Genomic DNA, 139,005 nt, shown 5'->3' on the forward strand with positions numbered 1-139,005 from the left:
GAAAGGTTGGTCTTGCCCTCAAAAGAACCAACCTTAATCAGCACAGATTTGGCCACACCAGCAATGGGTTGTGCGGCCGAGTTTATCGCCTTTACTCGCCCAACTCCCTTCTCCAGCACGAGCCTAAGTCTCTCTACTTCGGCGCTCGCAAGGTAGTTGTGCGTAGCTCCAGTATCGATCATGGCACGGATGGGCTTGCCATGAATCTTCACATCCACAAACATCAGCCCTTTCTTCCGAGGATTCCGGGGCTGTGCTTCCTCTTCCGGTTGGCTCGCAGTAAGAGCCGGGGCAGTCTTTCTTGCATGTGGTGGCACCAACTTCTTTGCCGCCACTTGGGACAGCGTGTTGCACCATTGGGAGATGGCGCCCAAGTTGTCCTCCTCTTCTTCCGATTCGTGCCCACCACTCGCAGATGCTTGTGGCTCCATAGTCTTTGCGGGCGACGCCTTGTCAGTAAAGGTCGCCAGCGCGTTCAACAGTTGTTTCTTCGGGCAGTCCCGATATCTATGTGGGCCGTCGCATAGGAAGCATCCACTGTTCTTCTGCGGCGCCCCCTACTTTGTCTCCTGGGGCCTGTTCTTGCCCGAACTGCCCATTGAACTACTCTGAGCGTGGGGCTTCCGATCTCCCCCACCTCTGTTGGAGTTACTCTTGAATGATTTCGCCCCGCCCGGCTTATTCTGTACAGGACCAGGCGTCGTCTGCCTGTCCCTCCGGCCCTCTGGGTTGAAATCTGTCAAGCGTTCGGCCGCTGCCATAGCCGACCCCAAATCAGTCACCCGTTGGCGCTGCAGCTCAAGACGCGCCCACGGTTTCAGGCCCTCCATGAATGTGAAGAGCTTGTCCTTCTCCGACATATCCTGAATGTCCAGCATCAGTGCTGAGAAAGATTTCACATAATCTCGCACGGAGCCTGTGTGCTCCAACTTCCGCAATGCCCGCCTGGCATTGTACTCGACGTTCTCCGGGAAGAACTGCTCTCGAATCGCTTCCCGAAGAAGAGCCCAGGTATCAAGCCGCAACTGATTGGCTTGGATCTCCGCATATTTGGTGCGCCACCACAGCTTGGCATCACCCGTCAGATACATTGTCGCCGTCGACACCTTCCTTGCCTCATCTTCCATATTTGCCGCAAGGAAGTATTGTTCCATATCAAAAAGGAAGTTCTCGACCTCCTTCGCATCCCGAGCACCACCATAGGCCTTCGGTTCAGGAATCCGAAGCCTAGCACCATGATCCTGAGCAACAACAGGGGCGTTACTCACGGCACGTTGGAGCAGACCAATCTGAATCGACATCTGTTCCATATCACGCCGCATATCGGCGATACCGCCACCTCCAAAAGCACTGCCCATCTCTTGGACAACCTGCCGACACTCGTCGAGCTCGGCACTCAGCACCGACACTTCCGTTTCGAGGGAAGAGACCTTCTCTTCCAAATTCATCACCATTTCCGTCAACCGGGAGTTTTCATCCTCCAGGTTCGCAGCTCGCTCGCTAGGCGACGCTACTCGTCGCGGGCTCTCAGCATCTTGCCCCGACATTCTCGCAGCAGAATTTGCTTGGGTCACAGCAACCCGCCTCGGCCCCATGAGGTACCGAGGCTCTGATACCACTTCTCACGAGGCGCCTTCCGCAATGCGGGGAAAGGGGCACCGTGTGGCTAGCAGTCCGCAGACTACTTCCGCCAATAGCAACACACCACCGAAAACCCGACGGGCACTAGCACAGCACACCGACAGGAATAGCAACAGCAATAGCAACAGCAAGCAACAGCAGCAAGCAACAGTAAGCAAGGTGCAGTACGAAAGCAGTAAATTGAGCACGCGGTTCAGAAAGTAGATTTCATTGCATTGAACGATTGCATATACATTGTACAACGATGCTAGCGCAAGGGGATCGCCTTGAGGGGGACACTAGCACGTAGACTACACCAAGCTTCGAGAACTCATTCCCCCCTATAATAGGCTTAAAAAAGTTTTTCCTATTGACAGCAGTAAACATTGAAAAAGCTGAACATCGCACCTCAGGAGGCCTAACGTCCCCCTGAGCAAACAAAAGTATTTACAACGTACATCAAGTACAAGACAAAAGACCAACGCCTAAAAACTCTAAGACTGCGGAAGCCTAGCGTCTGGGCGAAGGTTGTTGGTCGGCCGAGTAGAGCGGTTGGGTGGCCGAAATGTGCCGAATGTGCGTCAAGGGTGCCGAGTGCGCGGGCGGCCCTTGACACTGTGCCCGCGCAGGCGCGGGCGCCCGTCGGCAGTGCCCGAGCGGGCGCAGGCGCGGGCGCCCGACCGCCCTGCCTGTGACCGCGCGGGCGCCAGTCGGCCATGCCTGTGCCCGCGCAGGCGCGCGCGCGCGGGCGCCCGTCTGCCGTGCGCGCGCGGCCGGCGGCGTCTTCCGGCCGGCGGCGGCGGTGGGCGGCGCGGTCTGCCGGCCGGCGGCGTCTTCCGGCCGGCGGCGGTTTTTTCCCAAATTTTTTTCAAACTTTTGCGACGCATAATATAACTGAATATAATAAAATAAATATTTCGCGATACAAATACGATGCGTAAAAAATTAAAAAATTATTCTAATGTGACTTCATATTTTTCCCTTTTATTTATTATTTTTTTAATAATTAAATAAATATTTTCATAACTCAAAAATAAATTATTTCGACAAAAATTAATTAGTCATGTGATTTTGCGTTGACGTACACATTTTCGGCAGCGTCCGAAAAGGCGCGCGCGCGCACGCGGGCCTGTTTCCGCAAAGGCGCGCGCGCGCACGCGGGGCTGTTTCCGAACCGGCGCGCTCGCGCCGACGGGCCTGTTTCCGCAAAGCCGCGCGCGCACGCGGGGCTGTTTCCGCACCGGCGCTCGCGCTGGCGGGGCTGTTTCCGCACACGCGCCGGCAGCGTCCGCACAGGCGCGCGCGCGCCCGTCGGCAGTGGCTTCCTACACGGGCGCCCGTCTGCTGCCGACAGGCCTGCGCGCGCACGTCGGCAGTAGCGGGCAGGCGGCGTCTGCCGCCGTCGGCAGTTTTTTCCCGATGCTTCTTCAATCTTCTGGGACGCATAATATAACATAATATAATAAAATAAATATTTCGCGATTCAAATACGATGCGTAAAAAATTAAAATATTATTCTAATATGTCTTCATATTTTTCCCTTTTTTCCCATTTATTTATTATTTTTTTAATAATTAAAATAATTAAATAAATATTTTAAATTAATAATTAATAATAATATTTTAATTAAAATAATTAAATAAATATTTTAAATTAATAATTAATAATAATTATTTTAATTAAAATAATTAAATTAATATTTTAAATTAATAATTAATAATAATTATTTAATTAAAATAATTAAATTAATCGTGTGATTTTGAGGCGACGTGAAAATTTTTATGCTGCGGCCGCCCAAGGCGCGCGCGCGCACGGCGGCAGTGCCCGAGCAGGCGCGGGCGCACGCCGGCAGTGCCCGCGCTGGCGCGCGCGCGGGCGCCCGTCGGCAGTGCCCGCGCGGGCGCGCGCGCGGGCGCGCCCGTCGGCAGTGCCCGAGCGGGCGCAGGCGCGGGCGCCCGACCGCCCTGCCTGTGCCCGCGCAGGCGCGGGCGCCCGTAGGCAGTCCCGAGCGGGCGCAGGCGCGGGCGCCCGTCGGCAGTGCCCGAGCGGTCGCAGGCGCGGGCGCCCGACCGCCCTGCCTGTGCCCGCGCAGGCGCGGGCGCCGGACCGCCCTGCCTGTGCCCGCGCAGGCGCGGGCGCCCGACCGCCCTGCCTGTGCCCGCGCAGGCGCGCGCGCGCGGGCGCCCGTCCGCCCTGCCTGTTCCCGCGCAGGCGCGCGCGCGCGGGCGCCCGAGCGCCCTGCCTGTGCCCGCGCAGGCGCGCGCGCGCGGGCGCCCGTCGGCCCTGCCTGTGCCCGCGCAGGCGCGGGCGCGCGGCCGCCAGTCGGCCCTGCCTGTGCCCGCGCACGCGCACGCGCGCGCGGCCGCGGGCGCCCGTCGGCCCTGCCTGTGCCCGCACAGGCGCGCGCGCGCGGCCGCCAGTCGGCCCTGCCTGTGCCCGCGCAGGCGCGCGCGCGCGGGCGCCAGTCGGCCATGCCTGTGCCCGCGCAGGCGCGCGCGCGCGGGCGCCCGTCTGCCGTGCGCGCGCGGCCGCCGGCCGGCGGCGGCCGGCGGGGTCTGCCGGCCGGCGGCGGCGGCGGCCGGCGGCGGCGGTGGGCGGCGCGGTCTGCCGGCCGGCGGCGGTTTTTTCCCAAATTTTTTTTAAACTTTTGCGACGCATAATATAACTGAATATAATAAAATAAATATTTCGCGATACAAATACGATGCGTAAAAAATTAAAAAATTATTCTAATGTGACTTCATATTTTTCCCTTTTATTTATTATTTTTTTAATAATTAAATAAATATTTTCATAACTCAAAAATAAATTATTTCGACAAAAATTAATTAGTCATGTGATTTTGCGTTGACGTACACATTTTCGGCAGCGTCCGAAAAGGCGAGCGCGCGCACGCGGGCCTGTTTCCGCAAAGGCGCGCGCGCGCACGCGGGGCTGTTTCCGAACCGGCGCGCTCGCGCCGGCGGGCCTGTTTCCGCAAAGCCGCGCGCGCGCACGCGGGGCTGTTTCCGCACCGGCGCTCGCGCTGGCGGGGCTGTTTCCGCACACGCGCCGGCAGCGTCCGCACAGGCGCGCGCGCGCCCATCGGCAGTGGCTTCCTACACGGGCGCCCGTCTGCTGCAGACAGGCCTGCGCGCGAACGTCGGCAGTAGCGGGCAGGCGGCGTCTGCCGCCGTCGGCAGTTTTTTCCCGATGCTTCTTCAATCTTCTGGGACGCATAATATAACATAATATAATAAAATAAATATTTCGCGATTCAAATACGATGCGTAAAAAATTAAAATATTATTCTAATATGTCTTCATATTTTTCCCTTTTTTCCCATTTATTTATTATTTTTTTAATAATTAAAATAATTAAATAAATATTTTAAATTAATAATTAATAATAATATTTTAATTAAAATAATTAAATAAATATTTTAAATTAATAATTAATAATAATTATTTTAATTAAAATAATTAAATAAATATTTTAAATTAATAATTAATAATAATTATTTTAATTAAAATAATTAAATTAATCGTGTGATTTTGAGGCGACGTGAAAATTTTTATGCTGCGGCCGCCCAAGGCGCGCGCGCGCACGGCGGCAGTGCCCGAGCAGGCGCGGGCGCACGGCGGCAGTGCCCGCGCTGGCGCGGGCGCACGGCGGCAGTGCCCGCGCTGGCGCGGGCGCACGGCGGCAGTGCCCGCGCTGGCGCGCGCGCGGGCGCCCGTCGGCAGTGCCCGCGCGGGCGCGCGCGCGGGGGCGCCCGTCGGCAGTGCCCGGGCGGGCGCAGGCGCGGGCGCCCGACCGCCCTGCCTGTGCCCGCGCAGGCGCGGGCGCCCGTAGGCAGTGCCCGAGCGGGCGCAGGCGCGGGCGCCCGACCGCCCTGCCTGTGCCCGCGCAGGCGCGGGCGCCCGACCGCCCTGCCTGTGCCCGCGCAGGCGCGCGCGCGTGGGCGCCCGTCCGCCCTGCCTGTTCCCGCGCAGGCGCGGGCGCCCGAGCGCCCTGCCTGTGCCCGCGCAGGCGCCCGCGCGCGGGCGCCCGAGCGCCCTGCCTGTGCCCGCGCAGGCGCGCGCGCGCGGGCGCCCGAGCGCCCTGCCTGTGCCCGCGCAGGCGCGGGCGCGCGGCCGCCAGTCGGCCCTGCCTGTGCCCGCGCAGGCGCGCGCGCGCGGCCGCCAGTCGGCCCTGCCTGTGCCCGCGCAGGCGCGCGCGCGCGGGCGCCAGTCGGCCATGCCTGTGCCCGCGCAGGCGCGCGCGCGCGGGCGCCCGTCTGCCGTGCGCGCGCGGCCGCCGGCCGGCGGCGGCCGGCGGGGTCTTCCGGCCGGCGGCGGCGGCGGCGGGCGGCGTCTTCCGGCCGGCGGCGGCGGTGGGCGGCGCGGTTTGCCGGCCGGCGGCGTCTTCCGGCCGGCGGCGGTTTTTTCCCAAATTTTTTTCAAACTTTTGCGACGCATAATATAACTGAATATAATAAAATAAATATTTCGCGATACAAATACGATGCGTAAAAAATTAAAAAATTATTCTAATGTGACTTCATATTTTTCCCTTTTATTTATTATTTTTTTAATAATTAAATAAATATTTTCATAACTCAAAAATAAATTATTTCGACAAAAATTAATTAGTCATGTGATTTTGCGTTGACGTACACATTTTCGGCAGCGTCCGAAAAGGCGCGCGCGCGCACGCGGGCCTGTTTCCGCAAAGGCGCGCGCGCGCACGCGGGGCTGTTTCCGAACCGGCGCGCTCGCGCCGGCGGGCCTGTTTCCGCAAAGCCGCGCGCGCGCACGCGGGGCTGTTTCCGCACCGGCGCTCGCGCTGGCGGGGCTGTTTCCGCACACGCGCCGGCAGCGTCCGCACAGGCGCGCGCGCGCCCGTCGGCAGTGGCTTCCTACACGGGCGCCCGTCTGCTGCCGACAGGCCTGCGCGCGCACGTCGGCAGTAGCGGGCAGGCGGCGTCTGCCGCCGTCGGCAGTTTTTTCCCGATGCTTCTTCAATCTTCTGGGACGCATAATATAACATAATATAATAAAATAAATATTTCGCGATTCAAATACGATGCGTAAAAAATTAAAATATTATTCTAATATGTCTTCATATTTTTCCCTTTTTTCCCATTTATTTAGTATTTTTTTAATAATTAAAATAATTAAATAAATATTTTAAATTAATAATTAATAATAATTATTTTAATTAAAATAAATAAATAAATATTTTAAATTAATAATTAATAATAATTATTTTAATTAAAATAATTAAATTAATCGTGTGATTTTGAGGCGACGTGAAAATTTTTATGCTGCGGCCGCCCAAGGCGCGCGCGCGCACGGCGGCAGTGCCCGAGCAGGCGCGGGCGCACGGCGGCAGTGCCCGCGCGGGCGCGCGCGCGGGGGCGCCCGTCGGCAGTGCCCGAGCGGGCGCAGGCGCGGGCGCCCGACCGCCCTGCCTGTGCCCGCGCAGGCGCGGGCGCCCGTAGGCAGTGCCCGAGCGGGCGCAGGCGCGGGCGCCCGACCGCCCTGCCAGTGCCCGCGCAGGCGCGGGCGCCCGTCGGCAGTGCCCGAGCGGGCGCAGGCGCGGGCGCCCGACCGCCCTGCCTGTGCCCGCGCAGGCGCGGGCGCCCGACCGCCCTGCCTGTGCCCGCGCAGGCGCGCGCGCGCGGGCGCCCGAGCGCCCTGCCTGTGCCCGCGCAGGCGCACGCGCGCGGGTGCCCTTCGGCCCTGCCTGTGCCCGCGCAGGCGCGGGCGCGCGGCCGCCAGTCGGCCCTGCCTGTGCCCGCGCACGCGCGCGCGCGCGGGCGCCCGTCGGCCCTGCCTGTGCCCGCGCAGGCGCGCGCGCGCGGCCGCCAGTCGGCCCTGCCTGTGCCCGCGCAGGCGCGCGCGCGCGGGCGCCAGTCGGCCATGCCTGTGCCCGCGCAGGCGCGCGCGCGCGGGCGCCCGTCTGCCGTGCGCGCGCGGCCGCCGGCCGGCGGCGGCCGGCGGCGGCCGGCGGGGTCTGCCGGCCGGCGGCGGCGGCGGCGGTGGGCGGCGCGGTCTGCCGGCCGGCGGCGTCTTCCGGCCGGCGGCAGTTTTTTCCCAAATTTTTTTCAAACTTTTGCGACGCATAATATAACTGAATATAATAAAATAAATATTTCGCGATACAAATACGATGCGTAAAAAATTAAAAAATTATTCTAATGTGACTTCATATTTTTCCCTTTTATTTATTATTTTTTTAATAATTAAATAAATATTTTCATAACTCAAAAATCAATTATTTCGACAAAAATTAATTAGTCATGTGATTTTGCGTTGACGTACACATTTTCGGCAGCGTCCGAAAAGGCGCGCGCGCGCACGCGGGCCTGTTTCCGCAAAGGCGCGCGCGCGCACGCGGGGCTGTTTCCGAACGGGCGCGCGCGCGCACGCGGGGCTGTTTCCGAACGGGCGCGCTCGCGCCGGCGGGCCTGTTTCCGCAAAGCCGCGCGCGCGCACGCGGGGCTGTTTCCGCACCGGCGCTCGCGCTGGCGGGGCTGTTTCCGCACACGCGCCGGCAGCGTCCGCACAGGCGCGCGCGCGCCCGTCGGCAGTGGCTTCCTACACGGGCGCCCGTCTGCTGCCGACAGGCCTGCGCGCGCACGTCGGCAGTAGCGGGCAGGCGGCGTCTGCCGCCGTCGGCAGTTTTTTCCCGATGCTTCTTCAATCTTCTGGGACGCATAATATAACATAATATAATAAAATAAATATTTCGCGATTCAAATACGATGCGTAAAAAATTAAAATATTATTCTAATATGTCTTCATATTTTTCCTTTTTTTCCCATTTATTTATTATTTTTTTAATAATTAAAATAATTAAATAAATATTTTAAATTAATAATTAATAATAATATTTTAATTAAAATAATTAAATAAATATTTTAAATTAATAATTAATAATAATTATTTTAATTAAAATAATTAAATAAATATTTTAAATTAATAATTAATAATAATTATTTTAATTAAAATAATTAAATTAATCGTGTGATTTTGAGGCGACGTGAAAATTTTTATGCTGCGGCCGCCCAAGGCGCGCGCGCGCACGGCGGCAGTGCCCGAGCAGGCGCGGGCGCACGCCGGCAGTGCCCGCGCTGGCGCGCGCGCGGGCGCCCGTCGGCAGTGCCCGCGCGGGCGCGCGCGCGGGGGCGCCCGTCGGCAGTGCCGGAGCGGGCGCCCGACCGCCCTGCCTGTGCCCGCGCAGGCGCGGGCGCCCGTAGGCAGTGCCCGAGCGGGCGCAGGCGCGGGCGCCCGACCGCCCTGCCTGTGCCCGCGCAGGCGCGCGCGCGCGGGCGCCCGTCCGCCCTGCCTGTTCCCGCGCAGGCGCGCGCGCTCGGGCGCCCGAGCGCCCTGCCTGTGCCCGCGCAGGCGCGCGCGCGCGGGCGCCCGAGCGCCCTGCCTGTGCCCGCGCAGGCGCGCGCGCGCGGGCGCCCGTCGGCCCTGCCTGTGCCCGCGCAGGCGCGGGCGCGCGGCCGCCAGTCGGCCCTGCCTGTGCCCGCGCACGCGCGCGCGCGCGGGCGCCCGTCGGCCCTGCCTGTGCCCGCGCAGGCGCGCGCGCGCGGCCGCCAGTCGGCCCTGCCTGTGCCCGCGCAGGCGCGCGCGCGCGGGCGCCAGTCGGCCATGCCTGTGCCCGCGCAGGCGCGCGCGCGCGGGCGCCCGTCTGCCGTGCGCGCGCGGCCGCCGGCCGGCGGCGGACGGCGGCGGCCGGCGGGGTCTGCCGGCGGCGGCGGCGGTGGGCGGCGCGGTCTGCCGGCCGGCGGCGTCTTCCGGCCGGCGGCGGTTTTTTCCCAAATTTTTTTCAAACTTTTGCGACGCATAATATAACTGAATATAATAAAATAAATATTTCGCGATACAAATACGATGCGTAAAAAATTAAAAAATTATTCTAATGTGACTTCATATTTTTCCCTTTTATTTATTATTTTTTTAATAATTAAATAAATATTTTCATAACTCAAAAATAAATTATTTCGACAAAAATTAATTAGTCATGTGATTTTGCGTTGACGTACACATTTTCGGCAGCGTCCGAAAAGGCGCGCGCGCGCACGCGGGCCTGTTTCCGCAAAGGCGCGCGCGCGCACGCGGGGCTGTTTCCGAACCGGCGCGCTCGCGCCGGCGGGCCTGTTTCCGCAAAGCCGCGCGCGCACGCGGGGCTGTTTCCGCACCGGCGCTCGCGCTGGCGGGGCTGTTTCCGCACACGCGCCGGCAGCGTCCGCACAGGCGCGCGCGCGCCCGTCGGCAGTGGCTTCCTACACGGGCGCCCGTCTGCTGCCGACAGGCCTGCGCGCGCACGTCGGCAGTAGCGGGCAGGCGGCGTCTGCCGCCGTCGGCAGTTTTTTCCCGATGCTTCTTCAATCTTCTGGGACGCATAATATAACATAATATAATAAAATAAATATTTCGCGATTCAAATACGATGCGTAAAAAATTAAAATATTATTCTAATATGTCTTCATATTTTTCCCTTTTTTCCCATTTATTTATTATTTTTTTAATAATTAAAATAATTAAATAAATATTTTAAATTAATAATTAATAATAATATTTTAATTAAAATAATTAAATAAATATTTTAAATTAATAATTAATAATAATTATTTTAATTAAAATAATTAAATAAATATTTTAAATTAATAATTAATAATAATTATTTTAATTAAAATAATTAAATTAATCGTGTGATTTTGAGGCGACGTGAAAATTTTTATGCTGCGGCCGCCCAAGGCGCGCGCGCGCACGGCGGCAGTGCCCGAGCAGGCGCGGGCGCACGCCGGCAGTGCCCGCGCTGGCGCGCGCGCGGGCGCCCGTCGGCAGTGCCCGCGCGGGGGCGCCCGTCGGCAGTGCCCGAGCGGGCGCAGGCGCGGGCGCCCGACCGCCCTGCCTGTGCCCGCGCAGGCGCGGGCGCCCGTAGGCAGTGCCCGAGCGGGCGCAGGCGCGGGCGCCCGACCGCCCTGCCTGTGCCCGCGCAGGCGCGGGCGCCCGTCGGCAGTGCCCGAGCGGGCGCAGGCGCGGGCGCCCGACCGCCCTGCCTGTGCCCGCGCAGGCGCGGGCGCCCGTCGGCAGTGCCCGAGCGGGCGCAGGCGCGGGCGCCCGACCGCCCTGCCTGTGCCCGCGCAGGCGCGGGCGCCCGACCGCCCTGCCTGTGCCCGCGCAGGCGCGCGCGCGCGGGCGCCCGTCCGCCCTGCCTGTTCCCGCGCAGGCGCGCGCGCGCGGGCGCCCGACCGCCCTGCCTGTGCCCGCGCAGGCGCGCGCGCGCGGGCGCCCGAGCGCCCTGCCTGTGCCCGCGCAGGCGCGCGCGCGCGGGCGCCCGTCGGCCCTGCCTGTGCCCGCGCAGGCGCGGGCGCGCGGCCGCCAGTCGGCCCTGCCTGTGCCCGCGCACGCGCGCGCGCGCGGGCGCCCGTCGGCCCTGCCTGTGCCCGCGCAGGCGCGCGCGCGCGGCCGCCAGTCGGCCCTGCCTGTGCCCGCGCAGGCGCGCGCGCGCGGGCGCCAGTCGGCCATGCCTGTGCCCGCGCAGGCGCGCGCGCGCGGGCGCCCGTCTGCCGTGCGCGCGCGGCCGCCGGCCGGCGCCGGCGGCGGCCGGCGGGGTCTTCCGGCCGGCGGCGGTTTTTTCCCAAATTTTTTTCAAACTTTTGCGACGCATAATATAACTGAATATAATAAAATAAATATTTCGCGATACAAATACGATGCGTAAAAAATTAAAAAATTATTCTAATGTGACTTCATATTTTTCCCTTTTATTTATTATTTTTTTAATAATTAAATAAATATTTTCATAACTCAAAAATAAATTATTTCGACAAAAATTAATTAGTCATGTGATTTTGCGTTGACGTGCAAATTTTCGGCCCATAAATAGTATTGGGATTGATGGGCCAGCCCGTGAGAGCACGAATCTATAATGGGGCGAACCGTGAAGGCCGGGCTGCAACCGCACACTTAAAAATTAAGATAATGAGCCAACAAAAGAAACGGGGCGGACGGCGAAGGCCCAACCAAAGCACTGTTTCCTTGAATTCCGTTGATTTCAGCCACCGATGTAAGATATTTGCATATTTGTATGAACATGCATAATCACACATACATTTCTGACCCATGGTCCATCCACACAAACCATTCCTGGTTTTTGCATGATTGCAGAACCACCTCCGATAGCTAAAAAACAATTGCAGTTTGTGCAATGATGCCATCATTTTTAAGGGGTGTGTGTAATGGTTTTGAAAGCGAGAGGGTGGTTTGCGTGGGCAGTAATGATATTTCAACAGGCATATGTGTAATCATCTAAAAAACAGGAATGATTTGTATAAATATGCCACCATAGATCAAAGGGATGTAAACGTAATTATCCCATATAAATAAAGTACATAAATTTTTCACAGTTTCTTACAGAATCGGTGATGAGAGTTGAGTTCAAAAGTTTGTTAAACAAATGCAATCAAATACTATCCCAAAATGAGATGCGGGGGGTTTGAAATTGTGACCTTGGGTTTTGGACCCAAAACATAAACAAAGGGATGCCAATCTTGCATTGTGGCGTGTTTGAAACAAAGACAACAAACAATTAATAAGAAACCTGCACGGGGGATGAACTTCGATTTTTCAGCACGGGCCAATCACATTATGAAATTAAGGCTGAGAGCATTGTTCTCCAATATAAAAATTGGGGTGGCAGCTGTTTTATCGATCACATGCGTGGGATTCAAATTTTGAAAACCGTTGCCGTTTGCCTTGAAAATCAAATTAACATTAGAAACAGGCGTTTCTTTCGAGAATTTCGGCCCCCAAACCGCCGTAGGCTGTTTCCAACCGCTAGATCTCCTCGAGATACCCAAAATCAAAAAAAAAATCACCCCGATCCGACGTCTCTACGCAAAGTTATGGCCTTTTGAAGTTTCCACCCCCCAACAGCGCGAATCCGCGGTTGGAGCCTCGGAGTGGCCGCGTGGCTCCCTTTCCAATGCCAAGATCTCGTCGAGACACCCCAAAACGAGTGGTCGTATTGGCAAAATGGTGGTCCGAGCGCGGAGATATCGCCTCCGGAAGGTCGTGCCCCGCGCAGCAGCTTTGTGTGTGTGTGTCGTGTGAGGCTCCTTGTTTGCCAATCTTGCTGCGATGCTTTCCTTGCCCGACGTGCATGCATGTAGTAAATTATATTGGATCCATTGTGCTTGCACGGACCACCTGCCAAACGTTCCGAATTTGTAGTGCTAAAATCTCTGCCCCAACTAACGAGGAACGAGTTCATGACAGCAACCAACATTAAATTTGGCGATCACCCTGCATGCATGCTCTATTAGCTGTTGTCTATTCAGCTTCTCCAGTGTTGGCAATCTGGAACTTTAATTTTTTGATGACTTATGCATTAGAATGTGATGTTGCAGGTAGTGATGAAACGCTCAAGAGGAACAAGTTCAGCCATGACAGCAACCAACTTTAAATTTGGCGATCGCCCTGCATGCATGCTCCATTTGCAAATGTTTTTTCTGCTGTCTATTCAGCTTCTCCGGTATTCGCAATCTGTGCTGTGGTTGAATATGTTGAGACATGATATAGGCCAGCACTTGAGATCTTCAGTGCCGACTGAAGACCGCATGCCCAACATTTCCAATTTGTAGTGCTGTTGTTCTATGTCCCAATTAACGACGAACGAGTTCAGCCATGACAGTAACTGAAGTTCAGCCAAAAATTGTCACTCTTTTTGATGTTTTTTTTATCAAGAAAGCTGAAAAAGAGGGCCAAGTGTGAGGAAAGCTCCCTGTTTGAACCATCCAAATGCTGTTCGTTTGGACTGATCATCCGTGTAGCTTGTAACCATTTTTGAGTTTGAGTTTGAGTTTTCCTCCATTTCAGCAGCAGCAGAAACAGGTTTGGAGCAGCAGAAACAGTTTCTCATCAACTGAGAGTTTGTTGTTGATAAGTCTCCACATGAAGATAGACATAGTTGGGCTAATAAACGGACACCAGATTTCCTTAATGAGCTGTTGTATTGCTCTCGTTTGTCTTAGAGAGTTCCATGTGGCTTTCATACTGAAATTCCCATCGCCACTTAGCTTCCACAGAGGTGTATCACTGGTGTCGACGTCAAACGGTATCTGGCAGATTTGATGAACCAGGTCCTCTGTAAGCACTTCTCTCAGTTTTGCAATGTTCCAAGAATTATTTTCCCAGTAGTTGTTGACAGGGGTTGTGTTCCACACAAAATCAGGCATTATCTCAAAGGGAGGTTTTTCGCCAATCCAATTATCGAACCAGAATGAGATATGTCTCTTTCCGAGACTCTAGAAGATCTGCCTGTCCGCTTTTTTTCTGTGCTGGCACATTCTTTTCCAGTTTGGTGAGGCGATGTAAGAGAGCTTCGCTGATACTGGATGACTTCCTGTACAATACTTTTCTAGAAGAAAGTGGGACCAAAGTGAGCTCTGGTTCCTAAATCTCCACCACATCTTGAATTGAAATGCATGGACCACATCTTGGATTCTTCTAACCCCAAAAACCCCTTCCTCCGTCGGATAGCAGACAGCTTCCCATGAGGACCAGTTCAGTTTTCTCTGGAACGGTATACGGGGCTGCCGTTGGAAAAGCCAGTCAAGTCCTCTGGATAAGCATTCTGCTGCAATAACAAAGAGCGTTGGGGATAAAGGATCCCCTTATCTGAGGCCTCGCGTCAACTTGAAAAATCCCACTCCTTCACCGTTGATCAAAATACTGAACCAGCAATTTCGATGAGTTTCTTGATCATGTTAATCCAGTGCGTTGGGAAACCCACTCTACTAAGCATTTGGTAGAGGAATGTCCAGTTGACACGGTCATAGGCTTTTTCCATGTCAAGCTTGAATATATGGTGTTGCTCAGACTGCCATTTTTTCCAAGAGATTGGGAAAGTTCTTGTGCAAGGAGAATGTTATCAGAGATCATGCGTCCCTGGACAAAACCGCTCTGGGAGGGGGAGATAATTTTGGGAAGCAGTTTGGCCATTTGGTTGTTGATGACTTTGGATAGGATTTTTCCCGTGACATTACAGAGGCTAATGGGCCTAAAAACTTTCCAAGTGGATGGAGCCTCAACCTTTAGAATGAGAACGATGCTAGTCGTTGTGAAATTTTTAGGAGGGGTAGATCTCGAAAGGAAATCCAAAACCGCGTCGTAGAGATCTTGACCAATAATATCCCAACAGCATTGAAAAAAGTGTGCCGAGAACCCGTTAGGGCCTGCCGTACTATCAGGGTTTAGGGTTTATGGCTTAGGGTTTAGAGTTTTTTTTATTATTATTAAAACACCCGAAGGTGGGGGAGGTTTTTCGGAGTCCCCGTCCCTTCTTCATTGATAATACGAAACAATCAACATTACAACACAAAAACAACAAAACACAAAAGGAGGAGTACTACTCCTTTACATTGTGACACGACATCCATTTTTAGTAACAAAGCAGCTGTGATGTAGGTAGTGCGAAATCAGGATTTTCGGATCGGATCGCTAGGTCAGATTGCTGGGTTGAGGTTGTTGATTCCCTCTTTCGAGCTACCTGTTGTGGATCCTGAGGACACAGCAAACGTAAGACTAGCTGAGAAGCTCTCGGCGATGGCCCTCCGATGCTTAAGTTAGAAAAGGTGGGGTCGAAAATATGATAACGAGATTTAGTGAGATTACAAATATGGCGGTAAAAGGAAGTGGTGAAAACGTGTTTGAATAATCATAAATGAGGCTATTTATACTTGTACGGTACCCTCTACTTACGCGACACGTGGCACCAATGAGGGCGAGCCACGTCACCTCCTGTAAAAGCCTGTTGTCGCCACTGCTGCACCTGCACACGGTTCCCACACGCGCTGTCATCATATACATAAAAAGAGGGTGAAAATTCTAGGGGTATTTTGGTAATTATGTGATTTCCCTTATCATTACTCCCCCACTTCTCTTAGTGTCATTAATGACACTAAGGGAAGTGAACAGTCACCATGTCAGTCTGGGAGATCTCGGCCATCCGTCCTAAGCCACGTGTCTCCATCTGTTGGAATGCGAAAAGGCGCGCTGCTTCACATATTCTCCTATATATAGGTCCTCATCTGAACTTTTTTGACTGCCCCGACTAATCGCATTCGATCCCTCCCTGGAGCTACCTCCATTCTCCAGGTATTCCTCAATCCTTTCTTATTCCAGCTTTTGATATCATGTCTTCTAGGTCTAGGAGTCTCTCCGTTCATGTATCCGCTTCTGAGTCTAAATCGAGCTCAGATTCGAGTTCGGTGTTGGGATCGTCAGCGACCTCCGCAAGGGAGACCGTTGGTACTTCTCGCGATCCACCTCTTCCATTCCCCAACACTCTAATCTTCCCGAGGAGGTAGCTGAATCCGATGAAACCCCTGTTTTTCAAAAATATACTGAAATGATGCAACAAAAACCATGGTTAGGAATAGCGAGCATCATTAAAACGACTCCTGTAGCATTAAAAAGAAAATATTATATCACTGTCGATTACGATATTATTATTCCTCGTTCATTTGATCGCATGCATCAACCCCCAGAAGGCTACTGTACTTTCTCCGTGCTCCATTTAGATGCCGGACTCCGTTTTCCCTTACCCCGCGAAGTGAATAATATCCTTGTCCGGTTAGGTCTTTGCCCAGTGCAGTTATCCTCCAATTCTATCAGTCATATACTCATGTTCATTATTGTTATGAAACACCTTGATTTGCCTCCTTCCTTTGACAATTTTTGGTCCCTGTACAATATCACTGCCTCAAAACGGTCGGGGGAGACTGGGTTGTTCTACTTAACTGCACGCAAGGACTGTCGTTTCTTAGACGACTTGAGATCCAATGTCGGTCCTTAGCGTGATAGATATTTCTTTCTGCGACCTCCACCTGGGCAATCTTGGGATTTTTTCTTGGGTTGGAGTGATTCTAAGCCCAAACCCACAACTTTTGTGGAGGGGTTCAGAGCGATCTCATAAACTATATTACTTTATTTTGGTACCTTCCAAAAGTACTATTATAGAAAAAAGTCTTGAAGCTCGCGGGCCTCTTCACTGCTCCTATCCCAGTAAAAAGCTCTTTAGGTGATTTCAAAATCTCATTTCCTTGCTTCTTTTTCTTCTTAAGCGACCTCTAACAAAGTTCTTTTTGCAGAATCTGAAATCATGATAGCCAGGATTACGAACAAAACCAGGACGAAGAAGGGAACATTACCTCCTTCAGTTGATCGCGAACTGAAACGTGCAGCGGCGGCTGCCAAAGGGAAGTCCAAGGAGCGTGCACCAACTCCGACCCCATCTTCTACGGACACTACAGCCTCCGAACAACAGTCAACTCCCATTGAGGCCAGAGATCAAACACCTGACGAGCAGGTGGAGGTAGTGGAGATATCTAAAGATTGGGGATTAAAGAGGAAGAGAAGAAGAGAAGCTGCGATCCCTGAAGCAGAGACAGTTGAGCCAACAGAAAGCATGAGTGATCCCTCCTCGAGGTCTACTAGACAAGGCAGACTCGAGGCCAAGCTTGCTGTTGATCGGGTCGCCGAACCCGAAAGTAGAAAAAGATTTGCCACATTTCAAGAGGTGTGGCAACGGACGAGAGATGAGCGACCTTCCTCTGCTCGCAATGTTGAGATGTCCGGGGAAAAATGGGTCCCCGATTGGAAGATGCCAGGCGGCATCTGCTGCCGTCCGCCAGCACACGCGCACGTCGGCAGGGGCTGTCCGCACCGTCTGCTTCCGTCCGCCAATGCTTTGGGGGAAGCTTGCATGTGGGCATCAAGAAGAGCTTAACTATTGCTGCTCTTTTGAACCTAGTGCTATTATTAGAGCAAAGAAGGTTGCAACATTTTCTCAGTGCGTTTTATATATGTAATTGTATCAAGGCAATGATTTTGTGATTAATATTATCCAGTTTCTGGATCAACCTCTCTGAAAATCATGATCTGGTGTAGCAGGTTTCTGTTGAGATCATGATGTCCAGGAATATATTTTTATATGTTCTAATCAGCTACTGCATTTCTTTTTTAATTTTATCGACCACAAACCTGAGAAGATTTGTTGAATGATACCCCCTCCTTGTTCCAATTTTTCTATTTTCTTGTATGTGCGTCTTTTAATGTGTATGTGCATGCGTGCGTGCGTGTGCGGTGTGTGTGTGTGTGTGTGTGCGTGTGCGGTGTGTGTATTTGTGAGAGTGTGTGTGGGGGGTGTGGGTGTGTGTGTGCGTGTGCGGTGTGTGTGTATGTGTGCGTGTGTGTGTGTGTGTGCATTTGCGTGTGCGTGGGCGTGTGTCACGGTAAAACATATTTTACTTCCATTATGAACATAGAAGAAGTGAGGTGTTGCTTTTATCTTCTGCGCCAATGAATGCCATCTGCTTCTTGTTACCTATGTCATTCTCCTTCAATTTCTAAGTCTTCATTTCTATCTTCACAACCCTTTTTCTCGTGCAGGATGTGACCATAGTTTCGCAATATTTTATGCTCATTACGGGTATTGTGTGTCTTTGTGGTCTATTTATATCTTTGTTAGCATTTTTGTGTTCTTGCATAGATGTGTATTCTCATTTTTGTTTACCTAATATTAATGAGTATTTATTGAAATAAAGAGCAATAACAGCGCAGGAGATAGTGCATTGTACCCCTTCTTTTTTTCTTCCAATATATCTCATTAGCAAGAGTGGTCATGGATTGATTTACTTTACTAGAGGAGATATAGTGAGAGAAAATGAGTGGAGGATTGATAAATTCTTGAATTGGTTGCCAACAACCACTACAAAATATTGTAGTTTTGAACCCTGACTTTGGTGTGTTTAGCCATTTTGATTTCCTTCCTGCTAATAGCGATCTCTATAATTTTCACCCTTGAATCACATGGTAGTTTCTGTAGCATTACTCTAATTTTTGGGTACACGCATGGAACAGGGAGAATGGTCCTTTTGCTCAGGAACAATTAATCAGTTATATATGTTGTAGATGATGCTACTCATGCTTGTGCATACATGTGGTTTACTGTTTATCAGGTAAGGAACTAATCATTCACCTGCCCAAGTTTCTATTATTTTTCTGCCTTCAAGTACTTATGGGCAGTTTCATACATATTTGAGTGGTAACAGTTCCTAGTAATGTGATTTTGGTATTGTAGAAACCAGGATATTAGGCCTATAAGTTGTTGAATCTGTGGTGTTGCTTTATAAATTGCACAACTGTTTCTATGGCTCATCTTTAGAAAGTGAATGATTTCTTTACAGGAAGAAGACCCTAGATTTAACTTTTTGGAAGAGAGGAAAGTTTCATGAAGTAATCAAAATCCATTACAAGTTTTGATGTTAACTTTGTTAACGGTTGAGGCGTCTTGTGTGATTAATGTTTCTTATCGCTTGGCTTTTGCTGAAATACCTTAGTAAATAAAAAGCTAACCGAGTGCTAATTGCTTTCTTTTGATAATTCTGCTGATCTGCGGCATAAAACGAGGAGCAAGAAGGCATATTCAGACTCTGATTCAAGTGTCAGTGCTTCAGATGATTCGAGTGGGTAGGGGCAAGAAGCGGTTTGAGAAGAAGAGCAGGAAACATCGCCATCAAGAGGACTAGTTTTTACAGTGGGTGATATGTCTTGTGCTTTTAAGGTTCCTCTAAATTTCTACAGTGGGTGATATGATCTCAACAGAAACCTGCTACACCAGATCATAATTTTCAGAGAGGTTGATTCAGAAGCAACATAATATTAATCATAAAATCATTGCCTTAATACAATTACATAAATAAAACTCACTGGGAAATGCTGCAACCTTCTTTGCCCCAATAATAGCACTAGATTCAAAAGAGCAACAATATTTAAGTTCTCTTTTATGCCCACAGGCAGGCTTCCCCCAAAACATCGAATAACAACCAAAAAGTATAACAATTTTAAACTCAATAAAACTCCAAAGCATTACTGCAATATTTCAACTAACAAGGTCGATCACATGTCGGAATCACACATAGCATACTCCGTAAATATTATAATTTTTGCAACCAAAAAAACAAAGCAATTAAAATTGTTTTCCAAAGTATGAATTTGACTTTGCCCACCCCTAAAAAACACTTTGACTTTGCAATTGCATCATTTAAAAAATTAAAAAGAATTCAATTTCGATATTATTTATTCAGGAGACCTTCCTAGTTGCATTTTGTACTCATTTGCCTTTTGGAAAATTAAAAAATATACATATTGGGATTTTGAGGTTGATGTGGGCTAAAGCTGATATTATCCTTTGGGCCGAGGGAAAAGCCCATGAAGGCCCAACCCATATTAGATCAGTGTACAGTAAAACCTCTATAAATTAATAACCTTGGGACCATGAAATTTTATTAATTTAGAGAGATATTAATTTATCGATAAATTAATATTTTATTAATTAAAAGAGAGATTTTTTAAATTCAACAAATTTAGTACATATGTATTGAAAATAAATGAATTCATATATGTTTCATTGATTATATTCATGCATCAATTAATTTTTTATAACTAATTAAATATATTAATTAATATCAATTCATTATTTACAATTAACTATAAATATTCATAGACACATGTATCAATTCATTAGAATAACTTAAATATACATGTTTACATTAATTCGTTGCACTTAAATAACTATTATACCCAATTAAATATATTCATGCATGATGAATGAAACATATACTACATAAATCTCAATACGATAATAAAATAATTCATAACACCCAACCATGTCTTTTCATCTAAAAGACATCACAAAAATCATCCATGAATGATCAAATGCGTAAAGCATTACAGACTTCACATTTTAGTAAATTACCATAATATTTATAATTGTAATATTTATGAATTATTAATTTAGAGTTTTAATGGGACCTAATATTTATAAAGGAATTTTTCAAAAAAATATTATTTTATTATCTTATCGAATTTGATGATTTTTTACAAAGGCCCAAGTCGGGACCAGAAGATTTTATTATTTTATAGAGTTTATTAATTTATAGAGTATTAATTTATAGAGGTTTTACTGTATTTTGTAGGCGGCTCGATTCAGATCACTTAAATCAATCCTTGAATCGGCTAATTTGGACCTTAGATACAAGACACGTGGCACCATCATATCTTACAAACAGAATATTTATTTATTTTGAATACTTTATTGCTGCTTTGAGCGCCGATATCACAATCTAATCGATCATCCTCCAACTTTACCACGTAATGTATTTGCCAGGGATAAGACAGTTCTAGTATTTTTAAATGTGTTATTGATTCAAATTTATTGTCTAAATACTCAAAAACTGCTAACGATTTTTGGACTTGCAGACCTCGTAAGAGATCATATTATATTCTAATTACATTGTAATGTCTAGAACTTCGAATTCGAGAATAACAACAAATCAGACATCAACATCCACAAATTCGAATTAATGTCGCGAGAGTAATTAAAGAAGAGAAGTGCTTCAGCTGACTCTCATGAACAAGTAACCTTCTACTCATATTGATGTGGTCGAGGTTTTTTTGCTAAGGAATAAATCGGGATTTTACCACGACGGACTTTTACACCAGGTGAAATATTGTTTCCGCAAAATGTGTAATAATCAAGAAGGAGGGGTCTTGTCAATGAATAGTCGTCTTCGATTAAAAAATTAGTATTTTGGTATTTATAGGGGTGTTGGAAATTATATGGTGTAATAGGTTTTATGTACTTATGGTGTGCCTCCTATATATCCAATTACTCTTTTGCCCTTATAATTTTATATATTTTTTTTACTAATGTATATCATACAGCCCCCCACTCTCGGACGGAATATGAACTTTCTGGTAGAATATTTTGTGCGAGAGTAAATATTTTTCTGAATTGAGTTAACACATGGGAGTGGGTGCACCTCGGTCGTAGGGTGCACCAGGGGGTGCACCTCGAACCCAACTCGAGGCTAGGGCTGGCGCGGGGGGGGGTGCACCAGGAGGTCACCCCGAGCCCAGCTCGAGGCATTGCCTCGAGCTGGAGGCCGGCGGGGTGCACCACCTGGTGCACCCCGAGCCCCGCTCGTGCCTCGAGCTGGTGCACCAGGTGGAGTGCGGCGCACTAGGCGATGTAATTCGAGCCCTCCTCAAGCTTAGCTTGAGTTTTCAAGTGTTGTGAGGAGGTGCTAATTTTTTCGTCACCTGGGTTTTGAACCCAGGTTAAAAGGGTGGTGAGTAGGAACTCCTACCACTACACCATCAAATATTTTTTAACAATACTTGCTCTCCTTTTCTATTAGTAGGAGTCATTCAGAGTTTATTCATCTCATCCGCTAATTTTTTTCATTTGTCTTGAGAATTTCGACATCATTTTCAAGAGAGACTCCCCATAATTAATTCTTACAAGTGGTGATGGAGCCCCCCAAGACTTTGGAGGAAGTGAAGCGACGTATTTTTTTCTTTTCTAAAGGCGTTGCCTCTTGGGGTGATTTTTTCATCATCCATTAGGTTGAAAATCTTAGGAGGTGACTCGATAGTATTCTATATTCGTAAATGTAGTCGCTACACTTACTCAGTTGTTGTTTTGTTCTCATACGACTTATATTCGTCGAATGTTGCCTCAAGGGATGTTTTTGCTCATGCCCTGGAGTTAGATTTTTACCAACTTCGGAAGGGGGGGCAAAACTTTGCGAGTCCAACATATTTATGTGGGGACATTGCCTCAAGGATTTGATAAGGGGATGTTGCCTCAAAGGATATTTCATGTCCCGGAGTCGGTCTTTTACCAACTTCAAAGGGATGTGAAGTTTCCGGGGCGACATTATTGACGAGGATCTCAATGAAAGTTCCATTTAGGGGGTCCCGGGGCAATAGCGACTTTTGTCTATATGACAATGACGATTTTTGCCTCTAGGGTCCTCGTGAAACTTCAAGGATCTCTACGCCTAAATTCGTCTCGTTTGTTGGGATTACTACAAGAAAACCAACTTCATTACTTAAACTCCGAAATACAAAGTGTTAGGGAAAATCAAAAGGGGAGAAGGATATGTCGAGCTACTACTCGAGTTTTCTCCTATTACAAATGACTAGCCAAAAAATATTTTTTTTTTTCGCTACGTGAACTTTGAGCTCCTCCTTCATGGCTTGTTGATCGTTTTGAGGTCACAGGATGACTCCCGCGGTGGGATAGTTATCGTCACGAGGAGTTTGCACATTCGGCCCACGGTCAAAATTGCGTCCTTGTGCATAGTGGTTGACATACTCCTTTAAGTGTCCCCGCTGGATCAATTTTTCTATCTCATTCTTCAGGTGATGGCATTCCTCCGTCGTGTGTCCCCTGTCTCGGTGAAAACGACAATATTTGTCGGATTTGAGTCTCTTAGGGTTATCTTTCATCTTTGTCGGCCATTGACTGATTAGTCCTTGCTGTTCCGCCACCATTAATATCTCCCCCCTAGGAGCATTCAAGGGGGTATAGTGAGCAAACCCCACCGGAGGCACATGCTTGCGTTCCTCTTTCTTTTTCGGCTCTTTTTCCTCTTCTCGACCCTTCCTTTTGCCGCTAAGGGAAGGATCCAAAGCATTAGACTCCTCAATCCGGATGTATTTCTGGGAGCGCACGAGTAAATCTTCCATAGCGCTAGGGGGCTTGCCTGCTATAGACTCTTTGAATCTTCCCGGTTGTAGATTCTGTTGGAGAATACTAGCTAACAACTCTTGGTTAACATGAGGAACCTCATGCACTGCATCTACGAACCTTTGCATGAAATCTCTCAGAGTCTCGCCTTGCCTCTGACGGATAGTAAATAGATATGCCCCCGTTTTTGGGACCTTTTTGTTCATGGAGAAGTGGTGCAAGAAACGTTGAACCAATTGCTCGAGGCTAGAAATAGTTACAGCAGGCAGTTGGTTGAACCAGGCTAATGCGCGTTTTGACAGCGTAGTGCGGAAGACCTTGCAGTAAGCGACGTCACTTAGATCGTACCAATCAATCTTGGCGTAAAATTTGTCTAAGTGTTCTTGTGGGTCTCCCGTTCCATCATACTCCGACAGATTCGACACCTTAAGACCAGCTGGGAGCGCCTCTGCCCGAATGTTGGAGGCAAATGGGCTCCGTCTTGGAGGTGCCACACCCAACGGCAAGTGGGAATCCTCGGCTCCCCAAGTTGGTGGGGGGGCGAAAGATTCTCGATTATGGAGATTTCGATCTTGAGTTTGTGCAACTTTGGGTCTGGAAATCCGACTATTTACTTCCTCTCGCCTCTGCTCCTCCTCCTCGGGAGCCGATGATAGTTCTCAACTTCTACGAGGGGAAGGAGGGGGCGGGTTCACTGGTTGTTGCGCCACAAATTGGGCCACGGCTTGAGCCGCAGCTCGTGTAGACGCATCTCGTATCAAGGCTATCAAGGCCTCCTGTGTCAGCTGGATCATCGGTTCTTGGGGTGGAGCCTCCGAGGGGAGCACTCCGATTGGGGGCACGACCAAAGATTTTTGATGTGACGAGGGGAGTCCCCCATTGAGGGGTGTTTGCTGGTGTGTTAGGGGGGTTACCTCCTGAGGAACTGACTGTTCACCAGGGGGGTTCTGTTCCATTCCGCTCGCTTGGGCTTCTCGTATTGCATCTAGATCGTGTACGTCACGGGCTCGGGACCTGGTGTGCATGCTCAACGTCGAGGTGAAATTTTTTCCCACAGACGGCGCCAATGATGTGGTCGAGGTTTTTTTGCTAAGGAATAAATCGGGATTTTACCACGACGGACTTTTACACCAGGTGAAATATTGTTTCCGCAAAATGTGTAATAATCAAGAAGGAGGGGTCTTGTCAATGAATAGTCGTCTTCGATTAAAAAATTAGTATTTTGGTATTTATAGGGGTGTTGGAAATTATATGGTGTGATAGGTTTTATGTACTTATGGTGTGCCTCCTATATATCCAATTACTCTTTTGCCCTTATAATTTTATATATTTTTTTACTAATGTATATCACATACAAAATTGACAACATGTGGATCTCCAACTCCAGGCTTTGCTGCTGTTGTTGGGCTGTAGGAGAAAAAGTCATGTACTTTACTCATTCTATGAAATTCTGTAAATGCGACATCAATGGCAAGAATCAACATATATATCTCCTAGATGAAATTATTTTTAAAATGTAAAAGAAAAGAAAAAATTAAAAAAATAAAGTGAAATTGAAAGGTTTAAAATTTTGAGTGGCACCGCAATGTGAAAGCACAGTGCCACTAACTTTTTTTTAAAAAAAAAAAAATTATTCAAGTCACCGCAGTTTGTAACTGCAGTGACTAAATTAACTTTTAAAAAAAAAATTATTCAAAGTCACCTCGGTTACAAATCGAGGTGACTAAATTTTTTCTTAAAAAAAATTACTTTGTTTCGCAATAAATATTGCCAACTTCTCTTTAAAATGTTGGCACCATCATAATGAATTGTCAATTACCAAATATACCGTTCAACTCCTCTTGATGAGACGAATATTTTCTCTCAAACAATTTCAAGTTTTATCAATTGTGAATAATGGGCTTTTAGCACGAACACCGCACCTTTTCGTCGTCGATTTGCCACCATGGAGCGACCCACCATCATGGACCACTACCACTGGACTCGTCTCGATCTAAAGGTTCTAACGAGACCAACCTAGCTCAATTTTATTAAGTATTTGTTGAGATATGAAAATTTGAAGATTTTTCTATCGAAAATTCGCACTAAAGTTGTTTGCTACCAGTTCTCCTCCGTCAGCATGAATCACAGATGGAGACCATAGCCGTTCGAATTCTCTCGTCCAGACGATTCCAACGAGATCATTTTTTGCTCAATTTTCTCAAGTATTTGTTGAGATTTGAAAATTTGAAAATTTTTTCGTCGGAAATTCGCTGGAAATTCACTGAAACTGTTTGCCGCCGTTTCTCCTCGTCAGGACGAATCACGGATTGAGACTACTGTTATTCGAATCCTCTCGTCCAGACAATTCCAAGGAGACCGGTCTTGTTTAGTTTCATCAAGTATTTTTTGAGATTTAAAAATTTGAATTATTTCCACCGTCAAAGTTTGCACTGAAATTGTTTGTCGTAGTTTCTCTGCCGTCAAGAAGAATCATGGCCTGAGACCACCACCGCTCAAATATTCTCATTCAGATGATTCCAAAAAGATCAAGTTTGCTAATTTTCATCATATTTTATTAAGATTCGAATTTTTAATTTTTTCACCATAAATTTTTCTTTATTTCTACTAAAATTCTTAGCAATTTTTTTTAATAAAGAAAATGGCACCGGGATCTAAGATCGCGATGCCATGGAATAATTTTTTTTTAAAAAAAAATTGCAACTAAAATTTTAAAACATTCCAAATAAACCTACTTCTGCAAAAAAAAAAAAATCAATATTTTTTAAATAATTTACTCTATCTCCTATACATTTGATTCAACTGTCGCAGTGTTCGCAGATTCATAGATCCTTGAAGGAATTCGTGCTATATTAAAATGCAAATTAATGCAGCAATTTAAATTTTTAGAAAACACAGAGAAGTAAATTACTGCATTTGAATATAGGGAGGTCAATTGTAATTTTTTTTTTTTTCATATGAAATAATTTGTCTATTTACAACATCACATAGTTGCTTGCATTTTTTCCTAAATTAGTAATATGAATAAATAAATGCTTATTTTTTTATTTGATGAGTATTCAAATATCACACCTACAAAAGGACCAAAACACCCCTCATTAAGGGCATTATAGTCATTTCGCGATTAGGATCCGCGTATTTTGTAGCAGGCGGGTCGCATTTGACCCGACCCGGATCGCGTACACCGACCGAAGACCCGGATAATGACCACCGTTCGATCAGAACGCGCACCGACGAGATAAGGCCACGTGGCCCAGTACTTGACGTACAACTGTGTTCTATAAATAGACCCCGACGCACCATAAATGAGGTAACTGATACACATTAATTGAGACCGAAATTTCTAGATCGCACTTATTTCTCTCGATCAACCTAACTTGAGCGTCGGAGGGTCATTGTCGGGGACGTGCCCGACGAGCTCACGATTCGTGTTTTTATTCTCAGGGAATCCAAAATCTGGTCCTAGACGAATTGGCATTCTAAGTTGAGATCGAGTCTCGAGATCGCATTATTCGACCCGGATCAGTTGGCGCCGTCTGTGGGAAAATCTGAGAATATCGTATCATAATGGAGGGTTCATCGAGGAGAAACGCCGGGGAAGGTGAGACACCAAGGAAAACAACTGGAACGACCATTCAGCTAACTCAAGAAGAGCTACAAAGAATGATGGAAGAAGCTAGCCGGAAAGCAATAGTAGAATATGAAAGGAGAACAGCAACTCCGTTGGTAAAAGAAACAGCGAGGAGGCAACTGTTTGAGAACGTCGAACCACTGAGAGAGTCGAGGGTGTTGGGCGAACAGGAACGTCATAGCAAGCGTTCGGCATCCTCCGACACCGGTTCTAGTAGCCACGTTCGCGAAAAGAGACGAGAACCCATAATATCCCGAGCGGAGGTCGAAAGTGTAGGCAAACAGATACATAGCCTCAACAAACAAATTGACGAGCTAAAGAAGCGTGGAGAGATAGTTTCGCAAAACAAGAATTCTCCTTTCTGCAACGATATCCTAATTCAAACAGTGGAGCCAGGATTCAGAGTGTCCGACCTGAGGAGATATGATGGGATGAAAGATCCACAAGAGCATGTGGTTGCATTTGAGATGGTGATGAACCTGTATGGACAAACCGCTTCGATAATGGCGAAACTATTCGCGACCACACTTGTAGGAAAAGCGCAAGAGTGGTTTACAAATTTACCCCGAGGAAGCATTGAGACTTATGAACAACTCATACAGAAGTTCAATTTCCACTTTGCAAGCAAGAAAAGACAGAAGAGGTCAGCCACCCATTTATTCAATATCCGCCAGAAAGACGACGAAACATTGAAAAACTTCATGGGAAGGTTCAATAATGAGACGCTGGAGGTACAGGAGTTGAGGATGGATATGCTGGTGAGCATCCTCATTCATGGATTGCGAAAAGGACCCTTCGCATCTGCCCTAGCACGCGACCCGCCCAGTGACGTGGAACAGTTGATGGTTTTAGCACAGAAGTACATTGACGAGGAAGAAATGAACGCAATGAAGGACTTTGAACGAAGAGAACGCGACCATACACACAGACGACCTGCAGAGAACCGAGATAGCAATGCCAGCAAATCGAAGCAGGAAAAGAAGAGGGAACCAAAGTACATCCCAAAATTTCATAACTACACCCCACTGGGAATGTCCAGAGAAAAAGCTTTAATGATGGTGGAAAACGCTGATGTTTTGAAATGGCCGAGGCACACGAGATATACCCCATCCAAGAAGTTCTCCGACAAGTATTGCAGGTTTCATCGTGAGAAGGGTCACAACACAGAGGAATGCTTTCAGTTGAAAGACGAAATAGAGAGGCTGGTCAGGCAGGGGTACTTCCGAGACCGTGTCCCTCAAAATTGCAGAATCAGTAGGGAGAGAAGAAGCCGATCGAGAAGTCGCGATCGGGATGGACACCCAGGCCCATCAAAAATCGACAGGGCCCCAACAGGTGGAAACAATGCACCCACAAAAGGTGTCATATTCACGATTGCAGGAGGGCCGAATGCGGGAGATTCGAGCCGAACACGGAAGAGACGTGCTCGAGCAATCAGTTCAAACCAGGGAAGGGAATTTATATTGAAAGTTGAAGAAGAAGAGGCTATCTCCTTCGATAGCTCGGACAGACAAAAGGAAAACGGAGATATGAATGATCCCATGGTCGTCAAACTGGATATCGCGAATTACACAGTCCATAAAGTGTTGATCGACAGCGGAAGTTCGGCCGACATAATCTTCAAGAATGTGATCGACAAAATGGGTCTGGAAAACGCCCGGCTTGAACCAGTAAAGACTCCTTTAGTAGGATTTGGGGGCAGCGAGGTCGTCTCGTTAGGAACTATCGAACTGCCAGTATCGATGGGAGAAATCCCCAGGCGAAAAACGTTGATGGTCAAGTTCCTAGTGGTCGACACACCCTTCGCGTACAATGTAATATTGGGAAGACCAGGTTTAAATCTATTCAAAGCAGTAGTTTCCACTTATCACATGAAGATGAAATTCCCTACGGAGAATGGAACGGGAGAATTGGTTAGTGACCTGAAGGAGGCGCGCAAGTGTTATAATCTATCACTCAAAGGGGAACCGAGCCAGAAGAGAAGAAAAGTCAAGGAAGACGCCGAACCCCGTCCATACGAAGTGGAGCACATGAAACCCAGTGGCGAATATAAAAAGGTGCAGCTGGTACCAGACGAGCCCGAAAAGACCACTCGAATCGGGACGAACATGGAAGGGGAGCTAGCCATGATAGAATTTTTGAGAAAGAATGTTGACATATTCGCATGGAGCCCCTCAGACTTCACGGGGATCGACCCCAGGGTTATCGTTCACCACCTCAACGTCGACCCGAAAACTCGACCGGTGCAGCAAAAGAAGATATCATTTGGGAGTGATAAGAATGAAATAATCAGACAAGAGGTCGAAAAATTGTTGAAAGCTGGGTATGTATCCGAGATTCAATACACTGATTGGCTCTCAAATGTTGTGTTAGTTCCAAAGCCCTCGGGAAAATGGCGTATGTGCGTCGACTTCACAGACTTGAACAAAGCCTGCCCGAAAGATACATATCCCTTACCGATGATTGACTTAATGGTCGACTCCACCGCCGGGTTCGAAAGATTCTCAATGATGGATGCTTATCAAGGATACCACCAAATCCAAATGGCAAAAGAAGACCGAGACAAGACCTCATTCGTCACAGAGAAAGGGATCTATTACTATAACATGATGCCATTTGGGCTGAAAAACGCGGGTGCCACCTATTAGCGACTAGTAAATCAAATGTTTGGGGATCTCTTAGGAAAAACCATGGAAGTGTACGTGGATGATATGCTGGTGAAAAGCAAGAGGTCACAGCACCACTTGCGAGATCTTTCTCAGGCGTTCAGCATAATGAGGTCGCACGGAATGAAGCTCAATCCGGACAAATGCACCTTTGGAGTGACGGGAGGAAAAATCCTGGGGTATATGATCAGTGAGCGAGGGATAGAGGCGAACCCGGAAAAGATACAAGCCATAATGGGCCTCAGGTCGCCCAATTCGATCAAAGAGATGCAGAAACTCACGGGAAAGATCGCGTCCTTAAGCAGGTTTATTTCACGATCGGCAGACAGACGCTTACCATTTTTCAAAGCCTTGAGGAAGCCCAAGAGTTTTGCGTGGACCCCTGAATGCGAGCATGCCTTGCAAGAATTGAAGGAATATCTCACGAAGCCCCCATTGCTCGCAAATCCAAAAGAAGGGGAGACATTATTTTTGTATCTTGGGGTGTCCGAGAACGCGGTCAGCTCCGTATTGGTGAGAGAGGAAGCCAATAACCAGAATCCGATCTATTATGTCAGTAAAATGCTACAGGGGGCAGAATTGCGATATTCAGAGATGGAAAAACTCGCCCTTGCATTAGTAGTGACTGCACGAAAGCTACGACCATATTTTCAGTCGCATAAAGTAGTGGTGTTGACAAACCACCCCCTTAAGCATGTGATGTCGCGACCGGAAGCCTCCGGAAGATTGATCAAGTGGGCGGTTGAATTGGGGCAACATGATATCGAGTACCAACCTAGGACAGCCCAGAAGGCACAGGTGCTCGCGGATTTCATCACAGAGTTGTCCGACGACTCGAAGGAACCTGAAGCCTCCGATCACACCCATTCAAAATGGATGTTGCATGTCGATGGGTCTTCTAACGCAAACAATGGAGGAGCGGGCATACTGATCCAAGGACCCAAGGGACTCGAGATAGAAGTTGCAGCTCGCCTATCATTCCCGGTGACAAATAATGAAGCAGAGTATGAGGCGCTGGTTTTGGGATTAGAGCTCGCATATGAGGCAGGCGCTCGAGATCTGGAAGTCTTTACCGACTCGCAGTTGATTGCTATGCAGATCGAAGGAGCGTACGAGACGAGAGAAAGAACAATGACCCAGTATAAAGAGACCGTGCATCGATTGATGAAAAAGTTCAGTAGATGCTCCATCCTGCAAGTTCCCGGAATAGAGAATGACAAAGCGGACGCCCTGTCAAAATTTGGAGCCGCGATGGATGGAATTCGAGATCGAAAAATCACAGCCTTAGTACGCGAGCAGTCGGTCCTTGCGGATAGAACAGAAGTCTAGGTTGTCTCAGAAGCAGGATCGTGGATGAACGAAATCATAAGGTATCTCGAGCAGGGTACCCTACCTAGCGATTCGATAGCGGGGAAAAGAGTCAAATTTCGAGCCGCCCGATTCACATTGCTAGAGGGTCAGCTCTACAAACGAACAGTAGAAGGCCCTCTCCTGAAATGCTTGGATGAAGAAAGAGCCTTGTACGTGATGCGCGAAATACATGAAGGAAGCTGCGGCAATCATTCAGGGGCGAGATCGCTAGCTCAGAAAGTGATGCGACAGGGGTATTTCTGGCCCACCCTAGTCGAAGATTCCAAGAACTTAGTGAGAAAATGCGAGAGCTGCCAAAAATACGCTTCCTTGATACATCAGCCCGCAACCCCGATGGAACCAATCAAGATAGCATGCCCGTTCGATCAATGGGGAATCAACATCGTAGGACCTTTTCCGCCCGCACAAGCTCAGAAGAAATTCATCATTGTAGCGATCGAACATTTCTCCAAGTGGGTCGAAGCGGAAGCAGTAGCCAAAATATCGGAGAGGGAAGTCATCAACTTTATCTGGAAGAACATCATATGCAGATTTGGTATACCCCGGATACTAATATCTGATAATGGCACGCAGTTCCAGGGCAAGAAGATCACGGAATGGTGCAAGGAGCTAAAGATCGCACAGCACTTCACGGCAGTTGCGAACCCTCAGGCGAACGGACAGACCGAAGTGACGAACAGGACGATCCTGCAACACTTGAAAACGCGGCTCGAAAGCAAGGGGTTATGGGTTGACGAACTGCCCGGGGTCTTATGGGCTTACCGCACAACACCACGAACCTCCACGGGCGAGACCCCTTTTTGCCTAGTATATGGGACCGAAGCCATCATTCCAGCGGAAATCAGGGAGGAATCGCAAAGAGTCATGCAGTACGAACCCGAGACGAACCAAACCGAACGAAACTTCGACCTCACCGTCATTGAAGAAAAGAGGGAGGCCGCATATGCTCGAATTTTACACCACAAAGGTTTGATGATGAAGAGCTACAATCGTAGAATTCGACCACGCCAGTTGCAGGTAGGAGACCTTGTGCTGAAGAAGGTAGAAGCCTCCAAGCACGTGGGAAAGTTGGAACCGCCCTGGGAGGGCCCGTACAAAGTAATCGAGATCAGAAAGAAGGGTACATACAGGCTGCAAGACCTGCAAGGTCGAGATTTGCCACGCCCTTGGAACATACAGAACCTGAAGAAGTTTTATGCTTGAAGCCGGCTGGTCGAACAAGGAGCCTGTGAAAGGCCATCAACCAGGAGCCTGTGAAAGGCCATCAACAAGGAGACCGAACCAGGAGCCTGTGAAAGGCCATCAACAAGGAGATCGAACCAGGAGCCTGTGAAAGGCCATCAACAAGGAGACCGAACCAGGAGCCTGTGAAAGGCCATCAACAAGGAGATCGAACCAGGAGCCTGTGAACGGCCATCAACAAGGAGATCGCACATCAAGGAGCCTGTGAAAGGCCATCAACCGCTGGGAGATCGCACACCAAGGAGTCTGTGAAAGGCCATCAACCGACGGGTAGAGCAAGGAACCTACAAAGGGCCGTCAACGAAGACTTCTAACAGATTACCAAATTGTATAATTAAAGGTTAGAAGGATTGTGTCCATGATTGAGCGTTGTTATTGATTAAACATTTGTACCCATTGTAAATTCATTTTAACATTGGTTTATAAAACTATGCGCACCTTTTTTATGCCCTTTCGTGCTCATCTCTAATCGTAACCATGCCAATTCGCCGAAACTAAACGCGAACTGAAAAAGACGCGTCCAAAACGCGAACTGAAAAAGACGCATTCAGACAAAACGCGAACTGAAAAAGACGCGTCCAAAGAGGCGAACTGAAAAAGACGCATTCAGACAAAATGCGAACTGAAAAAGACGCGTCCAAAGAGGCGAACTGAAAAAGACGCATTCAGACAAAACGCGAACTGAAAAAGACACGTCCAAAACGCGAACTGAAAAAGACGCGTCCAAAATGCGTACTGAAAAAGACGCATTCAGACAAAACGCAATCTGAAAAAGACGTGTCCAAAATGCGAACTGAAAAAGACGCATTCAGACAAAACGCGATCTGAAAAAGACGCGTCCAAAAATGCAAACTGAAAAAGACGCATTCAGACAAAACGCGATCTGAAAAAGACGCGTCCAAAATGCGAACTGAAAAAGACGCATTCAGACAAAACGCGATCTGAAAAAGACGCGTCCAAAAATGCGAACTGAAAAAGACGCATTCAAACTAAAACGCGAACTGAAAAAGACGCGTCCAAAGAGGCGAACTAAAAAAGACGCGTCCAAAGAGGCGAACTGAAAAAGACGCGTCCAAAGAAGCGAACTGAAAAAGACGCGTCCAGAAACGCGAACTGAAAAAGACGCATTCGAATAGCATTTCGGAGGACAAAAAACTACTAGTATGCGAAGGCAAAATATTGTATGCAAAGGCAAAAACCGATTACGAAGACATCAGATCAAAGAAGCAATCTCATTAATGAAGTAACATTTACAGGTTCGTTAAGTCCCACGGATCGATCCCCCAAAAATGTACAAGTTAGTGTTCCGGTATGTATCGAGGGGAAGATGGGGCCATACAAAAAGAGGAAGTCATTCAAAAAAAAAATAAAGAGACCAAAAAATCCTATCAAAAAGAAGGGAGGAGTTTAAGCGGCTTCGTCGTCATCTTTGTCCTCCGCCTCGGCTTCCATCTCCGCACGCAGGACCATGAATTCGTCATCCTTCAGTTCGGGGTCCGGAGGATAGGGTTGAAGATCGCCATCAAGAGTGATGTCCAATCGGCTGCGATCAAAAGACTCTTGGAACCCGCCGAGTTTTTCGATCTGGTACTCGCAGGTCTTGTAACCTTTGGCGAACGAGTCAGTAGATTTGAGTTCCAAGGCAGTCGTAAAAGTGTCCGTCTTCAGGAAATCACGGACAGCAGCCATTCGAGAATCAGCCAGGAGTTTCTGGTGCTCCTCCAAAGGGATGCGACCGGACTGGCCTTCTTCAAAACCCCGTGTATGACCTTCTGCCAGTCCGGCCTCACGACCAGCATCGAACCCCTCTTTCCTGCCTTCGGCCAAGGCAACTTCCCTTTCGGATATGGCGATCTCCCTCTCCTTCCTAGCGACATCGAGCTCGCCCGACAAGCGTTTAATCTGCTCAGCATAAGACAACAGTTCATCCGCATGCTTCAGTGCCTGGTTGTCCAGATCCACCACTCGGGGCCTGAAGCTCCTGCACCTTCTTATCGGACTTGATATAGTTCTTGCGATAAGATGTGCATTTCAACGACAAGCTCCGGAGAAATGTTAGACCCTGCAAGACCATTGTTATATGAGTTCGGGTAGATAGGGGCAGCCTGTGATAGAAATTTACCTGTAGCATAGCGTGGGCTCCGAATCGCTCGACCCGAACAGGATTGGTCATTACCAGGGAGCCTTGATCGCGAAGTGAAGTCAGTGAGTTATAGACGTCAAAAGGCTCCCCCTCGGCCTCAGCAAAAAGCACCGTGCTGGTGGAGCCATCACACCTCGAAGGCTTTGCCCGGGAGGCGTCAGGTTGCGACTAGGAGCCCGCTGCAAACCCCCGGGCCTCCTCCCAATGCAAAGCAAGCTGCTCCAGCTTCAGAAACCTGTCCTGCTCATCTTCTTGGCTGGACTTGTCCGCAGCTTCCCGAGCCATCCTGCTCAGACTCTTAGGCCGTGGGGACGGAGATTTAGGGGGATCAGAAGGACCCACCGACTCCTTCCCCTTCGAATCTTCCTCATGCCCGTGTTTCAGCGAAGACCGTTTCCTTTTTTTCGGTTTCTCCCAACCAGCCCTCTCCAGTTTCTCAGACTCCACCCCTAGATCGCCATTGATAGTATCCAAGTTCAACTCCAGGTCGCTGGAGTTATATCCGAGAAGAGGCAGAGAGGGGGTCCCTTCGCTGTCGACAAGGATGGGCTGGCGGTCAGTAGGAACGGGCGACACACGGACTTGTGACGGAATGGGTGCTGGAGGAAGATCCTTAGGGGGAACAGGACCCTTAGCAGTTTGATCCTTAGCAGAGGTAGAAGCGACCTGTTTTCCCTTGGCCTTCGCCTTGTCCACTTTGTTCGCAACCGCTTGCATCCGTAGGGCATTACGCGAACTCATGATGATGCTATCTGCAAGACGAACAGACACGTAAGCGTGGTAAAACAGGACGATCAGAACAGCGAGAGAAGAGAAAATCACCTAAGGACTCTTCAATGTGGAAGGATGCAGGAGAAAGCCCAGAAAGTTGTAAAACTTTCTCAGATAGAAGCTTCTTGGGGTCATAATTATAGGACGTTAGACTCCTTATTTGGTCACCTTCTAACCCCCCTCCACTAGTTTTTGGAAGAGGTTTATACTTGGTCCACTCGTTCTTAAAGGGCCAGACACCTCTAGGAGGTCGAATAAAAATATAGCGATCTAACCAGACCCCTACATTCGACTTCAGGGCGCTCAGATACCCCCACTCGGGCTTGGCCGAAAGGTAGAAAAAACCTCTACTCCCAGACCGCTTGGAGGTGGTGAAAGTATACAAACTCCAAAAGTTATCAAAACTGGGTTCGAGGCCTAAGAATTGCATTATTACAACAAAAAGGATAATATGGGTAATAGAATTAGGAGAAAGTTGCATGGGACATAACCCCAGCTTATTCAAAATCGAGGCCACAGGAGGAGCCAAGGGAAACCGGAGTCCGGCGTTAAGGTGTTTGATAGAAAAAGCACTAAAACCCTCGGGGGGACGGTGCATGCGATCGAAGGTGGCAGGGATGATGATGTCGTAATCAGACGGAATATGGTACTTCTCTCTGATCCTAAGAACCGAGGTCGTTACCTTACTAACCAGGGCTTCCCAAGGGTTTTTAGCGAGCCTATCCTGGAACCTAGCAAGAACCGATGGGCCAGCTTGCTTATCATGAAGCTTGGAAATAGGAAACTGTTTGTTCCTTTTCGGAGAAGTAGAGAAAGACCCATGAGCAGACCCTGACACAGACTTAGATGCAGACCCAGACTCGGACCTAGACACGGACTCAGACGCAGACTCAGGAGGAATGGCAGCGGATCCAGAACCAGGATGCGACTTAGAGTTCGAGTTAGAGCTGGAAGACATCGTACCTTAGAACAGGATGGCTCTGGAAGCTGCAGATCGAATTCGAACTTCAGGCTGTAAAGAGCAGTCGCAGAAAGTCAATATTTGAAGCAGGCGAAACGTTTTGAATGCGGGGGGTATTTATAGGCAAAATATCCTCGGGATGCGAGCCATAGAACAAACCAGTGGGATGAAGACACGCGTCCGCAGCGACGGTTCGACGTCCTCAAAGGCACGAGCGTGCACTTTGAGAAAGTGAGGGAGTAATGATGAGTATTCAAATATCACACCTACAAAAGGACCAAAACACCCCTCATTAAGGGCATTATAGTCATTTCGCGATCAGGATCCGCATATTTTGTAGCAGGCGGGTCGCATTTGACCCGACCCGGATCGCGTACACCGACCGAAGACCCGGATAATGACCACCGTTCGATCAGAACGCGCACCGACGAGATAAGGCCACGTGGCCCAATACTTGACGTACAACTGTGTTCTATAAATAGACCCCGACGCACCATAAATGAGGTAACTGATACACATTAATTGAGTCCGAAATTTCTAGATCGCACTTATTTCTCTCGATCAACCTAATTTGAGCGTCGGAGGGTCATTGTCGGGGACGTGCCCGACGAGCTCACGATTCGTGTTTTTATTCTCAGGGAATCTAAAATCTGGTCCTAGACGAATTGGCATTCTAAGTTGAGATCGAGTCTCGAGATCGCATTATTCGACCCGGATCATTATTCAAAATATATCTCTCAGTACATATTTCAACAGCAATAAATACAGTGGTACTCATGCATTTCAATCGAAAAAAATAAAATATCTTATATTATTTTTTCAATATTGTTTCTTTTTTCAATGGAGTTGCACATAATTGTATAAAATATTAAGTGGATTGATACATAGCACGGGGCGCACGCCTAGTTTATTTATCCGAACCGGGACAAGTTAGGGCGCATCACATCCTTCAACGGAAGCCTTTTGCAAGCAAACATGAGGCCAGTTTTATGCTTGAAGACGAAGCCAAGAGACATGCAGTCAAGAAAAGCGAAATACTACAGCAACCCAAGCAAGCACTGGACCACCTCACCTCCTCATTTCTTTATCTTGTCTGCACTTCATCCTCATTTTCTCATCTCCCCCCCTCCCCTCTTTAAATCATATAAGTTTTTCGTTTAAATAAAATTTAATGTAACCAACTGTTCCAAATGGATTGTAAATAAGAAGTTTGATTGGTTTATAAGTTCCAAAACATTTTCATCATAAGATAATTATTAACTGTAACTGTCTATCTAAGGTAATTACAGTGGGTTTCTTTAAAATTTGTTATAAAGATCTATTCGTTATTTGATAAATTATAAAATATTTTTTAAAATTCACTGTAGTTAAAATGATTATTAATTTTATGAAATATTTATATTCAAATAATATGTAAGTATTATATTTATAACAAATTGTAGGGTAATTAATTGTAATTTATCCCGATTATGAGCAAATATTTGATCTTTGGCGTGGGTCCTACTTACCTACCCAACCAACAGCTTCATCATCCTTGTGGACTCAAGTCATTTGATACTAAATAGGGGGGCATTTTGGGTAACTCAAGCATTGGTAGTGGCTCAAGTATAGGGGTCGCCCAGGTGGTGTGCCACCAACATCCCGGATATTTTCATTACACACTTGACTCTGTCTGAATTACCCCTCTAATCAGGCCAGGATTAGCCCACCTGTTTTCCCACCGCGTGACACAAACGCTCTCCAGAAATTGGGTCACGACTCGCATCATTTATTAACACAAACAACTTGCACTCTGGCATTAGGCATGCAGGGCATGAATTCCCTTCCAGAAAGGATCCTAATTTTAGCGAAATTCTAGTTGGGTCGAGTATAAATAATTATATAGTAAGTATAATATATTTATAATATGATTGATATATAATTAAAAAAAAAAGTGACTAATCAAGTAACATAAGTGTTGGTTCGATCAAACTTAGTTCGGACAAAAAAATTTTTTCAATTTTCTTACTCGCTCGAAACCCACACTTTGGTAAGATGGAAGTTCCTAAATAAATTCGAGATCATATGTTTGAATTCAATCAAATGTGGGGTTTGTAATGAGTATTATTTATTTTACTCGAAGTGAATTTATTAATTTATTTTAATATAAATGTATTGATTGAATCGACATATCAATTATTTTTAATCGACATGTCTTAAAAAAAAAAAAAACCCATATATTACAGCATTGCGGCTACTAAAGGTTTGAATCTAACAATTTAATATATCTTTCTATTATAAGTGGGTTTGGTAAAACATATATAGACAGAAAGCAAATTATCACTGGATTTAGATATTCGTTACATTTGCTACCACTTCTATATTTTTTAAAAAATAAATTTGGTATATCTTAGGTATTAATTTAATTTTTTTTAAATTGAATGTTACTAAATTAATTAGTAAAAGACAAACACTTATTAAAAATATTAAAAAAAAATCATGAAGAAAGAACAAGCAAAAATTTCCCTCATATTTTTTAAAAAATATAGCAAAAAAATTCTCTCGACACCTACATAAGATACATGCACATTCCCTGTGATTTGTCTTGATTTTTTATAATAAAATTAATTTTATAAATTAATTATGAAACATTAAATTTTGTGTGCTATAGATCTATGATTGATGATATTTAATATAATAAACAATTATGATTTTAAAAAAAATATAGTTAGATGTCACTGTGTTTGAACTGAACAGTTAAATTCAATATAAATTAATAATTTAAATTTTATTTAATTCAAATCAACGATTTAAATTCAATATTGTATATTTGCTTGCCGTTCGCCCCCTTCCTCTACCGCCCGGCCGCTGAGCTTGAGGGGAGTGAAAAAGACAAAAAGGTCCCCCGGGCAGATCACCGACGCCCGTGCAAGGGCTGAAATAAAATAAAAGAAAAGAAAAAGAAAGCTGAGACGTCGGTCCTGCAGAGGAGAGAGAGAGGGTTGGTAAAAGCTTACCAACCTAGCGCGTCAAGGCACGCACCTCAAGGGACGCGTGATCCTATGCATCCCCGTCACTGTAATCAGCAAAATGAAGAAATGAGAAATGATTTATATAGGAAAAAAACAGGTTTGCTGTGGCTGTAGGCAGAAACCTCACATTCCGAGATCTACCAGTAGTCCCACCGCGACCGTATATTTTGCTCTATAAATTAGCCCATTCACTCATCTCCACAACTCGCGTCTTGCCTTCCCCCCTTCTGTATCTCTACTCTCTCTCTCTAGAACGGGTCAGTGATCTCAACTCCCCCCTTTCTAGCAAAGGTACGGACCCCTGTGTCCCTCTTCTACTTCTGCTTTTGCTTCGTTCACTTGTATTTATATTTATGTTTCCATGTTACCAATTCCTGTCTTCTGTTTCTTTTGATTTTGTAGTTTTTCTTTTTCTTTTTTTACTTTTCGTACTTCCCTTTCGGAATTCATTTTTATTAGATCTATTGGTAAGAGTTTGTGATTGTTGGTGTATTTTGGTTTGGTGCTGGCTTTTGAATCGTAGTTGATCAGGAAGTTTGAGCTATATTTATGTGGTTTTAAGTATGCTGTAATTACGGTGTCGGGAGTGTGGTGCATGCTGCATGGGGATGAATTGTGATTGGGGGGGTGAAAATTGTGGGGATGGGCTTTAAATGGTTTGGATTTGGAGGGTGGAGATTTGTAGATCTGGTTTTTGTAGCTTTGTACTGAATGGATCTGAAGTGAAGTAGCTATTAGTGTGTTTATTCAGTTGAATCTGTCTGCATTGTCTCCCATTATTGTGCTCGGAGCATTTATTTTATTCTAGCAACTGGATCTGCATTTTTTTAATTTTTGACGTTGGTGGATCTGAGTGCTTGATTGGTCTAAGCCCCAATCACTGCATTTGATAATAAAATTAGTTACTTGTTTATAGTTAATCTCATTTATCTTTGTCTCATTTCATGAAGCTTATGATATAAGGTGATCTAGGAGAGCAATCTGTTCCTTGTTGATATATGTTCTCTATGATTGGCCTGTGTGAGTATTCGTTACATATATCTATCTGGAAAAGCAAGACAAGACTTTTATGATAATGACAGAAAAGCTGCATCTGAGATACTATGACAAATGAAGTTGGAGGTATAGGAAACTGAGATCTCATATTATCAATATCTACCGCTATGTTCAGAAGGCTAGTGAAGGCTATCCTTAATGGAATTGCTTTCAACTGAACACATGTATGATCTTTACCAAATATAGAAAAGAACGCATGCAGGATCTAATTTGTTATGACCCTTTTCTTGAGTTTTGTTTCTTTATTGTTTTTGGGTGCAAAGTTACCTACTATACAACATTTATGTCTCTTGGTTTTGCTACGATTTTGATAGATTGAATTTGACATTCCAGAATAATGGCATCTCACATTGTTGGATACCCCCGTATGGGACCAAAGAGAGAGCTGAAGTTTGCTCTGGAGTCCTTCTGGGATGGCAAGAGCAGTGCCGAGGAATTGGAAAAGGTGGCTACAGACCTCAGGGCATCCATCTGGAAGCAGATGTCTGATGCTGGGATCAAGTACATTCCCAGCAACACATTTTCTTACTATGATCAGGTGCTTGATACAACCGCAATGCTTGGTGCTGTTCCCCCAAGATACAATTGGACTGGTGGTGAGATTGGTTTCTCTACTTACTTCTCCATGGCCAGAGGAAATGCCTCTGTTCCTGCTATGGAGATGACCAAGTGGTTTGACACCAACTAGTAAGTGATAAATCAAATTTCTCAAAAGGTTTTTATCTTTTCATTTCTGATGTTTATCAACTAACTTGTTGGTTTATGAATGCAGTCACTTCATTGTCCCTGAATTGGGACCTGATGTGAACTTTTCTTATGCTTCACACAAGGCAGTGAATGAATACAAGGAGGCTAAGGCGGTATGAGCTCTGTTAAATCTCCTGCTACATTTCCAATTTTTGATATGTTAATGGAGTGGGTGTCAATTTTTCAATAATGTCAGCCAGTGTCTTTGTACCATACTTAAAATGTGGTTGAAGTCTAGTTGCCATAACAAATGCCTCTTTATTGTTAAAATTTTTGTTCTATCTATTACCTATTACTGCTGCCTCTTGATGGTCCTTTTCCTTCATGCAGCTCGGTGTTGACACTGTTCCAGTACTTATTGGCCCTGTCACATACTTGTTACTCTCCAAGCCTGCCAAGGGTGTTGAGAAAACTTTCCCACTTCTTTCGCTTCTTGACAAAATTCTTCCAATCTATAAGTAAGAAAAATGTTTTTATATTAAGTAATCTGATAGTGTCGCTATGCTCATTATTACTCGCATCTAACATTTAAATGTATGAACATCCCGGCAGGGAAGTTATTGCTGAATTGAAGGCAGCAGGAGCTTCATGGATCCAGTTCGATGAACCCACTCTAGTTTTGGATCTTGAGTCTCACCAATTGGAAGCATTCACTAAGGCTTATGCTGAACTACAATCATCTTTCTCTGGGCTCAATGTTCTAGTTGAGACTTACTTTGCTGATGTCCCTGCACCTGCATTCAAAACCCTTACCGCGCTGAGTGGAGTTACTGGTTTTGGTTTTGATTTGGTCCGTGGAGCTAAGACCCTTGATTTGATTAAGAGCGAATTCCCTTCAGGCAAATATCTTTTTGCTGGAGTGGTTGATGGAAGGAACATCTGGGCTAATGATCTAGATGCTTCTCTCGTCACCCTGAAGTCTCTTGAGGGCATAGTTGGAAAGGGTATGGTGCTTGACTCTATTTATGAAGTTTTAAGTTTCCTCTTGTTGGACAGATAAATTCAATATGATTTTTTCTTCAGACAAGCTTGTTGTGTCCACTTCCTGCTCGCTCCTCCATACTGCTGTTGATTTGGTAAATGAGCCTAAGCTGGACTCAGAAATCAAATCCTGGCTCGCATTTGCTGCACAAAAAGTAGTTGAAGTAAATGCTCTGGCAAAGGCATTGGCTGGACAGAAGGATGAGGTATTTGTCAAAACTGATGTTACTTAAAGCTTGGGGCATAGACTAGTTTCCAGGATGCACTATTTTTTGAATTGGATATTGATCTTATTGGAACTAAACTGTCCACAAGTTCTTAGGCACTGTAGGTTTTATTTTGGCTACAGTAATATTGATGTGCACATGTTGCTTCTACTTTTCAGGCATTCTTCTCTGCTAATGCTGCTGCTCAGGCTTCAAGGAAATCCTCTCCAAGGGTGACTAATGAAGCTGTCCAAAAGGCTGTAAGTGATTAATCCGCATGTTTTCTTTTTTTAGATTCTCAGGCTTCTTGGCTGCCGAGTCTCCAGTACTCACCAATCTATTTTACTATGTTCCACCAGGCTGCTGCTCTGAAGGGCTCTGATCACCGTCGTGCTACAAATGTCAGTGCCAGACTTGATGCTCAACAGAAGAAGCTTAACCTTCCAATCCTCCCAACAACCACCATTGGTTCCTTCCCTCAGACCATAGAACTCAGGAGAGTTCGCCGTGAATACAAGGCCAAGAAGTGAGTGGTTGTTGCTTGCTTTACACTTTGTATTCTCTGCATGCCTCGAGTCTGCAGTCTAAAGGTATCATTACTCTGCTGTGTAGGATCTCCGAGGAGGAGTATATTAAGTCTATCAAAGAGGAGATTAACAAAGTTGTCAAGCTTCAGGAAGACCTTGATATTGATGTTCTCGTTCACGGAGAACCAGAGGTAGGTCAATTGGATTGCTACAATTTAAAATTAACAATATATGTTATTGGCTCGTTGGTGTATACTATCTTTATCTTTTGGGTCTAAATTCCAGAGGAATGATATGGTTGAGTACTTCGGAGAGCAATTGTCTGGTTTTGCCTTCACTGCTAATGGGTGGGTCCAATCTTATGGATCTCGCTGTGTGAAGCCGCCAATCATTTATGGTGATGTGAGTCGCCCCAAGCCAATGACAGTCTTCTGGTCCACTGCTGCTCAGAGCATGACCAAGCGCCCAATGAAGGGAATGCTTACTGGCCCCGTTACCATTCTCAACTGGTCTTTCGTCAGAAATGACCAACCAAGGTATATGTCTTTTACTCTTCGGTTCCACTTCATTAGAAGAGATGAAGAGAAATTATTCTTACCGAGTTATCTTATTCATTCTGACATGTATCTCTTGGTTCACAGATTTGAAACCTGCTACCAGATTGCTCTGGCCATTAAGGAGGAAGTCGAGGATCTTGAGAAGGCTGGCATTACCGTCATCCAAATTGATGAGGCTGCACTGAGGGAAGGGTTGCCTCTCAGGAAGGCTGAGCATGCTTTCTACTTGGACTGGGCGGTCCACTCTTTCAGAATCACCAACTGCGGCGTCCAGGATACAACCCAGGTGCTAATGAGCTCTTTTTCATTTTCGTTACGTAACCAATACTACAAGGTCTGTTGCTAATCTATTTGTTGGTGAACGACAGATCCACACCCACATGTGCTACTCCAACTTCAACGACATCATCCACTCCATCATCAACATGGATGCTGATGTGATCACCATTGAGAACTCTCGTTCTGACGAGAAGCTCCTCTCAGTCTTCCGTGAAGGAGTGAAGTACGGTGCTGGAATCGGACCAGGTGTATACGACATCCACTCCCCAAGAATACCCTCAACCGAAGAGATTGCGGACAGAATTAACAAGATGCTTGCTGTGCTGGAAACCAACATTCTGTGGGTGAACCCTGACTGTGGTCTCAAGACTCGCAAGTACACTGAAGTGAAGCCAGCCCTTGAAAACATGGTTGCTGCTGCCAAGCTCCTGAGGACCCAGCTTGCCAGTGCCAAATGAGCCATCTTCAGTGAACCCCCCTCATGAATTCACCAGTTTGTTGCCTTCCCAAATTTAAAGAAATATTTTCTTATCAATTTTAATAACTGTCATTGGTGATGATTGATTAGGTTTACTGGTTTAGGCTCTCAGCCCATTGGGCGCTTTAATTTTTTCTTTTCTTGGTTTTTTTGGGGGCATTGTCTTCTTTCTACTATTGGAATACTACTACTACATTCAAGAAATGCCTTAATGCTTTTGGCTTAATTGTTTTTTTATTTTGCATCAACGTAATTCAGATTAATGAATAAATAAAATCAGTAATGAGAACCCCACCCCACCTACAGGTATAGAAACGCTAAAGCCCATGTAATGTTCCACAACTGGGCGTCAGTGAGATACGAATTTTATCCCAAAAAGAAACTGAAAATTGAACTAAGTTGGTCCACAACAAGTTCAACTGTACATCTCTCATCTCTCAACAAAAATATATCAAAACAACTATATTATATTATCACTGTAAAGACTTCTTTCTTATTAACATATTTTATACATTATATCAATTATTATCGTTTATCTTACGTCCAATTATAATTATAAAAGGAAAATATTTTTCAACCAAATTTACTCTATTTATTTTTTTCACTGAAATGAAATAAAATAATATAAAATTACAAACAATCATGTGTCTGAATTCAGCAAGTGTTGGTACCGTATTGTGTTTCCAAAAGTCAATTTTCAATTTTATACTATTTCAACATTTTAGAAATTTATCTATTTAATCAAATTCTATTCAAAAGGCCAATTTCTAACAAAAAAATACAACTTAGATGTATTGAAATCGTACTTTTCAAACCATCCTTATACACCCCAGTTTGTATCTTTAGTTGTATATTGGACAAGATATGACCTGATATGTTGCTTCTTTAAGAAACAATAATAATATTATACTATATGTTCAAATACAATATTAATAAAATACCTATATAATAAATCAAATTCTCATTTCCAAGGGTAGCGATTGTTTATTAAAAACACAGGACTCTGCTAAGTGGTAACACGATGTATAGAGTCTGACACCTGCCCAGTGCCGGAAGGTCGGAAGAAGAAGTGTTAGTTGCTTTGAATAGAAACCCCGGTAAACAGCGGCAGTAACTCTAACTGTCTTAAGGTAGCGAAATTTCTTGTCACATAAGTAGCGACCTGCACGATTGGTGTAACGACTGCCCCGCTGTCTCTGACATGAACCCGGTGAAATTGAATTCTCCGTTTGAAAATATAGAATCCAAATATATTTTTATTTATCATACAAGAATCAATAAAGCATTTTCGTCCCATTAAAAATACTAAAAACTGAAAAATAAAATCTAACAGCACATAAGATTATGCTGACAAAAGATTAAAATAAAGGAATACTAAAAGCTTCAGTTTCACATAAGTTTGTGCAATCTAATGATGATAGAAGTAGAACTCAGAAAGAAATAATCTGGGTCGGGTCGGATCATCTTGGTTACCATTTTACTGACTAAATAACATCTATTCCATATGTATATATATACATATAATTACTCATAGTTTTCGAATGAATTGAATTGATTCGCATTTGGGAGGATAAATTAAAATCCAGCCCCACCCATTCATACCCGACGCACGCCCACTATTTCAATTTGGTGTACGATTTCCCCCCTCAATTTCTTCTCTTGCCGAATTCAATTGAAAAATGTACAAGAGTAAACTACAGGAGCTCTGCCACCGCCGCAGCTGGGAGTTGCCGGAGTACACCACCGTCAAGAACGGCCCCGATCACATGCCGCGCTTCACCGCCACTGTCAATGTACATGGCGAGGTGTTTCAGACTCCGGCTCTGTGCAGGTCAGCTAAGGACGCCCAAAATACTGCTGCTCGAATTGCGTTCGACCACTTCAATGTTCCTTCCTCGCCCCGCCTCCACCGACCGCTCCCTTCCTCTTCTGCTCTGCCCGCTGTTGCTTTCCAATTTAATGATGTTTCAGTCCCTGCGCTTCCTCCCTCGCCCGAAATGCAGCCAGTTGCTGGAGATCTTCCGCTTCTTACTCTTTCGCCTCAGCCAGTTGCTGGAGTTCCTCTTCCTCTTTCACCACTTCCTTCTGCTCTTCCGATTCCTCCTCCTGGTATTTTCTTTTATGTGTATTCCTTCTTTGGTTATGTTGACTTGTTTGCGTGGGCGCGTATGCTGTGAGATTCTTTTTATGATTCATCTTTGAATGCTGTTGTGATTGTTTAACTAAAGCATTCAGAATTCAGAAATGGACTTGTTTATGCTCCCTCATAATTTTTTGGAATTCTGAGTCTATATTTATCCTAACTTTGTCCTATTCTGAATATAAGTTCTATTGGCATTCCTTTAAATAATCTGGCTGCAGGAGTGCAGTTACTTTGTAACCATAATCTCACACATCCTATTTGATCAGAATTTGTCTATAGTGGCGGTAATAATTACGGAAGGTTATTTAATTCTTCGTTACCGGCTTAAGAATTAGAGAAGAGGAATTTAAAAAAGGGTAAGAAGTTCACACTATTGCATATTGAAACTTTAGTTATACATGTGCAGGACTTTTGGCTATAAAGAAGGACACCAATTCGAAACCTGCCATAGAGGAGGTACTACAGCAGAATTCTGAAGATACTACAGACACTTCTATGGTTCATAGGAGAGCGATAGGTTCCCACGGTAAGAGTTACTCGGTTTTATTTTGATTATATTGTTATTTAAAATCTTCAAATAAGCTATCTGGCGCTCCATAATTCAGTTTTGAGATTCTTGTGCCTTTCCTCACTAAAGTTTTGGAATTGATGGTTTTGTAGCAATTTTTTGTGAGTTCCACTGGAAAAGCTTGTGCACCTTCTTCTGTGTCAATGATTGACTTCTATTGAGCATATAACCCTGAGTGGTTTCTCTCTGTTTAACAGAGAAAAAATGGTTTATAATTGGATATAATGAGTTAATGATGGTGCACCATTTGACAGTTTCTCATTTTAGGTTTTGCAAAATGGAGGCATATGAAACTGACAGCTCTTTGACAAATTGCTGTTTGTCATGTATTTTTTGGGAAGATAATAAACGTGCATCTAGAGATCAACACTTCCAGTTATTGATAGTTACATTGAAATGAAAGAAAATGGAGATAGTGCGTGTTTCTTGAAAAGATGGGGTTTGATAAGTTTTTCTCTAATTTGATCAGAATTTGTCTATAGTGGCGGTAATAATTACGGAAAGTTATTTAATTCTTCGTTACCGGCTTAAGAATTAGAGAACATGAATTTAAAAAAGGGTAAGAAGTTCACACTATTGCATATTGAAACTTCAGTTATACATGTGCAGGACTTTGGGCTATAAAGAAGGATACCAATTCGAAACCTGCCATAGAGGAGGTACTGCAGCAGAATTCTGAAGATACTACAGACACTTCTATGGTTCATAGGAGAGCGATAGGTTCCCATGGTAAGAGTTACTCGGTTTTATTTTGATTATATTTGTTGGGAGTGGGTCGGTCTCCGGCAAGATTACAGTATAAAATTACATAAACTTGAAAATAGTTACAAACGTTTCTATAACAAATTACAATGGCCCTATATAACAAAAATAAACTTACAAGTAATAAACAGGGGAAATGCAACAGTACAGAGAAAGGGGACATAACCAGTTTAGGCTTGTAAACCACAAAGGTTATACTCAAAAATCCACCAAGGAATTGCCACTAAGGCTTTTGAACCAGAAACCACAAAGGTTTTTGCCACTGAGGCTTTCGGAGATTTAGAGAAAGGAGAAGACAGAGGAATAATTAGTTCGTTAACCATGAACCAACAAGAATCAGCCACTTAAAGAGGCTGGCTCTTAATGGCTCATTAACAACCATTTTTGGAGAAAGGAAGAGCACAGAAGTCGAAGGAGTGGGGAAGGACCCAAAGGGTCGTCTGAGAGAAGAAGAAGAGATGAAGACGGCGGATTAGGGTTAAGAAATGAGGGAGAAAGGGTTAAGTAAGAAAGCAGCCGGGTCAAACCTTTAATGGGCCGGGTTGGTGGATAAGTGAGGTTTGGGCCTAGTGGATCAATGAGCAAGGCCCAATCATTTGGTTTGGGCCATATTATTTTTACAATATTGTTATTTAAAATCTTCAAATAAGCTATCTATTGAGCATATAACCCTGAGTGGTTTCTCTCTGTTTAACAGAGAAAAAATGGTTTATAATTGGATATAATGAGTTAATGATGGTGCACCATTTGACAGTTTCTCATTTTAGGTTTTGCAAAATGGAGGCATATGAAACTGACAGCTCTTTGACAAATTGCTGTTTTTCATGTATTTTTTGGGAATATAATAAACGTGTATCTAGAGATCAACACTTCCAGTTATTGATAGTTACATTGAAGGAAAGAAAATGGAGATAGTGCGTGTTTCTTGAAAAGATGGGGTTTGATAAGTTTTTCTCTAATTTGAAAAGATCTAACCGTGGTTTTATGTCTCTTGATTCTGAATATGACATATGATGCTGATCTAGGCTCCAGTTTAAAATAGATTCATTTGTTTTTCCTAGTCTTCTGCAATTTATCTTGAATGAGAAGCCATTGGAGAGTAAGCAGTAAAGATGTATGTGCAGCTGCTGAATTCATTTCCTCTCTAAATTAGATATTGCTTCTTTTGTTTTCCCATAAAAAATCATTCTAAATTAGTATCAACGAGACTGTTGGTTGGACCTTGATTCCTTTTCAAACTTGAAGAGTTCCGCATGTTTCCAACTTTGAAGCTGGTAAAGTTTACTGACTTTATCCTCATGCACGTCGAAGAATAAACTAATATTGATAAAGATTGGAAGCACTTATCTGGCAACCTTGTTGGAGAACACATGACAGAGATAAACTTGCTGGAATTCTGCAATTCAACTTGGCGAAAGTGTCTTTTTAAGCTTCTTGCTAAAATTTATATTGTTTGTTGACCGACTTTGATTGAGTCAAAAGTTGATATTTGATGTTATTTACAATGCCTCCTCAACTTAAAGATTCATAAGATATGCTACTGTAGATTCTCGTTAAGTTTAATGCCAACCCAAATGGTAGCCTTCTTAAAATAAGTGGATAGTTGTTCTATGATAGTATGTTGCTTTTTTCTTTCACAGATACGTTGCACATGTATAAGAATCTATTGCAGCAGTATGCTCAAAAGCAAAATCTTGGTTTTCCTGTGTATACTTCTGAAGCTGAAGGTCCTCCCCATGCTCGCCGCTTCAAGTCAAGAGTTTGTTTAGACGGAAAATCATATGAGACATTTGAATTTTTTCCCACACTAAAGGAAGCTGAACAAGCAGCTGCTAAAGTTGCTTGTCAGATGTTGTCTGTGGATGTGGTCCAAGAGGTCAGTATCTTAATAACATAATTCTAGTATTATTGTGATTATTTTTGCTTTTGCGCTGATGGATAATGATTTTTATAAATTTATAATGACCTCAGGATGCAGGGTTATACAAAAATCTTCTACAAGAATTTGCTCAGAAAAAGGGTCTTTTATGCCCATTATATGAGACGGTCAGCTCTGGTTTGTCACACAGGCCTGTATTTGTGTCTACAGTGGAGATAGGAAGTGATACTTTTCGAGGGGCTGAAGCCAAAACCAAGAAGCTGGCAGAGATGAATGCTGCTAAAGTTGCTTACTATGCTCTTACGAGGGGTAAAAAGCTAATGATTCATCTAATGTTGATATTGACTGAGTCTGTTGAAGTTCTCTTTATTTATTCTTGATTTGTGTATGTCTTGAAGTAGGACTAACTGTGTTGTGTACTGGATTAATGACAAACCACACTACATAACTATTGGTTTGAAGATTGGATTTGCATATGTCTAATATTTGTTTATTTATTTTCTTAACAAATTAATACATGCACATGTAATTACATATAGAAACATATTTCAGCTGTGAAACATGTGGACAACTCAAAAAGGAAAGGAATAGTGTCTTGTCACCTGCATTAGCTGGCTTGTTATCTGTAATCAAGCATTACTTTTAAATTCAAAATAGTACTGTATAGGTCACTAATTAAATTCATGGATGAAAGGTTGAGGTTGATCTCAGTTTAATCATGACGTAATGTGAGATTATCTGCTTGATTTGCTATGCAGCCATATATTAGTTTCTGTGGGAATTACTCAACCATCTAAAATAGTGGTCACGGTTCTTAAGCCAAAAGTGTTGGGAATATGGACAGGAAAAAGCTGAATTTTCCTTATATGATCTCCCATATTCACATCTCACCAGATGTCACCCTGGGCAGATGCCTCCATTATCTTACTACTGATGAACCCATTTTGCAGTATCTTGCACTTCTGTTGCTGATTCTAGATGGGAGAAAAGAACTACCTGACTTGCTCTATCTGAGCTGCAATATGTGCACTTTTCTTTTATTGCTGATTCACCTTTTGGTGCCTAAACTATTGACTTTGACAGAAGATTTGGGTGTCACGTGTTGGCATCTGCATGGTTTACTTTTATTAATAAATGAATTTAACAACAGACAAATTGGCTCTTACAAGAAATATACTTGAGTGCCACATGTCAGCATCCACGTGATTTACGTTTATTAATAAATGAATTTAACAACACACCAGTTGGCTCTTACAATAAATATACTGGTACTTTTGCAGGTTGTCCAGCTAGTGAATCCTCGAAGGTGTCATCTGTCAATGAATGTGTTGTTGCTAATATTCTGCCACAGAATACCCAGCCGGTTGCAATGAATAAAAAGCATCAAGATGCACCAAATGAAGGTGAGTTCATCAAATTCAGGCTTTTTAACGATTTACGTTTGGAGTGTTATTGTTAACCAAAAGACTGATGTAAGGTGCTCAAGAAAAATGGAAAGGTGTTTCTATTAGTAAATAATAGTTTTATTTAGTGCGTGCCATTCATTAGCATATGTTATAAATGATCTCATTACATATTTGAACTACTTTGAGTTTCTCTGCATCTGGCCAAGTAGTTACTTATATTTACTTATGAATGTGAAGTTTTTCTAATGAAAAATGCATTTCAGTGTTTTACCAAAGTAGAACTTTGTCACATGATATTTATTCATTAAATAGTTATGAATGCTCTGAAAATTGGTGCCTAGCATCCTAGCAAACAGTACAAGGATATACATGGGCTGGCATGCAAGAGCCAGCCAGAAAGCATGGAATCTCGGAGTTGTAACCTATAGCCTTTTTCATCTTCATGAAGTTATTTCTTCTTTTTTGTGATGTTCCAACTGGTAGATGTCTTAGTAGACTTGTTGAGAAACAAATTTAGCAAAAGCAAAGTGTTAGAGAAAGCTTTTCTCGCTTTCTAGCAATCCATTGAGTTGCTAATTGATTGGAAATGTATAGCTATCAGGTAATGATTTCTGGTGGTAGATGTATACCTTAATCATCAATCGTGGGAGCACAAAAATCTAACTATTTCGTTTAAGCAGAAAATAAGCTTTTAAGAATTGGAATTCTAACACTCCCCTTTCTCCATTTTTTCCACTTTTCTAAACTCCGATGCATTTCACCACCTTATATATAATCAACCGATAAGTTCTTTATGTCGTGAAAACATCAGTCAGTTGTATTCAGCAATTCCCATAATTTCATGTCTGAAAACATCCCATGATCTTTTGCATTATGTGCATGTGATATTTCTAATTTTTTTCTTCCTGATGATAAAGTATATTTAAGTTATATTTTAGTTTCTTTCCGGTTTAGGATGAATTATAATTTATAACTTGAATGCAAATTGATTGCATTCCAGAATCTCAGATACACGCAAAAAGAGCCAAGTCTTCTCCTAAGAACGTGAATGCTCATGTGCCAGGTCCACCACATAGCACTCCTCCATCTAATGATACAGATTTGCTTTCTTCCCAAGTGGAGAATTCAACCTATACTCAACCTGTTGCCGAGCAACCACTTGACAACCAGCACTTGCATCAATGGAAGACTGTGGTCTGTCCGCGCAACTCAAGCTTGCCAGTACCTAAACATGCTTCCGTGAAGCCATATAGCGATGACAAGTGGGTTGCTTATAGAGTTGAGCCATGAACCAACAGCATAAATACAGTCAACTTGTTTTCGTGCTTCCTGTCAAAAAGGTGTACTTTAGTTGTCTGGTACTGTTATTTGGTATTCGGAAGACTGTGGTCTGTCCGCGCAACTCAAGCTTGCCAGTACCTTAACATGCTTCCATGAAGCCATATAGCAATGACAAGTGGGTTGCTTATAGAGTTGAGCTAGACCATGAACCAACAGCATAAATACAGTCAACTTGTTTTCGTGCTTCCTGTCAAAAAGGTGTACTTTAGTTGTCTGGTACTGTTATTTGGTATTCGGACTGATGTTCTTGAGTATAAGTTAAGGGGCCTCTTCCTGGATTTAGTGTAATGAACTTTCAAGGTTTTATCATAATGTTACGCTATGGATCTTTTGCACAGATTTTCTCTACCGCTCCTGTATATTTGTAGGGGATGATTGTGTAGACATTCTGTTTAGGCATATTTTGAAAGCTCTCAGTGCCAAAAAAATGACGCCCTTTAAAGTTGTATTCTCTGTAAAAATTCTCCCTTGGCAACTCGATCGTCACAGGGAATTTATGATGTATTTGCAGGAGGTGCAGCATAATTTCCAACACTGGTGAGTTGGAAATATGCCTGAAATCCAAACTAATTTCGATTTAATTATCTCTGTAGTATGTTGGAGAAAAGATCAGGATCCTTTTGTTAGATTAAAATTATATGAGGAAAAAAATGTGGAGAAAGAATATAAGAATAGTCTGTTCATTATTTAATTACATATGCAGGTTAAACACATTTCTTTAGCTTTTCTCTCTTTTTTCCGTTTAGCCTTGAAGGTAAAATGGTCTATGTCGTGTAACCCTATCTGAAAGTACAATGAACTTTGTTATAATGTCCTCAGCTTGTCTTTGTTTATGAAAATGAAGTTGACACTAAACTTCTGGGTAACATCATAGCAGGGTTACATGGTCCTAATTCCATTGTGTACCAAAAAAAATAACAAGAGATCAAGCACATGATGTATATAGCACGGTCACGATCCTAGCATTATCCTATCACATGGAACTCCTCAGAAAAGTGAACTTGTTTCCTAGAATGATTACTTCATAAATTTATCCTGGTGTACAAAATTTGGAAGGGAATAACAAATGGAAGTCAATAAACCTATCCTAGCGTACAAAATTTGGACCGAATGAGCGCTTTTTGCAATCCCACGGCAGTTCCAAGTTTGCCAGTTCACATTACAACACCTTCCACATTGTTAAGAGCTTTCCTGGCAAGCTTGAACTTATCTGCTAGGGACTTTTGACTACTCACAACATACTTGCGGATGAAAAACTCAATTCCACTCCTAAGGGGTTCGTACTCAGGAGTCACAGCAATACGGGTAAAAGTGTTCCACACGAGCTTATCAGGGAACTGGAACATGGCCTCAAACAGCATCCGGAAATGCATAATTCTTTTGGGGCTTAAACTTATGGCGTCATTCAGCTCAATTACCTTCAGGACTGCTAAAGAAAGACTGAAAGATGCAACCATTTCTGCAGTAAATTTTGCTAAGTGCATTGATCTCAGCAATGGCATTGACTCCAACTCCTTGAAATGATCCCACAAACAGTACTACAACAGGGAAAGAAAAGAATTTATGAAAAATGCTGGATGGCAAGTGAAAGACTAAAACTATAGCAAGACAACACAGAGATATAGCATGACACAACATTATTGGCATATATGAAAGTCATTATTATTGGTTCACTTCCACCAGTCTATTTTGAAATCACATATTGGTGCTTGCTAAGTAACAGAAGAAATGCTAAGCCAAAGTTGATTAATTCACACCTGCAAAGTGAACTTGTGGTTTTTGTCATAGCTGCATAGTTTAGTTGCAAGAACACAATAGTATTTGTTAAATACTTTCTCCTGTAGACAGCACTCCACAAGCACCCGCATGATCTCCCGATCCTACAGTTCATAAAAGATATGCCCAACTAGCATAATACTAGAGATGAACTTTAGTGCACAACAACCAGAATGTTACCTGCTTTCCTGGCAAGTCTAGTCTCAGAAGTTTCTCAAAAGCATCAATATAGTCCTCCCCACTCATAATTACACAAAAAATTGCCCTTCTTGCATCTGTATTCATCCTTTGGGACGCAGCAAGCTCTAGCATCTTTTTGGTTTCAGGGATCTCCTTATCAATTGCGCCAGCAACCTCTTCAATATTCTCTGCAGTTGAGGCAATATCCCCAGACAACCACCACTGACCTTTCTTGCTAGGATCAAGAAGCTTGCTCCATTTCAACCCTCGAATTAATACATCATCGACTCTCAACTGCAATTGAAGTACAATAAGACCAATACCAATCAAAAAACCATTAAATAGACATAACTCCTCATCTCCTTTTTAAAGCTCCTAAAAGAAAAAGGAAATACCAACATTAAATTGCTAACTGTTTCTCAAATAATTATTATATAATTGCCAAACATTACCTTACGATTATTATATCTCCCACTTTCTCTATGTAATGAAAATAATTCCCTCTTTATCAATTTTCAATATTTCCAATGAACTTCATATACAGCAACGGTATACTTATCTCTGAAGATTAGTGACACGACAAATCAAATACAGGACAGCTCAGAGTGGCAAGAAATGACAGAAACAAGCTACTGCCTAAGAGACTAACGTTATCAAGATGGCAGAAGCATCAAAACATCAACCTGTTGGATGACAATGAAACAAGCAATGTGCACATGAATGAGCACATGGTCGACAATATTGATGAAGATTGTTCCACCTACATCAATATTGTCAACCATGCTCCACCAGAATCTTCTCTCAGTGGACATCGAGAGGAAAAACATGGTCGTTTATTCAAATTTAAAATGTGATTATTTCTCAGATATATTAAATAATACCAGTTATCTCTAATAGCTTAAAAGTTCTATAATTTAGATGAATTCCAGACCAAACAGCAGTTTTTGAATTAGGCGTCTTCTGCCATCCAATTATGAAAAGAGAGTTTCACGTGTTAAGCTTCACAGTAAGAGTACCGTCCGTGCACAAGGAAGTGTGTCACACAAATTAATATTTACAATTTTAAATAAGGTGGTCATAGAACAGTATTATAATAGAAATGGCACTGTCTTCGAGCTTATAAAAGCCTGTTCAAAATTTACGCCACCTACAGAAAAGAAAAGACAAGATTGGTCAAGAAACAGATAGTACTGTATAGCAGACCTTCTGTAACCACTTTTTTATACGAGTGTGCTGCACAGTGTCTTCCTTGGGTCTCTTTTTATTGTTTTTAATATCGCATATAGTTTCAATCATAAACTCCATCTGCAGAAAATGATGGAAGTTACTGGAAGTTGGAAGATATGTAAGAAATCCACTTCTGAGAATTCAGAAAGAGCATACTCTTTTGCTACTTATATTTGATTGCTCATTTCCAGAACAGGCTTTCAACTCATTTACTCTGCTCTGAACACTCAAAATAAAGTTTTTCATCCCAACTGGATCGTCCCCTCGCAATTTCATCCCGCAAGCTGTCAGAAGAAATTTTCAGACAATTTTCTGAGCTGGTAGCCCAAACAGCAAAATAAATCAACATACCAAGAGGAGAACAGGTGGTGGCTCAAAAGGCACACAACTAGTTTATACAAAGCAAAAACACTGCAATACATGCTGCTATGACCAAGCATACTCCATATAGAAGCCATAAACGTTGAAGATCCATCTGCTTGTTGTAATGTTGGGCTTTTAATATTAGAAATTTTGATGAAGGTTCATACAACATCTACCTATAAAATACTGTAAGCGCAAGAATTTGGAACTGAAATGCAACAGAGACAGAAGTCTGCAGAACTTTTAAATGAGTATAGATCAATCTCAGCATGCATTGCCAATTATTTTGCTTAAATAGATTGATAACGAGAACAAAGTTTTTCCACTTTATGCAGAGTTGAGAAGTGCAGGAAAATTTTATGAAAGGTTAAAGTAGATAAAAAGCTAGACAAACTTGTGGTAGGAAAAAATCATTCTCAATTGGGACAAAGGTCTAATAACTGTGGGTGTTGCGTGTCCCAACCCCAGAGCACATAAACCAAAAGGAGTATGGCATAAAATGATGAGAAAGGAAAAAGGAAAACATAATAGTATAAAATAAAAGCATCACAGAGTCCAGTCCTAATTTTCGACTCATCTATTGAAAGGCCTCATGTATATGCTGCTTGTGAGAAGGTGAGATAATGCTCAACAATTGTAAATGAGGTTTATTAGCATCCAGATTCATAAAGTTTCACGATGACAGAAATCTATACCACTTACACTGCAAAACAGTCAACACCGTCGAAACATCAACCTCTGTTAACCGCTTGCCAAGCATTATCAGGAAATCATATATCAACTCACTGGCAATTATTAAACAGAGAGCTTGTCAGAAGGCCACAATACACACCAAAACACAATGTAGTCACTGTTAAGAAAGAAAACAAATTCAAATGTCCAAAGACAAAGGCTAACAACTACACGGAAACATTGAGTTGTGCGTCCAACCATCAAGTTAATCGAATCAAGGAAACATTTAGCTCTGCAGCAATCCAATAGTTCATACATTAATTGAAAAAGGGAAAGATTGTTTCAAATTTAAGTATGAAACAGATGACCTAAATTGTTGACAATTGCTCATGATAAGAATTATAGAATAATAAAGAGGTTATTTATTGCTCAAGTCTCACACCATCAACCTGCATCATTCCAAATGTATGTTCTGGTAGATCATTTTGGTCACCAGTAAAGATCCTTTAATTTGCAGACACCATAAGAGAAACAGATTAGTTTTACACGACCTCAAGTTCAGAACTATTCTAGCACATAAGAGCCATATGTCTATGCAACAACAGCTGTCACACTAAGGAAAATCCAAATTCGCTCTAGCCTATTAAGACACCAAGACTCTGATGCCCTGTTTCACATATCCAATTGATTTAGATGCCAACACGTGGGAAAGGAGAAGCTGGTGAACCAAAAGCAGGGAATAGGCAACTTCAGTAGCTGGGCTCAATTGGTGGAGATATGCTATAAGTTACAGGCTAATGCACATACGAAGAGATGAGTAAAAGTTTCCAACAGCTTGTTAACTTACCTTGAACAAAGTCCAAAAACATATAAATAGGAAAGTAGAAGTGTCAGATTCCGCAAGGAGAGATTGTCTTCCTTCAAATACTCTTCCTGAAGATAGAACATAAAACATAACCTCTGGTCAACCGAAGATAATTTGAAGCTATAATTTATAAGGGAGGTAATCATATTCCACATTTAGTTATATAAACTTCAAGTGAATAACCTATGCCTTTCCAGAAAGTGCATTACTGATGCTTAACACATTGGTTAATGGCACACATAAATAGCATCAAAGGAGTTCACAAATAAGCACCTCAAAGCATTTTGCAAGGCATGCAAGAAGTTTAGCACCAAAGTCCATCCCCACCAAACAAGCCATTCCAGCAGCAAATGCCGCAAAGACAGCAGCATACCTTCAATCAGAAAAATAGATTGAAACTTGATTTCAGTAAAAATGAATAGATCATTAAACAACAGAGTAGCAGTGGGAGGTCTTCCACTGGTAGTGGGGGTACAGGCAGCCATAAAGGTTGTACGTCTCTGATAAAGTGATAATCAGTATGATGCATATTTACATTTTCCTACAGACATCAGTCTACTATCATATCCTGCTGATATCAGTTAGCTGCCAGTAGAAAGTTAATGCACCAAAAAAGTAAAAAGGGTAAACATTACAAGAAAATTCTAAACCTTCAAGATCCAGGTGAGCATAAGATTCATATGGAAGGTCTATTTTCATGAAACAACAAATGCATCCCGCAAAATAAGAGAACCAGCTGCTTGAGTGAATGAGCTTGAAGAAAGCAATAGGTATAGAAAGAGCTATCAACTGATCTCTCAGAGACCTTATAACTTCCAACCAATAAATTTATTCTTATTGTTGCAGAGCCTTCTTATCACTATTCACTAATCACTACATGTAAGATCCATAAGCTCTTGATGGAGGAAAATCTCCTATAAGCCTTATTGGAGAGTTACCAGGGTTCATTCCTTTCCTCCTTATCCAGGAATTCTGATAAAGTCAGAGAAAATAACTTCGAGAAACTGGGAACAAACTGGACAAAAAAAATGGCAGGAGAAATACAAGAAACTTGCGAACAACAGAAAAGAAATATTCTCAACTGTTCATTGCCACGAGGACCTCCAGAGCATGATGCAATTACTTCTTCAGTGATAATTTGAGAACCAACACTGCGGCCAACTGACTGCAAAAATAGTAGAAAATATGGCAACTGAGACTGCAACATCAACTAACTTACTCATGATAATCCATAGCAAAGCAAACATTAATAACAACAAGAAGTTTACAAATAGTTTCAATAGTGAAGTAGCATGTCCAATTCCACACAATTACGCTAACCAACTCCTAAAATGATTCTGCAAATTTATGGAACCGCAGATAGACAGCTTACAATGACACAATACAGTTTTCAGCCAATCAAAAATTAGAATATTGTTCTAAGACACATCTTTTTTTTATGTTGAAGGTGAATCAACTTTTGGCTGCAGATAGAAAATGCCTCCCTGGATTGAGATGACTTGAAGAATACAACAAGAGACAATCTTCTAAGTAGTTAGATAGATCCTGGATGTGGCAGACATATAGTCCATCAAATTACTAAAGCATTAATGAATAACCTACAACCAATAACCAACCACTAGCAAAAATTTGTTTTGAGTTCATTTACTAATCACAAGCAAGTTTCCTCAATATGCTAATGTCTCCTAAAGTCAGATCAAACAACTCATATAAATAAATGCCACAAAATGGATATGACGTCGGTAGCTTCATAGTTTGTAGCTTACATGAAATAATGTAGAAATTTCCCCTGTGATTGACTCCACATTGGTTTCAGAAAGCCTATTTAGAAGTCCTGAAGAAACTCAATCAAATTGAGGACATAGCACATCATAAACAATAAATAGTATGAGGTTCTGAAACATTAAGGAATATAAAGGTCAATGCATACCTCTCACTCGTTTACGTACTTGAGCATATTCTGTGGATTCGTTTCCAACACGAGATCTCAGATGAGGGGATACATATTTCCCGGCTCCTATATTTGGAATTTTTTCCAATGCTACCTCAGAAGAAAAAGATTCTAGACGCACCGAGGCCTCCATATTTGAATTTATTGCTGTCTCAGCTTTTTGTCCTTGTTCAATTAAGTTATGATTTTTAAGCTTTTTATCTGAAATGCTGTCATCGAGACTTTTCTTGGGATAATCTGCAGGATCCTTTGTCAGCTCACCCTCAAAGGAATCAAGCACTGAAGGAATTCCCTCCAACAGCATGTTGATGTCGTCATCATCTCCCCCTAACTTCCCTGCTTTCAACTTCAGTTTCTTAGCAAGTTTTCTTTCCAATGACAAATCAGCCTCTGCCGAACTTTTACCACCATAAATGTCGTCTTCAAGGTACTCTTCAAACTTTGTTTTCCTTCTTTTCTTTTTATCCAACTCCTTCGGTGAGATCACCTCCACCACACCATCACGCTCCTCACTACTAGATAGTGGATCAGATTCTTCATCCTCTTCGTCAGTTGAAATTTCATTCTCTTCCTCCATTGAAATTTCATCCTCTTCCTCAACTGAAATCTCATCCTCTTCCTCAACTGAAATCTCATCCTCTAAATCTTCATTCTTTGGATGAATCTTTTTACTTTTCCCAGAAAAACAACCATGCTCAGCACTTTCAGTGACTTCTTCAGTTTCCCCAAGATTATCAAGAACAGAAGGTATTCCTTCAAGCAGCCAGTCAATATCATCATTTGCTGCACTCAACTTCCCATTCTTCACCTTGAGTTTCTTCGCAAGTCTCCTCTCGATCTTCAGATCCTCCTCCGCTGATAGGACTCTTCCCTCCCTCTCCATCTGTAGATACTTAAAGAAATTGCTCTTTGGACATCTCTTTCGTTTCAAATCCTTTTTAGTTCTGGAGCTCACAGAGCTATGACGTTCAGAGATAGTGTCACTACTTTCTGCATTAGTTCTAAAAACCTGCAGTTTATTTTCTGGTCTCTCCACCAACTGAGGCTGCTCAATGCAATCCTTAACAGCATTATCCTTGAGTAGTTTCCTCGAGGATTTCTTTGATTTACATGACTGCTGTAATAAATAAAATCAAATTTTCATGTAATTTACAACAGAAAATGAAACTCACAGCATATAACGTTCATGCATCATAATAAGAAAGTCAAAAGAAAGAAAAGGAAAAACCGAAGAAAACAAAATCACAAATGCACTAATCTTTATTACTTGATGTTGGACCCAAGAATCAAACTTTTTCTTGTTCTTGGCCAAGCGGGCTTCTTTCCTTCGCTCTCTGCGGGATTTGTCGCTGGGCTTTTCTTCTGAACCAGAAGACAAAAGAAGCAAAGCAAATGAAAAAAATATATACATTACTTCAGATCAAATAACAGATTAAGAACAATTGGCAGATTAAAGAAAAACAAAAATAAAAAAATACACTTAAAAAATCACATAAGAGACTGAAGAACAATTTATCAGAAAAATCTACCCATGTTACGTTCTCTAAATATTTCCACGAACGTGGCGGAACAGCGGCGAGCGGCGGCGAGAGCAAGAAAGCAGCGGTGGGATCAAGGATGGCCTCGGGTAGTCGAATGCTGTGTAAATTATTGATTCTTCCACTTCCAATATATATAAAAACCCACCAGTTTTCAATGAATATTCGTATTTTTCGTACTAACAATGAACTTGAGTTTGTCCAAGCAGCAGTTCCTGACTTGTGTACATATCCAAAATATCCTAGATTAACTCCGCCACCGCAGTGTATTAATTTCAGAGGTTTGAGCTCCGCCGAGGTTGCACAACTCTCCGGCCGAGAATATAGTAACAGCAACGTCGCCCACGGACGGTAGAAGAGGAAGATGAGGGTTTTTGTTTTATTTAGTTTTTTTCTGTTATTCTTAATTTCTAGTAGGCCCATAACACTTTACTAGGCCCAAGCCCATGAATAGGTAGTAGGCCCGTACACCTGCTCATAACCTATTTCGTAGAAGTTTGCCTCTTTTATCAGCGATTACTTTTTAGATTAAATTCAACAAAAATCAAATTTTGATTCCCATCACTAACTTTTTTTTTCAGTTAATTGAATTATTTGAAATCCATTCATTAACTTTAATATTGAGGTTAATTTTAAACTTTACTTACAGTCGATATTTATATAATCAATTATGATCCAATTGTCATAATTATTAAGATCAGTCATCTCATAATTGATTAATTTGTAATCAATTATACAATCTTAAGCCTGAATGGAACCTAAAAGTGATGAGATAATAATCAAAATTATTGAAAAGACCAGCTTGTACTAATACTAATATTAGTGAATTGCTAGCCAGTAACTAGTCCGCGGTCACATGAACACAAAGTAAATATGGGTTGAGAGTTACGATCCGCTTTATAGCATTTCAGACAACAAACACTGAGACAGAAGCAACATATTACATGGTTGAACTATAATGGAACTGTAGTTACACTACAATTTACAGACACTTTCTCTGAAAATTTACAACATTATATATAATGTAAGCTTTGTTTTCAAGGTCAGACTGAGCAATGACCGAATCGGCACCCTCTATCTGATCAATCATTTCATCAATCTGTACAAACAAAAGAAAGTTCATGAATGAGTATGGGCATTGGAGGAAGTAGAGTTGACCAGCGAAAAATGGAATATTGAAAATTCTGGGATAAACTGATTTACTTACGTCTACGATACATGCTATTGTTTCCATAGTAAGGAGCTTCTTGTTCCTGTATCTGCAGAAATTGGAAAGAGATATCAGGAATTGCTTCTCAAAGACCTGAAACGAGAGTTTCAGCAGATACACTATGCTTGTGTATACAACCTCAGAAAGCGTGAGAATTCTACTCCAGTGATCGAATAAAGAAACAAATGACAATCCTTCCTTTTCACATGTTTATGTCATTGCTAGAAATACAAATCCTTCCAAATCTCGGAAACCCATTATAGCTGATCTAACTGATGCGGTTCATGATCCAGTAAGCTTAATAAAATTAAACTTTAGAAATGAGACAAGAAAGAAGCTCTAAAGACTCTCCATGCATATCAATGATGCAGACAAAAATTAAACACAAGGTTCAAGAATATAAGATGCCTACCTGGAAATGGCTGGGATACATGTTTCTCCAACCGAATGATTCTGCAGGACAAGTATGAGAGCCCACATCTTAATTTAGGATACTAACCAAGGCAAAAATTTGCATAATACACTCACATACCTGATGTGAAGCCAAGCGCTTGTTCATGATGGTAGGGACGAGATGCCATACTGAAACCATGGGACAAGGCACTGGAATTAGTAAACAAATCAGTAAGCGTCAAGGAACAATGAGATGGTCAAAATCTTGAATCAACTAAAAGAAGCTTAATCTATAGCTTAGTTTATCTAAAACCTCGGGCCTGAAATTGGATAAGAACTTCCAGTGCATTGTCGAGGTAACCCTCTGGGTTCCAAATAGAGTGGATCATGTTCCTGAAGAAAAGGATAGAAGGGTGAATTCAGCTGTTTGCATATACCACATGAGAACAGCATTAAGCTAGTAACGGAAGGAACAATGCATGAACATAAGCAATAACCTTTAGCAACATACCAGAAGTGAAAATGGTCGCTTGCTCGCAGGTAGGGGAAGATGATGGTGTGGAGGAGTGGTGTCTGCTCAGACATGAGAATTAATTAAATACACTAGAAGCATTTCTTCAATCTTCACCGAAGGGTTTTACAAAACTAAGAATGGTCTTGGTTTTACAATAAACTACAAATAAATTTACAAAAATATTCAGCCAACAGGATGTCATTACAATTTCTTCCATTTTATATGTCGAACTGTACTTAAACACTTTATCACATTAGTAGATCATTAAACCCCAGACAAAGTTGTGCACAGATCTATCAACACATACTCACATCAACTCTCCACTCTCGAAAAAATAGTTTATAATGGAGCTATGCAGATCAGAAATCAAGAGGAATAAAAGAAAATGTGCAGATAAAGAAGGCAGCATAAGTTCCAACAAATGCCAGCAAATGTTATTTTAACAGAGAAGCACTGGAGAAACAAAACTTATTACTAGATTATTCATACCTATGTTGCGAGGAGGAAGGATATGACTGCTTGCTGCTTGTTGCCTTAAGATTTGTAGAAGTTCATTAGTAGTACAAGAGCTGTTGTCAACTTTTGCTTGACCATAACTCCTAATGGCAAGCTTTCCCTTGTTTCTAGGTTCATACGGTTTTGCGGTGGCTGCAAAGCCAAAAAAATTACAGACAGGAAAACAGAGCAGTCAATATACCAAATAAGTTGTTCTCTTACCTTATCAAGTACAAGAAATCAAGAACCAGTTACTATATGCAATACAAGCTAAACAAGCAAAATACACCCAAGGTATGACTCATGTAGCAGTGAATTGCGCATGGAGTTGATTGTTATATGGTGAGCAATTTAAATAATTCTATAAAAGCCTTAGATGTGCTTCCTTGAACTATACTAAAGGTGTATGGAGCTCAGATGTGTTTCTCCATGACATGCAAACAAGTGCAACTGCACAAACAAGAAATACATGCAAAGGTAATAGGAAATGCTATAACCTCTGTTGCCTAAAAGGCCTCTTCTTGCTGCTTAACAGGTTATATTTATAAAATTCATCCTGCTCAAATGTCAAATTTTCTTCCCTTGTCGATAATTGCCGTATGTTGCTTGGGAGAAGGTTCTTCACACTTCCAGTGATACAATTAGACCTCAGAGGTTAGAGAACAGGCCGTTGTAATTTGATATGGAAAGTCCCCTACCTTTTCTCAAGATCTCCAATGCAGGCTCAGTTAAGGTTATATAATAATGAAGGGCCTTTCAGGTTAAAATGGTCAATCTTGGGTATATGTAAAAGTCATGATTCAGATTGCAAAATAAAACCTGTCTAAATCCGAATCGACCAGACTGTGGCCGCAATGCTTGCAGTACTCCTAACAACCCTCCTGGGTTGATACTATACTTTAAACAGTCTGATCAAATACTTTTTTTACAACTGGTTTTGTGATTGTTTCTAAAGATGTTTGAATAGTTGGTAGGCCTAGAAAATAAGTTTATTAACTATTTTCTTTGCTCTTTGATTCCATTTTCTGCAAGGAATCAGAGTGTATCTCCTGGTGAAGTGTAAAACGTCATTGAAAATCTACTTAGCAATCCTTTCAATTGCCTCATTAGCATGTTTCTATTGGCGACTGCATTCATAAGGATAAAAGCTAGATATACGAGCCAGGCTGGAAGGCTATATCAACTTCCAAGGGCAAAACATTGCTAATCAATCTCCAAACTTCTTGCCAAAACCTGTATGTCAAGAAGTTCTCTCTCTCCTACCAGCTATTAGAAATACCACAGTGCTTGCACAAAACAATTTACCACCCAACCTCATAGGAAGAAGCAGTTACTGCCAAGATAATGTCAACCAGGCAACGCAGAACTTCTGGCTTCTTTAATCTAGTAGAATGTTGAAAGATTGACACTAAATAAGAATGAAAAGAACGCTGGGACTTACATTGTAATGATTTTAGATTCTTCTTTGGGAGTCGCTTGCTAGTGAGACTTGAGACATGTTCCATTTGCTTGCTCTTTGAAACTGGTTTTGCAAGAGAGGCAGTCATTTCAACCTAAATGATCATTAACATGGAGATTACATAAAGGCATAATTTGAATGTAAGTTATAAGAAAGTATCCAGGTAAAGTAGAACCTTGGAGCCATCATGCTCCAGTCTCTCTCTACCAATAGCCTCAATGCACAGGAGAGCAGCATCTCGGGATGTATAGTTAATAAATGCAAAATCTTTTCTCCTGGATGAAGGGAGATCTTTGGCAAGAACAACACTTTCAATTTCACCAAATCTTCTGAAGTATTCTTTTACTTTCTCTTCATCCCATGAGGAGGGTAGATATTCAGCATAAACTGATTTCACCTGAAAGGAAACAGAATAGTTCTACCATATTGGGCAAATATATATATATATGCATATACATATATAGAATAGGAAATTTATTTGATTAAAGCCACTTGACATTATTCAGAGATTAAAATGAAAAAGAAAACAAATAGAAATGTGGGTGACAACTACAGAACAGGAAAATTTGTACATTAGAAAATTAGATCTACAGCGAATAACAACACCAAAGTTAGGCAGCAAATAAAAGAATCAGATTGACCAAGAATATTTAGTGATTCATAAAAGAAACATGATCCGACAACACTGACCTTTAGTAATTCTTCTTCAGCGGGCTCCATCAAGGGTTGCGCCCATGCAACCTTTATCTTCAGGTTCTTCCCAAAAAGATTTTTCTTTTGGAGTTTATTAAAAGCAATTTGAGCATCTTTACTTGTTTCAAACTCAACAAAGGCAAAACCACGATTTTTCTCAATGTTATTAGGATCAGCCTTGAGAATAACCATATCTATTTTCTCAAAACCAGCTTTCTCTAACAAGCTCCGAACCTGCAGAAAGACAACTCCTCAGTTACATCACTTGAAAAACTTGTCTGAGAACATCAATGTATACAGAAATGCTCACATCTTCAGTCTTCCATATTCTGTCTATGTTGCCAATAAATATTGCATCGTTGCCCTGAACTGGTGCTGCACCACACTGCTTCCCACATATCTAAGGTTGAATTTTGGAAATACAGAATGTAAGAACGGCATGATGGTCAAAAGCAAATGCTATAATGTTCCATAGAAGACACAAACTAAAGACTAAGGCCAAGCAGAAACAATGTCCCCAGAACTGTAAAATGCATTAATATTGATATATCCTGAGAAACTTCAAGCTGAGAAAAGAAGAATTCGCCAGGCCTGCAATTTCGATATGATTATGTGGCAAGACACAGAACAATGACTGCCATGCTTTATGATTTTGGTCTCTCCACACAACCACTTCAATCATATTAGTATATCAACTTCTAACTACACAAGCTACAACTTGCACCAGCAATGGGCACGTCATTAACATAACTCAGATAAATTTGTGCTGTTTCCAAAAGAAAACTTTAATTAACTGGAACTTGAGTAGAAAGTTACCTTAACTTTGGAGTATTTCGCCAATGCTTTGTTAGCATCTGCAGCTGTAGCAAACCGCACAAATGCAAAACCTTTATTCTTCCCTGTCTTACTATTCATCATCAACCTCACTTCAGTGACTGTTCCAGCCTCTTCAAATACTTTCCTAATATCATTCTCGTTTGTATCCTCACCCAATTCACTGACAAAGATCTCTGTTCTTCGCCTCTTCTTCCGCTCCAATGCCTCCATTTCCCCACTTAGTAATAGCGCTTCATTCAGTGCAACAGCATCATTTGCCACTTCCATATTTCTGCTTCTTTGTTTTTCAATTGTACTTCCATTTTTCTCCCCAACACAAACAATGCTTTTATTTCTCACCGGTCCCACATTTTGGCTTGCGACTGGCCCCACATCCTCTTTATTGACTATATCCATATTCTGATTTACCACAGTAGAATCATTTGATGCACTCTCCATCACATAATCCGAGATATGCTTACTTCTTTCTGTTTCTGTATTAATTTTGGGTGCATAACTAACATTCTCAACTTCCATAGAGTTACGATTACACACATTTAGGTCATTTACGTCTACTCCAGTCATAGCATCGTAACTCTTCACCTCATCATTCTCCACACAATAATCGGCGCTCAGACACTTACCTTTCTCAGAAACCATTTGTTGTGGCACACGTGTGACAATATTAACTTTTGATGTTTCCATCTTCATGATGCATCGTAGATCACCTTTCTCGTCGATCATTGCTGCTGGGACATGTGCGCCTCTGTTTAGCTTTGAAGCTTCCGCATCCACAGAATCAATATCCCTTACATCATTGCCTTTCATGCAAGCAATTGGTTCTAAAAGACTTGCAGCTTGATCAACTTTCGATGTTTCCATTACTCTATCATCAATGTTTGATTTTTCCATTACTTCGTTAGCAGTAATAGTTTTCTTTGTTACCCTATCCACAAGATTAGCATTTGTGATGTTTGATTGCCTCATTACCTCATTAACAAGACAGCTTCTCTCTGTTACTACATCCACAAGATTAGATTTTTCAATAACATTATGCACAAGATTCGAACTTTCTGTTACCTGATTCAATTTCACCACATTCGGGGCTTCCTCCATCAATCCTTGATTTTCCGAACTACTAATCGGAACCCTCTTGGGCACTCTCTTCTTTATCACCTTCTTCACCACCCTCACTATCTTTTTCACTATCTTCCGCTTCCGCGTTGCTGGCACTGCCACTCCACTCGCAACACCCTCAGTCTCAGGCCTAGTTACAGGCTGCATCGAACTGTCATCATTCTCATTGGGCCTTTCTACCTGTTCAGAAGATAAAATCGACTCATTTCTTGCCACATCTCCGCTCCTCACAACTGTTTCACCTTCTACATGAACGGTTTTTTCAGGCCCGAAACGTTCGAGCATCGTGTTTTTGGTATGAAGAGATGTTTCTGTTTCCACATTGTCATCAGTAGTGATTCTACCTATATCAGACTTCACCGTGCACGAATTTCTAACTAGGGCTTTTTGCGAACATCGGGATTGAGTCTGAGAAAAATGGCTCGTTGCATGACAGGATGTTGCAGCGGTGTTTCCGGTATCCATAGAATTTACGCGTAGATATTTCTGAGAGGGTTCCGGAGAAGCGTGAGTGACAGTGGATGGCGGTGGAATGACAAAGGCCCTGGTCACGGTGGTAGTGGGGGCGGGGGCGGCAGAATTAACGGAGTTGGAGTTACGTGAATTGGGCATAGAACTACGGGCGATTTCCCGAGAGGTCCGGCACGGCGGGCCCGCGGCGTAAGCAGATTTTGGAGGCATTTCAGGTGCAGTGACACGCCACTTTTTCTGTCTGCGTTGTATAAAACTGATCTTTGTCAGATGGAATTCTTTTCTTTGTGTAGTTTTTTAATTCAACATAATTACGAATATATTATAATAAATATTCGTTAATAAATATTTTGATGAAATTATACCTTTCGTTGTATTCAGAATTATCAATTTTTATCTTTGTTATACTTAAAAAAAATAGACAAAATGAATGAATTTTTTTTGAATAAATGTGAAAAAATTATTCATTTAGCTCAAAAAAACAATTAAAAATAAATAACTTTAAAATTTATAGTAAATAAAAATATTTTGATCTACTCATACAAAAAATTAATAAATTAGACTAATTATTAGATAAATATTAAATAAAAAGTTTCTATAATTTTTTAAATAATGAAAAATTATCGGGGATATAAAAAGTTGCTGTTTAAACTCTCTTATTCAGCTTTATAAGGAATTTGTAGAAATATTTCAAAATTATGGACTAACAATCTTAGAACATTTTAAGAAGAAATTAAAATAATTACATTATTGGATGGATTTCAAATCCACTCACTATCTAAAATGGATTCGATAAATAATCTAAAATTTATTAATCCATTTTATAAACCTAACAAATTAAATAAACTTTAACTACGAATTTAAAGATAATACGATTAAAATTTGTCAATTTTAATGTACTCTAAAAGTCTAAATTAATTTACAAGTATCTATGAAATATAAATTTACTTATCGACGGGATATAATTTACCGATTGAATATTGTAAAATTTGAAAAAAGGCTACCTTTGTTAAACTTTGAACTATACAAACATAATTATGTATCATGGTATCTTGAAATTTTATTTAATTTACAACTTCTCACCAAACATTTTATGCAAAGTGATCCCATAAAATCAAACATTCGGACAACATTTTATCAAATCCAAGCAAATCAGATGATCCAATCATCATCCTCAGCAACTCTAGACTTGAACAGATAAACAAAATAAGAAACGGCCGCCGCCGTCACCGCCAGGGCCACAGCCACCTTGGCCAGCCTCAAGCACGGAGTTTTCCCTGCCCTCCCCTGAAACTCACACGCCGCCGCTGAACTCTCAGCTGGTGCTTGTGTCTGCGCTTTGGCTCCGCCACCACTCGGCCGTGGTGCTGGGCTCTGATCTTTGGCGGGTTCATGCTTCGGCGTTTGATCAGTCTTGGCTGCTTCAGGCGACCCATTTCCAGTTTTTGGAGGGACTGCAGGTTTTCTTTTCGGCATTGTGATGTAGAGGAAGCCATTCACAAACTTCGCGCGGATTGCAGAGGTATCGCAGTTGCTTGAGATTTGGATTTCTTTGTAGAATTTGCTCTTTCTTGATGCGTCTAACGGACGTTCTCCAGAGATTTTCAGGACCCCGTGATTGCTGATTTGCACTTTCAGCTGTTCCTTGTTGAATTCTTGAAAACATCAAGCAAAGCAGAAATGTTATAGCAATTCATTATTCACTCTTCGAGTTTATAGAACATTTAATGAAGTTTCTGAATCAAATAAGACTGTGGAGTTCACGAGACGTCCAGGAAAAAGAAAATCGAAAAACAAGAAGACAACATGGTAAGTGTGCATATTCAATTACCTTGGAGATGGATTTCAAGAACGTCGAGGTCTTCACTACGTTGCCATTTACATAAGGGTTCGAATTCCTCGTGTGCAAGTGCATGATCACCTTTTCCTGCCATAGTAGATACACGACTCGCGACTGCGCTGCTGCTGATGTTGTCTGGGTGGGGGGGTTGATGTAGATATGTCTTTCTTGAGTTCATATATATAGGAAGTTGAGAAAGATCAACATAGGATGTCCCAATTGGTTTCTTTTGGATTTGCATCATAGAATGAGAATCAATTCTTTCTGGCCGTATAGGGTTAGTGTTGCTTTATTCCTCTCTGCATATTCTGGGTTCTGATTTCCTAGGTGATAGGCCATGCACTAGATATACTTTATTTCACTAAGCCAACTTCCTTGGTAGCTTTCCTCCTATTTGCCCTTCCGAATGTCTGGCTTTGTAGTTTTTGTGTGTGGGGATGGGGGGTGCTTGTATGAATAAGTGTAGAAACATTTAAAAAGAATAGTATAAATCATGTTACTTCAACATAATATAATTTTTATTATCAATGCATCGTAATTTATATCAAACAGTGTGAATCATATCACGTCAGTACAATGTAAATTTTGCCACCGACATAGACTTGATCTATATCAATTGATGTTTTCACAAATGAAAAATATTGCAATTTGTTACGCTTGGGAGCACAACTAAAAACTGGCATTACAGAAAAGATTAGGGCATTCCCGATAAATATAGTACAAGCTCAATCGAAACTCTCAGCTTTGAAGGAAACAACTGTTGCATCTCGTATTTCATTTTACATGTACGTTCTATGTATGTAACATCTTTATCAATATACAATCGATATTATACTACCTCAGTTTCGAGTTTTCTTCATCATTAGAGCTTCAGTTAACTCCATGTGCTTCAAATTGCCCCTCAATCTAAACAGGGAAGTATTGGATCTTCTAGTCAAGAAAACCATCAAGCTTGGGCATTTGATGTTCACTGACATATAAACATGAGATTAAGAATAAACAACAAGGGCCAGGAAGAGATCCTCTGCTCCTAACCTCCTACAACTTCTCATTGTCTCTTCCTCGGCAGAATACATTTGCAAGCCCGATATCTAGATATAAAGATTTTGGGCCGGATTTTTCACTAGCAAGTTGAGGTCTTGGTAGCCAATGCAACAAGAAAGTCTCTGTGGTTCCCTTCCGGAGTAGTCTCACATATGACATTCTTCAATTCCACGCCGTATTTCTTTTTGAAGTTGCAGCGGATCTCATCCATGTCAACCTCTGTCCGGCTCACCATAACACGCACCAAGGCAGCCTTGTCGTTCGTCGTCCCCTTCAAGCATCCATACAGCGCCTAGTAACAGAACATGCCACATAAGATGGAGATAAGGCTACCGGTGTGTTTGTTATTTCCAGCAATTATTCCTCAGGTTCTTGCAAAATGGGAGAAGAGATGCACAAAATGTACCTCAGCATAATATCTTGGTGGGCTGCATATGCATTTCACAACAACTCTCACTGCATCTTCAAATTCTCCCGAGTCCTCATTTTTCAGAAACTGAAAAGTGAACACAGCACGACAAATTGGAAACTAAACATGTCATCAAAACATCGAACAAATTGGAATTAAACATGTCGATCACGACATGAACAGCGGCTTACACTGGTGTAGCTGTGCCCATAAATATGCTTGTAGCTGAAAAATGTTAGCTTGAGCTGTCCAATGCTCCTTTTACTAAAGATCTCAAGAACAACAGCCTCATCAATAGCTCCCGGCCTCCCCTCCCCTGTTTGGAACAGCCTTCTTGCATCACATTTTGCAATGTGTTGACTAACATCAGCGTGGTGTGCCTTGTGTGATGCAGACAATGCCATCAACATCTGCTAAAACCAACCCAACAGAATTCACTTGGAGTCTGAGCTTACATTACATTTACGCTTTTGCACGTTCATCTTTGAACCCGAAACAGCAAATACCCAAACAACAACATATTAAAAAGAATTGAAGGACTGATATATACAGTAGTTCTAATCTAACCTTTTGGTAAGGATGGGGAGGCTCAATGCTGGCAATGTCAAGGTCTAACTGGCTCCTATATTTTGCATGATAGGCTTGTAGTATGAGAAGAACATGGCTCGATTTTCGGCACGTAAATATTTCGACTAAGGCCTTGTAATTGACACTATTGTTTCCATGAAGAGACTCTCTTGCAAAAACTGCATCACGCTCAAATGGATCAAGCATCAAACAGAGCAAGAATTGGAGCCCTGGATCAAACTTTTGAACTAAGTCCTCCCCATAAAGTTCCATGTATGTTTCTCTAACTTTTCGGCACTCAGCCTGGCTCAAACCAACCAGAACTTGAACAAGCCTTTTCTCCTCCCCCAAAGAATCATGAATTTCTCTGCAAACACTCTCAAAGCTCTCAGTTCGTGAAAGTGAAACTGCGTTTGCATTTGGAGCCATTTCAAGAACATTGCAGGGGGAGAGGTTGAGAAGCAGAAAAAGTGAAGAAAAGCAGTGACTTGGAGGACAAGGAAAAGTGATTTTCTGACGGGGTATTGATACACATACACCATATATGAAGTGATTATGGATGGATGTTGTGAAAAAAGTTGAGGAAAAAGCTGAAAGTTTTATCTGGGGGAAGTAGAGAAATGATGTGTAACGTGTTTGTACATTTGTACAAAGTGGCCGGATGAGTTTGTCGCTTTGCGCTACCCTCATGCCTTTCCTACTAGACATTGAGTCCCTTTGCCAACTTTTTAGAATAAAATTCTGCCTTTTTCGCTCAACAGGCTTTTGCCTTCTGCCGTCTGCCCTTTTCCCGTTGGGTTTCCTTCTGTATATGCAATTACAATCTGATAGGTGGTTTAAATCTTCTGTGATTGATGTCAAAATTTTAGTATAAAATACCAATTAAAAGTTTAAAATTGGACTTTATATCTGTTCTAAACAATTTCGCATAAGCGTTCATATCAAATTTGGGTCTTATGCACTCTGATAGATTAATTCAAAACAAAAGATAAAAGTTATTCTTTTATTTTGGATTGATTTAATTAGGTCAAAGCATGTTCAAGTGCAACGTGTCAGTGAGTTGATACACATTAAAAACTATGGTATTCAAGCCTAATAGAAATTATTTCAAACTACCTAAATCTGCTCATACCTTTAAAAAAAGGGCCTTCAGCTCACAATAAGTCATTACATACACACACCATACAAGTCATTATACATATACAATAAATCAAAATGATTCATGTTCAAAAGTAGGGGTCATAAAAAAATTTTAGAATCATCCAAATTAAATCGAATCGCAATTCTAAAATTAGAGTAAAATCACACCGCACTATTAGTTTGATTTTAATTTATAATTTAAAAATAACTGCCAAAAACCACACCCCGCCGCTAAATATACAAATAATTTTTTAAATTATATATATGTGTATAATAATTCACTAAAAATAATTAATTTTTTAGAAGAGTTTCATATTTGAATTATATAATCCCAAAATTCATATGTTATCAAAGATCCACATTACAAGTCCATTTTTGTAAAATTTATATTTGAATTTTATACAAATATTATATATGTATATATATATATATATGTTTAATTGTTTAAACCCATTTGATGATTGTATCAGTTTTTCATTATCTTTGTTTTCTCTAAAATCGACAATCAGCCTTTGTTTGATTAAGTGTTTCCTTATTGGATTAATATATATAATCTTATATTTTAATCTACTTAAAGTTGTGGAGAGTATTGGTGGTCTATGGTGCATGATGTTAGATTTTTTTGCTTGCTACATACAAAAACTTATTTCATTTCTTGATTTTTTGTTAGTCTTAACATCTTATTTTTGTTATAAGTATAAAAACTGCCAAACCGCACAAACCGCATCTTTGATTTTGATTTTAAAAGTAACAATTTAAAAAATTATTTTGTAAAACCGCCAATGGCAATTTGATTTGAAAATAGGTTTGAAAAAATCGAAAGCACAATGTGATCAAAAAGTTCTCTGTCACAATGAGGTTCTACAGCTGTATAGCTTCCACATCTTGTTGACATCAAATCTTCATAGTATTGATACCACATTTCAAGATGATACATAATTTGCTCCACAAATCCAAATAATATTACATATCCACATCTAAGAACACACTTCAGCCCCTTTATGTATTCAAGTTCTACTGACTACTTGTAGGTATTTATCTCACTTTATGTGAGTATTTGTAATATGATTACAGTTACCATCATGTATTGGTTGGATCGAGAATTATTATAATTTATTATTTATTATTTTTAATATATTAATGTATTGATTAAATAAATGCAATTTAAAAAAAAAAGTTAGGATCAGATAGGTTAAAAAGAAAACGTGCACCTTTTTAGATCTCCCTGCTTATGAGGCGAAAGGATTGCAATTTGCAACACAAGTGACTTACATGGGAAAAAGTTTTGCACATGAAAGCGAAAACTGTGGTAAAGTGGCCTCGTACACACAATTAGACATCTTATTCACCAGATTGTGTCATTTTGAGACTTTCTCCAACGTGTGTTAGGTAAAATTGACTTGTACTATAAAAGAGCTAAGTAAAATTGTCCAAAAATAACACGTGAAATCGCAGAATGCATCACCTTTGTGCGTTCAAGATAACTAAATTGTAGGGCTAAAGTCGAAATTAAGAATTCGGTATATATCAAAGTCGAATAAAAAGTTTCAATTTATCGTGATATATTGGGTTTTGAATTTTCCCCCTATCACACCTAATACAGAAGTATAAATTTTTTTACATATTATATTTTGTTTTTTCGTGTACATGCTTTATATATATTGTTTATATTTGCACTATTTAATGTTTTGCTCACCAAGAATTATGGTTCTAATTTAATTCTCATTTTTATTAAATCAAGACAATTAAATAAATAGTGAATCGAAATATAAAAAAGATTTTAATATTTTATGAAACCAGATCAATTAACCTGTTTTCATATTCCATATAATATTTTGGTGTATATCTAAATTTTTAGATGAGTTTATTTTAGAGTAAATTACATTGACACCTCATCTGAAATTAGGTCAAAATACATCTTACTTTTTGTAAACTTATAACTACATATCTTGGTGTTATAGTTGTAATTATAACTGCACATTCTATTCAAATGCAAAATATACACAAATATTTCCTAAAAAATAATATACTAACGCTACTAAAAAAATGAAATTATAATTTTGTGAAACCCAAAACCCAAGGTCTCGTTTGCTAGTCAGTATATAATTAATGGGTCTGCATTTTTACTTTATCTTAGATAATTATAGTAATTAATCTCAAACTCAAGATTACAAAGAAAATGTAAAAGGGGTGTCAGAGCAATGAATACACTGCCTCGTACGAATGCAAATATGGAGGAAATAACAACATAATAGACATTTTTTTAAAGTTAAATTGTGTATATATTAATTGAGAAAATTGTGGTCAACAGAGAATCCATTCCAAAAGGTATATTAGAAGAGTCCCCTTCAAGATTAAGACCAAATTAGACCAATTGATGTGTAGCTGAATTATCCGATTGAAAGACAAAAGAGAAAAAAATAGATTCCAGATAAGCTACAAACGGCACAATGTCAAAGATCAAAGGACCAAAAACAGAAAGGTCTTGAGAAGCACGGGAGATCTTGACAAGGATTTTTGGCAAGCTAAAAGAGTTGCCTCTCTTGTTGCTAGTGTCTCTGTCAATAGTGTGGGACCTCTTCAATCAAGATGGAGCGAGCGCCATGGCAAACAAACCCCAAGTGAGTATTGTGCCACCACTCCAAGACCCAAAAATTCTCCCCCTTCAAGGAGTGCACCATCAAAATTAATTTGGTACAATCTTCATGTGGAGTCTGCCAAAATTAATGATGAGCTAGGCGGGGGGAAATTGACCATAGTTCTGCACCACAAATGTGTTGAGATAACTTCTAGCAAAATCCACAATTTGTTTTGGGAACAAAAACTCCTTGTTCAGTATTTTTAAATTTTGAGACCACCACAACATCCAACAGATCATGAGAGCACAATTTGTTCGAAAGTATTGCTTACCAAATTGTCTTCCAAAGCTTCCTAAAGCAATGTCGCCATCACTTGTACCTGCAGGAAGCAGAAGAAAGTGCCAAATGATAAGCACTACAATTTGAGAAGAGATCATTTGGTGGACAAAAGTTGCGGGGGGAAATGGGGAAGTGGAAATCAACAAAGCAAGTCTTGGGAGTAAGATAAGAATCCCGCCTAGATGGATGGAATTTTAAATTTGGTCAAAATATAGGTTAATACCGAACTGTAAAGTTTTTTTCTGAGCTGCCAATTTTTTGGAAACCGGACATTAGTCTGAAAAATAGTAGCATAATGTTTGGATTTGTTTTCTGAGTGTTTTGTTGTATTTTGTGGAGATAGAGAGAGAAAAATAAAGATAAATAAGTGTGTGTTAGAGATAATATGTATGTTTGGATTTGTTTTTAAAGATAATTTAAAATAAGTATTGTATGTTTAATGTTGTGTTTTGGGAGACAAAAATTACTATTCATTGTCAAATCACTGTCAAATCATGTCTTTTTTATATATTTTTATGTATATGTATGTGTATATATATATATATATATGTATATATTTATGCTAAAACAGTTTAAAACACCTAGATAAGGTGTTTCTGAATGATGGCAAACATTGGATATGTTTTGACTCGTCCCGAAGATAACTTGAAAATGAAAACAAACATAGTGTAGATATCCAATCCAATGAAACTAAGTAACAAGGCCTAAGTATGTACCCTTTGTCTTTTTTTTTTTAATTTTGTGAATCAATTATATTATTATATTATGAATATAAATCACTATGGCAATCTACAATTAATTATCAACAATTATTATTCCATAAAAAATAATAATTAATTACTAATAATTTATAATTATCCAACAAAATGTTATAAAAATAGAGGGGAAAAAATGGAAGAGTGAGATATGCCATTGAAGTTTAATTCAATTAACGAATTTGAGATCCCATCACGCATTTACATCTAACAATTATATAAATACTAACTATTAATTTATCATAACGATAATAATTAAATAATCATACTCTTTAATATTAATAATTAATATATTGATTATAAAATTAGGATTGCAACTCAAGGCAAGTTTACTTTTATATCATAACTCAAAGTTACCTGGTCAATAGACCGCATGCCAACTTTGCAAGACAACTGGGTAAATATCAGTGAATAATTTTTGTTTTATTTTGAAATGTTAAGAAAGAAAATAAAATTAACAATAAATAAAATAAAGTAATTTAAGAGTGAATGAAAAGTCGGGAAATGGGGAGAGAGGCGTGGAACATGGGGCAAAATGGGTCCCCTTGCTCCAACTAATGTCGCTCTCACGCTCTCGACATATTCAATCAATCAAACATTGACCATAGAAAAGGTTTGGGTGGCGTGCTAAGGCCTGTCAACGTGATCCCCTATTTTTGGCATATCCAATTCCAACCCCTCCCTTCAAGATCATCATCTAAATACTTTTTTTTGTCTCATAAATTATATATTATATTTTGTTAATTGAACTACATTCGTTGTTATATAATTTTTTTTATTTGTGTTAATTTATTATATTAAATTTAAAAAGTTTGCAAGTTATCATATGTAATCGTTCTTCAATCAAATTTTCTATCGAAAAAATATTACGTGCATTGCACATTTGATATCTAAAGACAATTCAGTCTTTTAAGTATCACATGTACACTGCATGTGATACTTTTTCTACAAAAAGTTTGCATCGAAAAATGATCATATATGGTAACTTGCAAATTTCATAAAGTTGTGATGATAAATTAACAAAAAATAAGGTCAAGTGTAAATATGGGTGTAATTTAATAGCAAAATATAATATACGCAAATTATTATTCTGAATTTAGAATAATACATCTCCCTCTCTTGCACAAAGTAAAATAATCCTGGTTGATGGGGTTCTAATAAAATAAGATGTTAAAATAAATACGTCCTTTTATAGGATTTTAAATGCCTAAACAACATTATGATCCGCTCATTTTTACTTGGATTGGATTACACTTGTTCGATCTGAATGGGTGACGTGGATTCATAATCTCGACCATTCAACACTTAAAAGGTGAAAATTACTACATGTGGATTCATATAAATATGAAGATTTTGCCGTATAAATATTCCACGGCAATTTGGGGGGCCAACACACATAATTTATTGAGAGAATATTTTTCAATTTTTTTTTATGGTCTCAAACTCTAACTAACTTAAGTATTAAAGAGTTTTAGTCAGAAATCTCTCGGGTCCGAACGCTTATTCAGATTGGACTAAGCTCGGAGTCATTACGATCTCAGACCTGAACCCCGGGTGAATTAGAGGGAGGATCTTCGAAAACAAAAAATAATAATAATAATTAGCTTAAATGTATATAACTATTACAATCTAATCATGTTTATTACTGTCCAAGTGTAACACTAAATCAAATAAGATTAGCTGAAAAATATAATTCTATCACTGCTGAGCAAAGACCAGTAAAATGGCACTGTATTTTACTATGCATCTTTCACGTTTTCATCAGTTTGTCAAATTAATATTTTTAAATATGATCTCATTCAAAGCATTAATTTGATACGGCCAACTTACAACCACTATTTTTAACAATAAGGGTTAATTATATTTAAATCGGGTGAATAGCAATTTATCCCCCTATGATATTAAAATTGAGCACATTATTCCCCTATTAAAAAAATATAGCAATTTATCTCTCTATATTTTTTAAAATTGAAGCAATTTACCTCCTTATATAGGGAGGTAGATTGCTTCATTTTAAAAATCATAGGAGGGTAAATTGTTGTATTTTAAAAAATATAGGGAGGTAAATCGCTATTTATTTTTTCACAAGGGGGTAATTTGCTCATTTGCGATATCACAAGGGGGTTGCTTGCATTTTTGCCTATTTAAATCTTATTTGAAAATACAAAATTACAGTCTCATCTAAAAGAATTTTTGAATTATATTTATATTTCCTTCAAAAATTCTTCATTTACATATGATCCCCTCCCGTTAGATATTGAAAGGAGAATATTGCCGTCAACAAAAAAAATTAATTAAAATTTTAATTTCGTCCATCAATTAATTTTCACATCCATATTTTTATACTTAAGTAAAAAATATAATATATATTGACAAAATTATTACATATGAATGTTAAACGAGGAGCAAAATAAAAATTTAAAATAATTCTTTTGCCAACGTCATTATTTTTCGTCTAAATCATAATGAAAAATGATCCGATATAAACAGTATTTTTTTTAAAAGTGTAAAATATTTTAAAAAAATATATAATTTGACATTTTTAAAAGGGCATAAATATAATTAATTCTAAGAATAAAATAAAAAAACCGTCATGAAAACTATCAAATAAGCCGGCGGTTGCACATATTGAAGTCGCATTATGGCGGAGTGATGTTTGTCGCTATCTTGGTAATCCGACGACCTGTTTTCTCTTTCTAACTTTGTTGCCCTTCTGTGTCCGCCACTCAACAAAGAGTTGTAAGTTGTTTGTCGCCACTGAACAATTGCGCTTTTCCCTTTCTTGCTTTGCCACCACATATTGTCCAATTATAACACCATCTTCTCAGATAAATCAAATTACATAGTAATTTTATCTTTGATTCTAACTTAACTATAATTAGCATAATGCTTTGTGCTATGCATAAAATCCTCTCATGCCAACTATAACACTTCATTTTCTTTCTATTTAATAAATGCTATAAAAAGAAATAATTTCTTCTATGTCTACCGTTATATGTATTCGTCTAATTTAGTAGTGTGCGATTTTTTATTAATCGACTGAAAATTAATTAAATTGAATTTAATTATTTCGTCTTTAGTTTCTACATTCGATTATATTTTGATTTTTGTGCTGTTAATCTAACACAATCGAATATTGAATTTTAAAAACTATATGCATTATATTATAAATATAATAAAAAATAATATATAAATATAAAATATCTTAATATCTGTATCTATAATAAAGATAATAAATTCATGGTTTATACATAATTTAATTTATTATAATTATTAATTAACAAATAATTTATAGCTAATAAATTAATATTATATATATGTTTTAATTTTCTATTAATTCAATAAAATTAAATTTACTTCGATTCGGTATTCAGTACGCCATTTTCGTGAATTAAAATTTTGATTAACTGAACTTTTGATTCAATTTAACTCGATTAATCAAAATCAACATCCTATCTAATTCAATATAAACCTTCACGGGATTGTCGAAAAATTAACACGTTTGAAATATATTCATTTGAAAAATTGTCAGGCTCACTTCATTAATTTGAGATGATTATTTATAAATACAATAATTTTATTTTAAAATATAAAATGTTGATGCATTTAAATTTTAAAAAATTAAGAATAACTAAAAGAAAAAGGATTAGACTTTATATTATTTCAAGGGTCCCAATGTAATAAATATATTACGTTCGTCTATTTATGAGCATTTAATAATATTTTTTATTAGCTGGGATTTTTTCTTTCTTTTTTTTTTTTTTATAATATCCAATTTATTATAACATTTAATAAATTTAAAACTCGAACTCATAATCATTTTGGTTGTAAGGATTGTAGTCTTACCAGGCAAGTAAGGTCGTATCACAATAATTAACTAACACGATTTGAAAAATACCCTGTCCATAAATAAAGAGAAAAATAAGTATATTTTTTTGAAATTGAATCAGCTTTGCTAAACTGATGCCAAACAACTCAACTCCAGTTTATTTTGTGATACGAGTTATTTGAATAATATGATAAACAAATATGTATTAATTATATTATATTTATTTAGACTGTTTAGATTGAATAACTCAACCCACCTGTTCAGATAAATTGAATTATTCGAGGGGAATAGTGAAATAAAAATTAAGCCCTATAATGCAAATAAACATCTTATGCGATGTATTAAACAACTTATCTAATTTAATAATGAAAAGTAAATGAGGACTCAACAAAATTAAGTCTTCGTTGTTTCACATTGCTTATAGGAAATACCCAAATAATCGCCTATACTATTATAAAGTAAAGGGGTCTTATAGAAACAAAAGGGTAATTCTCGTACTATTTACATCAAATTTTTTAAATACAAAAAATATCATTCTATTAATAGAACTTATTTAATTTTTCAACTCATATTGAATTAACTATTCAATCACGTCACTTAACAGAAATTAGTTCCATGCAATTACTGCACTCACAAATTAGATTTACTCATTTTTGTTTTATTTTATTATTAATTAAATTAAAAATAACATATTAATATTTATTTTGCATGTAATATAATCATCGCTACTATAATATATAGGGATAATTACACTCTCCTCCCATGAAGTTTGGTGTAATTATATGTAGACCCACTGTAGTTTGGAAAATTACATCTAGCACCCCTGAGTTTTGCTATCGCTTAATAAACAAGTCATTCTATTAGTTAAAATTCACCGAATTTGTTGATATTAATATAAAAATTGAAAAAAATTTATTTATTTACCTTATATTAACTTATTACTGATTTATTGTAGGTTAAATAAATCTTTTTATGATCAAATGACCCTCATTCGTCTTCACACATTAATATATGTATGGAGGTATATCTTCATCGTTATTACGGTAGTTTAGTTTGAAAAAAATAGTTTGAGTTACAATAAATTAGTAATAAATCAATCGGAGGTAATTATCAAATTTCATTCAATTTTTCTGTTAATATTAACAAATTTATTGAATTTTGACTAACGGAAGGACTTATTTGTTTGGCGGAAGCAAACCTCAGGGGTGCTAGATGTAATTTTTCAAATCACAAAGACCTACGTGTAAGTACATAAAATCTCAGAGGGTGAAAGTGTAATTATTCCAAATATATATTGTACAAAGTTTTAATTTTTAATTTATTGACAATTAAGCATTAAAAAGTCATTAATAGCTTATGCACGTGGAGTTGTAAGACAATGATAAACTTTAATATATAAAAATAAATTAATTATAAATTTGAATAAAATTAAAATAGTAATAAAATTAGGTATACGGATACAGCGTGCCACGCTGTCTAGTAATTCATAACCAAAAGGAAACTATTCAACTCTTAGAATTGCTTTTTGTCCGCGACACATCATCCAAACGCAGCCTAATGCCAGAGGGCAAAAATGAACATTTCGACCCGACTGTAAACAGAAACATCAGTTGGAATCAATTTTCCCTCTTTCTCCTTTCTCCAGGTGAGTAAAAATAATGATCAATCAGTTGATAAGGCCGAAAATAAAGGTTTAAAGATATAAGTCTTCCGAATTGAACTTCAACATTCTTCTGCCTCTCTCACATTCTTCCTCTCTCTCATCAGAGTCTTCAGCGGATAACTCACAAATTTACGGCACTAATACGACACAGCTACCGTGTATATACGCCGTATATGAATCAGTCGACGCACTTTTGTTGAACAATTGAGGGAGAATCTACGAGAACTGCCAGGAGAAAGTTTTAAGTGACAATGCAGGTGAGTTTGATTTTTACCTTTGAATTTTACTTCTCAGGTTATTGAGTTCAAAGTATACGTAAACTTTCTTTTGATGATTTTGAGCAGACGAGAACAGTTGAAGTGAAGCGAGTATCAGATCTGGCGACGGAGAGAGAAGTCCATGAGTTCTTTTCTTTTTCCGGTGAAATTGAACACATTGAGATCCGCAGGTGAGCTTGTTGTTTTCTACTCTTCTGTTTTTGGATATAAGTTAAACAAAGTATTATCAATAAGTTTGATAAATTTTTGAATTTGTGTGTATTTGTTGGTGGTTCCAGAGAGCCAGGGCAGTGCAAGACCGCGTTTGTTACATTTAAAGATCCGAGGGCGCTCGAAATCGCCTTGTTACTATCAGTAATTTGCTCGACTATTGCTTTTGTTTTCCATTTAATTGTGCTCGAGTGAATCAAAATACATAAATAAATTGTTACTTCACCGAATAAAAGAGAAAAGTTAACCTAGATTCTTTGTCGAGCTGTGTAGCAGCTGTAATTAACAACACCACATGTTTTACTGAAAATAATATTCAAAAAGAGCAAGTTAAGACTGTTAAAAGGTTTTTGTTGGCGTGGTTCCAACATAAAGAGACATTTATAACCTGATCAATATTGTTGCATTGTAACTGATGATGTTACTCTAAATATAGAGATGCTATAAAATTTTATTGTGCACCTTGAAGTTTCAGTTTACAAGAATGTGCCATTTTTCCTTTGGTTGGTGTCTAGCAAAATTCCTAGCACACCTATTCATTCGTTAATCTTTTATTTTGTGGGTGGAATAGACAGCAATTAAATAAGTTCCATAGTTGGAGAACTGTAATACTGGATTAAGAATCAAGTATAGATGACCATTGGTCAAACCGGTATATTTTTCAGACAAAGTTACTGGAATTTGTTAAGTTTTCCAGTATCTCTGTTTATGTGATATGGCTTTTTTCAGTTCTTTATTCTAGTTTTTCCCTGACTATCTTGTTCACTAGTTTTCCTTCTGAAGATTTCCTGGCAACTGCTGAGTGATGGCATTCCTGTGTTGTTTGAAATTGTTGTAACATGATAAAGTTGATGTCTCAGAGTAAAGGTTCATTATATTCTGGATTTGAAAATTTCCGCTGTTGGTGTCTTGCAGGGTGCAACCATAGTGGACCAGATTGTTAGCATAACACCAGCAGAAAACTATGTACCACAACCTGAGATTCGGGTAATAATGCTGTATGCATTTTCGTCGTGTTCTTATTACATGTAATTTTCATGTTCATGTTAAGAAGTAAGGATGAGTTACTAACTTACTATTGTGTCCAGGAAGTAAGAATTGTTGACAATGCTGTAAGCATGTCTCAGGAGAACACTTGCCCAGCTGCTGAGGTAATAGCATAGGCTAAATATTAACTAAAATTCAGTAGATATCAAGTTTTATTTTGTGTGAAAAATTGGGTCAAGGCTAGTTGTATAGGTGCTTCTTTGTGGTATATGAACAATGCAAAGAGGCAACCACAAAAATAACTTTCTAAATGTATGTTTTCTTCGAAACATTCATGTCTGATGAATGTAAGATGAAATTTATTAAGTTTCAAATTTTCTGTTTGTTCATTTAATTAGAATTTAATTGTTTCTCCGCCAACAGGGAAAAATGAGTCCAAATAATGGGAGAGTGTATGTCAGTAAAGCCCAGGATGTTGTGTCAAGCATGCTTGCAAAAGGTTCCGCTATTGGACAAGATGCTATGAATAAGGCTAAAGCATTTGATGAGAAGCATAAGTTGAGGGCCAGTGCATCTGCAAGAGTGACTTCCTTTGACAGGAGAGTTGGGCTGACCGAAAAGCTTACAGTTGGAATTTCAGTTGTAAATGAGAAAGTGAAATCTGTGGATCAAAAATTTCAAGTGTCGGATAAAACTATGTCAGCTCTTATGGCTGCAGAAAGGAAAATAAATGATACTGGATCAGCTGTTAAATCTAGCAGGTACGCCCAGTATATGTGATGTGTTATTGTGGTGTTTTTACGCTGAAATTATGGAAGAATGGATTGACACCTGGAGAGCACTTCATACCACCTAAACACATGATAAACATTTTATATGGTACTTTGACAAGGTGTTTTAGTTTTTACGTCGGTTCAATATTTATAGAATACCATTGCACCAACACATGTAGCAGACATGTTCTGGTTGGAAGAATTTGGAATACCATTTACGTTTCAGTAGCTAATGAAATGACCTATATGCAGTCAAGCTCTTGTTTACTGATTGATTGTGAAAACTAGGAAGGAGTTGAATGATATCTGCTTGTGAACAGCTTGTTTGGTTATTCCTATAATTGGATGAAGACCCTGTTTTCCACTGTTGATATTTAGAGTAGTCTAAATGTTGATCTATATCAGGTATGTGACAGCTGGAACAGCTTGGTTGAATGGTGCTTTCAACAAAGTGGCAAAAGTTGGGCAGGTAGCTGGTACAAAAACTAGAGAGAAATGGAATTTGGCACTGTCCAATTTGACGGCTAAGGTAACCTCTTTATGTTGATCTTCATGAAGTTTGCTGGGGCAATATTTGTAAGGGATCAGAGAAGCGAAACGGAGAGCTGGGGTAATTAAGTGAAAGCCTTAGTTGGGCTTTGTTCTACTGTCTGAATATCGTCTGTTTCTGGTCCAACTTGATAAATAACTACGTTTCCATTTACCCCAACTCTTTAATTGTAGTGCTTACTATAAATGCTTTAACTATTTGAGCTGGTTTCCTTGCTTAGGAATGTTGTTTAAGTGTTTCTAAAATAAAGCAAAATATATATGGAGAAGTTCATTATTTTCTTTTGCAAATGGTTTATAACCCAGAGAACACAATTTCATCAAACTTGCCTTGCCCTTCCTCCTAATTTAATCTCTGAGCCTGAATGTACCGTAACATTAATGACTCAAAGTTTATATAAGTACTGCTATTATATTTAATTTCATGGAGCTCAGCTATGCCTCTATTGCCAATTGCTTTTGTTCCATTTGGTTTCCCAAAAAACACCACTTTTACTTTTGTTGCACTATAACATTAACCTTCGTCTGGTGATGTTTAGGCTTAGATAGAAATCTTCTGCATGCTGATTGTAAATTTAGTTATCAAGTGCCTTTACTTATGCTGAGTGTCTTATTCATTTTCATAATTTCACATCATACTTTTCTATGTATTGCAGGATCCTCCTATTGCAGCCTGAACCATGGATTTGGAGTTGTAGAATGCTTGGCTGTTTTTGGATGGTTTGTTTTGGCATTGTTTTAGTTTAGAGATATCCTACCTGCAGTCTGGAGCTTCATCCTTGTAAGAATAGAACAAACTTGCTCTTGCTCCATTCATCATCTGCAGATTGATGTGAGTCAATGGATCTTTCTACACTTCGTTGTGCAATTCATTTTCATTGTTTAAGTTTGTTGTTCAACATTGTGTGTGATCCTCATATCTATAACTTCTCAGCATCAATGTAGACATTGCATTAATTAAATCCTATTGCCATTGCATTAGTCCAACCCATGATTACGTGTTAAAAGGACTGGCAAATTTTATCATCCTCTTCAATTCCCCCTCGATTCATCTTTGTAGTGTGCACCTTCCCTCACTTGTCACGACGCGGATAGGAAAAGTGTTATAGCTTTTATTTCTTTTCAAATAAAACCATTGTTTAGTTAACCACTTCTTATAAGGCACAGATGAAGTTTCAATCCCCAACTATCTACACATTTTCTTTTGTTCTGTCTTATTCAGAACTGAATGTGGTCCTAAATCATTTGTCAATTTGCTGATCTTTCCTGCCAGAAGTTGTGACCTGTCTGATATCGTATTTAACTAGTATGTCACATGAGGCTGCCTTCTATCTCGGAATCTTTGTTTATATGATTTTTTGATTTGCCTGTGAATGAAGCCAAAACCTAGGAGCTGGCCTTGACTTTTACGTACAGAAATGAAGAATTATCTTGGGGAATACATTTTGGACTTGCACGTTATAACTTACATGCATGTGGGGTTACAAATATTTTATTGCTGGGAAGGGGGATCAGTGGCGATTCATCTAATGAACCTTAACGTGTCCGTCAACTCGGCAAGTAAAATTCCTGTTCAAACTTTTCTCGTAGAATTTATATTGAATTTGATATAGATTACGTATAAGCAATTTCTTTATAGCTGGTGGTTTCTTGACCAAAGTCTAAGCCTGTCAATCAAGTACCAAGTATGGTATAGTCACCGTAAGGACATTGTTTTTGCGAGTAACAAGAGAATTGTCCTCGATTGATATTGATCACAACCACCACCTAATAATAAAGTTCTTATCCTCTCCCTTCCAATTATATGATTGAAGACGACCTGAATTAATACGTTAAAGAGAAAATGAGTCCGTCATTTATCCAATTTCATATTAATCTCTGCAAAATGCTAACTTAATGTGTTGGAAAATTTTAATCCTAATCAGATTTGATTGAATTCGAATAAATTATATAGTAAATATAATATATTTATCGTGTAATTGGTTTATAATTTGAAAAAAAAATTAATTACATAATAAGTATATTGTATTTGATTTGTGATTAATTTAATTTGATAAAATTTGTTTTAGTTAAAAATTTTCCGTCTATTACCAAAATCAAATACAGTTCCATGTACGCTTCCCCCCACCCCCCTCCCTTTCTTTTCTTGGGTGCATATAAATCTGCAAAAAGTAGAGTCCATGTCCATGCTGGTGGTAGTGGTTGTACATGTCCATCAACCATCTCCGAGATGGGCCTTTCTGTACAAATATATGGGCCTCTTCTATAAATCGTCTGATCATAAATCAGTGCTGAGTGTCAACTGCCAACTTCTAACCCACACAGCTGACTTGTCATCTTTTTATTGGATGAGACACGCACACAACCTTAAAAAGTAAAACAACTAAAGTCTATGTGATAATATGGTCAGCAGTCAAAAATAATTTCGCTTAGAGCAGACGGCAGAATAAGATTGGGTGGACCCCACTGCCTGACGCCCTTTCCAAATTGTACTATTTATTTAATTCCATAGCAGGCATATAAGATTGGAGTTTTCGTATAATTCTTTAAAAAATAGTGGTTGAAAATTAAGCAGACCAGACTAATTAAAAATAATAAAAAAACCATTCTTATAAGTGAAATATTTTTCTCGAACATTTTGAAAAAGAAGAAAACAATTTTCATTTTGAAATGACAGAAAAATTATACGAGGAATGAAGTGATGGTTGATTATTGTGGGTTGTGGAGTTTAAGAATGGTGATTACATCATGTATTTCCTCGCTTATGTTCCTTCTTTAGTAGAATCATAAAAATAGTACATAATTCAGAAATACGTTCAAAATACTCAAGAAATGCATACCATAATGATCATATAAATAGAGTTGGAGAAGCAAAATTGAATAAGCAACAGCCAACACAACATTAATTCTTTTGATATTTCCAACCTATTGTTGCTTCTCTACTATTCTATTATTATTATTATTATTATTATTATTTTACCTCAAATTGGTTAAGGATCACAAATGGGGTAACCAAATTGGCACCAACTTGTTTAATTCATATCTAAATTGTCGACGATGATTTTAAAATTATATTTTGATTTTATAAATTCAACTGAATTTGGAATGAGTTTTGGATCTTGTCCAAAATATAGCAATGTTCCCTACGACGCCATCAAACTAACTACTTGATAAATCACATTCTTATACATTTATTTTATTATTATTATAAACACATTCATTATATTTTATATGTTTTTATATACTAAGTACTATCTTATTTGTACACCAGACTATTAATGAAACCCTACAGATTTGTAAGCTCAAATATATACATTGAAAAATACGGTATTAGAAAATTTTCGTAAAATCCTATGCAAAGTACAAAATGAGCTCTGAGAGTAAATTTTTCATCATACTGAAGTGTGTCAATAACATGCTTTCTATCCCATTGAGCCTCCAAAAAAGGGAAGTGGTTGATTGGTACTTGTGGGACAATCAAAATCTCAGTGAACCTATTTTAATTTTTATGTATTTAATTTAAATGAATTCTAATTTTTTTAAAAATTTATAGAAATAAAAAATATTGTTATTGTAATTCGACTATTTTTCTTTTTTTTTTTGACAATTTATTTATGTTAATATGGGATGGTTGGTCCAAGAATTAGAGAGCAATCGTGCGGTCACAAAAAGAAGTACTAAATTGCAGTGGAATATCCAACACATGATATTCGATCCGTCGAGACCAACTAAAAACGTTGAAGCGGAGAAAAATCCAACTAATTAGTTAAAGTTAAAAGAAACATAAATAATGCAAGAAATCCCACTTGGCGATATGGGAGCTTACCACGTGTCAGCCGTGGGACCGACAGGGAGGCAAGTCCGAGACGTCGTGGCCGCAGACAAGTCGGAGTCGGTCCCTCCGACCCACCTCCGTCGCGCGTCCAATTCCTACAAAAATCTGAGGGCATTTTCGTCCGACGAAGTGAGAGGAGTTTGCGAAGATGCCCTCGAGCTCCTTGAAGTTGTCCCTTCAACTCCCATAATTTGCTTCCTGCATCTTTGGGTTTTCTTGGGGTATATTCTCTCTTCTCTTCTTCATTTCTCTCTTTCTGTAATTGTGAACTATACCCAACAAATCACACACATATGTGTATAGCTTATATATATGTATAGAGAGAGAGACGTACAGAGAGACAACCGGTGCTGAATTTGCAACCCCTTTTTCATCTTGAGCTTAGCCATTGATTATTCTCAATTGATGGAGCTCCGGTGATAAATCCCAGGTGAATCTTTTGCATTCAATTGAAGGGGTTTTTTCTGTATCTATGTTTGTTTGTTTGTTTCTCTTTGGGTTGTACAAGATTCAATCTTTTTGTTTTATTTTTCTGTGTCAAACGTTGAGCAACCATTTTCTGGTGAGGTGAGGTGGGTTGAGGTTGGGGTTGGAGAGAGAGACCGTCTGATTCTGTTACTTCAATGTCAAAATTCGATGGGATTCAATTCAACTTAGGTTGGTTAACAATTGAGATCTTTTCCTTTTGTTTTCCCTTCTCTGAATTTTGAGGACTGATTTGATACTGAAGATTCAATTGGATAGCATCCAACGCCAACCCCCTTCCTCTGTTCTCTTTTTTTCATGTATTATAATTGTATTTAATCAATTAAATTTGGTGTTTCCTTTTTGAGTAAGTTCTTTCTTGACATACTGAGGCACACTATATTTGTTGCTTACCTCATGAACCCCCGAGACTGTAAATGAGTAAATGCATACACTGTTAAATCTTGTGAGGTATTACCCTTGTGAAAAAACCATGAGAGAGAGGGGGGAAAGAAACTTCTCTTCTGATTTTTGGATGGCAGACTGTTGCTTATTGGACAAAGCTGCACTTGCTGACTTAAAGCTTAATTTGCAGAGCCTACTTGTTCTTCAAGATATTTGGAAGACCATGGTGCTGTTTGGTGGCTCTTGAAACCAATTTGCCTTGTTTATGTTTGTGGTGAAAATGGAGAATGGTGCTGTTTGATTCACAAGCTTTATTCATTATAGCTCTTCGTCAATGTTCTGATCTGAATTAGTTTTCCATCAAGACCCAGAAGGATCCCTATTTACACTAGTTTGTAAATAATTATTTACTCTGAGGATCGAGTTATATTAGCAGCAGATCTGAGTAACACCCTGTTTTATTAATATATTAAATGGAGGATTTAGTTTTGCCTCCATGCCAGAAGCAGACGATACAAACTCCTCGCAGATGCACACCTCAGAGTAAGGATCTGTGGTTGGCTGTTGAGGAGGGGTCTGTTGGTGATGTTGACTTAGCTTTGTCGTTCCTCAAAAAGAAGGGAGGAAATATTAATGCAAGGACTCCGTTTGGCCTCACACCCCTGCATATTGCAACTTGGAGGAACCACGCACCTATTGTAAGAAGGCTCCTTGATGCTGGTGCGGACCCTAATGCTAGGGTACACTCTGCCCTCTGATCTTTTTGATCATCTAATCTGTTCAATACTTAATTACCGAGTTGTTACTTTGATGACCGATAAGGAGTTCTTGTTCATGACCTCAGTCCCAACAGGTCTTGTTTCTTTATCCTTTAGGTAATGTAATTGATCCTTGTTTTTGTTTTTATCATCTCAATTAGAACCATAGAATGAGGATATGTGAGTTGTGTCCATATAGATTGGAGATTGGCTTTTCCTAAAGTGGAGGGCATCACCAAACAATAAAGGAAGTGGTGTATTGTTTTCTTTTATGTTAAGAGGCAAATGTTGAATTGACTTGTCATAGATTATGCTTTAATGGATCATCTGTACTCTTATATAACTGGAGAACATCAAGTGTACGTCTTTGGTCTGCCGAAATATCTCTAACTAGCTTTTGTTAAATCTCTCCAATTCACTTTATTTCAATTCTCTCACATTATTTTTTTGTTTCTCCATCCAATTACATGTTTCTTCTTCTCTAATTTTATATGCTTGTTTTTATTTCCAATACTTCTATTACTTAATTCATTTTTTTTCTCAATATATATATATATATATATATGTTATTTAAAGAGATAAAAGAAATATCTAAAACTATATAAGTTTTATTTACATAACCGGAATAAATTATGTACAGTACCCTTGCCAGCAGTTACCAATTAAATATATATGGGAGGGACTTTTCCATGTGAAACATGCCCATCTTGGTAGTGTAGGAGGTGATACAGATCTTAAGCTTTAGTGATATTTGAAATTTTTCTCCAGGTCTGTTAATGCAGAAATGGTTTGTCACTGTTTTGAAAATCAGTTCACCCTTTTTCAGGATGGGGAATCAGGATGGAGTAGCCTTCATAGAGCTCTGCATTTTGGACATCTGGCTGTTGCTTGTGTCCTTCTCCAGTTTGATGCCTCATTAACATTGGAGGACTCAAAATCCCGAACACCGGTCGATCTCCTATCTGGTCCTGTACTGCAGACTGTCGGGAAGGACAACAATTCAAGTATGTTCTTATGTTATGAAATGTGAAGTTCTTGGTTTGTTTTGGGCATCATTAAGGATGATATATATTGTTTCTTTCTTATCTTTCTTTTGTCCAGTATCTACTGAGGTCTTTAGTTGGGGCAGTGGTGTTAATTATCAACTTGGTACTGGAAATGCACACATCCAGAAGTTACCATGCAAAGTTGATTCACTTCATGGTTCTTTCATCAAATTGATTTCTGCTGCAAAGTTCCATAGTGTCGCAGTTAGTGCACGTGGAGAAGTCTACACCTGGGGATTCGGGAGGGGCGGCCGTCTTGGGCATCCTGACTTTGATATACACAGGTAGTGAGTCAGATTTCACATTTTCCACCCATGACAAATGAAGATGAAAAAACTATGTTAAAATTTTACCTGGTTGCTGTTTACATCCTTTTTTGGAGTTGCCGTAAGATTACATCAATGATTCTTCGCTTTATCAATGATTGTGCTTTGGCTGTTATCTAATCAACAAAATCTGTCATTAAGAATGTCGGGGTATGTAGCACCTGTGTAACTATTGTATTTCTATTAGTATTGGCTGTTCTATAGAGGACGCATTGTTCTATAATTCATGTTCTATTTATTCCTCTTGTTCAATTGCACCTCTGTTACAGATAAAGATGCACGGTTAGATCATTTACCATTTCATCTGTTTGATGAAGTACATTATATGAATCTAGGACATTGCAAATGCCTATCTTCTTCTTTTGGAGTAGCGCTTGTTTTCATGGAAGTTGTATGAATTAACCTTTTGTCACGTTGTAGTGGTCAAGCTGCAGTCATCACTCCTCGTCAAGTGACTTCAGGTTTAGGTGCACGTCGTGTTAAGGCTATTGCTGCAGCTAAGCATCACACTGTTGTTGCAACAGAGAGTGGAGAAGTATTTACATGGGGTTCTAATAGAGGTAAATAATATGAAATGCATTGGTTTGGATTTCTACTATAGCCTCTGGGGGTGCAAAAAAATAGTCATGTTTTCCATTTCAATTGGAGTAAATTGACTACAAAAATTTGTGATGAAAATTCCTATAGTTAGTTTCGCATGATGGTTATCTTGAAAGTATAAGCACCATGAAGTATCTAAACAGCATAATGATGTTTAGCAATTATTATTGTCTCCTTTCATGGTTTTAACTGAACACATTCTTTCAATGATGTGCTGCAGAGGGGCAACTTGGCTATACTTCTGTTGACACGCAACCCACCCCTCGTAGAGTTAGTTCCTTGAAGGCTAGAATAGTAGTTGTTGCTGCAGCGAACAAACACACTGCAGTAGTTTCGGAGGCTGGAGAAGTTTATACATGGGGTTGCAATAAAGAGGGCCAGCTTGGTTATGGAACCTCTAACTCAGCTTCAAATTACACTCCTAGGGTGGTGGAATACTTGAAGGGAAAATCTTTTACTGCAGTTTCTGCAGCAAAGTGTCACACTATTGTTTTAGGATCTGATGGAGAGGTATGGAAGAATCTTCAATGTTTCATTGGAATTTGGTAATGTACATATTTATAGCAGATGGGTTTCGATGAGGTGTCCATAATCTGTGATGTTGGCAGGTGTTCACTTGGGGTCATCGACTTGTTACTCCTAGGCGTGTGGTGATTGCTAGAAATATAAGAAAAGTGGGAAATACTGTGCTGAAGTTCCACCGCAAAGAACGCCTTAATGTGATTTCTATAGCTGCTGGAATGACACATAGCATAGCTCTTACAGATGATGGTGCATTGTTTTACTGGGCATCTTCAGATCCTGATCTTCGATGCCATCAGGTTTTGCTTTATTTTGTGAAATTCTTCATATGATTTTGTTGGATCTTCTCCATGATCAAGTCACATACTATATTTTCCTGTAGTTATATTCGCTATGTGGAGGAAGTATAGTAAGCATTTCTGCTGGGAAGTACTGGACTGCTGCAGTTACTGCAACTGGTGATATTTATATGTGGGATGGTAAGAAGGGAAAAGATGATCCACCTACTCCGATTAGGTTGCATGGGGTGAAGAAGGCAACTTCAGTATCAGTTGGAGAGACACATCTTCTGATTGTCAGTTCACTCTATCATCCATGCTATCTTCCTAGTATTGCTGAGAATAGTCAGAACCTCAAGGCCCAGGATGAATTAGATGAATTGCGTGAAGGTTTCATGTTTGATGACGTTGAGTCTGAGGATGTCCATAATATGCAGAACGATGAAATAGGCAACCCCTCACTGCCGGGTGGTAGAAACTTCTCTGGGAAAAGAACTGTACCAAGCTTAAAGAGTCTTTGCGAGAAAACAGCTGCAGAGCATTTGGTGGAGCCACGAAATGTCATACAACTGCTGGAAATTGCAGATGCACTAGGAGCAGATGATCTCAAGAAACATTGCCAGGTATGTTTGGCAGCCCCATCATGTTGTTGCTTGCTTGATCTTATCATAGTGGCTACACAATGAGGCAATAAAATAGATTTTGAAACTTCTGTTAGAGATTTTGCTTTGTATGTTCTACAGTGCATTGTGTTCAACTCTAGTACTTTAATTCCTTATCCTTTCTACCTCAAGGAAGCACTTATTGATGTGCTGTTTTTTCTGCTTTTGCCATCTTGGTTGCTACTGAAGTAAAAGATTGCTCATGCTGCAGTCAGAGTCATACCATAATTTAGTCCTTGTGTCATAATTGATACTGTTAAGTGCATTATCTTGCATTTTCCATATCCATTATGGTATTGCGTCGTCTAGTGAAGATCCTGTTGCTGACTGTTCCAATTTTATTACAAGTGAAACACTGGTGTTTGCTTGTCACCTTTTTGGCTATGCTGTTTGCTAACTGGATGTGTAATGATAAATGCATGCAGCATCTCTAGATTGCAAAAATTGCTTGTGTTTGCAATTAAAAAGTCGACGGCGTTCTTTGTCGATGCAAGGGAACTATATATGGTTGACTGAATTACATTTATTTCATATGATTGGTGTGTCTGTTTTATTTTCTTGGTACTTTGTTCCTTAATCCAGGTTTATTAGTCCTATACTAAAGATTCCCAACACATGCTGCAGGAGATTGCAATCCGTAACCTAGATTACGTTCTTACAGTGTCAGCCCATGCTTTTGCTGGCACTTCATTGGATATTTTGGTAGATCTTGAGAAACTGTTAGACTTGAAGTCATCAGAACCATGGAGTTACCGTAGGCTTCCTACACCCACTGCTACCTTTCCAGCCATTATCAATAGCGAGGAAGAGGATGGTGATACTGAATTACTTAGAATGCGTGATGATGGAACAAAGACGCCAACTTCCAGAAAAGAGGGAGTTCAGAGATTAGATGGCTTTCTGCAATCTGGTGATGCTGCAATGGAAGGCGCCGACAAAAAAATAAGGGCTTTGAGGAAAAAGTTACAGCAGATTGAGCTACTTGAGGAAAAACAATCTAAGGGCCATCTTCTCGATGACCAGCAGATTGCAAAACTTCAGAAGAGGTCAGTATTGGAAAGTTCACTTGCTGAGCTTGGTGCACCAATTGAAACTGTGCAGACCAAATCATCTGCTTCTGTGGATGAGAAATGGAGTAAGAAAGCGTTATCTAGAAAGCAAAGAAGAAAGAGCAAACAGAAGGATGCAGAAAACAAAGAGGAGTGTAGTGATTTTGCAATTGGAGATGAACCAGACATTATGAAGGGTTTCGTGGATGCTGAAGTTACTGAAGACACCAATAAGGTTGGTAGAAAAAACATCGTTTCCTATTTAACTTGGATAGCAGAAAGCTTAGAAGTTAACAATGTCTCATCTTATGTGGTACTAAATACTAATGGCTGATATAGTTTTTTTAGCTGACTTTTCCTTGGTGTCAGATACACAGCTTGAATTACGGAATTGGATAAAAGCTCTGTGTTAAGAAATGTTTGTTGCAATGCGCTGTTTATAAGTGAGAATTTTTTATGAGGTTTTGATATGGTGTTATTAGTTGCAATCATCTAGGTTTCTATTCTTGTTTTTAATTGCTAATTCACTTGTATAGGATGCTTTAACAGCCTTTTAGATGGGATAACATGCTGCGGTTTAGCTTTAGCTATATATTGTTTTGTGCAAACACAATGATTCTAGCTCTGCCTAGATAGTACTTCTATCAAGCTCTTTGCTTGGTAACAGAATATATTGAATCAATTCTCCGGTACTAAGTCATTCTTCTTGTATCATGGTAGATATAAATCATTGATACTATTTGTTGTCATATTGTTATTGATCTACAGGGGAAGGCTCCGGAGTTTGAAAGTTCTATGGCTATCCAAGAGACCATAGTTTCTCCGTACAACAAGAAAGCAATTGCGGACATTCCCCAAAATAAGATTGCTACACCTACAACATCCAAGAAAAAGAATAGGAAAGGCGGGCTCTCTATGTTTCTTAGTGGTGCCCTTGACGATGTTCCAAAAACCACTGCTCCACCTCTGGTGGTGGCCAAAAGTGAGGGTCCTGCTTGGGGTGGTGCTAACATTTCTCGGGGGTTGACCTCACTTCGTGATATACAGGATGAGCAGAGCAAAACCAAGTGTACTAAGACTACAAGAAAAAAAGAATTGGAAGATTTTTCTGAAGGCGCTATTGGTGGGAAACTCCCGTTGAGTTCGTTTTTACATTCCTCTCCAATACCTATGGTCCCCTCTAGGAAGGGGCAGGTGTCTGATGGAGATCGAAACACGCCTTCTTGGGCATCATCTGGAACTCCACCTTCCCTTTCCCGTCCTTCTCTCAGGGACATCCAATTGCAACAGGTTTGCTTCGTTTGTCTCTCCATCTTTTATCTGTCCATGTCAATGTCTATGTTTATGCACATGGAACATACCGTTTGTGATATTGCGCGATGTTGGTTTTTCTTTTCTATTCCCTAAATATAGATTTCATATTGCGAACAAAGTTGGATGGTAATTACATTATGATGTCCCCTGTTTTTTGTTAGTTGCTACTGATGCTACTATTCTGTTTATAGTATAGATATTAGCTCGTCCCGTTTTCAGATAAAAAGCAAGTACCAAAACGTTTTATCCTTTGGACTGACAGTAACTATTAGTACGGCAAAAACCAGAAAGAAAGATCCTTCCCCCTTCCATAGTGGAGAAAACATGAATGATGAGTATGTAGACACCATGGACTTCCTTACTGCATGATTTTCCTTTGCTCTACATCTTTTAACCAACTCTTATTTAGTAATAATGCACAAGCTGTGATTCCTTCCAGGGAAAACAACAACAGGGTATTTCTCACAGCCCAAAAACTAGGACTACTGGATTCTCTGTGACGACGACGGGTCAGGGATCACCATCAGAGTCTGCTGGCATGAACCGCTGGTTTAAACCAGAAACCGATACTCCCTCATCAATCCGTTCAATTCAGATCGAGGAGAAGGCCATCAAGGACCTAAAGCGCTTTTACAGCAGCGTTAGAATTGTGAAGAACCAGTCATAGGACAGGAGAAGTTGTAGTATCTTCTTGCAGTTCTTTTTTTAACTTCTTAGGTAACATTCTCTGTAAATCGACCCTGTACAGCGGATCGACGTCTTTACTTTTCTATGCTAGTAGTCTACTCCAGTTTTCTTATTGCGATGAAGGCCAAGCCTAACTTGAAGCATCAACAGCGGCACGATATGGTTGGCTCTGTGCCCTTCTTTTCGATGCTGAACTTGTAGGAAGAATGCCTGTAATGTATATTTATATGTCAGCTTGGCTATGGACATTATGCAGGAAGCAGATAGGCCTAAAATACTAGCCAATAACATGCATGGAACTATCAATAAAATCTTTATTTTTTCTTTTTAGATTGTGAATGAACATAATATCATTTACCTATGCTTGCTGCTTTTCTAGTGGTATAATAGATCAACAACATAGCAGAAGAATTTTATCACCTATGTATAATTTAATTATTCAATTAATTTATTTTCATTCTATCTATACAAACAAACATGCCTCAGCAGCAGACAACAGGTGTTTGGTTAAAGGGGTGTTTATAATAATTTATTTTTGTGGCGGGAATAAGTTCTCAAAGTGTTGGAAGTTAAGTGGAATGTTTGAAATAATTTAATTATTCAATCAAGCTTTTTGTTGAAAATATATCACATGCACTGTACATGTGATATTTAAAATTTATATGAGGTGATATTTTTCACATATATACAATATGTAATATTTTTTCCTGCAGAAAAATCAACAATAAGACGATTATATATGGCAAAGTGTAAAATTTCATAAAATCAAAATGCTAAGTTGGCACAAAATATTTTGATGATAAAATATAAAAACGGGTATAACTCAAATTAAAAAATGTAATTTACCCATTCCTTCACATGTGCTAAGCCCCCCCCCCCCCCCCCCCAAATTTAAAAGAAAAATCTACCAAATTGTATAGAATATTTTTAAAAAAATTAATAAACTCCCTTTGTTAAACATTAGAGCGGGTTTTCATGTTGTAGGCCTTAGCTTTAGGGTTGATGTGATTGTTGAGCCGAATAAAGAAAAAGAGAGTATAGTTTTGCAGTGATGACCAAAAGTAAGGGAGAAGACTACGCACTCACTTGAAACCCGAAACTAAACTAAAAATTGACTTCACATTCCATTCCTATCAAAAACCAAAAACCTCATTTCCCGCTTCCCATAAGAAAACCATAAATTACGACCGGCTTCTTCACAGTTTGACATAATTACATGTATTTTTTTGTTATTTAAAAAATTATTAATATTATTTTGATTTTAACTATCTTCTAATAATTAGTTCAATTCATTAATTTCGATGTATTTATTTTTTGTGGTGACTTGATCAAAATGCTCATATGAAATATGTATGATCATTTTACTTATTTTTTTAAATTTTTTAAAAATTTTTATGGATTAATTGGATAATTTTTTTTGTAATTTAATTTTTTTTCCACCCACCTTTTTTCATTTCCTTTTGTTTTCTTTTAAAAAGAAAAACATACAACACTGGACAAAATTGACGATTTCACACCTTTATGAAAAGATACATAATTTTGTCAAATAACAGAAATATTTATAATTTTTTAAACAAGAAGAGAGTATTAATAAATTATGAAAAACTTGAAAAGAGCCCGTTGTAATTACCAAAATATAAAAAAAAAAATTCATTTTCGCTCACAAATAGCTGTTACTTACACCGCAACACAAATTTTTTAAATTACCAAAAATATTCTTATGTATTTTCAACCACCTCTATTTACAATTTTCTTCTCATCTATATGATCTATACTATCTATCTATTTCAATATGAAAATGTTATTCACAACTAAACTTTTGTGTCGATAATATTTCTTTATTTCAGATATAATATATTAATTTATATATTTTATTCTTATATTTATAATATATTTTAAAATATAATAATTATTCATTATATACACACAAAAATATCTTAATACGTATTAAGTAGTGATAAAGAAGAAAGAAAGCGCGGGTGAAGTGATGATGCTGATATTATTGCTTCAATGAGAAGCAGCCGCAGCCACAGGCAGAAGCAGTATTCAAAGACAGACAAGACGCCTTTAACTGTACCTAATTCACATATTCCACACACTCACACACACACACACACATATATATATATATATGTTCATCGTTGTCACACTACTTTTCTTGTTATGACCCATCCTCCTGGTAATAAATAAATTCCAGCACCAAACACTACACTACTACTCCACCCCACGCCCATCTCCCTCCTTATTTTCAGTGCCCAAACACACACAACACATACTGAGGTAAGAATAAGACAAGACGATGAGTCCAAAAACCAGGCAGTGGAAGCAGCAGCAGCTTTTCATTAATTTAGGGGTAAAATGAGCTGTCTATCATGTGCTTCAACATGGCCCCTTTACCCACACCCATCACTTTATGTCTTTCTTCACCTTCACTCATTACTTATATATATATACATAGATTTCATCATTACTCAATCACCATCCAGAGATGTAGCTATAGCTGTGGTGATGATGATAGTGATGATGATGATGAAGGGAATTAGGGGGCGTTTGGAATGGAGGCTGATCCAAGATCCCTTCCTCCCGCACCACTTTCTTGCTGGACTAATAATGATCTCGGACCAGGCTTCATTCCTCACGCCCCAATTTCCAACACCCAAACACCCCTCAGATCTTCATTTCATTCCCATGGTAAAAAGGTAAAAAAAAAAAAACATGTTTTTTTCAGTTTCAACCATATATACACACTTCATCTCTTAATTTGCCCAACTTTCTCATAAAAATTAAAAAATTTAAGTCGCACTACGTAGATAAATCTTATAAGAATGAATATATATATAATTAGAGGCATTTTTTAGTTCTCTAACCAGAGTTAATTTTTATTTTAGTCATTTATCTTTTTAGACTTTGAGAAAGGTCTCGTAACGGAATTTGTCCAATATGATCGAAAAATGCCACATGTATCTGATGTGATATTTAATTTGGAGAAAGTGATTTTATTGGCTAATTATGTATGACGTGGCAATTACATGACTTTAATTTTAAAAAATAAATTGTGATGTGGCATTAGTGACCACATGGCATTAAATTATATTATTTACTAAAATCATTATTATTTATATTTAAAATAAAATTTTAATACTTTTTATTATTTTACATATTTTAAAATTATTTTTACTTCATGTATTTAAATAAAATTTTAATACTTTTTATTATTTTACATTTTTTAACATTAAATTATTTTTACTTTATTATTTAATACAAATAATATTTATCATTATATGTACTTGATTAGAAAATAAATTTTCTATTATTTTAGATTTTAAAAAAATAAAATATTTTTACTTAATTTTTAAGAAAATAAAAAATAATACATATTTTTTTCCCTCTTTCCATTTCTTTTGTGTATATCTATAAATAATATATACATTCTCATATATATATATACATTACATATATATAATTATAACATATTAAATAATATAAATATACATTAAGGGGGCGATACCTTTGAGTGACAAGGACTGCGCTCAAAGAAGAAAGGAGCGTCACCGTCGCCAAGACTTGGTGAGTGTGGCGCCTCTTTTCTTCTCTGGGCGACCGCGGTCACCTAAATTTAGGGAGAACGACGCCCTCTTTTTCTGGGCGATGGCGATGCCACCCAGATTATTCTGGACGACGTCGTTGTCGTTTGGAGGCTGGGCAACGACGATCTCAGAGGTGGGTGGTTGGAATTTTCTTCCTTTAGATAATATATATATATATATGTATATATATGTATTTTTAGGTAATATATATATTTATGTATATACATATAATACAAATATTATTTTTTAAAATTATAAATTATATTTATGCAATTTCTTTCTCAAAATGCATGTCATAATGCTATTTAACCTTTTTTTTTAATTAAGTCATGTAATTGCCACATCATATAGAATTAGTCAATAAAATCACTTTCTCCAATTTGAAATGCCACGTTAGATTGGGTGATATTTTCCGACAACTTTTGATAAAATTCGGCAATATGTGTCCTAAAATCGAGCAAATTAAAAAATTATAGAACTTTTTTCGAATTCTAGAAAGATAAAGAATTAAACGAGAATTAGCTATAGTTAGAGGACTAAAAATATATTTAATCCTATATATATTTTATGTTTATGAGGCCCCCTTATGAATATATATATGTAGTGTTGGTATAACACAAGATATCGTTTTGGACCAAGATTTTAGACAATATTATTATTAATATTATTGGATTATTATTGTCTTTTCCTATCAATATATATGATGAGGAGATGGACATTCTACTGATAGGCGTTGTTGTTTACTGGTATTTCATGATCCTAATTCATTTCCTGGAATTTTCATAATTTAAACCTCTTGCAGCTTCTCATTTCATTAATTTTACCAAGTTTCAGTGTGTATACGCTACATGGTCCAAGTTAGGAACTTTGGGGAGCGAAATGGTTGTACTTCGGGCCTATTGGAATTTTTGCTTTTTCAAGACAATGGTTCTGCCCACGACACAACTTTACAGATTTATTCCTCTTACAACAATTTGACACACCATTTATGTGGTTTGGAGAATTCTCCTACATTCACGATTTGCTCAATATCAATTTTTATTGAAATTATAGTAATAATTATTACATCAACTATTTATATCATAGCAGCTATCTGCCGTCATTGGATGTGGATGTAGCGCAGTACAAAAGAAAAAAATAAATGAAAGTAATATATTGAAATTTAAACAAAACCTATAACAGAAGATTTCATAGCATGATCAACACAGTAAAAAAAAAAAAATATCTTTTAAATTAACAAAAGAACTAATGCGCAACTCATGTTATTACGCAACTATATTGCATTTCTGATTTTCTCTCAAATTAGTAAAATAAACTATTCCCCGCGCTAAAAAAAACTATCCAAATTATGCCTAATCATGTATACATGGCCATTCTTTTTAGTAGATATGATCAGTATCATGTCTCAATCCAATGATTAAGAGAATGAGGTTCTATGACTAAATTTCAAATCACGAGTTCGAGTCCTAATAAATATGTGATTTTTTATTTTACTTTATATGAGTTTATTATAATGTATTTTATTATTTTTTTGTTATATTGATATATTAATTGATCTACTACTGATGTATCGTGGAATGAATATATTAATTAGTAATAATTTATTTTAACTATTCTTTGTTATACTAATATATTAATGAAGTACTGATATATTAACGAACGAATGTATAAATATATATTGCTTAATTTTTATTTGGAATTCAAATCAACACGGGACTGGATTGCTTTTCTACTATTTCGTTGGGGTTAATGTGCAATTATTTTTGTGAAATTTTAGGGTGCATTCAAATAAAATGATTTAGATTAAGTAAGATAAACCCTCATGACAATAAATTATTCATATTAAGTAAGATAAATTACATATTAAATTGAACGATTTTTTAATTACATATTCATTTTACTCATTAGTGTCACGTCAATACGTGTACGGTGCTCACACTCACTGGTGTCGCATGAATGTACATATGTTATGCATCATCACTTTAAATTATAATTATATTATTTAAATACAGAATCTCTGTCAGATCAATGTGGGACTAGGAACAGCCAAACAAATAGGGAATGTTGAGGCAAACCAGAGAAAAATTTGGGTAGAATTGGATCTGAGAGCATTGGTTAGGTAAGCATCCTATAGTAAGAAAAGCAGTTAATTTATGAACCTTTGTATCCCATACCTATGGGAGTGGTGAAGGGAGAGTTGAATTGGTAAAAAAAACCCCACAATCCTTTTAAAGTTGTCTGAATTTGAAACAAGTAAAAAAAGAGGGCTAAATATATTTTGCACTCCTAAATTATGCATAAAGTGTATTTATACTTCTAAATTATAAAACGTAAAAAAATAGCTCCTCGTGATACATACTAATTTTTTTATGACAAAAATGCCCTTAATTGTTGACACCCCTAAAGTATTTCTATTACAATTATTCTCCTAAATATAATATGAATTATCAACACAAATTTAATATATTACATTAAACATATATATATATATATATATATTGTAAAATATGCAAACCTATAATATAATATTCTATATTTTTTGTGTGATAAATATATATTACGTGGACATGTAATTGAATAAAAATTTATAAGTTAAATAACATACTTTTTCTGTAATATTATATGCATTATGTATTGATACATATTTATATATACTTTTTAACATAATTTATTTACTCTTCAAAATATATTTGTATATATTGAGCTTAAATATTTACTTTCTGCGTTCCATAATTTATAAAAAATTATAAATTATAAATATTATTTTTAAAATAAAATGTGAGTAAAATTTTAAATCACTAAAAAATAGTTTCAGGGGAGATACTTCAATAATATATATTTTAAAAAATAGAATAAAAAAGTATAGGGGTAAGTGGGAAGTACATTTAATTTAATCTTATCAGCTAAATTATTTTGTTAGGGATGTTTTTGTTAATTTTCATATTTTAGGAGTATGAATGAAACAAAATACATAATTTGGGAGTGCATAATGTAATTAACCCAACACAGAAAACATATATAGTCATATTTTTCCAAAATTCACATACAGATCCGTCCGTGGTGACTCCACATTCATCCTTAAAATATCAATTAAGAATACTGTACTTTATAAAAAGACTGAAAAAAGGAAACGATGTGGGACGAAAAACTCATACACGGACGGTCCAAGTGAAGAACATATATAATTAGCATAAACGGCGAAAAACATGATTAGTATGGAGATGGGAATGTGCGAAAAAGAGGGGTTCTCTCTACTCCCATCACAGTCACCTGCAACGGATCTTGATTGCATATATATTGTGGTGAGTGAGAAAAGATAAAAAAGCAGGGGCAGATGGTCTTGGTCGGTGGAAAAAGGATGTTCGTCTTTGTCAAAAGTGTGTCACCCACTCACTCTCCCAATTTATTTATATCCTTTCTTCAAATCAAATCTCATCTCTCCCTCTACCCTATCAAAAGTGAAAGACAATCTTTACACCCCACAAATGACAAATCAGAGACAAAAAAGGCGCTTAATGCCTGCCTAATTTGCAGGAAATTTTGATCTAAATTAGTTTATTTATTGTGTAATTAATATACAATTTATGAAAAGTGATCAATCACACATTTATTTTGTTATTGATTTGGTCTAACTAAACTTAATATGAGTAAGAATTTTTCCTAATGTGCTGATCATTTGATATGGGTATAAATATATTTATAAGAGAAATATATATATTTGAATTGTATTGGTAATAGATTACATGTTAATCGCTAATTAATTAATTGTGAACAAGACTTAACCAAGTCTAGCATAAAATTATATTCCCATGAAATAGTAAATATATGGAATTAATGATGCTTCTTGGTTAATTAAACTCGTAGCATATATAGTGTAAAAGAGAGGGAATCTTTGTTGGTAAAGATTATTATCTTAGCAAGGAAAGCAATGCCAAATACTGAATTTTGAGTGGCATAAAGACTTCTTGCACATGAAGTTTAGCACTTTTCTCCCATCATTTTGTCTACTTTTTCTCACTTTAACCTTCCAACTCAGAACTCCACTAATATACTATCTACTGCCCTCATCACTAATATAACTTCTCTTTCTACATGCACCAATTAAACCCTGTCTCCTTTCTTACACTTTTTGCATGTCTGCAATCTCCAAATTGTACAATGTGGGTGTATATCCATCAGTGTCAAGTTTCTATTGCTGAAAATTAATATTAGTACGTATTAAACCTGAATTCCAGTTCACAAACATGGCCGTAGTTCGTAAGCTTATAGTTGAGGTGGTTGATGCACGTAATCTTTCACCGAAAGATGGGCATGGTGCGTCGAGTCCTTATGTGATTCTTGACTTTCATGGGCAGCGCCGGAAGACGAGGACCGTGATCCGGGACCTGAATCCTGCGTGGAACGAGGCCTTGGAGTTCAATGTAGGGAAAACCTCGGAAGTGTTCGGGGACATGCTGGAGCTCGATGTTTTTCATGACAAAAATGTTGGACCAACGACCAGGAACAATTTTCTGGGCAGGGTGAAGCTGAGCTCCAGGCAGTTTGTCAAGAAAGGCGAGGAGGCATTGATTTATTATCCCCTGGAGAAGAAGAGTTTCTTCAGCTGGATCCAGGGCGAGATTGGATTGAAGATTTATTTCGTCGACGAGATTGTGCCGCCGCCCGCTCCTCCGCCTCCCCCCGAGGAGGTTAAACCTGAGACAGCACCGGCTCCTCTGGAACCTCCAGCAGCTTCTGATGCCCCCGCCGCTGAAGCAGAAAAGAATGAAACTTCACCAGGTCCCCCGGCAGAGCCTCCGTGCGATGGAGACAAGCCGAATGAGGAACAACCTCCTGTGCCGCCAGCTGAAGCAGCAGTACCAACCCCTGGAGAAAATCCTGCTGATTCGGACCCAGCAGCTGCACAAGAAGAGACCAATACAGTAGATCCGGCTCCACACGTTGAAGAGATACCACCCGGCGGTCAAAACCCTGATCAAGTGATGGCATCAGTGTCATCAAGGTTTGTGCCAGAAGTCAAAGTGAACAATATCAACGGCCCGCAGCCAATCAGCCGTGTTTCGTCGGTAAGTAGCTTTATGTCTGATCAATCTGATAGATCAACCATGGAACGCTCCTCATTCGATCTAGTTGAGAAAATGCATTACCTCTTTGTTCGAGTTGTGAAAGCTCGATCGCTTCCCACGGCTGGAAGCCCAGTGGTAAAGATAGCTGTGTCCGGCAGCCATGTCATCTCAAAACCGGCAAGAAAAACAATATTCTTTGAGTGGGATCAAACATTTGCTTTCAATCGGGATTCACCTGATTCGTCCCCCATACTTGAAGTGTCGGTGTGGGACCCACTGAGCGCCATCTCATTTGGTCCCACAAATGACGTAGCAGGACATGACTTCTTAGGTGGCATTTGCTTTGATGTGGGTGAGATCCCTTTGCGGGATCCACCGGACAGCCCATTGGCCCCACAATGGTATCGACTTGAAGGAGGTGGAGCTCACAGAGGAGACCTCATGCTTGCCACATGGATAGGTACACAAGCTGATGAATCATTTCCCGATGCTTGGAAGACCGACACGACCGGTAATCCAAACTCAAGATCGAAAGTGTACCAATCGCCTAAATTGTGGTACTTGAGATCGACTGTCATCGAAGCACAAGACATCTCCATGCTAATCCCTTTAAAGGAGTCATCCTTCCAAGTTAAGGTCCAATTGGGGTTTCAGGTCCAGAAAACAAAATCAGTCCTCACAAGTGCCGGTGCCCCGTCGTGGAGTGAAGATTTGATGTTTGTTGCGGCGGAGCCATTTACTGAGCACAACCTCATATTTTTCTTGATTGAGAACCGGTCACCGAAGGAGCAAATCATTGTTGGTGTTGCTAGAGTACCTCTAACGTCCATAGAGAGACGGGTGGACGATCGAAATGTGGCATCAAGATGGTTCACGTTGGAGGATCCGAATGAGGAAAAGAGGGTATATAGAGGTAGGGTCCACTTGAGGCTATGTTTTGACGGTGGATATCATGTGATGGATGAAGGGGCTCATGTTTGCAGTGACTATCGTCCAACCGCCAGGCAACTGTGGAAACCCGCTGTCGGAACTGTTGAATTGGGAATCATTGGATGCAAGAATTTGCTACCAATGAAAACAATTAAAGGCAAAGGGTCTACGGATGCTTATGCTGTAGCGAAATACGGCAACAAGTGGGTGCGTACACGTACAATCTCGGATAGTTTGGACCCCAAATGGAATGAGCAGTACACGTGGAGGGTCTACGATCCATCCACTGTATTGACGGTTGGGGTGTTTGATAGTTGGGAAGTATTCGAATCAGACGGTTGTAAGGAATCCGTTAGGCCTGATTTCCGTGTAGGAAAGGTGCGTATTCGTATTTCTACTTTGGCCACCGGTAAGGTGTATAGAAGTGTGTTTCCGTTGCTTTTGTTGTCCCAAGCTGGTTTAAAGAAAATGGGGGAGATAGAATTGGCGGTTAGATTCGCACGTGCTACTCCGACGCTTGATTTCTTGCACGTGTACTCACAACCGTTGTTGCCAATGATGCACCATCTCAAGCCCCTCGGTATGGTGCAACAAGAGGCCTTGAGGGCGATAGCCGTGAAAATAGTGTCGGCCCACTTGTCCCGGTCGGAGCCGCCTCTCCGTCGTGAGGTGGTGACCTACGTGCTTGATGCCGACTCCAACACATTCAGCATGCGAAAGGTTCGTGCTAATTGGCTAAGAATCATCAATGTGATAGCTGGATTGCTCGATGTGTTCAAATGGGTGGACGAAACGCGATCCTGGAAGAATCCAACAGCTACAATACTCGTACATGCGTTGCTAGTGATGCTCGTGTGGTTCCCCGACCTAATTATTCCCACATTAGCCTTCTACATTTTTGTGGTCGGGGCATGGAACTATAGGTTCCGATCGAGAACAACATTGCCTCACTTCGACCCAAAGATGTCACTAGCAGAGTCCATTGACCGGGACGAACTCGACGAAGAGTTCGATGCTATGCCGTGTACTAGACCTAACGAGACAGTTCGGGCTCGATACGATAAACTAAGAATGCTGGGGGCACGTGTCCAGACCGTGTTGGGGGACTTTGCCACGCAGGGGGAACGAATGCAGGCGCTCGTGACATGGCGGGACCCACGTGCCACAGGTATCTTTGTCGGGCTGTGCTTGGTTGTCGCATTTATATTGTACTTGGTTCCATCAAAGATGGTGGCAATGGCATTCGGATTTTATTACCTGAGGCATCCGATATTCAGGGATCGGATGCCGTCCCCTGCCCTCAACTTCTTCCGGAGGCTGCCTTCGCTTTCGGACCGAATGCTGTAGCTGGTTATATTAGTAAGGTAGTAGGTTTGCAATATGTCGTAGGTACCACGTAAACTTTAGTTTTTGTTACAATTTGAAGGCCAGAGATTATTAGCAACATAGTAAAATCTGTATTAATATGATATGTATTGCTATAAAGCCATCTACAGCATAAAATGCTGCAACTTACTTTAGTTGATGCTTCAAATATAAAATCTAATTTAATTTTGAATACATTAAGAAAAAAAGTCGGTCTTATACTGTAATTTCCTCATAAAAATTTAACATTTGAAAATATATCTTTAATTGTAAAATTTAATTTTATCTATCACATGATCTTTAATGAAATCGGAATCGCATGGCTCAAATTCATTTGAGAGAATTCCGACAACGGCCGACATAAAGAGTGATAGGCATGTTACAATGGAAAAGAGAGTTGGAGAGGAAGTAGAATTGGATGTATGTGAAACTTTTTTGGGGTCTAAATTTGTTTCCTTCCCAAATTAGGCAGAAAAGTAAAAAGTACAAGTCCAAAACATAAAAAACTACCTATTTTATTTTTATTTACTTTAACCAATATATATGGTTATCCTTCAATTTCTTTTCTTTCCACTGATAATATCGGACATAATTTTTTAGAAAAGATAACCAAGTTGTCGTAAGAACTACTGCATCATCGATCATTGATAATAATTTTTATTTTATTTAAATTGAATTGTTTAGAATAAATGCTCAATATTCATTTTGATGAATATTTTTCTCTTGTTTGATAAATATTTTTCGTAACAAGATTTTTAAATTTTTTATATATCAAAATTATTTTCGTAAATATTAATTTATTTATTTTTTAAAATATAAAATTTAGGTTAACCAATAAAATTACGAAAAGAAATAGTATTTTTTTCTCAATCTATTTTTTCCGTACCAAACAATGAGAAGTCTTTGATATTTACTCATGTTTCATTCATATCAAACAACTTGAAGGAAAACTATCATTTTCTCCCTTGCCTTTCCTCATCTTTTCACTTTTTCTTTCCCCTCACTTGAATTAAATGTACCCTTAATCTTATTAAATTTAGGATACATTACAAAAGGTTTCTCTGAATTTAGTCATAATTGAAAATATATTTTCATTATTTAAAAAATTACAACTACCATTAAAATTTACGATCGTCTAATAAATACTTCTTATAATAAATTGTAACGAAACAATATTTATAAAACAACTGCTAATACCAAAAGAATATTTCAAACAATAAAAAATAATTATAATATAAATTTTTTTAATGAAGTCCGTTAGCTTTAAATTTATTTAAGTAGTAGATCCAAAAGGAACATGGTCTGCCTGATTGGACCACGAAATTCATCGCAATCATGTCATAGATTTATTATCACAAATAAATTTATAATTGGATTCAATTTCATAATTTATTTTGTAAGAAGGTAAGATTTACAATTTGGGTTGTTCGTATTCAAAAGATTTGAAGCATAAGATCAAATCAAATGTATCTGTCATAAGAAACAGACAATATATATCAAAGATTACGTTAATTAATATATTATTTATAGGAATAATCAAATATTATTGCATGCGACCTTATAGCATCTTTGTTTGACTAAAATCAGAATATTAAATCAGACGGAGATAAATAAATTAATTTTCTGACGGAGCCGGTCTATATTCGATTTCTTTTTGTTGCATTGATTCAGAAAAAATAAAAAGTAAAGAGATGTAAGGTGGCATTCTATCATTGATTAGTGTAAGTATTCATAATTCTTTAAAGTAATATAATTAATAGTTATTATTTATTAAAAATTAATGTTTGCAGCCTGATATTTTGGGATTGTAAGCATGAAATCAGGGAATGGGAACATGATATCAATTTTTTTTTTGGGGGGAATGCAATTTACCCATATGATATGAGAACTGAGTAAAAAAAAAAATACAATTTGAAAAATAAAATAGCAAACTATTCACTGTGCTTTGAAAAATGAAGCAAACTATACCCCCTATCTAAACCATTGATAGGGAGGTAAATTTGCTTTATTTTGTTGAAACACAAAGGGTAATTTGGTCATTCTTTTTTTTCCAGAGGTATTTGCTCATTTCACATATCACATGAGGTAAATTACATTTAATCCTTTTTATCTGATATGTTTTTTAATTACAGGGAAAAATACAAGCAACCTCTGTTATATTGCAAATAAGCAAATAACCTCCCTAAAAAAAAAAAATAGCAGTTTACCTCCCTGTGTTTTCATAAAGAGTAATCTACTCATTTATAATATCACATGGAGGTAAATTACATTAAATTTATTTTTTATATCTATGTTATTCTATGCGAAATATACTTTTAGTTTGATCATTCAATTATTCTTATTCCTGTATTTAAGAATATGTATTATATGTTATGTCTCATTTCCTCTTCTTTTTTGAACTATTTTTAGGTGAATGGTTTATAATTACGTCATAAAATCTAAAATTATTAATATCAATACCAATATAACTAATCAACAATTATTATGAAAACTAATTAATCAAATAAGTATTGTAAAATTAGAACACTCACATATTGGTGACATCTAAACTCATATCGATTAATTAGGGTCTTAATTTCGCCAACTAAAGACTGGTTGCGGGCTGAGTCTCATTTGTGGCGGTCCTGAATACACATATTCATCTACGTTGCAATTTCATCAAACTTGGTGAAGTGCGGCTGATTATAAGTGGGAATGCTAAAGTTGTTTACACTTTTTCTTCTAAGTGATTGCATGCTTCTTGTTTGCCCATGTTTTCCTTTGTTGACGTGAATGCATCAGTGATCTTAGTATGTGCCCAGGCATCTCTTTCCTACAAAGGGTGGTCATGTGTGGGCCTAATACAAACAAACACAAGAAACATGAATTACCACATTTATCCTACACATCTCTTTCTTGCAATAATCCTCTCATTTTCGTCACAGTTCACAGAAAATCTCTCTCTTTCTCTCATGAGAAGTTGCTAAGAAGGGGCATTACTGTGAGTTTCGTATCTCTCTATCCCATTTCTTGTTTATGTTTAAAGCTCCATTTAGCTTGCAAAAATCATTGGATAAGTTGCTGCACACTGCATTGCTTCACGTGCTGAACTTCATCACTTTTTTCCAATGTTTTGCTCATAAATCTCTCTTTGTTGGATGCATCACTGCTAGTATGCGTCTTCTATGAAGAGAAAAACCAATATTTCTCTGTCATTCACTTCACCAAAATTCTGGGGATACTTTACTTTCTTGAAGAAATACTTCTTCTTGTGTTTTGTTGACATACGGAAGAGATATGGTGTCCTGTGGTTCATGTGAACCGTGTGCCAGTTGTTGAAAATCATTGCTTTAAATAATGACTTGTACCTGTTCTAGATTTGCACATGGTTACATCTATTAGCAGAGATAATAGCATCCCCTATCCCTTCAATAATGAACCTTCATTTGATAACATGTGTATGCAAAAGAATAGTGCAAATTGTTGCTAGTTATTACTTCATTTCACATACAAAAGTGTGAAATATGTGCTTATTGATTGTTGGAGTAGTGGTCAGTGTTGGTGGAGATTATTGACTGCTTACTATCCGAATGATCAAGTTTGCAAGGCCGACAAATGGAGAAAGGCCCTATACTATTGATCGGGTTTCTACTGTTTTGTTGCTTTGGAGCAATAGCAGATGCAGAGTACAGATTATACAAAGACCCCAAAAAGCCCCTAAATCGAAGAATCAAGGACCTGTTAAGAAGGATGAGCTTAGAGGAAAAGATAGGCCAAATGGTGCAAATCGAACGAGCTGTGGCATCAGCTGAAGTCATGAAGAAGTACTACATAGGTTTTTTATCAATCTGATTCCACATTCTGAAATACTACTTTGTAGCTTCAAATCATACATTATGCTTTGTCGTGCATATTTGAAGACTTTTCTGTGTTCTTGGGAGCAGGGAGCGTGTTGAGTGGTGGAGGTAGTGCTCCAGCTCCTCGGGCATCTCCTAAGGCTTGGGTGGATATGGTGAATGGTTTTCAGAAAGGATCATTGTCGACCCGTCTTGGCATACCAATGATTTATGGGATTGATGCAGTTCATGGCCACAACACCGTTTATGGGGCTACTGTTTTCCCCCATAATATTGGTCTTGGAGCTACTAGGCAAGTAAACTATGCTCAGACAATAATTTGTTGTTTTTGTTACCCTTTGCCCCTAGTTTTCTGCTCTTGCAACAACTGATCTGGTGTTACATGCTTTAAGATTCCTGTTTTCCAGCTCTTGAGTTTGAAAATAGAGCATATGAAGTCGAATAATTCTTGAATTCCGTTGTATAATGGCGTTAATTTCTAGCAAAGTCTTCTCTGTATTGATTTCCTTCCTCTTGTTTTTTCTTGATGTGCATCACTTGAAATTGACTTCTTGTTGCACTGCATTACACATATGCTTAATTTCGGCCTACACTATTGGGAGGGCTGTCTTGATAAGTGCAAAATGAATGCTTTAGCAAGAAAATGGTATAGGAAACTCACACAATATCGGTGCTCTGCAAAATTAAGGCAGGGGGTAAAATCTACTGATCTTCTTAATCATTATGAGAATGTCTGTTTTGAACAGAGACCCTCAACTGGTCAAGAAAATTGGAGCTGCAACTGCCCTTGAACTCAGAGCAACAGGGATTCCTTACACTTTTGCACCTTGCGTTGCGGTAATGACTCCTAGTTTATTATTGATCACAATTTTGAATGATCATATAAGAAGAAATTATATGGTTATTTGCTGAGCGTTTCGGCAAATAGGTCTGCAGAGATCCAAGATGGGGTAGGTGCTATGAGAGCTATAGTGAAGATTCAGAGATTGTTCAAGCAATGACTGAGATTATACCAGGACTGCAAGGAGACATACCTGCTAATTCTCGACAGGGCGTTCCCTATGTTGCTGGAAAGTAAGTTCAAGCCGTAAGAAATACAGCGATATTGAGGTGTAATAGGATAGTTGGGGATTTATCACATATGCGTTTACCTCTAATCTATCTTCAATATCTTCGTTTTTGTTGTTAGCTCAATAAGGTAAAATATATATTTTATGCAGAAAAAAGGTCGCAGCTTGTGCCAAACACTATGTTGGCGATGGTGGAACAACCAAAGGCATCAATCAAAACAATACCGTGACTAGCAAACATGGGTTGCTAAGCATCCATATGCCACCCTATGATGATTCGATCATTAAGGGTGTTGCAACAATCATGGTCTCTTATTCAAGCTTCAACGGAATAAAGATGCATGCTAACCGTGATCTTATTACTGGCTTCCTTAAGAAAACACTACGTTTCAGAGTAAAATCGACTTCTTCTCCATAAACTTTTAACATGAAATTTATGCCTTCTGTTCTGTGAGATCAATTTATAACATTTCTTGACATTGTACGATTTCAGGGATTTGTCATCTCAGATTACAAGGGTATCGACCAAATCACATCTCCAATTCATGCTAACTACACGTATTCAATTCTAGCAGGAATTGGTGCTGGCATTGACATGGTTCGTCCATCATATCTGTTAAAATTAAAAGCGAATAACTTCACACAAGTCGACTGACAACTTTGCTATTTCTTTCCATTGCTACCTGAATTCCAGGTCATGATTCCAAACAATTACACAGAGTTCATTGATGGACTAACCTTCTTGGTGAAAAATAACTTCATCCCTATGAGCCGGATTGATGATGCCGTGAAAAGGATCTTAAGAGTTAAGTTTATAATGGGACTGTTCGAAAATCCACTAGCGGATTACAGCATGACCAAGTACTTGGGGAGCAGGGTTAGTTGTATATTTATTCAAACTGGACTTGTTGAATACTATATTGATGTACGGAAGAGTTATTAGATTCATCAGTTCATCATGATGGCCCAACTTCAACAGGTGCACAAAGAACTGGCAAGGGAAGCAGTCAGAAAATCTCTTGTGCTGCTAAAGAATGGCGAGTCTGCAGATGAGCCATTGATACCACTACCCAAGAGAGCATCAAAAGTACTCGTTGCAGGAACGCATGCTGACAATATCGGCAACCAGTGTGGTGGCTGGACTATTGAATGGCAGGGAAAAACTGGCAACATTACATCTGGTAAGTTCAATGTATTAAATTTAACAGTTGACAGGCTCTCATCAAAGTCTGTACTTAACTGAATAAAACTGTCTCTATGAGTTGATCAGGTACCACAATCCTTACTGCCATAAAGAATACTGTCGACTCCAAGACCAAAGTCATTTTCCATGAAAATCCGGATGCTAAATACGTAAAGGCCAACGAGTTCTCTTACGCCATTGTTGTTGTGGGGGAGCCACCATATGCAGAGGGATATGGAGATAGCTTAAACTTGACACTACCCGATCCCAGTTACAGTATCATCACAAACGTGTGTGCCTCACTGAAATGTGTTGTCGTCCTGATCACAGGCCGTCCGGTCGTGATTCAGCCGTATCTTGCACAAATTGATGCACTTGTAGCTGCATGGCTTCCGGGATCAGAAGGCCAAGGTGTGGCTGATGTATTGTTTGGTGAGTATGGTTTTAGTGGTAAACTGCCACAAACTTGGTTCAAGACAGTTGATCAGCTTCCTATGAATGTTGGTGATCAGCAATATGACCCATTGTTCCCATTTGGATTTGGGCTTACTACACAACCTACAAACATAAGCTAAATGAACATTGCAGCACTCTGTCTGAGCAAAATGCTGTCATCTTTAGGACAAATGTGAGTGAAGGACTCCAGTTACCTCTAAATCCCAATTTTGATAATTTAAGGTTATTGTTGCATTAAAATGATATCATGATTTGGTACAATTATGAAATACATTCTTGTTGTTTGGGTTATTATTAACACCCCTATATTTCATAAAATTATGTAATGAGGCCCGGAATTATAAACGTTTACCTTGCTGCATTTCTAAGATAAAATTTGCAAAATTATATGGAAAAAAAATCAAACGATGTAGATGAAAAAATTAAAAGAAAAGATGTCCACACAATCCCTAAAAAAATAAAATACAAATAAAATTATAATTCACAATCCATAAAAATATTTTAGTCAATCTACTAATTAATTGAACTAGTCCGGAGAATCAATTAATGAAGAATCGATTTGATTACTACTAATTAATGAAGAATCGATTTGATTACTACTACATGGACCAATGGTTTTTTTTTTAATTTATTTTGACAACTCCTTTTAAGACCAAATTTGTGTGATGCTGCTAATAGCTTCTTTCTAATATACATAACAGACTTGAAATATCACATTTTTGGCTTACTCAAAAAGATCCATTTGTGTATTCGTATATAATAATTTAGCTTGATAAATAATTCCGACACTTTTTTCTGTTTTTTTTTTCTCAATTGCGATGGACTTATGTTAAATTACTATATCATTTAAAAGTTTAAACAAACAGAGAGTGATATGTATAAATGAGTTGCAATGAAATTCTTATATTTTATTGCTGATAGTTACACTGTACTCCTCAAAGGTTTGGTGTACGTAATTTTAGATAGATTTCTTGTGGTTTGAAAAATTATATTTAATACTCTTGACGTTTATTTTCCTCCAACAAATAGATTCTTTTGTGAGTCAAAATTCATGAAATTTAGTAATATATTAGCAGAAAAGTGAAACCTCCAATTGACTTAGTGCTAACTTACTATAGGTTAAATACTAAGTCAATTGGAGGTAAATCTGGATTTCCATTCAATCTTTTTGCAAACAGCAAATTCGATGAATTTTTACTGAATTTAGCGATATATTTGTTGGACGAAAACAAACATCAAGAGCACTAATTATAATTTTTTAAATTATAAAAAATTGAAGTGTAATTACACCAAATATTATGATCATCACAATTTATTGCATCATCTTTGTTTGTCTATTTTGCTTCTGGTGACCGCATCAGTAATCTTAGTATATAGTGGGCCCAATGCAAACAAACACAAGAATTAATTATATGATAAGTGTAATACACTTACAAATATACGGAAAGTAACCAATCACAAAGCTATGTAATTGATTTGGTTGGTGATCCTCAGACAAGAATTTTCCTTCCCATTTCTTGTTTATGTTTTAAAGTTCCATTTTAAAAATCATTGCTGCAGACTGCTACAATGCATCTTCTATGACAAATCTCACTTTCTTGAACAGATATTTCTCTGTTGATATACAAAGACACAAATTATTGCCTGTTATTTCTCCATTTCACCTACAAAACTGTGAAATATTGTAGGTGAAATATGTGAATATTCATTATTAAGAGTTGTGGACAGGGAGCAATAGCAGATGCAGAGTACAGATTAATAATAAAATTCTAAAATCCTAGCTATTAGCCAACATGCTATAAAAAAATAATTCAATAACTATAAAAAAAATTGACAGTGAATTAATTAACAAATAAAATTCTTGTTGCTACAAGAATAATATATATTTTTTAATATTAAAATTACATCAATATTTGAATTGTGATTAACACGTATTTTTTTTAAAAAAATTAACTAAACTTAATTTGAACATAGAATAGTATAGAATACACGCATAAATAAAATACTAAGATAAATAAAAAAAAAAAAAAAAGAAAATCAATCTTCCACACGCGTGGTATTGGTGGGGCTGACCACTTGCAAATGGGGGCTCAAGCGTGCTGCTGCATAGCTGCAGTGCTTGGTCCAAACGAATTTATTCTTCCAAATAATTACGATAAATTATTTATGAATTTATCATATATTATAAATATTTTTTATTATTTAAAAATTATAAAAATTTAATAAAATTAATGATCGTCTTAACAAATACTCATTTGTATCATACTATTGTTGCTGTTTTTTAAGCTCCCAAACTGGAAAAAAGGTGTACTTTATGCTTTGCTTGGTTCTATTTTTAATGTGTGTTTTTGGTAATAGAGAAAATAGAAGTATGTGTAGATTCGGTGTCTTGTATTAATATAAGATAAATGAATGTAAGTCCAAATTTATCTGCAATTCAATGTTTGTATTAATGTCAATGTTATGATTCTTATCCGGATACACGCAGCAACAGTCATGTGATCTTGTGGGCCAAAACCTCAAACTCTTTGCATCATCTGTCCCTTCATTACTGCTGCTCTCCCAATTGTGTGCTGTATCTTAATTCTAAGCTGAGTATAAATTAGCAGTAGGGTTAAAGATTTTTGCTTTTTTTTGTCAAACTGAAGGCTGCGTTGAGGAGAAAAATGGCTGAAGCTCCTGCAGTCTTCATTGGGATTTTGGTGCTGTGTTGCTGGATAGCGGTAGCTAATGCAGAGTACAAGATATACCAAGATCCCAAACAGCCCATAAGTAAGAGAGTTAAGGACTTGTTGGGCAGGATGACTTTGGAGGAAAAGATAGGCCAAATGACACAAATTGATCGACTCGTGGCCTCAGAGGAGGTTATGAAGAAGTATTACATAGGCAAGAAACCTTGTATTCTCCAAATTGTGTTTGATCTTAGTGTTTTGTGGTATATTTCTGTGTCTGAAATGTAATGAGCAGGCAGTATGTTGAGTGCTGGAGGTAGTGGTCCACCTCCGACAGCGTCTCCTCAGACGTGGATCGACATGGTGAATGGTTACCAAAAGGGCTCGTTATCGACCCGTCTTAAGATTCCAATGCTGTTTGGGATAGACGCAGTTCATGGAAACAGCGCCGTCTATAGAGCTACAATTTTCCCCCACAATGTTGGTCTTGGAGCTACAAGGCAAGTTGATTTTCTCAGTTGTGCTGACTTGCTTCTACTTTGTACAAGTGATCCAGAAATCAAGAACATAAGTCAGTGTGAAAACAGCTGTGTAAGAGGAAGGCCGACCTCGATGATATTAATATTGTTTCATTTATGTAGTAACTAGGAAATACTTTTCTTATGTACAGAGATCCTGAGTTAGTGAAGAGAATTGGAGCTGCAACTGCTCTAGAAGTCAGGGCAACGGGTATTCCCTATGCTTTTGCACCTTGCATTGCGGTAATTAACTGGATTATGTCATTGACAGTGGCTGTTCATACAAGTGTATAACGACTATCGATGTAACATATTTTGCCTTCTGACAGCAGTTTTATCCCAGGTTTGCAGGGATCCGAGATGGGGTCGTTGTTATGAAAGTTATAGCGAAGATCCAAAGATTGTTCGAGCAATGACTGAGATCATACCTGGATTACAAGGAGATATACCTGCTAATTCTCGTAAGGGTGTTCCCTTCCTCGCTGGACAGTGAGTCTCTCGTCAAATCATCACTCCTTTTCTTCATATTCCTGAAGATTTTCACTAAAATATCCAGGATACATCATATGAATAAATTGGAATAATGGAAACTTAAGCTAGAAGAGACCAGGGAGCAACTTTTGTTCATGTAGTAAATGTATCATTTATATCATTTGCATTTTGATTTCTCTGATGCAACTTAATACTTATTAGTCCTTTATGGTACTTTTTCGACCGGGCACATGTTAAAGTATTCTTATGTGTTCTTAGGCAAAAGGTTTTAGCTACTGCAAAACACTATGTTGGTGATGGCGGAACCACCAAAGGCATCAATGAGAATAATACAGTGGCAAGCAGGCATGATTTGCTGAGGATTCACATGCCGGCATACTATGACTCAATCATCAAAGGTGTGGGAACGATCATGATCTCCTACTCGAGTTGGAACGGTGTAAAGATGCACGCTAACCGTGATCTCATCACCGGATTCCTGAAAAATACGCTGCGTTTCAGAGTAAACCCAATTTTCATTGGAAACTTGTGGCTTAGGAAAGATAAACAGAATGAAAAATCTCAGTTTGTTTGTGATTCATTTCAGGGATTTGTCATCTCAGACTGGCAGGGACTTGACAGAATCACATCTCCGCCTCACGCGAACTATACGTATTCAATTATAGCTGGAGTTGGTGCTGGAATTGACATGGTGGATTTCTTTTTAATTAAATTTATTAATGTTATGGGTTGCATTGTGTTATTATACAAGTCGATTTGCAGCAAACATATTCATTGAGGTACTTATATGCTGCAGATCATGGTTCCATACAACTATACCGAGTTCATCGATGGTCTAACCTCCCTGGTCAAAAATAACTTTATTCCCATGAGCCGCATTGATGATGCAGTGAAAAGGATTTTGAGAGTTAAATTCACAATTGGTCTATTTGAACACCCCTTGGCCGACTATAGCATGACCAAGTACCTGGGAAGTCAGGTTAGTTGGACTTCACACAAAAGCCATCTGAAAGTAGGGAGGTGCAAATGAATCGAGCATCTGTTAGTTTCCAGCTCAAGCTGATGCTTACACGAACTCTGCTCAAGCTAGTTCGGCTCATCTTACACCCGTCTCCATGCATGACTTTGGCAGGAACATAGAGAACTGGCAAGGGAAGCAGTAAGAAAATCTCTTGTGCTGCTTAAGAATGGTGAATCTGCAAATAAACCATTGATACCACTTCCTAAGAAGGCATCAAAGATTCTTGTTGCGGGAACCCATGCCGACAACATTGGTAACCAATGTGGTGGTTGGACGATTCAATTGCAGGGCCAGCCCGGCAATGTTACAGTCGGTAAATCCATGATCTGTTCGACTTAATATGTTTTACAAAGCTCTTATCAGAAGAATTTTGTTCAATTTCCCTTTAACTTTTAGTTCCTTTCTATGTTCAGGTACCACAATACTGACTGCCATTAGGAATACAGTTCACCCAGAGACAAAAATCGTTTTCAACGAGAACCCACATCCTGGATATGTTAAGTCCAACGAGTTCTCATACGCCATTATCGTGGTTGGAGAACCACCATATTCATTAACATTTGGAGACAACACAAACTTGACGATTCCTGATCCAGGACCAAGTATTATAACAAATGTGTGTGCTTCGGTGAAATGTGTTGTCGTTCTTATAACAGGCCGTCCAGTCGTGATTCAGCCATATCTTGCACAAATAGATGCTCTTGTCGCTGCTTGGCTTCCAGGAACAGAAGGCCAAGGTGTTGCTGATGTTCTGTTTGGTGACTACGGTTTTACCGGCACGCTCCCGCGTACATGGTTCAAGACGGTTGATCAACTCCCTATGAATGTTGGAGATCAACACTATGACCCGCTATTCCCCTTTGGATATGGACTCATCACAGAGCCTGTAAGGGGAAACTAAGTCTGCATTGTTGGTTCACTGAGTGTGGCCATTCCCCATCCAGTGCATATTATTATGAGATTTTAATGCAAGAATGAAATGAGAAAGAATAAAGAAGTAATCAACGTTATATCATGCTTTGAAGGCGTGCAATTATTGTTTGAACTGACTCGACCAAACTTGAACCAATTACATATATATGATGTACAGTATAGAAAAGATGATTAATCAGAAGGTAAGTGTACCACATTTGCTCTGTAATTAAATTAGTTCGACTAAATCAAATTCGGGTAAAAAATTTGCCTTGCTAAAGCTGGATCTCTTACAACAAGCCTTATTGTTCGAGTTTATATTGTTTTCTAGGAACAATGAATCTCCAACCGCCAAGCATAAACTAAAATAAATTTTTGGTTATTTCGATCCGAAACGGCCAATTCTTTTATTTATTTATTTTTTTCATGTGAGAATTATTGAAGTCCGCGAAAATGATAGTCAATATGAGTGGCTCTATCTTCTTCGTCAAGACATATGTCATAAATCACATCAAATCATATTTTCTCCCACAAGGCATGACTGATGTCAACATAATGGTTTCATTCAACTTGTCCCACACAGTAAATTTTAAGTCCGAATATGTTTGAATAAATTATATAAAAAATGTATCATATTTATTATATAATTAATGTATATTTTTTAAAAAAATAATCAAGTTTATAATAAATATATTATATTAATTATATAATTAATCAAATTTGATATAGATAAAAGTTTATCCTCACAACAATGAATAGATAGGTACAGTCTAAATGGACCAATGTTTTCAATTTTGGAAACTCACAAATGCAAATCAAATATATGCATTTGTAATAAAATGTTTTCTTCATTTTCAACTAGACTCCTTCGTACGAGATCTCCATGAGTATATTAAAAAAGAAATCGTAGTATGAAATGAAGAGAAAAAAAATTATTAAAAAAAAAATAGACATAGTGTAAGAGGAAGAGAAACAAACGTGACTGGTTCGATCTGACCATATTATAAGAATTTTCCCTTGTATTTGTTATAATATTAAAACAAAAAAGCTATATTTATTACCTTAAACAATATATTAAGGATACGCTAAAGTAGACATCTTCGTAAGAAAATAAAAAAATGGGACAATTTGCATGCAGTCGAGCATGAACATTGGCGTCTCCTATCGTTATTATATATCTTGTTTAAATATCCAGAAAATGAGTTCGTCACCACAGTCTCGTTGAAACATAAAATGAATTAAATTATTTCTTTATAATTAAGTGATAGATCTACACTGATGAAAATAATTCGATCAAAGTGTTCTTTTCGTCCTATCATTTATAGTCTTTCCACTTTTAAAATTTAATTTTTTAAATTTGTAAAATATTTAAAGAGCTCTATTTTTTTGGCTAGACCAAAAATATTGTTTGATCATAGTTGTAGGAAAAATATCTTGTAGAGAATTTCTATTTTTGTACAGGCTTCTTCAATACAAAAAAAATTATGTCACTGACACGTATATTTTTAAAAAATAAAAATTACATTTCAAGTAAAGTTAATTTAAAAAAGGAATAGTGAAAAATACATGTATATACAAATAAAATGTTCATATAAAATAATAATAATAATAATAAAAATAAAAAATCTTCCACAGGGAATGGGTATTGGTGGGGCTAACGCCTAACAACTTACAAAAGGGGGGCTCACACGTATGCAGTGAGCGGCCCACACGTATTTATTATTTATTGTTACTTGTCTTTTCCTCCGTTTATGTTTATCTCTATATCTATATCTATATATATATATATAAAAAAAAAAAGAAAACTTATTTATGCTAACAAACGGCGATTTATTACACTGTTGCACTGATTTGTTGTTAAGGCAAAAATATCCTTAAATTAATAAGATAATTAATTTCTTTAATTTTTAATATTTTTTATTAATTAATAAATTAAATTTTTTATTTTTTTAATATAATTTATTAATTTATATATTTTATCTTATACAATATATTTTAAAGCGTGAAATATTATTTATTATATCTACGCATAAAATGTCGTGGCACAATGAATAGTATTTACCAAAACTATTAATTTTTTCTTTTAAAAAAAGTAGATAGTTTATCAAACTATGTATTTTTAAGCTTCCAAACAGGGAAAAGGTGCTACGGCTTTGTTTGGGTCTATTTTTAGTGTGTTTTTCTGTACTTTGGGTAAAGGATTAAAATAGAAATACGGGTGTAATTTTTTATTATTTTTAATATGTTTGATTTCGTGTCTTTTATTAATATAACATAAACAAAAGTAAATCTAAAGTTATTGAATTGTGAAAATGTAGGGGGTGTTTGGCTAAATCTATTTAAAAGATCTTTTAAGCTCTTATATTTTATAAGATATTTTTAAAGTTTATAAAATATTAAATTTTATTTTAAATATAAGTTTATGGAGTATTTAAATAAAATAATATTTATAGAATTTATAAGGTGTTAGCGCTAACAAATTTATAATTAATTGAAGAAATTAATTAAATCTTAGAAATGAGTTAGCAACTCATAATAATATCTTATTTTTTGACTATATAAGATCTGTTTCAAAGAAAATATCAAATAATTTATAATATTTTATAAGCTTTCAAATATTTTATAAAATATTTAAAAAAATTTATAAGCTCACCCGAATATATTCGTTGGCAAATATTCGGGATGTTTTTCACTAAAATAAATACTTTTTGAAATTTCCGAAAAGACAAATAAGATGAAATAAAAGAATTTAAAAACAAGAAAATGTGCAAGTAGAATTTAGAAACATATAAATTTTCTATATATACCCACAGCTCTGTCCCATCATCATATTGCTTCCAAGTTTACCAAGACTTTCTGCTACTCTCAGAGCAAGCAGGGATAGTGGCTCGAGTGGTATCACTGTAAGTTCCTGCGTTTTCCTGTTTTCTCTGTACATTATCTTGAAATGATCAAACTGAAGCAGCCCACATTTTGTGACTCCTCTAAGACTAATAGATTGTGATTCTCTTACATGTTTTTTCCAATACCATAATTGACAGCTGCTAAATATGTCCTGACTCCTATATATGAATCCAGACGCTGGTTTCTCCTTTTCTGCAGTTCAATGTTTGCATTAATGTCAATGTTATATCCGGACACACACAGCAACAGTCATGTGATCTTGTGGGCCAAAGCCTCAAACTCTTTGCATCATCTGTTCCTTCATTACTGCTGCACTCCCAATTGTGTGCTGTATGTTAATTCTAAGCTGAGGATAAATTAGCGGTAGGGTTAAAGATTCTTGCTTTTTCTTGTCAAAATGAAGGCTATGTTGAGGAGAAAAATGGCTGAAGCTCCTGCAGTCTTCATTGGGATTTTGGTGCTGTGTTGCTGGATAGCGGTAGCTAATGCAGAGTACAAGATATACCAAGATCCCAAACAGCCCATTAGTAAGAGAGTTAAGGATTTGTTGGGCAGGATGACTTTAGAGGAAAAGATAGGCCAAATGACACAAATTGATCGACTCGTGGCCTCAGCGGAGGTTATGGAGAAGTATTACATAGGCAAGCATCCTTGTATTCTCCAAATTGTGTCTGATCTTAGTGTTTTGTGGTATAATTCTGTGTCTGATATGTGACAAGGTTCAAATTAATTTGGAGCAGGTAGTATATTGAGTGGTGGAGGTAGTATTCCGTCTCCGACAGCGTCTCCTGAGACGTGGGTCGACATGGTGAATGGCTACCAAAAGGGCTCATTGTCGACCCGTCTTAAGATTCCAATGCTCTATGGGATCGACGCGGTTCATGGACACAACGCCGTCTATAGAGCTACAATTTTCCCCCACAATGTTGGTCTTGGAGCTACTAGGCAAGTAGATTTTCTCAGTTATGCTGACTTGCTTCTAGTGATCCTGAAATCAAGAACATAAGACAATGTGAGCAGCCTGTAATAGGAAGACTAACATTGAAGTTATTGATGTTTCTTTTCCTGTAATAACTAGGAAATACTTTTCCTATGTACAGAGATCCTGAGTTGGTGAAGAGAATTGGAGCTGCAACTGCTCTTGAAGTCAGGGCAACAGGCATTCCATATGCTTTTGCACCTTGCATTGCGGTAATTAACTGGATTATGTCATTTACAATGGCTGTTCATACAAGTGTATACCGACTACAGACGGAACGTACTTTGGCTTCTGACCTCAGTTTTTTCCCAGGTTTGCAGAGATCCAAGATGGGGTCGTTGTTATGAAAGTTATAGTGAAGATCCAAAGGTTGTTCGAGCAATGACGGAGATCATACCTGGATTACAAGGAGATATACCTGCTAATTCTCGAAAAGGTGTTCCCTTCCTCGCTGGACAGTAAGTCTAGTCAAATCATCCCTCCTTTTCCTTCAAATTATTGAAGATTTTCGTGAAAATCCAGGATAGATCATATAAAAAAATCGGAATATTGGGAACTGATGCTGGAAGAAATCAGGGAACAATTTTGTTTTATGTAGTGAATGTATCGTTACCATCATTTGCATTTCCATTTCCCTTATGTAATTTAACAGTTATCAGTCCTTTACAGTACTTTTTCGACCTGGCCTATGTCAAAGTATTTGTATGTGTTCTTAGGCAAAAGGTTTTAGCTACTGCAAAACACTATGTTGGTGATGGTGGAACCACCAAAGGCATCAATGAGAATAATACATTGGCAAGCAGGCATGATTTGCTGAGGATCCACATGCCGGCATACCATGACTCAATCATCAAAGGTGTGGGAACGATCATGATCTCCTACTCAAGTTGGAACGGTGTAAAGATGCACGCTAACCGCGACCTCATCACCGGATTCCTGAAAAATACGCTGCGTTTCAGAGTAAACCCAAATTTTCAATGAAACTTGTGGCTTAGGAAAGAGAAACAGAATGAAAAATCTCAGTTTGATTGTGATTCATTTCAGGGATTTGTCATCTCAGACTGGCAGGGACTTGACAGAATCACATCTCCCCCTCACGCGAACTATACGTATTCAATTATAGCTGGAGTTGGTGCTGGAATTGACATGGTGGATTTCTTTTTAATTAAATTTATTAATGTTATGGGTTGCATTGTGTTATTATACAAGTCAATTTGCAGCAAACATATTCATTGAGGTACTTATATGCTGCAGATCATGATTCCATACAACTATACCGAGTTCATCGATGGTCTAACCTCCCTGGTCAAAAATAACTTTATTCCCATGAGCCGCATTGATGATGCAGTGAAAAGGATTTTGAGAGTTAAATTCACAATTGGCCTATTTGAACACCCCTTGGCAGACTATAGCATGACCAAGTACCTGGGAAGTCAGGTTAGTTGGACTTCAAACTAAAGCCATTGAAAGTAGGGAGGTGCAAATGAATCGAGCATCTGTTAGTTTCCAGCTCAAGCTGATGCTTACACGAGCTCTGCTCAAGCTAGTTCGGTTCATCTTACACCCATCTCCATGCATGACTTTGGCAGGAACATAGAGAACTGGCAAGGGAAGCAGTAAGAAAATCTCTTGTGCTGCTTAAGAATGGTGAATCTGCAAATAAACCATTGATACCACTTCCTAAGAAGGCATCAAAGATTCTTGTTGCGGGAACCCACGCCGACAACATTGGTAACCAATGTGGTGGTTGGACGATTCAATGGCAGGGCCAGCCCGGCAATGTTACAGTCGGTAAATCCGTTATCCGTTGACTTAATATGTGCTGTAAAGCTCTTACCAGAAGAATTTTTGTCCAATTTCGCTGTAACTTTTACTTCTTTTCTATGTTTAGGTACCACAATACTGACTGCCATTAGGAATACAGTTCACCCTGAAACAAAAATCGTTTTCAATGAGAACCCAGATCCTGGATATGTAAAGTCCAACGATTACTCATATGCCATTGTCGTGGTTGGAGAACCACCATATTCGGAAACATTTGGAGACAGCACAAACTTGACGATTCCTGATCCAGGACCAAGTATTATAACAAATGTGTGTGCTTCAGTCAAATGTGTTGTCGTGCTTATAACAGGCCGTCCCGTCGCGATTCAGCCATATCTTACACAAATAGATGCTCTTGTAGCTGCTTGGCTTCCAGGAACAGAAGGCCAAGGTGTTGCCGATGTTCTGTTTGGCGACTATGGTTTTACTGGCAAGCTCCCACGCACATGGTTTAAGACTGTTGATCAACTCCCTATGAATGTTGGGGATCAACATTATGACCCACTATTCCCCTTTGGATATGGACTCACCACAGTACCTGTAAGGGGAAACTAAGTCGTTGGAACATTTGTTGGTTCACTTCACTTGGGAGTGTAGCCGTTCCCATCCAGTGCATATTATTATAAGATTTTAATGCAAGGATGAAATGGGAAAGAATAAAGAAATAATCAATGTGATATCATGCTGAAGCTAGATCTCTTACGACAAGTCTAGTTATTATGTCTTCTCAATATGAAACTGTATCATCCACCTCAGTTTCATATTTTATCATTCTCTATCAAGCAATATGTCTAAGATGTATGGTCAGGAGTTTCTCCAGGAACCTCTATTATCAAGCAACCGAAAAGCATGATAACAAAGCTCAGTAAAATTTAAAATTATCCCAACTTTTCCACTGTGATGAAAAAGGTATTACGCGGAACTGTAGTCGGTGTAAATGTGTCTTTTACTACAAGACATTATTAGGATACATAAGCATTTTCATTTCCAAATGACCAAGGGAGACCTAAGATAATTAGACGTGAACTCACAACTATAACATCAAGTACAGATAATGAGGATATGTAAAATTCAAGTGATTTTAGACATATATGTTACAAAAGCGCGATACTAAGCTACATCAGCTGCTGCCACCTTGTCTTTGGCTTCATCCTCTGCTGCATCTTTGGTCACCATAGCATGATCAGAGTTCTTTACCCCAGCTTCTTTTATCAGTCTCATGATGTCAGCTTTTTTATCTAGGAGACTTTCTATTTTGCCATTGATCTTCTCTAACTTCTTTTTCAGCTTGTCAAGATCTTTGGCACTGTACTTCTCCTCGAGTTTTCTTTTCTTCTCATCCTTCATTTTCTTCTTCTGTCTGTCTTCTTCATCCTTACAAAACTCTGCCTTGTCTATGTGTTCATTTCCAGCTCCAACTTCAGATATTTTGCCATTTCCATCCACTTGAATCTCCCTAGACATGGCATCAGCTTCACTCTGTTTTTTAGCTTGATCATCCTCATTCTTGTTACATTTCTTCTCTTTCTCTCTTTTATCATTTTCCCCTTCACCCTTCTCCTCATCTTCTTTCCCTTTGGATTTCATTTCCTTGCTTTTCTTCTCTTTCTTGTCCTTATCATGTTTTTTCTTCTTGTCTTTCTTCTTCTCCTTCTCTTTTTCAGCTTCTTCACTGGCTTCTCCTCCTGAAGCGTCATCTACAGCCACCTTTTCTTTATTCTTCTTCTCTTCCTTGTCCTTGTGTTTCTTTTCTTCACCTTTCGTCTTGCCCTTCGCTTTGCTTTTCTTCTCACCCTCAGCCTCATCATTAGACTCTCCATATAACTCCTTTTCCCCTTTGGTGTCAACTTCTATATCCTTCTTCTTCTCCTTGTGTTTCTTCTCCTTATCTTTCTTCTTGTCTTTCTTCTTCTCCTTCTCTTTTTCAGCTTCTTCACTGGCTTCTCCTCCTGAAGCGTCATCTACAGCCACCTTTTCTTTATTCTTCTTCTCTTCCTTGTCCTTGTGTTTCTTTTCTTCACCTTTCGTCTTGCCCTTCGCTTTGCTTTTCTTCTCACCCTCAGCCTCATCATTAGACTCTCCATATAACTCCTTTTCCCCTTCGGTGTCAACTTCTATATCCTTCTTCTTCTCCTTGTGTTTCTTCTCCTTATCTTTCTTCTTTTCCTTCTCTTTTTTACTTCCTTTTCCCTCATTTTCCTCTCCCTCTTTTTCTTCATTAGATTCTACAGAAAGATCTTTGTCTTCTGACTTCTCATCATCTTTCTTCTTCTTCTTCTCTTTCTTGTCTTTCTTCTTTTCTTCATCCTTCTCTTCATTTTTCTTCTTTTTTTTCTCTTCTTTACCTTCTGAAATACACCTTTCATCCTCGTTGATACATTGGTCTTTCTCGCCGCATTTCAATTCTTTTTTCTTCTTTTCCGCTCCACTCTCCAGCTCTTCACTGTTTTTCTCCTTCTCATCTCCCTTGCACTTCTCTTTCTTCTTCTTTTCTTTTCCCTCTTCCTTATCATCTTTCTTTTCCTTTTTCTCCTTTTTAGGTATCTCTTCATCAGATTGCTCCTCAGTCTTCTCCTTCTTCTTCTTCTTCTTCTCTTTATTGTCCTTATCTTTTCCCTTCTCCATTACATGCTCTTCATCCTTAGCACTCTTCTCCTTTTCATGCTTTTTTTTATTGTGGGAACCTTCATCCTGTTTACCTCCCTCTTCACTCTTTGATTTCTTTTCATCTTTCTCGTGTTTCTCTTCCTTGTGTTTTGGCTTGTCTTTCTCTACTAACTTGCTCTCAAGTTTAAGTTCCACTTTCATCTTTTCTTCGGCTTTATCAGACTTTTTAATTTCGCTCTCCATTTCGAAATGAAGTTTTTCCTTCTCCACATTCTCTTCTTTAATAAGGACATTCTCAGGTTTTGCTTCCATTCTGTCCTTCAACCAATACATCAACCTTTCTTGCTTAACGCCAAATCCCTGAGGAGAAAACAAAGGATGCTATAAGCAGACTCAGAAGCTTCACATAATGCAACATGACTATTGGCCGTAAACAAGAACAATTACTTGGGAGAGAATATTTATAAGCAAGATAGTTTTCCAAAACAAAGGAAAACAAATTTTATGGATAACACAATGGTTCCCTGAAAACTTGAGAACTCGGCTGTTAAGAAATCTACGAAACTACAAGGATGCAACAAAGAACAATTACTAACGCAGCCGTCTTCATCTCACCATATGGTTATGGGAAAGATGCAGCACACAGCAAATCAGCATGATAAGCAATATAAATAGCAATATAGACATATATCTTCTGTACAAGACAACAATGTAAACAAGTTGGGCGTCAACTTATTGCAGAATAAGCGAAATCTCTTCGGAGTTGGCTGTAAATACTCCTGATAATTAACAGAGACCAGAAACTTCAGCAGAGAAAATTACTATGAGAAACAACAGTGGCCAATGTCAAACAATCTCTAGCAAAATCTAAAGCACCTCAAGACCTTTTACTATGATCATCAACTGGACATTTACTCCTCCTGTGATTAAAATATGAGTTAAAATGCCTTCCTTTAGAACAAATACTCACTTTTATTCTAAATTAAGAAAAGCAGATTCTTTGATGAAATATATACAAATTCCAAAATCCAAATTCCTTCTCTCTTGCGTAGACAACAATTAATCAAGGGGGAATTCTAAATCAAACCTAATTTTGATCCAATCTGAACAAATTACATATATATTGTAATATATTTGTCGTGTGATTGGCATATAATTAAAAAAGGTGGTCAACAATACGAGAGAGACATGCTCATGCTTTCGTAATTGATTTGATTTGGGTAAGATCTTCCTAAGTGAATACCCAGAACTCCCAAATCAAGAAAGCAGCTGATCCCACAAATAAATCAATCATAAGAACCAAACAGACAGACAGCAGAACATCACCAGCTCATAAATTCCCATACAAACAACTCTCCATCTTCTTCAACATAATACCAAAAACATGAACACTAACGCCACATCATTCGTCACAAATAACTAATAAGGAAAGCAGCAGCACAGAAATCCTTACGACCAACAAAAAATTCAAACAACTAATAAGCATGCATTGATCAGTAGGAAAACGCATAAAACCATCCACAACGGGTACCTCCTGCAATGATGGAAATCAGTAGCTCCAGAAAGATAAGACCGCGCCCCAGAAATTTTTCTTCTCAACTGTATCGCTCTCAACTGCCGAGTCTCAGAGTATGGCGCAGAATGCAGAGATCATATATAGGCTTACAAAACAACACAGTTGGCCTCCTCAGAGCGATCCGTGTGAGGAACGCGGGGCGACACGGTGTTATTTAAGGTGATGAGATGTGGGGCTATGCAGATCTCGGACGACGTCGGTTCTAGAAAAACTCCCATCTTATCTGTATTATTATTAGCTATCTAAAATGAGTGATGCAGCCGACAAGATTTTGTGCCATGATTAAGGTTGAGGTTTTATTTCTGTATTCAATTTAAATATATTTATCGATTTGAATTATCAATTTTTAAATTTAAATTAAATGAAATCATATTATAAATTAGATAGTGTCGACACAAAAGAAAATAATTGAAGCTATTTAAAGTGATTTTTTTCTTAATTTAGAGTTACATTTAGGTACAAATTGCTCAAAATAGATTGAAAACTATATAAAATTTTATGACATAAAAGATTAAAATGATATTTACTCACTGTTTAACTCGTACAATTAAATAACATCTTATGCAGGTGAAGGAGTCCGATCCACGTTATATGCAGTGTGGAGTTTATTGGTTAGTTAGACAGTTGATATATACTCATTTAAAATAAAAAAAAAAGTACGATTATCGTTCATGTAATTAATATACAAACCGTTAAGTATAGCATGAAATTAACCTAGGCTAATGATATAAATTATGGGGTATTTACAATAATTTTTTTTTTATTGAGGAAATAAATTTCCAATAAATTTATAAGTTAAATAATCGTAAAAGTCGGGAATATTTTAAAACAACAATTAAAAAGAGAAAAGAGAAAATGAAGTTGGAATGTTTAGCAAAACAATTTAATATATTTACAAATTTACTAATAAGTTGTATGGTAACGAGTCGCTTAATTGTAACGTTCGAATTAAACCATTTTAATTTAGGCAATTCAAACGCAGAGATCATAAATTAAAATATATAAAACGATTGTGTGTCATGTCCGAATTCTTAAGAAAGAAGCATTTCTTTTATTATTTAAATTTTTATGACAATAGAAAATGAAGAAATAAAGGCTTATTTCTGGGACACTGGGTCTAACAAAAGTTCTAAGTTATGTGCAAAAGCGATCAACAGTCAACCGATTGTGACTCTATATGAGTCTGGAAACAACTTTCGAATTTTCATGAATAATGAATTATGTAAATTAAAAATAATAAATATTCCAACTGTCCTACGACTGTATATCCACTTGCTACACATTCTAAATTCAAATTAAGAAAATTAATCAATATTTTGTATTAAATTTACACACTACTGAATTCCATGTTCTATATATAAGTCAAATAAAAAATTTATGCCCATATAGTTATTTCCTTAAACATAAATATTAATGCCCTAAAAAGTACAAAGGCCTCCGAAAAGAACCTAAGGCTACAAGCGGCCCAAGAAATAAAAGATTTTTAGCTCTAAAGCCCAGGACGGGAGGCCCAGGAAGCCTTGCGGGGGCCCAAGGGGACTGCACACATGGCGACCAGATCAGCACATGAACAAACTCAACTAACACATGGCCAGTTTAGGAGGAAGGATTTAATATGGGGAAGAAGATGAAAAAGTAATACATAACATATATTATCATAAAAAATATATTTATATAAATTAATATTTTATTATTTAAAAATAATGCAAAGAGCAAAGAAGGTATTTTATTTTTTTTCATATCCCATATAATATAAGTGTTTGTGTCTCATTTTTATTGGTTTATTGTGGAAAATAGTATCGTTGGTATGTTTCCAGACAAGCCGGTACAAGTGTAGTAATTGAAGTTGTGCTTGTGTATTACATTTGTGCTTACATAGGATCACAATAAAATTATGATCACTTGCATATGCTGGAAGCAATTGAGTAAATGGTTTGGAGAGACTTTGAATTCTATAATTTAAATTGTGAATCAATTATACCTAATTTAATTGACAAATTTAATGATTCGTGACTTTAAATATTTAACTTATACCAATGTATAAATATTTTATACTTTAATAATAATTATTAATATAAATATTAAATGTTGATGGTTGATGATTGATGATTGAAATATATCATATAACAATAAATAAAGAAAAAAGAAAACCTGTAGTGCGGATTCATTTATTTATTTTTAATTTTATTTTTTATAGACTGGTGGGCCGACCACCATGTAGGCCGAATTTCAGAGGATTGGACTGCCACTCAACAAAGAACTAGTAAGTGGGGGCCACATAAATAGTAAAATATTAAAAAAAAATAGAATTATTAGAAAAAACACCAAAGAAGCCCTGCTGCCACGTACACGTCCTCTCGATGTTGACCTTTTTGCCCCTCTCACTCCAATTCAAGAAATCTCATTATTTTTCCTAGGACTTAGGTCAATTCTGTCATATTGAATATTTTAAATTACCAAACAGCAAAAACATTGGACTACCCAATTCATTTCCTCAGTTGCACCAACTCAATAATATATTAAATAAATTGTAACTTCCCCAGAATTTTCAAACCTTAACTAAGGAAGTGGGGGAGTTATAACTAAGTTTGACCAATTATAATAAATGTATCATTCAGATGGTAAAGTGATCTTTAAATTATAAAATGTATCAAAAATACCACTCATGTTAGCACCCAACACTTAGAGGAAATGGTCAGTACCATATCAGTAAAATAGCAAAGCTGTAAAGAATATGTGTTTTTTTTGGTAAGTTTGATAGTATAAATGTGAATTCAGGAATAGTGTGATTTGAATTAGAGTCAAATTTTCAGAAAGACAGTAAGCATTAATTAAAGAGATAAAAATAGAAGACTGGAGAGGAAGAGGTTTTGGAGTTTTTTATTATTTAAATACTAATTGAAAAGAGGAGAAGAGACCTGCCTTCATGTTCTTCTCTCTCTCTCTCAAATCTCTCTGCTCTGTTTTTTTCAAGAAAAAAGCACTTACAACGCAGATTCTTCCTCTCTCCTTGTTGTCTTTTCTCTCTCTCTCTCTCTCTCTCTCTCCCTATAGTTGTACCCGCGTATAACATTTCCACACTGTAAAGAAGACACAGACTTTTTCAGGGAAGAAGACATCTTGTTCAATCTAATCTTTTCCTCTCCCGCGGCTTCCAGTTTTTTTCAAGATGAACGACCTTTTGACGGTAAGTTGGTCTTTTAGTGTTGATTACATGTGATCAGTTGAGGAGCAAGTGGTGGACTATAATGATCTTATGCTTAAGTTTGGAAATTCTCCCATGGAAATCGAGGGGAGTTTTTCTCAGCTGAAAATATAACAAAAACACATTATCTTGTGTTTTCCCTTACTATTCCCTGGGTAATAATGCAATATGTACATATGCTTATGAGAGAATTTGGCCTAGGACATTCTGTGTCTTATATGTCTGTTCCAGTTATCAGGATCATTCTGACCTTGAATGAATTTCAATTGAAGCATTTACTTTTTCAAGGTGGGAGTTTTTTTGCCCAAAGTTGGAATTTTGCGCTCCTTGCTTCACTAGATTCACAGTCTCTGCGCAAAATGAGCTGATTGTGGCGACTTTAGTAGAATTATCTGGTGATTCAACAGATGGACGAGCATTTTGCCCATGTCTTGAATCATTTGAGACCATGACATGAATTTTGACAGTGGCATAGTTTTCATTTGGTCATATATAAAACTGTGTGTCCTTTCGTACCTGTAAATCGCATATTTTGCTGAGTCACTCATTCTTGCTATATAGTAATTCATTAGTCATTCTAACCTATGATGCAAGGAGACAGGGATATTAACACAATATGCGGCACACATTTCTGAAATTTTATGAAAAAATGGTTTGGTGGCCACACAGCCACATACATATATATGTACATATGTATTTGGTGACAAATTGAAACAAACGAAGCTCATATCAGTCATGATGTTTAGAATTCTACTGGTGTGTGTTCTGTACTCTTATGTATTCCTTGAAAAAAGAAAAAGACTTGCATTTATAATAAAGAAATATAAAGAATCTCAAGTATAAATTTTGACTTTTTATTACTCATTATTAGTATTACTATTCTTTATAAATAATTAAATGACCGCATTTCTGTCCAAGATGTGTTGGATGTGCCGGCAAATGTGTCGGAAGTTTTCTTCACGCATCACATGTGTTAGAGATGTCGCATTCCAGCATGGTGTCCAACATCTGCCTGGCATGATGGAAATTATTTTTGGACGCCTGTGTATTATAGATTTGAAGTACTCTCCTGCGGAACACGATGAGATGGCTTTCTTGTAATCTGGACAAGCCCACATGATACATTTATGAAGGCCTAACTAAGATCATGTTTAACTTTTCTAGGCTTAAATAATCAAATGTAGGTGGCGGCCTGGCGCTTCTCAATTACTTGTTTGCAGAATTGATGCTTGAAAATCATTATCTTGAGTAATTTTATGGGTCTTAATTTATTTACCTTTTAATATTTCTCTAATGTTAAAGAAATCTTCTTTTGGTGCAAATGCAATGTATCATGGATTTCTTCAAGGAACATGTTTGATCCACAGGCATCTAGAAAAACGAATATTTGAATTACAGGTGTCAATTTGATCTGGACCTTTATAAGTGTTCCCCTCTGCATACATGATGTAATGAGTGAATGAGATAAGAGGCTAAACATAGAAGCAGCTTCCCTTTGTGGTCTGTCTTTATAAACTTTGCTTCTAAACATCGAACGTGTTTGACAAATAACCAACATAAGAAGCCTGGAATATGTGTTCTTTGCCATGTCTGACATGAGTGGTCCCCATTGTCTCACATCTCTCGACTTCGCAAAGGAACCTTAGAATACTGGTCGCCAAACAAAATTTCAACAAAAGAAAACCCTCTGTTATACGTATATTTTGTTTGCATTCACAATATCATACTCAGAGAATTACTCCAAGCTCTCTCTCTCCTGATTCTAGCATCTGTAGAAGTGAGTGGACTTATCAAATACTTCTAGCATCTTTTTTGGCGAATGTTGGTCATAAGAATTATACTATCCGTGTTAAATATGCTGCTAAGAAGAATTAATACCTGCTTCTTTCTTTGATCTCACTTGTGCCTCTTTTCAGGATTCGTTTGAGATCCCTCGGGATCAAGAAAATAGAAATCAAGATATTGAAATGGGAGTGCATAGAACAGTGGAGTCGGAAGAACCAAGCTTGGAGAATTTCTTTAAACAGGTGGCTACAACATAGAAGAAATGTTATTCTGGTGACTATAAAGAGGAATTATTTCATCGTTCTTAACATTTTTCTCCATGTGCCTAAGATTTGGGGCTTATCTTATTTCTGTCAAACTAGAGCTTTATCTTGCATCCTATTCTGTATTTCTAGGTTCAAGAGATTGAAAAACAATATGAAAAACTCAACACACTGCTGAGAAAGCTTCAGGTATGGGAATCTAGTCTCCTGTTCTGAAATATGTGTATACCTTTAGCTAGTAACTTACCATTTTTAAAAATGGAGTTGAATTGTGCACTTTTCTACTTGTTTGTTGTGAGTTTGAAGTTGCTGGACAAAGTGATTAACTACTTGAGAAAAGCTAACCATTTTGTGTAATTTTAAGTAACAGAATTGAGATCTTGTTTTGTAATAATATCAATTTATATGTTATATCTTGTGAGGTTTTGTGACTATTGATGATTACCTTGCTTCTTTAGCTAGTGATGCAGCACCAGATCAAGCGGCAACCTTGTTTCCGCTGAAATCTGGACATTTCTCGTTTGACTGTTCTTTGCTATTTTTAACTAAATGTTCTCCTCCCCTTTTCAAGTGGTCAATGTTTGCTTTTCTTTATATGTATGATTTGGTTTCTTAAATGAACATGAATTTTCTTTCGTCACTTAAGATTTTGCGTGCTTCAAGCATTTCATGAAATTGATTTCTGAGAGCTGCATTCCCTTAAAATCTTGTCGATGCTGATGATTACAGAATTATTCTCTTTAGTGTTTCGTGTCTAATATTTTCGTGGGAGCAACAAAAACTACGAACTAAGTGGAGGTCCAGAAAGCATGTTAACATATGTTAGTACTTTTGCACACTTGATTTACAGAAGAGAATAAGAATTATTATTTTTTTTTATTTTTGGGGTATAAATTCACTTCCCTAACTCCAGTAATATGCCTCCAGTGTGGAAACTTACTAGCTAAACATGCTTTAAGCTTAGAAAATTTGGTTCGTGCTGGCATGCTAGATAACTGATAATAGTGACCTCTATCCACGCAGGATGCTCATGAAGAATCAAAGGCTGTTACCAAAGCTGCTGCTATGAAAGGTATTGATTTCAGTTGAGTTGAAATGCTTCTATTGGCGTTGCAAATGGATGTCCAAGATATTTTAAAGCACAAAAATGCTTGATAAATGGAGATTTTATCGTTTGGAGCGGAGAGAAAATACTAGGATCACCATGTCAAGATAAGACTTCTATCCAAGCTACCTGAAACTTGGGGTTTTCTTTTTCCCCTCAAAGAAACCTAATTTGGTTATCCAATTTTATCAATAATTTTTTTCCATTCACTTTATTCCTTTGATGTTCTGGTTTCTAGATTTTTATGGTATTGTTGCTTGATGCCTTTTTTCTGTTATCTGAAAATCTTACTCTCTTCTTTTCCCTTGGACGTATATATTTTTGTGGGTGTGAATTGGATTGTTGTTTTGATCTTTCATGGTTAACTTTTGTGTAATCTGCAGCAATCAAGCAGCGCATGAACAAGGATGTTGATGAAGTTGGAAAAATTGCCCGTTCTATTAAATCAAAAATTGAGGAGCTAGACAGAGAGGTGAGGCAATATGTTGCTTCTTATTGAAGTTCAGCCACTCAGATTCCTTCTTAAAGTAATATTTCTTGGTCGCTCTTGTCCAGAACTTGGCAAATAGACAAAAACCTGGATGTGGAAAAGGATCAGGAGTAGACAGATCAAGGACGGCGACAACAATGTAATAAAACTCACTTTATGATGTCCTGGTCATTATTATTTACCTGATCCTGATGTTATGCACGGCATTTTGGAATTAGCTTAATCTTGACTAGGCTTTTTGCTTTGCATAATGTTACCTTTCAACAAATTGATAGCTGCACAGAGGATTACAATGAGATATAAAACCCATTTCTGGTGTTCATGATGTAGATAATTAATAGACTCTCCTCCTCTTGTGTTGTCTGCTGTTTCAATTGTAGATCAAGGAACTGTTTCTTATCCCATCTGTCTCTTTCTACTGAACTTCCTGAAAGTAATAAGTTTATCTAGCTTCAAACTACTCCCGTTAATAATTGATTACCAAATCTTGCAAAGTTGTCATTGCGTGTGGTCAGGGCTTGTTCATGTGAACTTAACTTTTCATAGTGATACAAATCTCTACTATGTCCTTCCATTTCTATCTAGTGAAGAAAAGTACTCCTCGAATGAATAATGGCTGGCAACAACTATAAGATAATGGTGAAATGAATTCAGATCTGTCTGCTTGATGCAGTAGGGAAATGCATGTAGATCAATCATGTAGTTAACACACTAACTGTTCATGGTTGTCTACATTCTTGTCTTGTCCTTCATTTTTCCATTTCATCTCTTGTTTCGTATAAGTTGGTCAGTTTTCAACTTTTGAAAATAACTGTTGATAGGCATCGACATTTTTAGAAAATGTCAATAGACGAAATGGGGTATAAGTTTTTGTATGGTTATATTTGCATAATGCATTGGGGACAGTTTGAAGTTTACACTGAAAAATTGGACTTTCATGCCTTACTGAATATATGGATCAGATGAACTAATAATGAAGAAAATGGGGTATAAGTTTTTGTATGGTTATATTTGCATGCAGGGCTTTGAAGAAGAAGTTCAAAGACAGGATGTCGGAATTTCAGGTGGGCTAAGTTCAAGTTATGCTGAATATGAGTTTGATTTCTTCCAATTTGTTTCCATTCCTTAGTTTCTCTTAGTAAATACTTTTTGCAGACTTTAAGAGAAAATATACAACAAGAGTATCGTGAAGTCGTCGAGAGGCGTGTATTCACAGGTGATAATAGTTTACCTTTTAAAGATGTGGAGCTTCTGCTGCTTCTTAGAACATTTTGCTCTTAGTCTGCAAATTGTGATGATTTCTAGTTTCATGTGATTCTCAGTAACGGGGACCCGGGCTGATGAAGAGGTAGCTATCGTTGATTTCTCAACACGTGTAATTTCCTTGCACATTTTCCGACTTACTAAACCATTTTCCGCAGACAATTGATAGATTAATAGAGACCGGGGATAGTGAGCAGATCTTTCAGAAAGCAATCCACGAACAAGGCCGAGGCCAGGTATGGTCTGCTTTCTACTTCTCCTCTCTACTTTTGTTGTCTTTTTGCCGCATGCTTGCTCCATTCACGAGATTTGGTTAATTATTTTTGCTTTCTCATTAGTTTGTGGTACAGCAACTCGATTTCTCTCTGCACTTGGTTAAACTCCTGCCAACTTCTTTCAATTACGCATAGTAATGTAGTAATCTGTTTTAATTGCAGGTAATGGACACCCTAGCAGAAATTCAAGAACGACATGATGCGGTCAGAGATTTAGAGAGAAAGCTTCTTGAGTTGCAACAGGTATAACAATTTCTTATTCTTGATGATTATGGGGGTATAACTTTATAAAGTAGAATTTACACAATCAATTTGGTACCAGTTTTACATTGTCACTTTGTTTGATTTTCAGTTCTCTTGCAGGGACAGATTTTGTCAGTTCCATACTATCTTTTTATGCTTTATCTACTCAACTGAAATTTTTGCTTGCTATAGCCTACCAATGTTTGACCAATTATTTTGCCTAGGACAAATAAATCAAATTTCAAATATTTAGAGAACGATATACTAGGAGTAGGAGATTGTTGCTGTGCTCCTTTCTTCATATATATTCTTGTGCTGTTTGTGATGCTGTTGTATTGCAAGGATTCTCTGTGTGAAATATTTTCAAGAGTAAAATTGTGATTAATGCATGAAGGGAATGTGTGTTTCATCATTTACCATTTCGTGTAGATATTTATGGACATGGCTGTACTGGTGGATGCTCAAGGGGACATGATTGATAACATAGAGTCACAGGTAAAGCAACTTTATTACTTGCTGCTCGTAACACTAGGAAGTAAAAGAAAATTAATGCTTCTCCATTGTCCAAATTTCTCAGGTTTCATCTGCTGTAGACCATGTGCAGTCTGGAAACACAGCCCTTCAGAAGGCAAAGAGTTTGCAAAGGAGCTCTAGGAAATGCATGTGCATTGCAATCATCATACTTCTCATCATTGTCGCAATCATTGTCGTTGGTGTGCTTAGGCCATGGCAGAACAAAAATGGTGCTTAGCTCTCCATCAGACATGTATTATATAAG

General features: G+C 39.0%; 17 protein-coding genes across 28 annotated transcripts in view; 10 read left to right on the plus strand and 7 right to left on the minus strand.

The window, feature by feature from the left end:
- Positions 1-22,730: 22,730 nt before the first annotated feature.
- On the minus strand, positions 22,731-24,161 carry LOC105174196 (uncharacterized). The gene is made up of 2 exons (XM_088875228.1): positions 24,120-24,161; positions 22,731-23,843 (listed from the first exon to the last, which is right to left on the minus strand). Exons 1-2 carry the CDS (start codon positions 24,159-24,161, stop codon positions 22,731-22,733), a joined length of 1,155 nt encoding a protein of 384 aa, XP_088731354.1.
- A 2,611-nt stretch (positions 24,162-26,772) lies between these two features.
- On the plus strand, positions 26,773-29,484 carry LOC148785109 (uncharacterized). Its single transcript, XM_088875229.1, has one exon. The coding sequence runs from the start codon at positions 26,773-26,775 to the stop codon at positions 29,482-29,484; it is 2,712 nt and encodes a 903-aa protein (XP_088731355.1).
- A 9,645-nt stretch (positions 29,485-39,129) lies between these two features.
- LOC105173934 (5-methyltetrahydropteroyltriglutamate--homocysteine methyltransferase) lies at positions 39,130-44,058 on the plus strand. The gene is made up of 12 exons (XM_011095854.3): positions 39,130-39,292; positions 40,391-40,744; positions 40,830-40,917; positions 41,135-41,262; positions 41,357-41,748; positions 41,828-41,991; positions 42,171-42,251; positions 42,351-42,517; positions 42,604-42,709; positions 42,804-43,054; positions 43,160-43,361; positions 43,444-44,058. The coding sequence occupies exons 2-12, from the start codon at positions 40,395-40,397 to the stop codon at positions 43,810-43,812; spliced, it is 2,298 nt and encodes a 765-aa protein (XP_011094156.1). The 5' UTR covers positions 39,130-39,292; positions 40,391-40,394; the 3' UTR covers positions 43,813-44,058.
- Positions 44,059-45,364: 1,306 nt separating this feature from the next.
- Positions 45,365-52,268, plus strand: LOC105173936 (uncharacterized). Of its 3 annotated transcripts, none has more exons than XM_020697958.2 (7): positions 45,365-45,941; positions 46,382-46,501; positions 47,153-47,272; positions 48,946-49,181; positions 49,277-49,493; positions 50,465-50,587; positions 51,654-52,268. In XM_020697958.2, exons 1-7 carry the CDS (start codon positions 45,512-45,514, stop codon positions 51,878-51,880), a joined length of 1,473 nt encoding a protein of 490 aa, XP_020553617.2. In that variant the 5' UTR covers positions 45,365-45,511; the 3' UTR covers positions 51,881-52,268. The 3 variants fall into 3 exon arrangements, with proteins under 3 accessions (XP_020553617.2, XP_011094157.2, XP_011094158.2); XM_011095855.3 differs by having other exon boundaries at positions 45,366-45,941; positions 51,591-52,268; XM_011095856.3 differs by having other exon boundaries at positions 45,366-45,941; positions 49,027-49,181; positions 51,591-52,268.
- Positions 52,269-52,921: 653 nt separating this feature from the next.
- LOC105173937 (MIF4G domain-containing protein / MA3 domain-containing protein) lies at positions 52,922-60,892 on the minus strand. 3 transcript variants are annotated; one of them, XM_020697855.2, is made up of 13 exons: positions 60,495-60,891; positions 60,233-60,327; positions 58,945-60,079; positions 58,781-58,848; positions 58,097-58,179; positions 57,288-57,387; positions 56,997-57,082; positions 56,180-56,262; positions 55,271-55,398; positions 55,091-55,192; positions 53,888-54,181; positions 53,689-53,811; positions 52,922-53,469 (listed from the first exon to the last, which is right to left on the minus strand). In XM_020697855.2, the coding sequence occupies exons 1-13, from the start codon at positions 60,496-60,498 to the stop codon at positions 53,086-53,088; spliced, it is 2,685 nt and encodes an 894-aa protein (XP_020553514.1). In that variant the 5' UTR covers positions 60,499-60,891; the 3' UTR covers positions 52,922-53,085. The 3 variants fall into 3 exon arrangements, with proteins under 3 accessions (XP_020553514.1, XP_011094159.1, XP_011094160.1); XM_011095857.3 differs by having other exon boundaries at positions 58,945-60,082; XM_011095858.3 differs by having other exon boundaries at positions 53,269-53,469; positions 53,689-53,837; positions 58,945-60,082; positions 60,495-60,892.
- A 468-nt stretch (positions 60,893-61,360) lies between these two features.
- Positions 61,361-67,962, minus strand: LOC105173938 (uncharacterized). Of its 2 annotated transcripts, none has more exons than XM_011095861.3 (12): positions 66,084-67,962; positions 65,578-65,667; positions 65,265-65,501; positions 64,750-64,971; positions 64,557-64,668; positions 63,110-63,268; positions 62,618-62,679; positions 62,420-62,499; positions 62,246-62,295; positions 62,126-62,166; positions 61,711-61,762; positions 61,361-61,602 (listed from the first exon to the last, which is right to left on the minus strand). In XM_011095861.3, the coding sequence occupies exons 1-12, from the start codon at positions 67,899-67,901 to the stop codon at positions 61,598-61,600; spliced, it is 2,928 nt and encodes a 975-aa protein (XP_011094163.1). In that variant the 5' UTR covers positions 67,902-67,962; the 3' UTR covers positions 61,361-61,597. The 2 variants fall into 2 exon arrangements, with proteins under 2 accessions (XP_011094163.1, XP_011094162.1); XM_011095860.3 differs by having other exon boundaries at positions 62,246-62,316.
- A 751-nt stretch (positions 67,963-68,713) lies between these two features.
- Positions 68,714-69,843, minus strand: LOC105174197 (uncharacterized). The gene is made up of 2 exons (XM_011096224.3): positions 69,523-69,843; positions 68,714-69,346 (listed from the first exon to the last, which is right to left on the minus strand). The coding sequence occupies exons 1-2, from the start codon at positions 69,773-69,775 to the stop codon at positions 68,844-68,846; spliced, it is 756 nt and encodes a 251-aa protein (XP_011094526.2). The 5' UTR covers positions 69,776-69,843; the 3' UTR covers positions 68,714-68,843.
- Positions 69,844-70,256: 413 nt separating this feature from the next.
- LOC105173939 (uncharacterized) lies at positions 70,257-72,116 on the minus strand. The gene is made up of 4 exons (XM_011095863.3): positions 71,552-72,116; positions 71,176-71,394; positions 70,982-71,071; positions 70,257-70,867 (listed from the first exon to the last, which is right to left on the minus strand). Exons 1-4 carry the CDS (start codon positions 71,978-71,980, stop codon positions 70,655-70,657), a joined length of 951 nt encoding a protein of 316 aa, XP_011094165.1. The 5' UTR covers positions 71,981-72,116; the 3' UTR covers positions 70,257-70,654.
- A 9,595-nt stretch (positions 72,117-81,711) lies between these two features.
- Positions 81,712-85,552, plus strand: LOC105173940 (binding partner of ACD11 1). Of its 2 annotated transcripts, XM_020697557.2 has the most exons (9): positions 81,712-81,838; positions 81,961-82,113; positions 82,201-82,304; positions 82,413-82,488; positions 83,260-83,331; positions 83,433-83,495; positions 83,755-84,092; positions 84,510-84,633; positions 85,310-85,552. In XM_020697557.2, exons 2-9 carry the CDS (start codon positions 82,108-82,110, stop codon positions 85,328-85,330), a joined length of 804 nt encoding a protein of 267 aa, XP_020553216.1. In that variant the 5' UTR covers positions 81,712-81,838; positions 81,961-82,107; the 3' UTR covers positions 85,331-85,552. The 2 variants fall into 2 exon arrangements, with proteins under 2 accessions (XP_020553216.1, XP_011094166.1); XM_011095864.3 differs by lacking the exon at positions 81,712-81,838 and having other exon boundaries at positions 81,870-82,113.
- A 3,033-nt stretch (positions 85,553-88,585) lies between these two features.
- Positions 88,586-96,930, plus strand: LOC105173941 (ankyrin repeat family protein / regulator of chromosome condensation (RCC1) family protein). The gene is made up of 11 exons (XM_011095865.3): positions 88,586-88,918; positions 89,549-90,098; positions 90,943-91,120; positions 91,218-91,446; positions 91,909-92,048; positions 92,309-92,598; positions 92,697-92,909; positions 92,993-93,511; positions 94,175-94,834; positions 95,368-95,889; positions 96,353-96,930. Exons 2-11 carry the CDS (start codon positions 89,832-89,834, stop codon positions 96,578-96,580), a joined length of 3,246 nt encoding a protein of 1,081 aa, XP_011094167.1. The 5' UTR covers positions 88,586-88,918; positions 89,549-89,831; the 3' UTR covers positions 96,581-96,930.
- Positions 96,931-104,163: 7,233 nt separating this feature from the next.
- LOC105174198 (C2 calcium/lipid-binding plant phosphoribosyltransferase family protein) lies at positions 104,164-107,703 on the plus strand. Its single transcript, XM_020697902.2, has one exon. It carries the CDS (start codon positions 104,432-104,434, stop codon positions 107,528-107,530), a length of 3,099 nt encoding a protein of 1,032 aa, XP_020553561.2. The 5' UTR covers positions 104,164-104,431; the 3' UTR covers positions 107,531-107,703.
- Positions 107,704-110,389: 2,686 nt separating this feature from the next.
- On the plus strand, positions 110,390-114,391 carry LOC105173942 (uncharacterized). Of its 4 annotated transcripts, none has more exons than XM_088875692.1 (10): positions 110,390-110,528; positions 111,127-111,362; positions 111,472-111,676; positions 112,131-112,221; positions 112,321-112,458; positions 112,605-112,848; positions 112,948-113,052; positions 113,149-113,331; positions 113,434-113,635; positions 113,725-114,391. In XM_088875692.1, exons 3-10 carry the CDS (start codon positions 111,595-111,597, stop codon positions 114,210-114,212), a joined length of 1,533 nt encoding a protein of 510 aa, XP_088731818.1. In that variant the 5' UTR covers positions 110,390-110,528; positions 111,127-111,362; positions 111,472-111,594; the 3' UTR covers positions 114,213-114,391. The 4 variants fall into 4 exon arrangements, with proteins under 4 accessions (XP_088731818.1, XP_088731817.1, XP_088731819.1 ...); XM_088875691.1 differs by having other exon boundaries at positions 111,127-111,351; positions 112,313-112,458; XM_088875693.1 differs by having other exon boundaries at positions 111,127-111,351.
- Positions 114,392-116,535: 2,144 nt separating this feature from the next.
- Positions 116,536-119,811, plus strand: LOC105173943 (uncharacterized). 3 transcript variants are annotated; one of them, XM_011095870.3, is made up of 9 exons: positions 116,545-116,979; positions 117,061-117,265; positions 117,436-117,526; positions 117,627-117,772; positions 118,034-118,277; positions 118,362-118,466; positions 118,572-118,754; positions 118,908-119,109; positions 119,210-119,811. In XM_011095870.3, exons 1-9 carry the CDS (start codon positions 116,760-116,762, stop codon positions 119,695-119,697), a joined length of 1,884 nt encoding a protein of 627 aa, XP_011094172.1. In that variant the 5' UTR covers positions 116,545-116,759; the 3' UTR covers positions 119,698-119,811. The 3 variants fall into 3 exon arrangements, with proteins under 3 accessions (XP_020553253.1, XP_011094172.1, XP_011094173.1); XM_011095871.3 differs by having other exon boundaries at positions 116,840-116,979; positions 117,065-117,265; XM_020697594.2 differs by having other exon boundaries at positions 116,536-116,979; positions 118,034-118,466.
- A 2,999-nt stretch (positions 119,812-122,810) lies between these two features.
- Positions 122,811-126,104, plus strand: LOC105173945 (uncharacterized). The gene is made up of 9 exons (XM_020697604.2): positions 122,811-123,253; positions 123,353-123,557; positions 123,713-123,803; positions 123,904-124,049; positions 124,308-124,551; positions 124,636-124,740; positions 124,846-125,028; positions 125,181-125,382; positions 125,483-126,104. Exons 1-9 carry the CDS (start codon positions 123,010-123,012, stop codon positions 125,968-125,970), a joined length of 1,908 nt encoding a protein of 635 aa, XP_020553263.1. The 5' UTR covers positions 122,811-123,009; the 3' UTR covers positions 125,971-126,104.
- Positions 126,105-126,338: 234 nt separating this feature from the next.
- Positions 126,339-129,753, minus strand: LOC105173944 (uncharacterized). The gene is made up of 2 exons (XM_011095872.3): positions 129,554-129,753; positions 126,339-128,382 (listed from the first exon to the last, which is right to left on the minus strand). Exon 2 carries the CDS (start codon positions 128,353-128,355, stop codon positions 126,526-126,528), a length of 1,830 nt encoding a protein of 609 aa, XP_011094174.1. The 5' UTR covers positions 128,356-128,382; positions 129,554-129,753; the 3' UTR covers positions 126,339-126,525.
- A 2,739-nt stretch (positions 129,754-132,492) lies between these two features.
- The window catches only part of LOC105173947 (syntaxin-132), a 6,712-nt gene continuing 199 nt past the window's right edge, over positions 132,493-139,005 (plus strand). The window contains exons 1-13 of the mRNA XM_011095877.3: positions 132,493-132,785; positions 134,720-134,830; positions 134,984-135,040; positions 135,875-135,923; positions 136,340-136,428; positions 136,512-136,585; positions 137,468-137,510; positions 137,602-137,662; positions 137,769-137,794; positions 137,868-137,945; positions 138,147-138,227; positions 138,657-138,722; positions 138,805-139,005. The exon at positions 138,805-139,005 is cut by the window's right edge and continues 199 nt beyond it. Coding sequence (XP_011094179.1) covers positions 132,768-132,785; positions 134,720-134,830; positions 134,984-135,040; positions 135,875-135,923; positions 136,340-136,428; positions 136,512-136,585; positions 137,468-137,510; positions 137,602-137,662; positions 137,769-137,794; positions 137,868-137,945; positions 138,147-138,227; positions 138,657-138,722; positions 138,805-138,978 — 927 coding nt within the window. The 5' untranslated portion in view covers positions 132,493-132,767 and the 3' untranslated portion in view covers positions 138,979-139,005. The remainder of the gene's footprint in view (positions 132,786-134,719; positions 134,831-134,983; positions 135,041-135,874; positions 135,924-136,339; positions 136,429-136,511; positions 136,586-137,467; positions 137,511-137,601; positions 137,663-137,768; positions 137,795-137,867; positions 137,946-138,146; positions 138,228-138,656; positions 138,723-138,804) is intronic.
- Positions 138,676-139,005, minus strand: part of LOC105173946 (putative glycosyltransferase At5g03795) — a 3,633-nt gene continuing 3,303 nt past the window's right edge. Inside the window, exon 5 of the mRNA XM_088875159.1 lies at positions 138,676-139,005. This exon is cut by the window's right edge and continues 114 nt beyond it. The gene's annotated coding sequence lies outside the window, so the exon portion shown is untranslated.

The sequence above is a fragment of the Sesamum indicum genome, linkage group LG11 (assembly GCF_026168435.1).
Source record: "Sesamum indicum cultivar Baizhima isolate 11 linkage group LG11, ASM2616843v1, whole genome shotgun sequence".
Classification (NCBI taxonomy): Eukaryota; Viridiplantae; Streptophyta; class Magnoliopsida; order Lamiales; family Pedaliaceae; genus Sesamum; species Sesamum indicum.

Excerpts from the sequence above, each read along its gene's own strand:
- LOC105173944 (XM_011095872.3), bottom strand. The coding sequence starts at position 128,355 with ATGTATTGGTTGAAGGACAGAATGGAAGCAAAACCTGAGAATGTCCTT.
- LOC105174196 (XM_088875228.1), bottom strand. The coding sequence starts at position 24,161 with ATGGAACAGAACCCCCCTGGTGAACAGTCAGTTCCTCAGGAG. Across the intron at positions 23,844-24,119 it reads AACAGTCAGTTCCTCAGGAG|GAGGAGGAGCAGAGGCGAGA; the intron begins GTAACCCCCCTA and ends TCGGCTCCCGAG.
- LOC148785109 (XM_088875229.1), top strand. The coding sequence starts at position 26,773 with ATGGAGGGTTCATCGAGGAGAAACGCCGGGGAAGGTGAGACACCAAGG.
- LOC105173938 (XM_011095860.3), bottom strand. The coding sequence starts at position 67,901 with ATGCCTCCAAAATCTGCTTACGCCGCGGGCCCGCCGTGCCGGACCTCT. Across the intron at positions 64,669-64,749 it reads TGGAGCATGATGGCTCCAAG|GTTGAAATGACTGCCTCTCT; the intron begins GTTCTACTTTAC and ends ATGATCATTTAG. Across the intron at positions 62,680-63,109 it reads CCTTCCTCCTCGCAACATAG|ACACCACTCCTCCACACCAT; the intron begins GTATGAATAATC and ends ATGTCTGAGCAG.
- LOC105173934 (XM_011095854.3), top strand. The coding sequence starts at position 40,395 with ATGGCATCTCACATTGTTGGATACCCCCGTATGGGACCAAAGAGAGAG. Across the intron at positions 42,518-42,603 it reads CGTGAATACAAGGCCAAGAA|GATCTCCGAGGAGGAGTATA; the intron begins GTGAGTGGTTGT and ends TCTGCTGTGTAG. Across the intron at positions 42,710-42,803 it reads TCGTTCACGGAGAACCAGAG|AGGAATGATATGGTTGAGTA; the intron begins GTAGGTCAATTG and ends TCTAAATTCCAG.
- LOC105173941 (XM_011095865.3), top strand. The coding sequence starts at position 89,832 with ATGGAGGATTTAGTTTTGCCTCCATGCCAGAAGCAGACGATACAAACT. Across the intron at positions 91,121-91,217 it reads CGGGAAGGACAACAATTCAA|TATCTACTGAGGTCTTTAGT; the intron begins GTATGTTCTTAT and ends TCTTTTGTCCAG. Across the intron at positions 91,447-91,908 it reads CCTGACTTTGATATACACAG|TGGTCAAGCTGCAGTCATCA; the intron begins GTAGTGAGTCAG and ends GTCACGTTGTAG.
- LOC105173936 (XM_011095855.3), top strand. The coding sequence starts at position 45,512 with ATGTACAAGAGTAAACTACAGGAGCTCTGCCACCGCCGCAGCTGGGAG. Across the intron at positions 46,502-47,152 it reads GAGAGCGATAGGTTCCCACG|GACTTTGGGCTATAAAGAAG; the intron begins GTAAGAGTTACT and ends ATACATGTGCAG. Across the intron at positions 49,494-50,464 it reads TTACTATGCTCTTACGAGGG|GTTGTCCAGCTAGTGAATCC; the intron begins GTAAAAAGCTAA and ends GTACTTTTGCAG.
- LOC105173940 (XM_020697557.2), top strand. Across the intron at positions 82,489-83,259 it reads AAATCGCCTTGTTACTATCA|GGTGCAACCATAGTGGACCA; the intron begins GTAATTTGCTCG and ends GGTGTCTTGCAG. Across the intron at positions 84,093-84,509 it reads TCAGCTGTTAAATCTAGCAG|GTATGTGACAGCTGGAACAG; the intron begins GTACGCCCAGTA and ends GATCTATATCAG.
- LOC105173943 (XM_020697594.2), top strand. The coding sequence starts at position 116,760 with ATGGCTGAAGCTCCTGCAGTCTTCATTGGGATTTTGGTGCTGTGTTGC. Across the intron at positions 117,527-117,626 it reads CTTTTGCACCTTGCATTGCG|GTTTGCAGGGATCCGAGATG; the intron begins GTAATTAACTGG and ends GTTTTATCCCAG. Across the intron at positions 117,773-118,033 it reads GTTCCCTTCCTCGCTGGACA|GCAAAAGGTTTTAGCTACTG; the intron begins GTGAGTCTCTCG and ends ATGTGTTCTTAG.
- LOC105173939 (XM_011095863.3), bottom strand. The coding sequence starts at position 71,980 with ATGGCTCCAAATGCAAACGCAGTTTCACTTTCACGAACTGAGAGCTTT. Across the intron at positions 71,395-71,551 it reads CTCCCCATCCTTACCAAAAG|ATGTTGATGGCATTGTCTGC; the intron begins GTTAGATTAGAA and ends TGGTTTTAGCAG. Across the intron at positions 70,868-70,981 it reads CACCAAGATATTATGCTGAG|GCGCTGTATGGATGCTTGAA; the intron begins GTACATTTTGTG and ends TTCTGTTACTAG.
- LOC105173942 (XM_011095868.3), top strand. The coding sequence starts at position 111,143 with ATGGAGAAAGGCCCTATACTATTGATCGGGTTTCTACTGTTTTGTTGC. Across the intron at positions 113,332-113,433 it reads CCAAGTACTTGGGGAGCAGG|GTGCACAAAGAACTGGCAAG; the intron begins GTTAGTTGTATA and ends CAACTTCAACAG. Across the intron at positions 113,636-113,724 it reads AACTGGCAACATTACATCTG|GTACCACAATCCTTACTGCC; the intron begins GTAAGTTCAATG and ends TGAGTTGATCAG.
- LOC105173945 (XM_020697604.2), top strand. The coding sequence starts at position 123,010 with ATGAAGGCTATGTTGAGGAGAAAAATGGCTGAAGCTCCTGCAGTCTTC. Across the intron at positions 123,558-123,712 it reads GTTGGTCTTGGAGCTACTAG|AGATCCTGAGTTGGTGAAGA; the intron begins GCAAGTAGATTT and ends TCCTATGTACAG. Across the intron at positions 123,804-123,903 it reads CTTTTGCACCTTGCATTGCG|GTTTGCAGAGATCCAAGATG; the intron begins GTAATTAACTGG and ends GTTTTTTCCCAG.
- LOC105174198 (XM_020697902.2), top strand. The coding sequence starts at position 104,432 with ATGGCCGTAGTTCGTAAGCTTATAGTTGAGGTGGTTGATGCACGTAAT.
- LOC105174197 (XM_011096224.3), bottom strand. The coding sequence starts at position 69,775 with ATGATGCAAATCCAAAAGAAACCAATTGGGACATCCTATGTTGATCTT. Across the intron at positions 69,347-69,522 it reads TCTTGAAATCCATCTCCAAG|AATTCAACAAGGAACAGCTG; the intron begins GTAATTGAATAT and ends GATGTTTTCAAG.
- LOC105173937 (XM_011095857.3), bottom strand. Across the intron at positions 55,399-56,179 it reads GGTGTTGACTGTTTTGCAGT|CTTGCGGGATGAAATTGCGA; the intron begins GTAAGTGGTATA and ends TTCTTCTGACAG. Across the intron at positions 55,193-55,270 it reads CAAATATAAGTAGCAAAAGA|ATGGAGTTTATGATTGAAAC; the intron begins GTATGCTCTTTC and ends CATTTTCTGCAG.